Source organism: Oncorhynchus gorbuscha, linkage group LG08 (genome assembly GCF_021184085.1).
Source record: "Oncorhynchus gorbuscha isolate QuinsamMale2020 ecotype Even-year linkage group LG08, OgorEven_v1.0, whole genome shotgun sequence".
Taxonomy (NCBI): domain Eukaryota; kingdom Metazoa; phylum Chordata; class Actinopteri; order Salmoniformes; family Salmonidae; genus Oncorhynchus; species Oncorhynchus gorbuscha.
In genome coordinates this window covers 71,099,673-71,243,851 of record NC_060180.1, presented here as the reverse complement: position 1 = coordinate 71,243,851, position 144,179 = coordinate 71,099,673, and the positions used below count along the sequence as shown (strand labels likewise).

Sequence of the window (144,179 nt, the reverse complement as noted above, 5' to 3'; positions counted from 1 at the left end):
GCACCAGATACTCAACTAGTCTAAAGAAGGCCAGTTGTATTGCTTCTTTAATGAGCACAACAGTTTTCAGCCGTGCTAATATAATTGCAAAAAGGGTTTACTAATGATCAATTAGCCTTTTAAAATTATAAACTTGGAACACAGAAGTGGTTGCGGATAATGGGCCTCTGTACGCCTATGGAGATATCTATTTTGAAATGACCGTTTCCAGCTACAATATTCATTTACAACATTTACAATGTACACTGATTTCTGATCAATTTGATGTTACTTTAAATGGACCAAAAAAGTTTGCTTTTACATTTACATTTAAGTCATTTAGCAGACGCTCTTATCCAGAGCGACTTACAAATTGGTGCATTCACCTTATGACTTTTCTTTCAACACTGACATTTAAGTGACCCCCAAACTTTACATTTACATTTAAGTCATTTAGCAGACGCTCTTATCCAGAGCGACTTACAAATTGGTGCATTCACCTTATGACATCCAGTGGAACAGTCACTTTACAATAGTGCATCTAAATCTTAAAGGGGGGGGGTGAGAGGGAATACTTATCCTATCCTAGGTATTCCTTAAAGAGGTGGGGTTTCAGGTGTCTCCGGAAGGTGGTGATTGACTCCGCTGTCCTGGCGTCGTGAGGGAGTTTGTTCCACCATTGGGGGGCCAGAGCAGCGAACAGTTTTGACTGGGCTGAGCGGGAGCTGTACTTACTCAGTGGTAGGGAGGCGAGCAGGCCAGAGGTGGATGAACGCAGTGCCCTTGTTTGGGTGTAGGGCCTGATCAGAGCCTGGAGGTACTGAGGTGCCGTTCCCCTCACAGCTCCGTAGGCAAGCACCATGGTCTTGTAGCGGATGCGAGCTTCAACTGGAAGCCAGTGGAGAGAACGGAGGAGCGGGGTGACGTGAGAGAACTTGGGAAGGTTGAACACCAGACGGGCTGCGGCGTTCTGGATGAGTTGAAGGGGTTTAATGGCACAGGCAGGGAGCCCAGCCAACAGCGAGTTGCAGTAATCCAGACGGGAGATGACAAGTGCCTGGATTAGGACCTGCGCCGCTTCCTGTGTGAGGCAGGGTCGTACTCTGCGGATGTTGTAGAGCATGAACCTACAGGAACGGGCCACCGCCTTGATGTTGGTTGAGAACGACAGGGTGTTGTCCAGGATCACACCAAGGTTCTTAGCGCTCTGGGAGGAGGACACAATGGAGTTGTCAACCGTGATGGCGAGATCATGGAACGGGCAGTCCTTCCCCGGGAGGAAGAGCAGCTCCGTCTTGCCGAGGTTCAGCTTGAGGTGGTGATCCGTCATCCACACTGATATGTCTGCCAGACATGCAGAGATGCGATTCGCCACCTGGTCATCAGAAGGGGGAAAGGAGAAGATTAATTGTGTGTCGTCTGCATAGCAATGATAGGAGAGACCATGTGAGGTTATGACAGAGCCAAGTGACTTGGTGTATAGCGAGAATAGGAGAGGGCCTAGAACAGAGCCCTGGGGGACACCAGTGGTGAGAGCGCGTGGTGAGGAGACAGATTCTCGCCACGCCACCTGGTAGGAGCGACCTGTCAGGTAGGATGCAATCCAAGCGTGGGCCGCGCCGGAGATGCCCAACTCAGAGAGTTGGGCAACAAACTTTTCAACGATAGTGTACATAGTACATGTTGAGGGAGGACACCCACAGTCAATTGCATCTATTTAGATAAAGGTTTTAAAATGAGAAAATGTCATGTCTTTTTTATGTTGTTCATAGTTCGATTGATAGCTGCAATATTACTCCCGAATCGTGCCTAGTCTGTACAGTCATTCGTTTCGGACTCTGGCCGGATCCGGCTGCTGTTTAGATTTCTCTATCAATTTCTTCTATAATTTTGGTTACATCTGTATATCTAGACTTTGTTTTAGCTTTTCCTGATTTATTTGCCATAAGTTAAATATACATTTGCTGAAAATGCTCTTCACTATGTACTGCTATGTGTAACACTTGTGGCTCCGTCAGGTAGGATTTTCAATGGTGAATGAAATGAACCTCTTACGCCAGAGTTTACGATAAAGGCTGGACTTCAAATGTATAACCATTACATAATGCCATTTACTTCAGGTCATTGGCTATCTTCCAAGCTAGATTTCAAAATTATCAGTGGTCATTGGGCCAAAATACAGTCCAGTGGTCATTGGGCCAAAATACAGTCAATCAACGATAGACCACTCCTACCATTGGTGCGCAATGAGGTCATTGATTGGTGTCTTCGAATCGGTTTGTTTCGGTCAATACGTCCCGGGAAAAGAGCCATCAAGTGTGATTGTGTTACTAACAGAGGATTGCAATGAAACCAACCCATGACTGGATAAACGTGTGTTTAGTGTATGTATTTACCACAAATGTTTCGTCCAAAGTTGAATGAGACAGGAATCACGACGCAAGCGGTTTACAAATGTTTCATGTTAGGCTATAAAAATTGATTTTATCAAACAAAACTAACATTCACTGTGGAGCTAGGACAATTGGCATTGCCACCAGAGGAATATTTTCAAAGGTAAGTGACTTTTATGGCACTAATGATTGGTTGGAAAATACTAGTAATACTTTTGTTAGCTGGGTGCTCTCCTCAGATAATCACATGGTTTGCTTTTGACGTACAGCCATTTTGAAATCTGACACAGCAGCTGGATTAATAAGATTTTAAGCTTTGAAATGATGTAAGACACATGTATTTACAAGAATGTTTAATATTACGAATGGTGTATTTAGAATTTTAACGCTCTGCAATTTCACTGGCTGTTGGCCAGGTGGGACTCTACCGTCCCACTGGTGCCAGAGAGGTTAACTACCGTTCCACAGGTGAATGTTAATTGTTTATAGTTCATTGAACAAGCATGGGAAACAGTGTTTAAACCCTTTACAATGAAGATCTGTGAAGTTATTTGGATTTTTGTGAATTATCTTTGAAAGAAAGGGTCCTGGAAAAGGGATGGTTATTTTCCGAGTTTACATGGATGAGAGAGCTTTCTACTGCCTGAGCTATGTTGATGTAAATTGAGATGAGCGTGGGGCCTAGGATTGATGTATCGTCCATGTAAAAAACCTGTCTGATCAGGATGAACAATACCTGGTAAAAATCAGTTTAATTCTGAGTGCTATGCATTTTGCTAGTATTCTTGCATCACAACATTGAAGTTTAAGATGCACCCATTTAAAAAAATATATATACTGGGTCTTTATATTAGAGAAATCGGACCTTCCTACCTGACAGACTACCATTTCTATAGGACTAGTTAAAACAATCTAACAAGGGAGCTTTTAGTATATACCTCTACCGGTATTATTTGGAAAGAATTCCTTACTATAATCTTCATTCAGTGGGAGAGGATGAGACCAAAAAGAGAAGATCTGCCTAAAATAATTTCTTCCTCTTAAAATATCATTCCGAGAATCATAGATGACTCAGTCTTCAGTAACGAGTTTCTGCAAATTATTTTTGTTAACGAGTTTCTGCAAATTATTTTTGTTAGCGTTCCTGTATTGGAGATTCAGGAAGAATTTTCAGCATTTTTCTCCATATTCCATCCAGTTTGCTTTATTTTTTTTAAATAATAGATTTCATGATATTGTTCTTAAATATTTCCTCAAGTTATTTTTGTTTTTCCTCTAACTTATTTTGTATCTCTGTAGTATCATTTTGATTTCCCTTGTTAGTCTTGTCTCTATCCAGAAGCCACTTTTTCTTTTATTATTGATGAATATTGAATTGAATGACCCCTGAAGGTACATTTAAAGGTAACCCAAACAATAAAGGGATTTGCTGAACCTATATTATACTGGAAAAATTCAGTTATAAATTATTTAAAAATATTTAAAATATTTAAAAAAGTTCTTCTCCAGTAAACTTTGATTAAATTTCCAATATCCCTGTCCACGTGGAAAAACTATAAGAGTTATGTGAATGCCAATTAGATGATGATCCGATCGCATTCTGTCTCCTATTAAAACCTTTTTAACCTTTGATGCAAGAGAGAAAGGGACAAGAAAGTAGTCAAGACGACTAGCTTGATTAAGTCTCCTCCATGTATACTTCACTAGGTCGGGGTTTTTTAGTCTCCAAATAGTGGATATTTCTAATGTGTCCATAATATTTGATTTCTTAAGGGCACGGTGATGATAGTTTGGAGAGTGATTACCTTTACAGTCCATTGAGGTACTTAACACTGTGTTATAGTCTCCTACCATAGTGATTAGATCATTTGTTGCCTGTAAGTTCAATAAATTGGTATAAATGTTTTTGAAGAAGTGTGGATCATTCTGACTTGGACCATATAGATTATTGAGCCAAATCTCTTTTTTGTACACTTTCGTATTAAAAAGGATCCACCTTCCTAGTGAATCATTCCTGACTATTTGCACATTGGGATCAACATGTTTGTTAATTAATATCATCACACCCTTTGAGTTCCTTTGTCCATGACAGAAAATTATTTCACCACCCCATTCCTTTTTCCACGCAACTTCATCTAAGGATGTAGAGTGAGTTTACTGTAAAGAGTATATGTTATATTTATTTTAGCCATGTAAAGATTGATCTTCGATTTTATAATCTGCTAAACCAATTATTACTGGCTATACTTATTTCACCCCTTACCGTAACTAGATACTATTCTCTGTCTAAATTGACCATAATTAGTGCTTGTAAAGTTACTGCATTCAGAGCTATTATGACGGTCAAAACTAGAGCTTTCAAATGTCTGATATTTAGACTTCAAGAAATAGGTTCTAGCGATATTTGTTTTATTCCTTTGCCTTGTGAGCCAATGCCACAGATGTTAGAAAATTGAGACAAGATATTCTGTATGTAGCAAATCTGAGTAGGTTGATGTGTATGATATGATATTGGATGTGATATAGTGAGAGTGTGTACGATGTCTGTATAAGAGGAAGACTATAATCTGAGATGTCCAAATAAATAATAACTCTGCCAATTTGCATGGTTGAGTGTCTCATGTGTAACAGTGCTCTTCTTGCGTTGTATACAATCAATCAACGACAGGAGCTCCAACTTCTAGCACCAGTCATGGAGCTTTATTCTGATAGAAACAGCACAAAAAATTACAGCTCACCATCCAACTCTGCACGTGACGCACGCTTGTTTGGTGCTTGTTCACTGGGCAATGTAGTTAACAAAATAATATAACAATTATAATATACAATATAATATTTTGAACAATGTACCTGATAGAACCAGCACAAAATTGCACGTCATGCTCACCGTCCAACTCTGCACGTGACGCACTGTACAAAATATACGAACTCCCCCACCAGACACAGTAAGTTGCTAGCTAGTATTAGCTGGAATTCTCTACAACAAAATGCATAACAAATATGCACCAAAAAAAGGCTGCATCTTATGTGTGATGTTCGAGTAACATTTACAAACAAACTGATATAAATTGTACATTTAAATCATCACTTGGGAGTATAAAAATCACTTCTGACGTGCAGTGCTTCGCAACGAACAACTTACCGCTGTTTTGGTGCTTGTTCACTGGGACGATTCTAATGAAACATCCTCCCTATTGGCTACACAAACCAGCCAATAAGATCCCATGTTGAGTAGGTGAAGGCAAGACAAAACCAAAAACCCATTGGCTTAACAATAAAGTGGCAAGGGGAATCACAAATATAACCCTGTTACACATGTATAGCCTTAATATTCATGATGATAATTGTTATCCATATCTTATCACCATCATAGTTGCATCATAATTACCTTACAGTAAAGGGCAGACCACCCAGGTAGTACTTGAAGTGTTTGACGGAAGCCACAACAGCCAAGAGCTCCCGCCGGGTGACACAGTAGCGGCGCTCATGTTTGTCAAATGTTTTGCTGAAGTACGCCACCCATGCCCACATTGCTCGCGTCTGTGTCCAGGATAAAGGGCAAGGTGAGGTCAGCGGGGGCGAGCACGGGGGCCTCGATCAGTGCACGTTTGAGGGTGTTGAACGCCTCCTCACACTCCACTGTCCAAGTGAAATCCTTGTCCTTCGGCAGCAGGCGGTTCAGTGGAGCAGCAACGCTTGAGAAGCCCCGTACAAACCTCCTGTAGTACGAGGCCAGGCCCAGGAAGCTCTTCAGCTGACGCTGGTCGGTGGGGGTGGGCCAGTCTCTGACAGCCCCTACCTTGTCCTCCATGGTGCTGATCCCCTCCTTCCCCACTCGGTGGCCCAAGAAGGACACCTCGCTCCTCATGAAGTGGCACTTCTCGGGGTGGAGCTTCAGACCTGCGGCAGCCACCCTCTCCAGCACACGCCGTAGCGCCCCCAGGGCTGACTGGAAGGAGCTGCCATGGGCCAGGATGTCATCGAGGTATACCAGACACTGCTGTCGGGGGATGCCATCCAGCACCCTGTCCATCAAACGCTCAAAAGTAGCTGGAGCGTTGCACAGAGGGGCACCTGCCAGTAGCCACTGCGGAGGTCTAGTGAGGAGAACCAGGAGGACCCCCCTAACCAGGTCCAGCGACTCATCGATACGTGGTATGGGGTATGAGTCCTTCCTGGTTACCTCATTCAGCCGCCTGTAGTCCGCACAGAACCTCAGCTTGCCCCCCCTTCTTCGGAACCATGACGACTGGCGCCGCCCAGGGGCTGTCTGAGGGCTCAATGAAGTCTGCCCGCTGCATCTCCAACACAGCCTTGTCTGCCGCCTCCTGGCGTGCCAGCGGGATACGGCGGGGACGCATCTTGATGGGTCGAGCATCACCTGTGTCGATCTCATGCTGCACCAGATGAGTCTGACCCACCTCTTCCTCACTCAACGCAAAGCTGTCTCTGAATTCAAACAGCAACTGCCACAACCGTTCCTGCTGCTTGGGGTCAAGACCAACACAGTTCCTCCCCCATATCTCCCTCACTGCAGACAGTGTCCTCTCCTCTCCCATCTGGGGTAGCTGGGCTGGGGAGGTGCGGCCCGGGCTCACAGAGGGCTGTGTCATGGAGGTAGCTGGGGGAATGTAACACACCGCCGTAGGTGACAGGGGGACTGGGGAAAAGTCACACACAGCTGTGGGGGAGGGGGCGCAGCCATGAGTCTCTGCTGCTTTAACTGTTGGAGTAAAGGGTTTGTTGGGTTGAGTGAATGTGACATTAGGGGGGGCCATGGTGACTTCCGTCCCTCCCTGGAAGCTCAGTGTGCCCCTATTTAGGTCTAACTGGCAGCCTGTGCTCCTAAGAAAGTCCAACCCCAGGATACAAGGGTCCTGCACCGCCGCCACCCACACAGGATGACGCACAGTCCTGCCCCCTACTGTCAGAGTCATTATTCCCTTTCATGGGTGCCAGCTCACCTGTGACTGTGCGGAGCTGCACAGTTGTAGGCTCACACTGAGTCCGACCTGGCACAATATCTGGCCTCACCCTGAGTCCGACCTGGCACAATATCTGGCCTCACCAGGGTTACTGTGGACCCAGTGTCCACCAGGGCGGAGCAGGGCACCCCCTCCACAGTGACAGGGACATGACAAAAGTCCCCAACACAGGTCCGGCCCACCACAACAACAGGCTCCATCCGCTTGCCCTCGTCTGCTTCTGGGGGAAGTGGAGCCTTGCTTCCCCGTCTGTGCCGGTGGGCTCCTCCTGAAGATGATGGTGGTTGGGATAGAAAGCCAGGGGTCCGCACTACCCGGTCTATGCGGACCCTGAGCGTTTCCCTGAGCTCTGGGGGACACGGGGCAATCTCGGCGCAGATGGCCTGGCTGGCCACAACCCCAGCAGACCCTGGGACCAGGGCTTGTGTTTCGTGCCGCCTGTAGCGACACAGCCCGAATGAGTTTTGTCATTTCGGCCACCCAAGCAGGCTTTTCCGGCTCCGGGCTGCTCTGCCCCCCAGCTCGCACAGAGGGTGTGTCTCCCTGCACCCCCACCAAAGCCCCAGCCCACACCAGCTCCCTCTCCAAAGCCATCTCCAAGGCTGTCTGCAATGACTCAGGATGAGCCAGCTGGGTCTGTATGCGCAGCTCCATAGGAGAGAGCGCCTGTATGAACTGGTCCCGTGCTAGCTCGCTCTGCACGGAGGGGGGCATGTGAGCATATGCCCGCCGAGAGAGGCTCTCAATGTCATTAGCTAGCACCCCTAGAGGCTCTCCAGGCTGCCTGCGTCTATTACTCAGTTCGGAGCGCAGTAGCCCGGGCTGTACACACTGTCCATAGCGCCTCCTCAGTGCTCCCACTAAAGCACCATAATCATGCCTGTCCTCGGGGCTAATCAATATCAAACAGGCCAGAGCTTCATCCGTGAGGCATAAAGCCAACTGCAGTGCCCTTTCTTCATCCGACCACCCCCTAAAATGAGCTAACAGTTCAAACTGAGCATGAAAAGCTTCCCAATCCGCCTTACCGGAATACATTTACATTTAAGTCATTTAGCAGACGCTGTAGTGGCTTCCTTTCGTCTTTACCATAGCCACTGCCCAAGCCTGAAGCGGGGTTGTTTGGTACGCATACAGTCCACACTCAAGGTTTCCAAACGGCCAAATATTCAATGACATCCAGGGATATGGTGCAACAAAAATGTTTATTCTTCTTATATCTAACAAATAAATGAGTCTCCAATCAACTTAAAGCACAAAATACTTGATATGGAAAATACATATTATGACCTGTATGTCTATGTCTGTATGTCTGTATGGTCAAAAAACTATACCGCTCCCCGCGTCTAGCAAGGACTCCCTCTCCCGAAGGCCCAACTTCCTGCCTTTATCCTAACACAATTACCACAATACAATGAACAGGCAAGAGGGGGGGCCAAATGTCCGAGTTACACTAACAACAAATTAATATATCTCAATCGGGTAAATATAAATCATAAAGGTACGTACCTAATATTTCATCATTTACATTCATATTTAATATATTTACACAAATATACATGGAGCTCCATATGTTCGGTCTTTTATACAAATATGTCCAAATCGGCTCTAACAGACGCTCTTAACCAGAGCGACTTACAAATTGGTGCATTCACCTTATGACATCCAGTGGAACAGCCACTTTACAATAGTGCATCTAAATCTTTTAAGGGGGGGGGGGGGGTGAGAAGGATTACTTTATCCTATCCTAGGTATTCCTTAAAGAGGTGGGGTTTCAGGTGTCTCCGGAAGGTGGTGATTGACTCCGCTGTCCTGGCGTCGTGAGGGAGTTTGTTCCACCATTGGGCCAGAGCAGCGAACAGTTTTGACTGGGCTGAGCGGGAACTGTACTTCCTCAGTGGTAGGGAGGCGAGCAGGCCAGAGGTGGATGAACGCAGTGCCCTTGTCCTGATCAGAGCCTGGAGGTACTGAGGTGCCGTTCCCCTCACAGCTCCGTAGGCAAGCACCATGGTCTTGTAGCGGATGCGAGCTTCAACTGGAAGCCAGTGGAGGGAGCGGAGGAGCGGGGTGACGTGAGAGAACTTGGGAAGGTTGAACACCAGACGGGCTGCGGCGTTCTGGATGAGTTGTAGGGGTTTAATGGCACAGGCAGGGAGCCCAGCCAGCAGCGAGTTGCAGTAATCCAGACGGGAGATGACAAGTGCCTGGATTAGGACCTGCGCCGCTTCCTGTGTGAGGCAGGGTCGTACTCTGCAGATGTTGTAGAGCAGGGGTGTCAAACTCATTTCGCATCGTGGGCCACATACGGCCTAGGGAGATGTCAAGTGGGCCGGACCATTAAAATTATACCATACTCTGCTATAAATAACCAAAATATCATGTCTTTCCTTTGTTTTGGTGTAAAGAAGCACAAGAACATTAGGAAAATATTGAAATTTAATGAACTATCCAAAACATTTCATGAAACACCTCATATTTCCTTAGACAAATGTGCAATTTACTTTTATCATTCACAAATATGCATTGCAACTGATCCCACTGATTGTACAAAGGCACAAAACTTTAATTGGTACTGAAAAATATAGTAATGCACTTTAAGATTAAATGAGACTTTTAAAGAAAGGAATTTTTAAACCACTTACACATACGCATATAAAATCTAAATGTAATCCCTGCGTACACCTTACAAACTAAGGAGAGTGATTTTAAATGTGTAATGAAGAAAGTGTTCGCCTGTCCTGTAAATCTTTAAACTTCATACATGAAACATACATACACATACAATACATACTGAAAATTTATGGAGTTGTATGAACAGTAGAATTCCATCACACAACTTTTGTTTTGAAGCTGCTGACTAACATTAAAGTGCACATTTTTTAAATCACCACAGTAAGGATTCATCTTCACAGAGCTGTATTCTTTCAATGCAAACAGTATCTAAGGCAGCATTTTAAAGGTGTTAGTCTAGTCTGGACTTGTATTTGTACGTGAAACTTGGCATCTTTTGGCCTGTACAAGTGCATCAACACCAGGTGTCATGTCCTGACTAGCTGTGCTTGTTTGTGAGCCTTGAACGCATTTTTGTTTTATTCATATTCATCACTGAGAAAATTTGTTCACAAAGGTAGGTTGTCCCAAACATGCACAAAATTTTAGCAGCCAGGGCTGTTAATTTGGGGTACCCTGGTAGTAGATACTGATAAAATCTGTCCAGACCTACAGAGGCAAATTTGCCCTTCAAATCTGCATCACACTGCAAATCAATTATCTCTAGCTGAATTTCGACCGGCAGATCAGAAGCTTTAACTGTGAAAGGTGAGCGAAAAACTGAAAATTCTGTCTCAAGTTCACCAAATACCTGAAAACGTTTCTCAAACTCCCGCAGTAGTCCTGCAATTTTGTCTTTGTACCGTTTCATGTCCGCATCAGGTCTGGTCACACACACATCTCTCAGACAGGGGAAATGAGCAGGGTTGCCATTTGCCAGTTGCATCTCCCACAAAGTCAGCTTCAACTTAAATGCATGTATGTTGTCAGAAAACTGTGTGACAACTTTTTTGCGGCCTTGCAACATTTTGTTCAGATTGTTCAAGTGTTCAGTAATATCAACCAAGAATGCAAGGTCCCGTAGCCATTCCTGAGATTGTAATTCCAACACCGGTTTTCCTTTTTTCTGCATGAACTGTCCGATTTCCTCTCGTAGATCAAAGAAATGCCTCAGCACAGCGCCTCGGCTTAACCATCTCACTTCAGTGTGGTATGGCAGGCTGTGGGTAATGTTGCTGTCGCTGAGAAGTTTGTCAAACTGACGATGGTTCAGACCTCTGGACCGGATGAAATTTACAGTGCGAACAACCACCTCCATGACGTGGTCCATTTTCAGCGACTTGCAACACAATGCCTCCTGGTGCAAAATACAGTGAAATGTCCAGAAACGATCTCCTCCATTAAGGGCTTGTACTTTGTCTTTGAACTTTGTCGCGACACCTGCTTTCTTTCCGACCATGGATGGCGCGCCGCGCCGTCTGTAGCCAGGCTGACAGCGCGGGACCAGTCCACTCCAACTCTGTCCAATGCAGCAACGACAGAGCCGAAAATGTCCTCGGCTGTTGTGGTGTCCATCATTGGCACCAACTCAAGAAACTCTTCAGTAACAGTCAATGTCTCATCAACTCCTCGAATAAATATGGCCAGTTGGGCCACGTCTGTGATGTCAGTGCTCTCGTCAATTGCCACGGAAAATGCAATAAATGACTTGACTCTCTGTTTCAATTGACTGTCTAAATCTGCCGATAGTTCCGAAATCCTCTGCTATAGTATTCCTCGTCAGGCTAATATTGGCAAAAGCTTGTCGCTTCTCGGGACATACAAGTTCGGCCGCCTTCATCATGCATCGTTTAACAAAGTCACCGTCGGAATACGGCTTCGATGCTAATGCTATTTCGCTAGCAATTAGGTAGCTGGCTTTTACCGCTGCTTCACTGACTTCTCGGCTCTGGATGAAAGTTGACTGCTGTTTCCTCAGACCCGCCAGCAATTCGTTAATCTTATCTCTTCTCAGTTGTCCTTGCAAGCCGTCATATTTTTCGCTGTGATGAGTCTCGAGTTTCTGTCCAAAAATGATGCAGAAAAATTAATCCATGCTTTTGTCACTTCTAGGTTAGACTACTGCAATGCTCTATTTTCCGGCTACCCGGATAAAGCACTAAATAAACTTCAGTTAGTGCTAAATACGGCTGCTAGAATCCTGACTAGAACCAAAAAATTTGATCATATTACTCCAGTGCTAGCCTCTCTACACTGGCTTCCTGTCAAAGCAAGGGCTGATTTCAAGGTTTTACTGCTAACCTACAAAGCATTACATGGGCTTGCTCCTACCTACCTCTCTGATTTGGTCCTGCCGTACATACCTATACGTACGCTACGGTCACAAGACGCAGGCCTCCTAATTGTCCCTAGAATTTCTAAGCAAACAGCTGGAGGCAGGGCTTTCTCCTATAGAGCTCCATTTTTATGGAACGGTCTGCCTACCCATGTCAGAGACGCAAACTCGGTCTCAACCTTTAAGTCTTTACTGAAGACTCATCTCTTCAGTGGGTCATATGATTGAGTGTAGTCTGGCCCAGGAGTGGGAAGGTGAACGGAAAGGCTCTGGAGCAACGAACCGCCCTTGCTGTCTCTGCCTGGCCGGTTCCCCTTTTTCCACTGGGATTCTCTGCCTCTAACCCTGTTACGGGGCTGAGTCACTGGCTTGCTGGGGCTCTCTCGTGCCGTCCCTGGGGGTGCGTCACCTGGGTGGGTTGATTCACTGTTGTGGTCGGCCTGTCTGGGTTTCCCCCTTTGGGTTGTACCGTGTCGGAGATCTTTGTGGGCTATACTCGGCCTTGTCTCAGGATGGTAAGTTGGTGGTTGTAGATTTCCCTCTAGTGGTGTGGGGGCTGTGCTTTGGCAAAGTGGGTGGGGTTATATCCTTCCTGTTTGGCCCTGTCCGGGGGTGTCCTCGGATGGGGCCACAGTGTCTCCTGACCCCTCCTGTCTCAGCCTCCAGTATTTATGCTGCAGTAGTTTATGTGTCGGGGGGCTAGGGTCAGTTTGTTTATCTGGAGTACTTCTCCTGTCCTATTCGGTGTCCTGTGTAAATCTAAGTGTGCGTTCTCTAATTCTCTCCTTCTCTCCTTCTTTCTCTCTCTCGGAGGACCTGAGCCCTAGAACCATGCCCCAGGACTACCTGACATGATGACTCCTTGCTGTCCCCAGTCCACCTGGCCATGCTGCTGCTCCAGTTTCAACTGGCCTGGGCCCTAGGACCATGTCCCAGGACTACCTGACATGAGGACTCCTTGCTGTCCCCAGTCCACCTGGCCATGCTCCTGCTCCAGTTTCAACTGTTCTGCCTTACTATTATTCAACCATGCTGGTCATTTATGAACATTTGAACATCTTGGCCACGTTCTGTTATAATCTCCACCCGGCACAGCCAGAAGAGGACTGGCCACCCCACATATGCTCTCTCTAATTCTCTCTTTCTTTCTCTCTCTCGGAGGACCTGAGCCCTAGGACCGTGCCCCAGGACTACCTGACATGATGGCTCCTTGCTGTCCCCAGTCCACCTGACTGTGCTGCTGCTCCAGTTTCAACTGTTCTGCCTTATTATTATTTGACCATGCTGGTCATTTATGAACATTTGAACATCTTGGTCATTTTCTGTTATAATCTCTACCCGGCACAGCCAGAAGAGGACTGGCCACCCCACATAGCCCGGTTCCTCTCTAGGTTTCTTCCTAGGTTTTGGCCTTTCTAGGGAGTTTTTCCTAGCCACCGTGCTTTTACACCTGCATTGTTTGCTGTTTGGGGTTTTAGGCTGGGTTTCTGTACAGCACTTTGAGATATCAGCTGATGTACGAAGGGCTATATAAATAAATTTGATTTGATTTGATTTGATTCGTAGTGGCGTCGAATATTATATTCCTTCAATACCGAAACTTGTTGCAAACACACCAAGCACAAAGGTTTTCCGTGCATCTCTGTAAATAAATAGGACGTGGTCCATTTTTCTTTGAAAATTCTATACTCCTTATCTACTTTTCTCCGTTTGGATAACGACATTTTGGCTAATGAGGGTGTAGCGGAGAGGTAGAGACCAAGGTATTAACAACGTCGTAACAAGCAGCAGATGGCGCATTGATACCGTCTGCTGTTTTCAGTCTGTCTCAGTGATGCGGCTTGTCTTCTACTCTGATGGAAAGAGTGCGCCCCTTAGCGGATAATCCATGAATTGCAGCGAATTAAAAATATTAATTCCATGTCTTTTATGCATTTTTTCCACTTTCAAATTATCCTGCGGGCCTGATCGAACCTCCTTGGGGGCCGGTTCCGGCCCGCGGGCCGTATGTTTGACACCCCTGTTGTAGAGCATGAACCTACAGGAACGGGCCACCGCCTTGATGTTAGTTGAGAACGACAGGGTGTTGTCCAGGATCACGCCAAGGTTCTTAGCGCTCTGGGAGGAGGACACAATGGAGTTGTCAACCGTGATGGCGAGATCATGGAACGGGCAGTCCTTCCCCGGGAGGAAGAGCAGCTCCGTCTTGCCGAAGTTCAGCTTGAGGTGGTGATCCGTCATCCACACTGATATGTCAGCCAGACATGCAGAGATGCGATTCGCCACCTGGTCATCAGAAGGGGGAAAGGAGAAGATTAGTTGTGTGTCGTCTGCATAGCAATGATAGGAGAGACCATGTGAGGTTATGACAGAGCCAAGTGACTTGGTGTATAGCGAGAATAGGAGAGGGCCTAGAACAGAGCCCTGGGGGACACCAGTGGTGAGAGCGCGTGGTGAGGAGACAGATTTTTCGCCACGCCACTTGGTAGGAGCGACCTGTCAGGTAGGACGCAATCCAAGCGTGGGCCGCGCCGGAGATGCCCAACTCGGAGAGGGTGGAGAGGAGGATCTGATGGTTCACAGTATCGAAGGCAGCCGATAGGTCTAGAAGGATGAGAGCAGAGGAGAGAGAGTTAGCTTTAGCGGTGCGGAGCTCCGTGATACAGAGAAGAGCAGTCTCAGTTGAATGACTAGTCTTGAAACCTGACTGATTTGGATCAAGAAGGTCATACTGAGAGAGATAGCGGGAGAGCTGGCCAAGGACGGCACGTTCAAGAGTTTTGGAGAGAAAAGAAAGAAGGGATACTGGTCTGTAGTTGTTGACATCGGAGGGATCGAGTGTAGGTTTTTTCAGAAGGGGTGCAACTCTCGCTCTCTTGAAGACGGAAGGGACGTAGCCAGCGGTCAGGGATGAGTTGATGAGCGAGGTGAGGTAAGGGAGAAGGACTCCGGAAATTGTCTGGAGAAGAGAGGAGGGGATAGGGTCAAGCGGGCAGGTTGTTGGGCGGCCGGCCGTCACAAGACGCGAGATTTCATCTGGAGAGAGAGGGGAGAAAGAGGTCAGAACACAGGGTAGGGCAGTGTGAGCAGAACCAGCGGTGTCGTTTGACTTAGCAAACGAGGATCGGATGTCGTCGACCTTCTTTTCAAAATGGTTGACGAAGTCATCTGCAGAGAGGGAGGAGGGGGAGGGAGGAGAAGGTGGCAAAGACCTTCGTAGGGTTAGAGGCAGATGCTTGGAATTTAGAGTGGTAGAAAGTGGCTTTAGCAGCGGAGACAGAGGAGGAAAATGTAGAGAGGAGGGAGTGAAAGGATGCCAGGTCCGCAGGGAGGCGAGTTTTCCGCTCGGCTGCCCGGGAGCCCTGTTCTGTGAGCTCGCAATGAGTCGTCGAGCCACGGAGCGGGAGGGGAGGACCGAGCCGGCCTGGAGGATAGGGGACATAGAGAGTCAAAGGATGCAGAAAGGGAGGAGAGGAGGGTTGAGGAGGCAGAATCAGGAGATAGGTTTGAGCAGAGGGAAGAGATGATATGATGGAAGAGGAGAGAGTAGCGGGGGAGAGAGAGCGAAGGTTGGGACGGCGCGATGCCATCCGAGTAGGGGCAGTGTGGGAAGTGTTGGATGAGAGCGAGAGGGAAAAGGATGATTTGGAGGGGAGTTGCAATGAGGTTAGTGGAAGAACAGCATCTAGTAAAGATGAGGTCGAGCGTATTGCCTGCCTTGTGAGTAGGGGGGGAAGGTGAGAGGGTGAGGTCAAAAGAGGAGAGGAGTGGAAAGAAGGAGGCAGAGAGGAATGAGTCAAAGGTAGACGTGGGGAGGTTAAAGTCGCCCAGAACTGTGAGAGGTGAGCCGTCCTCAGGAAAGGAGCTTATCAAGGCATCAAGCTCATTGATGAACTCTCAGAGGGAACCTGGAGGGCGATAAATGATAAGGATGTTAATCTTGAAAGGGCTGGTAACTGTGACAGCATGGAATTCAAAGGAGGCGATAGACAGATGGGTAAGGGGAGAAAGAGAGAATGACCCTTTTGGGAGAGATGAGGACCCCGGTGCCACCACCCCGTGCTGACCAGAAGCTCTCGGGGTGTGCGAGAACACGTGGGCGGACGAAGAGAGAGCAGTAGGAGTAGCAGTGTTATCTGTGGTGATCCATGTTTCCGTCAGTGCCAAGAAGTCGAGGGACTGGAGGGAGGCATAGGCTGAGATGAACTCTGCCTTGTTGGCCGCAGATCGGCAGTTCCAGAGGCTACCGGAGACCTGGAACTCCACGTGGGTCGTGCGCGCTGGGACCACCAGATTAGGGTGACCGCGGCCACGCGGTGTGGAGCGTTTGTATGATCTGTGCAGAGAGGAGAGAACAGGGATAGACAGACACATAGTTGACAGGCTACAGAAGAGGCTACGCTAATGCAAAGGAGATTGGAATGACAAGTGGACTACACGTCTCGAATGTTCAGAAAGTTAAGCTTACGTAGCACGAATCTTATTGACTAAAATGGTTAAAATGATACAGTACTGCTGAAGTAGGCTAGCTGGCAGTGGCTGCGTTGTTGACTTTGTAGGCTAGCTGGCAGTGGCTGCGTTGTTGACACTACACTAATCAAGTCGTTCCGTTGAGTGTAATAGTTTCTACAGTGCTGCTATTCGGGGGCTAGCTGGCTAGCTAGCAGTGTTGTTTACGTTACGTTGCGTTAAAAGAACGACAATAGCTGGCTAGCTAACCTAGAAAGTCGCTCTAGACTACACAATTATCTTTGATACAAAGACGGCTATGTAGCTAGCTATGTAGCTAGCTACGATCAAACAAATCAAACCGTTGTACTGTGATGAAATGAAATGAAAATGTGATACTACCTGTGGAGCGAAGCGGAATGCGACCGGGTTGTTGAGTGCGGAAGTTCTATTCGGTAGACGTTGACTAGCTGTTGGCTAGCTAGCAGTGTCTCCTACGTTAAGGACGACAAATAGCTGGCTAGCTAACCTCGGTGAATTAAGATAATCACTCTAAGACTACACACTCTAAACTACACAATTATCTTGGATATGAAGACAGCAAAGACAGCTATGTAGCTAGCTAACACTACACTAATCAAGTCGTTCAGTTGAGTGTAATAGTTTCTACAGTGCTGCTATTCGGTAGACGGTGGACGTTTGCTAGCTGGCTAGCTGCTGGGCAGATAGCAGTGTAGACTACGTTAGGCCGACGAAATACGATAATTACGCAATTATCTTTGATACAAAGACGGCTATGTAGCTAGCTAAGAAGAAATTGCTAAGATTAGACAAATTAAACCGTTGTACTATAATGAAATGTAATGAAAAGTTTTACTACCTGCGGACCGAAGTGCGGATGCTACCGCTCGGGGTCTTAACAGATCCGGACGCAGCCGGGAACTGGGCGCCGCCATGTTTGTTTACATCCTGAGCCCCAGATTCCTCGTCACGCCGCGTCGACGTCACCACTTCGGTCTGCCCACCAGAATCCGCGCGAAATACAGTCGACGAAGCACTCATGCCCGCTTCAGCCGCCATCGCTCTATCGTCCTCCCTCAAGCGGCCTCTGCGCTCCGACGCCCTGGCGATCTCAGACAGAACCCCCGACGTCCATTCACACGCACCTCCTTGGCCATAATCGTCCCCTACCTCCACCTTCACTTTCGGATTCCCTCGAAGCATTTTCAATCCCCGTTCTCACCTACGGTAGCTAGCCACATAAGTTAGCTAGCTAGCTGGCTAACTTGTATCAACGTTTTTACTTCTGACACTAGATCATAAATGAACAATTGTCCAGACAGAGGCTTGAGTTTGCGAATTGACGGTTTATTAAACCAACTTTACACAGGCTACTGTTTGGGCCGTAGCACACGCCAAATAGATGACAGATAACCCACAAGCCAATCGTGACCTTCTCTTGTGAAGCCCAGACGTAAAAGAGAGAGAACAAAGGCTGAACCTGGTCTTAACTTCCAATGCTCCACCCCCCTGCCCAACCCCCCTCCACGCCACTCCGCCAACCACCAGGATGCCCGGCATCAGAACATTCCAGGCATTCCCGTGATTGGCAGATAGCAGGTTGATTGACATGTCGGACCCCGCGAACACCGGGTACTGGTCAGTACAACACAACCACCTCCTAGCCTAACACATAACACACACAGCTGTCTGTGCGGGTCGCTACAATATGCTGTTTATATCCATAAATCTCTGTTTACAATGACGCCATGTTCAAAAAATGCTACTCAAATGTCCGGAGAAATGATGATAGCTCCGGCAGATAACGTCAGATAACAAGCAATACACATCATAAACTTTGACTAAATATACATGTTCTAATATAGATAGAAAGATACACTTCTTAATGAAACCGCTGTGTTACATTTATTTTTAACGTTACAGAATTCTTTCACTAGGCTATAATATGAAATGGCGCTCAGAAATTAGCATTATGTCTCCTCTATGTTTGGAGTCCACAGAAACCCAAAATTACCACATAAATCTTCCCTTACCTTTCATGTTCTTCGATCAGAAGACGTGGAAGGAGTCATACTTACCAAAAACTGCGTTTGGTTTTCAAGTCTGTGTCTTTGGGTTATCAAACGCGACAAATTCCGGTTGAAATGCAGCCAAAATTCTAGTGGATGCGCATCAAAACTTCAAAATTACATATTATACGTCGACTAAACTGGTCAAACTAAGTGCAGAATCAAGCTTTAGGATGTTATAAACGTGCATAACAATTATCAGCTCGAACAGACAAACCGACATCGTTTGGTGAAACCTGGAACAAAGAGAGCTCCAGAACGGACGCGCGCAAGAGAGTACAGTACATGTATTTTCGCGTGACCCGAAGATTTTAGCCCGCCAAAGGGCGGCGCGATTCTCACAATGAAACTCCCCATTGAAAGGAGACTTCGCGCTGAAGAGAAACTGAAAGCTGGTTCCGTAGCTGGTTGGGAAGGGTGGGGGCGATGATGTCAAAGTTGGCCCAACTTTTCTGATGACAAGAGAGTTTGGGAGAATGGCTGCCCTGAGAGTTCTGCTTTACATACAGACATAATTTGAACGGTTTTAGACGCTTTAGAGTGTTTTCTATTCAATAATAATTATTATATGCATATATTAGCAATTTTGGACAGATTTTTTTTCTGTTTACTATGGGCACGCACTTCCTCCAAAGGGGCAGTATTCTGCCCTATCCCCAAGAGGTTTTAAACCCTTTACAATGAAGATCTGTGAAGTCATTTGGATTTTTACGAATTATCTTTGAAAGACAGGGTCCTGAAAAAGGGAGAATTTGTTTTTGCTGAGTGTACTTGGATGAGAGATCTTCCTACTGCCTGAGCTGTATTTATGTAAATTGAGAAGAGCGTGGGGCCTAGGATCGAGCCTTGGGGTACTCCCTTGGTGACAGGCAGTAGCTGAGACAGCAGATTTTCTGATTATTTTGTTGTTGATGTATATGTTTTTAGCAGTAGGCTTGATGTTTCTCCCTCCCTCCTATTGAACAGTGTTACATCTGTGAGCAGGCTGTGATTCAACGTTAGCCACACTTTAGGATGTGTGTGTATATATATATATATATATATATATATATATATATATATATATATATTGTCACTGTTGTATTGCATAATCTTTCACACCCCTCAAGTTCTAGTTCTTTATTGTTCCAATTAGGACATTTTTTTGTGCAGTCAGGGTTCACAATTAAAAATAAATAAAAAAACATTTAAAAACTGACAACCGATATCCACATAACATGAAACAATGAGATCGATAAAAAGGAGAAATCATTGTGCAGAAGTGCAGCAGATTCAGAAAGTTTATGATGTCCTGTGGGAAAAAAGAGTGCTTGTATCTGTTGCTATTGCGTTTGGAAAGTCTAAAACGGCAAACTGAGGGGTGAAGTGCAAAGATCGACAAGAAGAGGGTGATCAGGACAGTCTAGAATACTGTTAGCTCTCCTCACCACATGCTTTCTGAATGTCACTGAGAGCTGTGCCTGTTGCACCACGTTGACCTAGCTGGCCACCTTAACCACTCAACATTAAGATTGCCAAACCAAGCCACAATCGAGAACATCAATACAGAGTCAATAATAGTCCTGTAAAACAGTGTCATCATTGATCTTCTTGGAAATCTTTCTCAGGAAAAAAAAATCCGCTACTGTCCATTTTTAAATTACAGATGGCATCTGTGTTCTCCTCAAATATCAACTTGTTGTCCAGCATTGTCCCCAGGTACTAACCAGCTCAATGTAATTTCCCATGACCACAGTGGGTTCAGTGGCTGTCTTCTAAACTCAATGGCCATATATTTTAGTTTTGAAGACATTCATTCGGAGGAAAGCAGTCCTCACCCCATGACATAAAGTAATCTACCACAGGCCCACTGCTCAAACTCTCCATCCTGTAGTAGACTTGACGATGACAGTCATGAGCAAATTTGATGATGTGCCTGTTTTCATATTCACTACAATATATATATATATGCCATTTAGCAGACGCTTTTATCCAAAGCGACTTACAGTCATGTGTGCATACATTCTACGTATGGGTGGTCCCGGGGATCGAACCCACTACCCTGGCGTTACAAGCGCCACGCTCTACCAACTGAGCTACAGAAGGATAGGCATTAGTATAGTATGTACAGGAGAGGGGAGAACACAGCCTTGTGGGGGATCCGGTGGAAGAGGCAGAGCTGGGGTCTGAATACATTCTGAATGTACTATATGTATTACACCTTGTGTCCAGTAACTATAATACGTAGACAGGCGCAGGAATACATCATCTGGGTTTTTAATACACCCAAAACAAACACTTAAACACTAGGATGTACCCAAACAAAAGAGTGAGGGTAAAAGGACCTTGTAGAACTGTGTCTCCTGACCCCTCCTGTCTCAGCCTCCAGTATTTATGCTGCAGTAGTTTATGTGTCGGGGGGCTAGGGTCAGTTTGTTTATCTGGAGTACTTCTCCTGTCCTATTCGGTGTCCTGTGTAAATCTAAGTGTGCGTTCTCTAATTCTCTCCTTCTCTCTTTCTTTCTCTCTCTCGGAGGACCTGAGCCCTAGAACCATGCCCCAGGACTACCTGACATGATGACTCCTTGCTGTCCCCAGTCCACCTGGCCATGCTGCTGCTCCAGTTTCAACTGGCCTGGGCCCTAGGACCATGTCCCAGGACTACCTGACATGAGGACTCCTTGCTGTCCCCAGTCCACCTGGCCATGCTCCTGCTCCAGTTTCAACTGTTCTGCCTTACTATTATTCAACCATGCTGGTCATTTATGAACATTTGAACATCTTGGCCACGTTCTGTTATAATCTCCACCCGGCACAGCCAGAAGAGGACTGGCCACCCCACATAGCCTGGTTCCTCTCTAAGTTTCTTCCTAGGTTTTGGCCTTTCTTGGGAGTTTTTCCTAGCCACCATACTTCTACACCTGCATGTAACGACGTTTGTCTGTTGTAAGAAGCGAGTCAGACCGAAATGCAGCGTGTAGGTTACTCATGACTTTAATGAATGAAAACGGTACATGAAATAACTGAAATACGAAAACAACATATAAACCCATGTCACACCCTGGCCTACCCAAACATATAACAAAAACACAAAATACAATGACCAAGGCGTGACACTGCATTGCTTGCTGTTTGGGGTTTTAGGCTGGGTTTCTGTACAGCACTTTGAGATATCAGCTGATGTACGAAGGGCTATATAAATACATTTGATTTGATTCTTATGTTCCTCATATTTCCTACATTGCATGCAGTCGGGGTTGGGGGTGGTGAATTCAGGTGCTGCATGGCTGTTGTCTTGACAGGCTTGGGTTTCCATGGCCTCATTCTCCTTGTGCTCCATCTTCATATGATGACCCTGCACCAAACAGAGTTCGCACTCCTCCTCTCCAAGCTTCACGAAGCTGATGTTCCTTCCCTTTACCGCCTTGCGATCATAACCGCAGCTGGCATCGTTGTTCTTCTCCTTGTAGTTATTATGCTGTGACGACCCTCCCACTCTTGTCTGCCGTATTCTGTCTTTGTTCTTGTTTCCTTATTAGGATGCCGGTGGGCGGAGTTGGGAGGGTCGTCAGCTTCATGGGAAACACCTGGGCCAGGTGTCTCCCAGGATAAATAGACCTCTTCCACATTCATGGAGGAGACTCTCTCCATGCAGACACCTTTGTAGATTGTGTTGTGGTTCTTGGTGGCCTTTTGTTTGTTTGCTTTGGCACCTTTCAACACCTAGCATTATCACATTCATTCATGCATGCAAAACACTCACTTACACTACGGATTACTGATTACACACACCATTGGATATTTTCCTTAGTTGCTTTAGTTAATAAATATATATTTTGTTACTCCTTATCTCCACGTTGTCTCCCTTTTGTTACGGGCTTTGAGCCGGTTCGTGACAATGCATGAACCAAATATTTACGTCACTAGGTGGGTAGAGGCATGAACCAAATATTTACGTCACTAGGTGGGTAGAGGCGATGGGGGACATGGTCTCGTCTGTAGTGGCTCACTCAATGTGTTGCAGGATTGGATTCATGTTCAATTTGCTCGCTGAAGCTTGGAATCAGTTTGGTGGTGATTGACTTGCCCATCATCGTGATAATCAGCCTGTCATTTTTGGGGTGGTAGCTCAATGTTGTCAGAAAAAAAAACACTTTGCGCACCAGTTGTGCAGAACCGCTCTGGTTTGGAAGAGGGTACAGAAACGACCTGCTGCGTTGACCTGTCAGCGCCAACAGCGATATTTTTCTTAGATTGCTGAACCACCATCTGGAAGATCCATGTCCTCTTCTCCTTATACTTCATCTACCAATACTTTTCCCATATTTCCTTTTGCCTACCCTCTGAAATATGAGTACATTGCGTCTTGCATTTGGGACCACATGGCCACATTTACCCATTGGTGGAATCTTGGATTTCCTGTTTGATAGGTGTTCTGGAGTTCAGCTGCCACTTGTGCTGGAACATCCAACTCTGAAGCTGGATGATCATCATCATCATCATCATTTTCGCAATTGATTTCTCATCTGATAGACTGATGTCTAAAGAGTCAGAGACCACCCACTGGTTCTCTATTTCTTCAAATAGTGTTGACACTGTGACTTCAGTCGAAGGGGGTAGATCAGGAATCTTTGTTGGAATGTGGCCCTCAAACTCAACTGAAATAAATAGAGCAAATAATAAGTCAAGGACATGCATCCTAATGATTATATTCTGTCATGGATGATAATAATGAATACTGACATTTTCTGGGGTGCAAACATACGATGCTAATCCTTTTCAGTTATTCTATAATATAGGATATAATCTATGTTGATTTTATCTTGTGAAAACATGATCTTAATCATTTTCACGGTCATAACTCAGTTCATCTATTAATTTCATACCTGCTCCCAAAAAGTCTCTTAAATGTTCATCTTTATTGACAAATAAATAAAAAATTGCATGGATGCACATTGACAGGAATAAAAGCCTAGTATTGTCGTGGTTGTATTGTCCTAATACACCCTCACATGGCAACTTTGATCCGCATAGATACTAATCATCTAGACCACAGGGATTGGTGGAAGTCAGGCAAAACTGTTTTTTCTGCATTCATGTAATGACGGCACTGAAGCCAACACATTAAGCACGCTTTTCTTCTTCCTCTGAAGAGGAGGTGTAGCAGGGATCGGACCAAAATGCAGCGTGGTTATTTCGATACATCTTTAATAAAGATAATAACGAACAATACAAAACAATAACGTGAAAAACCTAAACAGCCTTATCTGGTGCAAACAAACACAGAGACAGGAACAATCACCCACGAAACACTCAAAGAATATGGCTGCCTAAATATGGTTCCCAATCAGAGACAACGATAAACACCTGCCTCTGATTGAGAACCACTCCAGGCAACCATAGACTTTTCTAGACAACTATACTACACCACAATCCCATAACCTACAAAAAAACAAGACAAAACACACCACATAAATAACCCATGTCACACCCTGGCCTGACCAAAATAATAAAGAAAACACAAAATACTAAGACCGGGGCGTGACAGAGCACACGTTTGGCATGTCAAAACAAGTGTGCGTGGCTTTTGACAATTCAGTATGGGGTGCACGTCCAACTGACCGTCAGCTGGCTAGAGATCGTGTGTGTGGTGTAACGTTACGGATTCAAATAACCCATTGAATGTCAGAATACAACTATAGGAATTATATTAATTCTAGGTTTAATAGATTGAAGCTAGTATAAACTGTTGATCGTCTTTTATGGGAACATTTTAGCACAAATCTATTGCTTCATGCTAATGCTAGCGAGGTAGGTTTTGATGTTTTGGTAGGGTTGCGTCAGTTTTAGCTAGGTGGCTGTCACTGGCTAGAAATCGTGTGTACGGTGTACTGATTCAAAGAAACCATAAGGTGAAATTTCAGAATATAATTCATTAAAAGGCTAATAGATTGAAGTTAATATCAATTGCAGATCTCCTCTTATGAGAGCAGGTAGCATTGTTATAGTCTATGCTTAGCTTGTGTAGCCGGTGCTATACTGCACCGCTGTCACTCTGCGTTGTGTGTGGTTGATTGAGACTATAAACTTGGACTTTGGAGATCAGGTAGTTTTAATCAAGCAGAACTGACTCTCTGCATCCTGCATCTGCATTCAAAAGGAAATAAAACATTTGTAGAGCCACATATGTTCTGAGAATCGTCACCTCTTTCTACAACAGATGCACAATAGGAGGGACTGGGATCATTCGAGGAGCTAGCCATCGTTCACACATACAATAGCCTGCTAATACCTTAGCTAGCTATTAACCACATGTTGAATTCAGAATGTTGATATCATCCTAAAAAGTACAATTGCAAGTGCATCTTAACAATACCATCCACTTATGAGTAACCTACATCATTATTCATGAACAAAACACTGTGTGCATGACTTTGTACTTAAAATAATCAAACTTTTCTGAAGACAGAAAAAGCGTGCCTACCTCTCTCAGTGCATCAAAATGATTTGAGCACGAGCACGCAGGGCAAAACGTAAGTACACACTCCCCTCCCAGGATGCACCGCAGGGCGAAACGTAAGTACACACTCCCCTTCTCCCAGGATGCACCGCAGGGCAAAACATAAGTACACACTCCCCTTCTCCCAGGATGCAGGCAGGCATAACAAATCAACACGACATATTAATATATGAACCTGGTGAAATTCACATAGTACTTTAACAACTGTTACACTTGCTAGCTAGCTAATTTTGATCTCAGATCTACTCAGCTAGCTAGTTCTTACCAGTGTCTGGATGTCGTTAGTTCAGAGCAAGAGCAAGTTCAACCATAATTTCCCCCTGGGAATGCTGTGCCTTGGTGTTGTATCCCTATATTAGCAATGTATGTGTGTGTAGCTGTCAGTCAGCGTCATACAGGTTCGATTGCATCACCATCAGTACAAAATGATATGAAACCAAGATAAAACGTAGTAACTGCAGCCAAGGGCAGGTTGAAAGTTCAGTTGCTGCCATTTACCTTGGTTTCACAGTAACTTTGTACAGTTACTGCTAACATGACCCACGTTTTCTCCACAATACAATAGAGGCAGGATACTTGTCCACATGATTAAGCATGCATTTAATGTAAGAAAAATTACATTAACTCATTTTCGATCAAATGAGCAGTTACTGCCTTTTTGCTTGGGAGGGCAGAATATGCCAAGCAGTATTGGCAACTCCAACATTAAATAATAGTCATAGCTGTGCAATACAACATATGGCTGCAAACGTATCAAAGTTACTAAGTAATTTGTGGTAATTTTCCATTATTACACAATATGTCAAAATAAATCCAATAAATCCCCCCCTGCAACTTACATTTCAACGCAACCCTTTCAGTTATTCTTGTTACTGTCCACAATTTTTTATTTCACCTTTATTTAACTAGTCAGGTCAGTTAAGAACAAATTCTTATTTTTAATGACGGCCTAGGAACAGTGGGTTAACTGCCTTGTTCAGGGGCAGAGCAACACCTTTTTACCTTGTGTGCTCAGGGATTCGATCTTGCACAGCTACCTACCTGGTGGGTCCTAGTCCAACGCTCTAACCACCAGGCTACCTGGTGATTACTAGTCCAACGCTCTAACCACTAGGCTACCTGGTGGTTACTAGTCCAACGCTCTAACCATTAGGCTACCTGGTGATTACTAGTCCAACGCTCTAACCACTAGGCTACCTGGTGGTTACTAGTCCAACGCTTTAACCACTAGGCTACCTGGTGGTTACTAGTCCAACGCTCTAACCACTAGGCTACCTGGTGATTACTAGTCCAACGCTCTAACCACTAGGCTACCTGGTGGTTACTAGTCCAACGCTCTAACCACTAGGCTACCTGGTGGTTACTAGTCCAACGCTCTAACCACTAGGCTACCTGGTTGGTTAACCACTAGGCTACCCAACGCTCTAACCACTAGGCTACCTGGTGGTTACTAGTCCAACGCTCTAACCACTAGGCTACCTGGTGGTTACTAGTCCAACGCTCTAACCACTAGGCTACCTGGTGGTTACTAGTCCAACGCTCTAACCACTAGGCTACCTGGTGGTTACTAGTCCAACGCTCTAACCACCAGGCTACCTGGTGATTACTAGTCCAACGCTCTAACCACTAGGCTACCTGGTGGTTACTAGTCCAACGCTCTAACCACTAGGCTACCTGGTGGTTACTAGTCCAATGCTCTAACCACTAGGCTACCTGGTGATTACTAGTCCAACGCTCTAACCACTACTAGGCTACCTGCCACCCCATTAATAACAATAATAATAGTCCTCAGAAAAATGTGCCTTCTTTCTTCGGACAATGATAACGCTCTGACCTGAGTGGGTGCAGTTTCCAGATGCGCCTTTTCCATGCTCTCTGATTGGTTGGGAATGGGTGAGGGATAACTAAGGTAGGCTAAACAGAAAAACAAACAGGACTCATGGGAAACTGAAGGGACTGTGAGTGAAGTTTAGGTAGAGAGGAGGGGAGCAGGACGGATTTATTTATTTATTTTTTACATGCGGGGACTTTCTGTGCATTTGCACAGCTGCTACAACGTGGGAGCTGTGGGACCAAAACAGCAGAAACTGAAGGGACTGTGGGGGAAGTTTAGGTAGAGAGGAGGGGACCAAAACAGCAGAAACTGAAGGGACTGTGAGGGAAGTTAGTTGTGGTGGAAATGTACCCAATATTTTTAGTTTGTGCAACATCTTCTCGCAGAGTAGAACTTTTAACAGCTAATTTCCCTACTCCAGAACTCTACTATAAATATTTGCAGATCCGAAGGGTGTGAGTGTATAAGTTTAAGCTTTGCAGTGGCTTAGTCTTCACTACATTGCTTTGACCTTTACAGATCTGTACATGTGAAATAGTTAGGGTCAAAGAGGAGGGGAGTGGAGATGATTGTAACCCCGCCAGTGTCAGGGTAAGCAGCTCAAAGTGTACCGTCGTCCAATTTACCGGATTGAGTGAGATCTGAACAACCCTCACTGGCCTCTGATCTTGAGTCTTGGGCCTCTTCCTGGTGTCTCTGTCCTTGACTCTTTAATAAATGCATTTTTTTTATTTCAGTCCTTTCCCCCAGGCTTGCCTTTAAAACACAAAAGATGGCACAACAAATCAATATTTGATGTCCACATTCACAGCAAGCAATGACTTCATCAAGCTTGTGACTCTACACATTTGTTGGGTGCATCTGCTGTTCGTTTTGCTTGTGTTACAGATTATTTTGTGCCCAATACAAATGAATAGTAAATAATATATTGTCATTTTGGAATCACTTTTCATTAAAAATAAGGATAAAATATGTTTCTAAACACTTCGACATTGTGGATGCTACCCTGATGACGGATAATCCTGAATGAATCGTGAATAATGATGAGTGAGAAAGTTACAGGTGCACAAATATCATACCCCCAAGACGTGCTAACCTCTCACCATTACAGTAACTGGAGGTGGGGGGAGGTATGATATTTGTGTGTCTAGCTTTCTCACTCGTCGTTATTCAGCTCGTCTGAACATGCTCTGAGAATGCAGTTTAGGATGCCACAGTCTTGCCAGGGTTAACATGCTAAAACTACTTCATCACGGAGTACGAGAGCACACACTACTTGTAAGAGTGAGGGTGCCCGCATTGCCGCCAGAACATTCCTCAGTCTACATGTTCAAAACAATGTTGAACCATAGATTCCGATTTAGAAATGGATAAACCTCCTCTCTTTGCCAGAGATAACTTCCTCCAACTCTCAGAGCTGAGGATTGTGCTGCTGGGACATATATGGTCTGGGAAAAGAAGGAAACACCATCCTGGGTAGACAATTGTTTGAGTTAGGAAGAACTACTATGGCTACAAGGAAGCCATGACAACATGGAACTCTATTCCACATCAGGTAACTGATGCATGCAGTAAAATCAGATGTAAAAACAATTGTTTAAAAAATACACCTTATGGAACAACAGGGACTGTGAAGAGACACACACAAAGGTACAGACACATGCATACACATTCATTGTGAAATTGTTGTATGGTAGTTTTCAACATTTTATATTGTAGATATGTTGTGGTGTAAATATGTTAAATGATGTTATATTTTTGTTTTATATGTAATGTTATGTAAGTCCTTTAATATGTTTGGACTAACGGGGATCCCTAATACAAACTACTACTAAGTAAGAATGAAACAAAACAAGGAGTTCACTGATCGACACTCCAGGATGCCGGGTGAAGGTGTGCAGTGTTCCTCTGTCCTCCAGGACCCCACACTCTCCTCCTGGTCATACGGGTGGATGCTTCCTACAGTGAGGAATTAGGAAGAGCAGTAGTGCAACAAAGTCGAGTCTCACACTAATAGTGCTGTTCACCTACGGGGACTTGTCTGGGGGACACAACCATTGAGCAACACATCGAGACAGAATGGAAGGCCCTCCAGCGGCTTGTTTAGAAATGTGGAAACAGGTGTCATGTCTTCATCAATGAGAACAGGGGGTGATGGATATCAGGTCACAGAGCTGCTGGAGAATATGGAGGATATAGTGTCAGGAAACAGTGGAGAAGTGTTTCAAACTCAAGAGGGGGACTGGAGTTTCCTGATGGAACTACGAGGGCCAATAAGTTGAGCGCGGAGCATTGTATTGTATTGATTCATTGTGTTTGTTCTGCTCAGCGTGGTTGCTGGTTACTAGTTCAGTTAATATAGTGTAACAACTAACTGATTCAGTCGATGCTTCCATGGCTATCACACCAATAACACTGTTTTCTCAAATCGCACCTCACATTAAAGGGACTCACATTATACATATTCAAGTTTAGCAATGTTTGTATTAATTCACGCCTACTTTAAAAAAAACTTGTTGCGCTCATAACTTCAATTATTACATTAGTCCTCCATTTGTAATCAGTTCCTCAATGATTTTGAGATTCTGCGATTGCAGTCAAATGATCACAATATTACCGCATATAACTAACTAACTGTCTGATCATTGCACTACAAAAAGAGGGCTTGTCCTATATGTGAAACGGTGCCTTTTGAATTTTGTCTAATATTAATAGCTAGTAGTCTAGTCAAGGAAGCATTATCCAATATTGGTACACTAACCTTTACAGACCTAGTGGAACTAAAGTAAACCTTGAATTCGGAGGTTTAAAATATCCCTCTGGTGGCCAAATGGACCTATTAAAAAAGAAAATTGCCATTGGTTGGTGGATATAAAGTCTAAGATTTTTGATAGATTGATGCGGAATTTGTTACAGGAAATATTCATTGTCAGCTAACGTGCCAGGTTATCTGTTGAGACAAGCTACAATGTAGCATTCTGTCACGCGCAACTTTGTCGACGATTGTAATTGGCTGATGCGCATTTGGAGACAGGAGATCCAAATTCAACTGAAACTTTTTCTAGTGTTGTAGTATGTAGTGTGGCTCCCCTCACTTCAGAGTCTGGAAAGGCTATTTTGATGTTGTCGGGACAATGAATCCCAGTCTGTTGAAAGATCCTATGATACCATCCTTGTCACGCCCAGATCTTAGAGAGCCGTTTTATTTCTCTATTTGGATAGGGTGTGATTTGGGGTGGGCATTCTATGTTGTCTATTTCTTTGTTTTTGGCAGAGTATGGTTCCCAATCAGAGGCAGCTGTCTAACGTTGTCTCTGATTGGGGATCATACTTAGGCAGCCCTTTTTCCCACTTTCTGTTGTGGGATCTTGTCTATGTTTTGTTGCCTGTCAGCGCTTAGTTGTATATCTTCACATTTCTTTTTGTTGGTTTTGTTTGGTGTTCATTTATTAAAGAAAAATTCACACCTACCATGCTCCACCTTGGTTCATTCCTTACGACGATCGTGACAATCCTATGTTATTCAGTTAATGTAACTTATTTTCACCAATCTGCTGTCGACATCAGGATACAGTTTGATGGCAGTCCAAAAGTGGTTATAGCTTTAACTGCATGCTGACAGTGAATTGAGACCCATTCAGTGGCTAGCTACACTACAAACGTAATTTTGCCAGGTTCCTGTGAAGCGATTGTAATGACAGTCCACCACAACATACCCCAATAACTCACAAACAGGACTGCCAAGACCCCTGAATGTGAATTAAATCAGCCTTAAACAATTGGCCTCTTAAATGTCCCTTAATTTTAAAAGGCAAAAGGGGGACCCATTAAACATACCTCAATTTGAAATATTGGTCAGTGCCCTTTATTTTTCAATTTAAGGGCATATCAAGGATATCAGAAAACGAATCCTTAATACTACCTGAATAGGTCCCTTGCCTTTGGGGTTTAAGGAGAGGTTAAGAGCATGCCTTTATACTTTAGTTTTGTTTTTGTTTATGCTAGAAGGCCTGGAGTTTGCCTCTTCACTGTTGACATTGAGACTGGTGTTTAGCGGGTACTATTTATTGAAGCTGCCAGTTGAGGACTTGTGAGGTGTCTGTTTCTCACGTTAATATACTTGTCCTCTTGCTCAGGTGCCTCCCACTCTTTCTATTCTGGTTAGAGACAGTTTGCGCTGTAATGTGAAGGGTGTAGTACACAGTGTTGTACAGGATCTTCAGTTTCTTGGCCATTTCTCGCATGGCATAGCCTTCCTTTCTCAGAACAAGAATAGACTGAGTTTCTGGCCATTTTGAGCCTGTAATCGAACCCACAAATGCTGACGCTCCAGATTCTCAACTAGTCTAAAGAAGGCAAGTTTATTGCTTCTTTAATCAGAACAATAGTTTTCAGCTGTGCTAATATAATTACAAAAGGGTTTTACAATGATCAATTAGCCTTTTAAAATAATCAACTTGGATTAGCTAACACAATGTGTCATTGGAACACAGGAGTGATGGTTGCTGATAATGGGCCTGTTAAGGTTTTCCTCCGTCGAATGAGAGGAGGACCAAAATGCAGCGTGGTTATCTTCATACATCTTTAATAAAGATAATGACGAACAATACAAAACCAATAAACGTAACGTGAAAAACCTAAACGGCCTATCTGGTGCAAACAAACACAGAGAGGAACAATCACCCACAACAAACTCAAAGAATATGGCTGCCTAAATATTGTTCCCAATCAGAGACAACGATAAACACCTGCCTCTGATTGAGAACCACTCTAGGCAACCATAGACTTACCTAGACAACTCTACGACAATCCCATAACCTACAAAAACCCCAAGATAAAACACACCACAATAAATAACCCATGTCACACCCTGGCCTGACCACAATAATAAAGAAAACACAAACTACTAAGACCAGGGCGTGACAGGGCCTCTGTACACCTATGTATATATTCCATAAAAAAATCTGCCGTTTCCAGCTACAATGGTCATTTACAACATTAACCATGTCTACACTGTATTTCTGATCAATTTGATGTTACTTTAATGGACAAAACATTTGCTTTTCTTTCAAAAACAAGGACATTTATAAGTGACCCCAAACATTTCAACGGTAGTGTCAATACATGTAAATGTGGAAAAAGTCAAGGGGTCTGAATACTTTTCGAATGCACTGTAAATATCAAAACCAATACAACACTGACACCACATGCACATGTCAGTCCATGGTTTTAAGAATGGAGCAATTGTCATCACAAGGTTCCGATAGCAGGGTTGCCAGGTCTAACAGGTCTAGTCCAATGACCATTCAAGCCGCACAAAAAGCCTGAAAACCAGCTCACATTTTTGTTCCCCCCCCACAGCAAGAGAGGAGTTGCCACATTTATACAATAAACCATTTGTTCCATTACGCTATCGAGGTAATTAAGAAGGGGAAAAAAATTAGGTTTTCATAAAAAATTATAATCATTGCGAACTATGACCATGACGTAACAAATATTCAATATGTCGCAAGAGAAAAGTTCATGTGCCCTTATTAAACTCGCCAGATAATTTTCCATCAATGGATGTCGATTTAACTAGTTTTGACTGCTATGATTAAGCAATAAGGCACAAGGGGGGGGCATGGTTTATGGGCAATATACCACGGCTAAGGGCTGTTCTTAAGCATGGAGTAAGTAATGCGGACTGCCTGGATACAGCTGTGGTTTATTGGCCATATTAGGCAAACCTCCTGAGTGACTTATTCCTATTATAAACGGGTTACCAACGTAATTAGAATACTAAAAATAAATGTTTTGTCAGAACCCTGGGATACAATCAGTCCACGGCTTTCAGCAAATTCAGGGCTCAAACCCGGTTTATATTTATAAATAAATCCCTGTTGGGCATGAGCATAGCCTATAAATAAAACCGACAGGAGAGTTTAAGTGATGAAAGTGGGACAGAGGATCTCAAAATCTCTGAGCAAGAAACACTTTGTCCAACTTCAAAAAAACTAATGTTGGGTTATTTCTAGCAATTGTGTCCTTATAATGTGCCAGACCCGCACTGCAAGCTGTGTGTTGTGCGTTATGCTGTTTGTTGGTTGTGTTGTACTTACCTGTACCCAGTATTCGCGGGGTTCGACATGCCAATCAACTTGCTATCTGCCAACCACGGGAATGCCTGGAATGTTCTGGTGGTTGGTGGAGCGGGACGGGGGGGCGCCATCGTAAGTTTAAGGGCATGTTTAGCCATTGTTCTCTCTCTTACGTCTGGTCTTCACAAGAGATGTTCACGGTTGTTTTATACGGGTATCCTTAATTTATTTGCCGTGGGCTACGGCCAAACAGTAGCCTGTGTGAAGTTGGGTTAATAAACCGTGAATTCGTGAACTCAATCCTTCCTTTGGACAATTGTTCCTTTATGATCTAGCCAGGTCATTACACTATAAACAGTTATAAATTGCCCATTTGCGAGATTAACTTGGCATTTCAATAGGCATAAACTAGACTAAAATCTAGGTTTATGATTGTAATTCAATTTTGACATGGTTTGCTTAGAAAGATACAGTTGAAGTCGGAAGTTTACATACTTAGGTTGGAGTCATTAAAACTTGTTTTTCAAACACTCCACACATTTCTTGTTAACAAACTATAGTTTTGGCAAGTCGGTTAGGACATCTACTTTGTGTATGACAAGTAATTTTTCCAACAATTGTTTACAGACAGATTATTTCACTTATAATTCACTGTATCACAATTCCAGTGGGTCAGAAGTTTACATACACTAAGTTAACTGTGCCTTTAAACAGCTTGGACAATTCCATAAAATGATGTCATGGCTTTAGAAACTTCTGATAGGCTAATTGACATAATTTGAGCGTGTGTACCACAGGTGTACCTGAGGATGTATTTCAAAGCCTACCTTCCAACTCAGTGCCTCTTTGCTTTACATCATGGGAAAATCAAAATAAATCAACCAAGACCTCAGAAAAAAAAATCTGGTTCATCCTTGGGAGCAATTTCCAAATGCCTGAATGTATCACGTTCATCTGTACAAACAATAGTACGCAAATATAAACACCATGGCACCAAGCAGCCGTCATACCGCTCAGGAAGGAGACACGTTCTGTCTCCTAGAGATGAACATACTTTGGTGAAAAAGTGAAAATCAATCCCAGAACAACAGTAAAAGACCTTGTGAAGATGCTGGAAGAAACAAAAGTATCTATATCCACAGTAAAACGAGTCCTATATCGACATAAAACCAGAATAAAAAAGCCAGACTACGGTTAGCAACTGCACATGGGGACAAAGATTGTACTTTTTGGAGAAATGTCCTCTGGTCTGATGAAACAAAAATAGAACTGTTTGGCCATAATGACCATTGTTTTGTTTGGAGGAAAAAGGGGGAGGCTTGCAAGCCAAAGAACACCATCCCATTCGTGAAGCACGGGGGTGGCAGCATCATGTTGTGGGGGTGCTTTGCTGCAGGAGGGACTGGTGCACTTCACAAAATAGATAACACATGAGGGAGGAAAAGGATGTGGATATATTGAAGCAACATCTCAAGACATCAGTCAGGAAGTAAAAGCTTGGTCGCAAATGGATCTTCCAAATGGACAATGACCCCAAGCATACTTACAAAGTTGTGGCAAAATGGCTTAAGGACAACAAAGTAAAGGTATTGGAGTGGCCATAACAAAGCCCTGACTTCAATCCTATAGAACATTTGTGGGCAGACATTAAAAAGTTGTGCGAGCAAGGAGGCCTTCAAACCTGACTCAGTTGCACCAGCTCTGTCAGGAGGAATGGGCCAAAATTCACCTAACTTATTGGGGGAAGCTTGTGGAAGGCTACCCGAAATGTTTGACCCAAGTTAAATAAATTAAAGGCAATGCTACCAAATACGAATTGAGTGTATGTAAACTTCTGACCCACTGGGAATGTGATGAAATAAATAAAATCTGAAATAAATAATTATCTCTACTATTATTCTCTTATTTTCACATTCTTAAAATAAATTGGTGATCCTAACTGAAATAAGATAGGGACTTTTTCTAGGAATTGTGGAAAAACTGAGTTTAAATGTATTTGGCTAAGGTGTATGTAAACTTCCGACTTCAACTGTAGATGCAGGTAGCCTTATAGCCCTTGATAGGCCTACATCTCATTTCAGATAGTCCACAGTAGCCTAGGCAAAATGTGAACCAAACAATTTAACAGTTTGCTTAGTTCAAATTAACACACCAGTCACAGAATTAAATGTGTACAATATGTACTGTCTATATACTTGTCAACCACAGCCAGTGTCTATTGTTATATAATGTATTTTACTTGTAGCCTAATCTGACTACTGTTACTGTCAATCTAATGCGTTCTAACAACTGATCGGCAATTGCAATAGAGCTTTGATCATTTCCAATTTAATTAACTAAACATGGCCATTAATAATAGCATATTATAAACTGGGTGGTTCAAGCCCTGAATTCTAATTGGCTGACAGCCGTGGTATATCAGACCGTCATTATTACTGCTCTAATTAAGTTGGTAACCAGTTTATAATAGAAATAAGGCACCTTGGCTAAGGGCTGTGTCCAGGCACTCTGTGTTTCGTCGTGCTTAAGAACAGGCCTTAACCATGGTATATTGGTCATGTACCACACCTCCTCGGACACGGCTCCAACAATACATTGAAGTTGTAGGCTATTTATTAAATCAGTTTGCCAGTCCCAGGTAGGCTACACAAGTGATTTGCGATGACTCCAGATAAATAGTAATGTCCACATATTTATTGTATCAAATAGTAGCCTACAGTAACCTACAATGGTATGGAAATGAATAGGCTACTTAATAATGGCCAAAAGATGCAAATGTTTCATTCTCTACATTTTAATGTCAATTTCATTGAGGCCTTTTCCCCATAGCAGAAACACGGTAGGGACTTCCATAACTTCCATATCAAAATTCCACTCGTGCAGCCCAAGAACCAAGAACTGAACATGCGTAAAAAAACAAACACTTACAGTAGCTTGATACCGTTTTCCTGAAGCAAAGTCGACATTAGATTAGAATAGATTTTAAACACGTCCGAGTTGATGTATTTAATGCGCTCTACTATATGCGCATCTTTTTTTCCAGTGTTTTGCTGCAGTTATTTATTTACGCGCATCAGTTCATAGCGTGTTAATGTTTTATAGAAAAGGGGGTTGGGGAAGAAATTGTCGCCATTATGACAATCTAAATAGCTTACCTTCAACTGGTAAAAACAAATATATTTATAACTAGGTATACATTTGTCATAGTGGGCAGAACAAGCAAGCATTAGCGTGTTCTAGCATCATCTGCATATTTCCGATAGGATCGACTACTCTGAAATGTGCGTGTGCAATAACTCAATTCGCCTTTGCGCATCTTCTAAACAACGAAATTACAAAAAAAATAAGAAGAAGAACATTTTGGGAAGGCAAAGTCTACAAAACTTAGTCCACTCTGTTCATAACAGATTCTAGTTTTGAGAACCGAAAACTGTATTGTGAACAAAAATTGTTTCACCGATGAGAACATGCTGAATGTCGGCCAAAATCCTTCTTCTCCCATATTTGGTAGTGAGGGATTCACATTTGTACATCCAGTGAAACGTCTCGTTGTTATATTTGTGGTATTTGTGGTTCTACTCTGTGCTCTCACTCACGTGACTCAGCTACATGCTGCAGTTCTTTCTCAACACACACTTCTCTGCCCCCCCCCCCCCCCCTATTTTGTTTTAAAGAGAAATGCCATGGCAGCCACCGTGTAACATACTGTAAAGTACCAGTCAAATGTTTGGACACGCCTACTCATTCCAGGGTTTTCCTTTATTTGTAATATTTCATATATTGTCTAATAATAGTGAAGAGGTCAAAACTATGAAATAACACAGAATCATTAAGGTAACCAGAAAAGGGTTAAACAAATCAAAATATATTTTAGATTTTTCAAAGTAGCTACCCTTTGTCTTGAAGACAGCTTTGCACACTCTTGGCATTCTCTCAACCAGCTTCATGAGGTAGTCACCTGGAATGCATTTCAATTAACAGGTGTGCGTTGTTAAAAGCTCATTTGTGGAATTTCTTAATGCGTTTTAGCCAATCAGTTGTGTTGTGACAAGGTAAGGTACAGAGATTTTAAAAATGTATCACTGCCCCAATACTTTTGGAGGTCACTGTAGGTATTCCTCTTGTCGAGGTAGGATAGGGCAGTGTACAGTGCTACGGCGGGACTGGGTTGTTTGTGGATCTGTTGAGGCGGTATGTAAATTGTAGTGGGTGTCGCACTGCTTTGCTTTATCTTGGCCAGGATGCAGTTGTAAATGAGAACATGTTCTCAACTGGCCTACCTGGTTAAATAAAGGTGACATTTAAAAAAATGTAATTAAAATAATACCTTAATAGAAAATGACTCCCAGTAAAATACTAATTGAGTATCTGGTTTTATAATAATAATAATAATATATGCCATTTAGCAGACGCTTTTATCCAAAGCGACTTACAGTCATGTGTGCATACATTCTACGTATGGGTGGTCCCGGGGATCGAACCCACTACCCTGGCGTTACAAGCGCCATGCTCTACCAACTGAGCTACAGAAGGACCATATACTTAAGTACAGTGGTGGGAAAAAAGCACCCAGTTGTCATACATATAAATTCCTTATATTAAGCAAACCAGACAGCACTCCAACACTTAGACATAATTTACAAACACACTATTCAGTGGCAGTAGCGACGACAATTGATAATTGCATGAATTGGACCATAATTCCGTCCTGCCCGAGCAATTGAAATGTAACGAGTACTTTTTGGTGTCCGGGAAAATGTATAAAGAGTAAAAAGTACATACACAAGGTATTTGGACACCACTTCAAATTAGTGTATTCGGCTATTTCAGCCACACCCGTTGCTGACAGGTGCATACAATCGAGCACACAGCCATGCAATCTACATAGACACATATCGGCAGTAGAATGGCCTTACTGAAGAGCTCAGTGACTTTCAACGGGGCACCGTCATAGGATGCCCCATTTTCCAACAAGTCAGTTTGTCAAATTTCTGCCCTGCTAGAGCTGCCCCGGTCAACTGTAAGTGCTGTTATTGTGAAGAAACATCTAGGAGCAACAACTAGTGCATAAAAATTGTCTGTACTCAGAGTTAACACTCCCTACCGAGTTCCAAACTGCCTCTGGAAGCAACGTCAGCACAATAACTGTTTGTCCGGATCACCATGAGCAATGCCAAGAGTTGGCTGGAGTGGTGTAAAGCTCTCCACCATTGCACTCTGCGGCATTGGAAAACGCGTTCTCTGTTGTGATGAATCGTGCTTAAGAACATTTTTTTTTTCTTTACAATGACGGCCTACCAAAAGGCCTCCCCTACGGGTACGTGGGCTGGGATTAAAAACGAAATAACAAAAATATAGAACAAAACACACATCACGACAAGAGAGGCCTAAGATAACAACATAGCATGGCAGGGCTACCATATTAGTTTACGAAGAATGGGAAGATGTACCCAAATACATTGAGAGAAAAACAAATATAGGAAAATGAAGTTCATTCAAATCCCACTGTAATTCAAGAATGATCCAGCACAGAGGCCTGCTCAAACGAAATGTACGCTACAGCCCATGGTTGTAGTAATGGACCGTTCGTCGACTCTGCGGTGGCATCACAGGGTGACGACCAGGTAGTCATTGTCTTGGCGGTGTCGTCTCGGCAAGCCATGTCTGGAAAAGGACAGTGGTAAAAATACTTTAAAGTAGGATACCTGTACTTTACTATTTATATTTTTGACAAGTTTTACTCCACTACATTCCTAAAGAAAATATACTACATGACCAGTGTATGTGGACACTCATTCCAAAATCATGGCCGTTAATATGGAGTTGGTCCCCCCCTTTGCTGCTATAACAGTCTCCACTCTTATGAGATTGTTTTCCACTAGATGTTGGAACATTACTGCGGGAACTTGCTTCCATTCAGCCATAAGACCATTAGTAAAGTCGTGCACTGATGTTGAGCGATTAAGCATGGCTTGCAGTCGGCGTTACAATTCATCCCAAAGGTGTTCAATGGGGTTGAGGTCAGGGCTCTGTGCAGGCCAGTCATGTTCTTCCACACCAATCATCTCGTCAAACCATCTCTGTATGGACCTCGCTTTGCGTGCTGAAACAGGAAAGGGCCTTCCCCAAACTGTTGCCACAAAGTTGGAAGCACAGAATAGTCTAGAATGTCATTGTATGCTGTAGCATTAAGATTTGCCTTCACTTGAACTAAGGGGCCTAGTCCGAACCATGGAAAACAGCCCGAGACCATTATTCCTCCTCCACCAAACTTTACAGTTGGCACTATGCATTCGGGCAGGAAGCATTCTCCTGGCATCCGCCAAACCCAGATTTGTCCGTCGGACTGCCAGATGGTTAAAAGGATCGGACCTTTTTTTCAATTTTCGCCTAAAATGACATATCCAATTCTAATTGTCTGTAGCGCAGGACCTAACATATGAAAGGAGGTTTCCTTTGAAGTTTGTGGAAATGTGAAATTATTGTAGGAGAATATAACACATTAGATCTGGTAAAACATAATACAAAAGAAAAAAACATGTTTGTTTTTTTGGTACCATCTTTGAAATGCAAGAGAAAGGCCATAATGTATTATTCCAGCCCAGGCACAATTTAGATTTTGTCCACTAGATGACATCAGTGTATGTGCAAAGTTTTAGTCTGATCCAATGAACCATTGCATTACTGTTGAAAATGTATCAAGACTGCCCAAATGTGCCTAATTGGTTTATGAATACATTTTGAAGTTCATAATTGGGCACTCCTCCTCAAACAATAGCATGGTATTCTTTCACTGTAATAGCTACGGTAAATTGGACAGTGCAGTTAGATTAACAAGAATTTAAGCTTTCTGCCCATATCAGATATGTCTATGTACTGGGATTTCTTTTTTTGTTACTTACAACCTCATGCTAATCACATTAGCCTACGTTAGCTCAACCGTCCTGCAGGGGGGGACACCGATCCCGTAGAGGTTAACTGACTTGCCTGGATAAATAAAGGTTGAATTAAAATAACTATATATAATTTTTTACCATTTTGCTAACATTAGTTATTATCACCACCAGTAGGACTTGAAACTAACTTCTTTTTCCACCACCCACTGTGGCCACAGTAATATATTTTACCAGCCAATATGTTTTTGCCATATAAAAACTAAACAAATGGATGGGCATGACTTGAGTCTTTTAACCAAAATATCACAGATTAGACAAAATATGGGTCATGGCTAGAAGCTTTTGTCAGAATTGACTTTTCGTAGCAGGTTTAGGAAGAAAAAGAAACATTTTATCAGGGAGTAATACTGAGATGGTCTTTGTTTTTACAGATGATCCCTGATTTACAGAAATTACAGTAAATACACACATCAACACAAATACAAGCAGAAAGAAAAAACACGTTCATAGAAAAGAAACACATTCATCAGTAATAAGGTCCACAATCAGGTTTCATAATTGCCCTAGAGGCACCAAAGCATAAAAATGTAAGAACGTTTTGAAGATTGTTCCACAAATAAGCTGTAAGAAAGGTTGATTTACCCCAGTGCAGGCCAAAGGACTTCCCAGAGTTAACCATCCTTGAAACAGTGGGTGGTAACTCCTACATTTTTCTGTGCATAAAGTTTTATAGACTTGATTCTTTGCGAAAGGGAAAAACATGCATTGTTTAGAAGGAGTGCAAGGTTGAGTTTTGCACACTTGTACTTTACAGAGGAGGAGTTCCCTGACGGAAATATGCAAATACATGCAACAACGTGCTAATAGGATCTCGCTAGCTCGTCCTTGGCTTTTCCAACTATGCTTCATTTGCTCCCACTGTAAACGACACAGATGAATGATCTTGGATTAGTTATAAATATATTTTGATATATCTGACTAGTAGCCTCAAACATTGAAAAACAACCTAGCTTGTGAACAAAACAATGGAAATAGTCAAACACAAGGACAAAGTCTCACTTTAGTAGACGTTCAGCAAATTAGACCAATTTGTATGCCTGTGTGCAGCACTTCTAAAAAAATTCACTCAGCTCCCCAGCCAGGCAGGGTTGCTGCTTGTCATGATAGGATTAATAGTTCTTTATGTGATTAGCATTAGCTACCAGATATGAAATAAAATGACAAACATTTTGAAAACAGCAACTGACAGATTAATTTTTGTACTCATACTTGACTTCGAACTATTTTGTATTCTAAAATGCGAGGAGAAGTAACACCACTGATGGTTATTTTTTTAAAACAACGAGACATTTTTTGGCTGGGTAAATTAGGTTTTTCTGAAATGGAGGCCACAAATGCTCAAATCTAAGGTTTCCTTAATTCCTTAATTTACTAAAGTGATATGATTAATCATTTTGTTATTTCCCTTCATTTAAATAGAGTAACACCAAGTGACACTGGATTTAGACACACCTATATTAAGGAATATTATTAGCCAATCACACCCTTTTAGTAAGTCATAAATGTGAGGACCCTATGGCTGTTTGCCATTGGAGAGAATGCTCAAGGTCCTTGTATATCATCAATGAGTGATTTTAATTAGCCTTTGTTTTTATTGATTTATACAATAGATTCAATATTTTTTGTTCACTTTTTAGCATTCAAATAAATTAGATATGTCTAAATCCCAAAAATATGACACTTCAACTCTACGCATCACTAAGTAAGCCAATTTGTTTATCCTAAGTGCAACAGTTCAATAACTATTTCATTTTAACGTGTTTTTCGTGGTTACAATAGCGAGGGAAGCAAATGCCACGCAATTCCAGAACAACCCTGTTTTTAAATTTTATTTGTTGTTGTTATTTACCTGTAAGCAGTTCAAGAGAAAAGAAAAATGAGATTAAAGTGGTTATCTCTGTCTGCCCACAGCCTGTGTTTATGGTTTTCGGATCCTAAAGAACCATGGGTATTGACAAAATACGCTTTCGGCCAGGGAGAAGGTCTCTGCGCTGAAGCCAAAGAACCTGGTCAGAGACACTTCCTGAGCCGGGCGGTTATCCTCGGGCTTTGTCATGTGCTGTCTCAATGAACTAGGCAAGTTCTTAACTGACATTCCTAGTTAAATAAAGGTTCAATATTTTATTTCTTTAAACACATTATGGAATGTAATCTCTCTTGTACAACCCAAAGGAAATTGCTAATCAGTACAATAGCCTATTAAACATAGGTAGGCTATGAAATACAATGTAAAATCAAAAAAGAGGGAACTGCATGAGCGGTAGATATGCTAAGGAGGAGGTGGGTAAAAAAAAAAAAAAGACGTCCTCTCCCACAATCGGCGTGCGTTTTCGTTTCAGTTTTTACGGTAGTATTTACATTAGAAAAAACTCAGGAAGTGGCCAAAGATCACAGAAACTTGTCCGACGGAAAGGGAATAATGGGAAATCTCAATTGTATAACTCCTCGCGTTCTCTCTCCTCGTATCCTTCTCAAAATCCATTGGAGGAGAAAGTCAGAGCGGCGGGACCTCTGACTTTCTCATCCAATGGGTTTTGAAAAGGATACGAGGAGAGAGGACACGAGGAGGGTACGATTGAGATTTTCCCATTTATCTTTTTTATTTTTTTATTTTTACAAAAAGCCGCAGAGGCCACTATGGAAAGACTGTATAGTGTGGCATTACCACCCGCTCTTACTTCAAGCACAGTTCAACAGCGGCTGTGCGTGTTGCAGCACCTCCTGGAAGATCCCCTCCCCTATTGGCTCTTTCTCGGGGTATGCGCTTGTTTTGACAACTCATTTGATTGTTGGATATGGTTTGAGGGGACGACACGGACTGCAGGTTAAACCGTAGAATTCGTAACAGTTTCTGCATTTTGCAACCTATGCGAACCGGATTAATTTTGGTAGGCTAAAAATAGGAATTGAGTTTATAAACGCGCGTTCCTTAAAAAAAAGGTGGGGGGGGGGATTGACTGGATTGAAATGACCATGTCCGAGGAGAAGAATTCGGGGTCTCGGGGGAAAGAGGAAGAGAGCGAAGATGAGAGTGAAATCTTGGAAGAAAGCCCTTGCGGTCGCTGGCAGAAGCGAAAGGAGCAGGTACTGTATTTCTCAGACAATTGTTCAATTCGTGGATGACACATGCAATGTACAGCTTGTTTTTATTTCACCAATGAATGCCGAACTCTTCAGTTGCGCAATAAGGGTCACGTTCAGGTGGCTACAATGTTGCAGATGAAATGATTGTCACTTCTTTACATTTCTCTGTTCCACTAGCCTTACATGACAGCGAAACATGTCCTTTCTGTTAAATATATTTATGCTGTAATGCCTGAAATGTTGTAGCTAGCTTAAAACAAAACAAAATCTTAACATTCTAACGACTATGATTTTTCTTTTGGTTGTTTTCAAGAAACTTCGAGAAACGTATAGCCATTGACAAAACAAAAATATGGCATTGTATCATGTATTATGAAAATATGTCTTGAACACCTTACAAACAGTCCAACTCATATTAGTAAGATCTCCCTTAATAAGACATTGTTCGTGATGCACAGAATATAGGATTATTATATCAAATTGATAGGTAAAAATGCTTCTTCAGGCATTTGAAGATCTGTAGATCTATGGAGAACATGTGTACCTCAAACACACAATGTCTTTTAAAGGGGAAATCTGCACTCCGTCTCTGTTTTGGTAAATAGCTCAAGGGCTGAAGCAATGTGACATCTCAAATTAATTGACCAACTTATGGATGCAAAGACTGACCATCCATGAGAGAGTTTTGAGGCTATACAGTTGTAAATATTTGAGTATATCTTTTCATGTGACAACACTGAAGAAATTACACTTTGCTACAATGTAAAGTAGTGAGTGTACAGCTTGTATAACAGTGTACATTTGCTGTCCCCTCAAAATAACTCAACACACAGGCATTCATGTCTAAACCGCTGGCAACAAAAGTGAGTACAAAAGATATTACTCAAATATTTACAAAAAATGTGAGGGGTGTACTCACTTTTGTGACCTACTGTGTGTGTGTGTGTGTGTGTTACAGACGATGGAGCAAAACATGCTCAGTTTGTGCTCTGATGAGGTACGACACTATTACTAAACTCAGGAGGCATTTATTACATTGCATTCTTCAATAGTCAAATCTTAAGTTGCCCCTTTATCCACTTGAATTTGTTGTGATGCATCAAAAACATCCAAGGCGGAATCCATGGGAAAATAGCAGAGCACACGACATGTCTACAAAGTATATACATTGGCAAGACAACAAAAATTTGTGTGGGTCAACATGGGAAACATCCTCCTTTGAGAGTAGCATGGTCTCGACCGGCTCCGATAGTTTTAAGTTAGGCTATTGGGTGGTGAAGTGACAATCGAACAGCGGTAAATATTAGAGATCGCACCTTTTCTTTTAACGCTTCAGAGACGTCAGCGTCATGAGCTTTTCTTCTTCTTCTTTTTCTTGGACGTCGCTTTTTAAGGCATCACCCATCCCCGCACCCCTCTGATTCAGAGGCAGAAGACCCATTTCGGTTGAATGCGTTCAGTTGTGCAACTGACAAGAGAACTTTCCCCCTGACAGACTATGACAGCATAGGGGTTAGGTGAGAGACTGGGGTTTGGCAAATGAGGTACCTGTGAATGGGCGATGAAGTGTGGTATGTAGACAGACACTTCGCTGTGAAATTCAATAACTATGATTTTGAAGTACTATGAGGGGCCCTAGAATACCACATATAGGTGTCGCGCAGTCATCGACATTGGGCGATGGGGGCGTAGCCATAGTATAGGCCTCCGACATTGTGCGACGGGGAGCGTAGCCCTAGTATAGACCTCCGACATTGGGCGACGGGGGCGTAGCCATAGTATAGACCTCCAACATTGGGCGACAGGGGCGTAGCCATAGTATAGGCCTCCGACATTGGGCGACGGGGGCGTAGCCCTAGTATAGACCTCCGACATTGGGCGACGGGGGCGTAGGCATAGTATAGACCTCTGACATTGGGCAACGGGGGGCGTAGCCATAGTATAGACCTCCGACATTGGGCGACGGGGAGCGTAGCCCTAGTATAGGCCTCCGACATTGGGCGATGGGTGCGTAGCCATAGTGTAGGCCTCCGACATTGGGCAACGGGGGCGTAGCCCTAGTATAGACCTCCGACATTGGGCAACGGGGGGCGTAGCCCTAGTATAGGCCTCCGACATTGGGCAACGGGGGGCGTAGCCATAGTATAGACCTCCATTGCAAAAAATGGTCCAACTTTTGAGAGCTGATGAGCTGCAGGTTTTCGTTCCTCCCTTCAATGTTTTATCACATCATTTTTAAAATTTTTGTTTTACATTCAGCAGTGGTCCTGTAGGCTTTACTCGGTGCTCTGACAATTGAACAAAGTCATGATCATACCAATATGGGCCAATGAGTGTCCAGTCAATCAAATCACCATGTGGTGGGTAACTTTTTACACAATGCAATCGACACAAGGCTTCTGAGTTTGTGTTCGCTCATTGCATTCTCTAGATACGTGGTTTTTTTTTTTTTTTAGGATACAAACTTATCATGTTTAAACATGTCTGGTAATGGGAGTTGCCTGACCCAGTCACCCCCTAACTCGGCACCTATGATACCATACTAGTCCGTTCTCCTGCCATAGAGTCTGTGTGAAGGCCTACTGATGATACTGTTTCCCCTGTGTACTTGTATGTGTGTGTGTGTCAAGGGGCTTTAGGACAGGGTGTGTCGTGTTAGAACGAGCCATTTGTGCAAAGAGACTGAAAGCCAGGTTTGTTTGCAGAGTTTTTCCACTCAATATGGTTAGCGCCGTCGCTCTGAGGAATGCCTGTTAGATTTTTTTATGAGGAGGCTTGAAAGGCACCACCTCTGTGGTTTCTAGGAGACTGCGAGTATGAGGAAACTGCATTGACTGTGTCCTGGTGGAAACAACAGATTACCAACATTAGCCTCTTTTCTCTTTTGCTTTCATGGGCAGTGTGTTTCCCATCTTTCGTCCAGGTATGAAACCCCAGTTTGTGTATTTCATAAAATGCCTGTTCTCTATGTAGGTATGCCTGTTACAGTGCTGTTTAGAGTACTGTTCTCCTGCTAAGACCCAGTATGATTAAGACTTTACATAGAAACGGCCTAATAATCAATGTCTATTTCTATTGTAAACTTCACATACTAGTTTTTTTTTTAAATTAAAAGTATACTTACCTAACCCATGGCAGTATACCACCATATGCCTTGGCAGTATACCTCCCTCCCTATGCCTTGGCAGTATACCTCCCTATGCCTTGGCAGTATGTATACCTTCCTATGCCTTGGCAGTATACCTCCCTATGCCTTGGCAGTATACCTCCCTATGCCTTGGCAGTATACCGCCCTATGCCTTGGCAGCATACCTACCTATGCCTTGGCAGTACACCACCCTATGCCTTGGCAGTACACAACCCTATGCCTTGGCAGTATACCTCCCTAACCCTTGGCAGTATACCTCCCTAACCCTTGGCAGTATACCTCCCTATGCCTTGGCAGTATACCTCCCTATGCCTTGGCAGTATACCACCCTATGCCTTGGCAGTACACCTCCCGAGCCCTTGGCAGTATACCTCCCTAACCCTATGCCTTGGCAGTATACCTCCCTAGCCCTTGGCAGTCTACCTCCCTAGCCCTTGGCAGTATACCTCCCTATGCCTTGGCAGTATACCTCCCTATGTCTTGGCAGTACACAACCCTAACCCTATGCCTTGGCAGTATACCTCCCTAGTCCTTGGCAGTACACAACCCTAACCCTATGCCTTGGCAGTATACCTCCCTATGCCTTGGCAGTACACAACCCTAACCCTATGCCTTGGCAGTATACCACCCTATGCCTTGGCAGTACACCTCCCGAGCCCTTGGCAGTATACCTCCCTAACCCTATGCCTTGGCAGTATACCTCCCTAGCCCTTGGCAGTCTACCTCCCTAGCCCTTGGCAGTATACCTCCCTATGCCTTGGCAGTATACCTCCCTATGTCTTGGCAGTACACAACCCTAACCCTATGCCTTGGCAGTATACCTCCCTAGCCCTTGGCAGTACACAACCCTAACCCTATGCCTTGGCAGTATACCTCCTTAGCCCTTGGCAGTATACCACCCGAGCCCTTGGCAGTATACCTCAGTATACCTCCCTAGCCCTTGGCAGTATACCTCCCTATGTATTGGCAGTACACAACCCTAACCCTATGCCTTGGCAGTATACCTCCCTAGCCCTTGGCAGTACACAACCCTAACCCTATGCCTTGGCAGTATACCTCCTTATCCCTTGGCAGTATACCACCCGAGCCCTTGGCAGTATACCTCCCTAGTCCTTGGCAGTATACCTCCCTAACCCTATGCCTTGGCAGTATACCTCCCTAACCCTATGCCTTGGCAGTATACCTCCCTAACCCTTGGCAGTATACCTCCCTAACCCTTGGCAGTATACCTCCCTAACCCTTGGCAGTATACCTCCCTAACCCTTGGCAGTATACCTCCCTAACCCTTGGGGGGCATAAGCCCTCCTTTTGTCAACCTTGACAAGGGTTCAGCATTGGTCAGATTTGAATGACAAATCCAACACAATAAAAGACTGCAATTATGTTATTTATTATAAATAATGACTGTAATTATCTGTTAGCCTATTCTCCTTTCCACATATTTTGACATACTGTTTCCAGAGACTTTGCGCTACAGATGTGTTGGCAAATTACCATGGCAATGAGTTATTGTTTTATTTAAAAAGTTTACTTTTTTTTTTGCTATCTACCAAGCTTACAGTTTAGACAACCGGTCATTGGGGCAGCAGGGTAGCCTAATGGTTAGAGCGTTGGACTAGTAACCGGAAGGTTGCAAGTTCAAATCCCCGAGCTGTCGTTCTGCCCCTGAACAAGCAGTTAACCCACTGTTCCTAGGCTGACATTGAAAATAAGAATTTGTTCTTAACTGACTTGCTTAGTTAAATAAAGGATTTTTTTTTTATAAAATAAAATATCCTGCCATTAAATAAATGATTGAGTGTTGTGTACTGTGACTCTGGAAGGTACTGACTGACATAACAGGAAACCCCAGATTCCTCTGCCAATCAATGTATAGCTGTGACTGTCTCGTACAGAACAGGCAGCCTATATACGCATTTCTAGGTATATTTTAGAACTGTCATCCAGAGTTTGTGTGTGTGTGTGTGTGTGTGTGTGTGTGTGTGTGTGTGTGTGTGTGTGTGTGTGTGTGTGTGTGTGTGTGTGTGTGTGTGTGTGTGTGTGTGTGTGTGTGTGTGTGTGTGTGTGTGTGTGTGTGTGTGTGTGTGTGTGTGTGTGTGTGTGATTGATTACATTTGGCACACACAGCATAGAACATTTTACTTTTGCTAATGTTTCCAAATGCATTCAATAATTCAGGCAGATGCAGCCACCGCTAACATCTGAGTCAACAGAAAGCACCACATTGGCACAATAGAAATGCTTGTTGGTGGAATGACGGCAAACCCGCAGCGTCACAAGACTGCCATTGAGCTGGCGGATCTGATCTCGGACCTGCTGGAGGGATGTCTGGCCGGGGGGGGGATTAAATGAGAGTAGATCCCACTGATTTCCAAGGACATTGGCTTGATGAGGCCATCACTCTGTTCACATTTGACGAGGGTGTTCAGAGTAAATTCATATTAACTTTTCAAATGGTTAGTGTACCTACACAAGTTTTTTTTTTTTTTGCAACTGAGACATTTTTTACATTTTCTTAATCCTCTCAAATCTGGACTCGATTGCAATTTTAAGCGACATATAGACTGATCCAGACTCTTAAACTGGCACACACTCGCTCCCTTAGTCTAATCTGCCCTTTTGGCAGCCGATCAGCAGAGCGAGCCCCGTTTGCCGAGTCATAGCTGTGCCAAAATGACAAAAGCATGAGTTATGTCTGGAGATAACCTTCAACTTTACATTAGGAAAGTGCTTGTGCTGTAATCTTCGTAGTGGACTTGGGGCGGCAGGGTAGCCTAGTGGTTAGAGCATTGGACTAGTAATCGAAAGGTTGCAAGTTCAATTCCCCGAGCTGACAAGGTACAAAATCTGTCGTTCTGCCCCTGAACAGGCAATTAACCCACTAGGCCGTCATTGAAAATAAGGATTTGTTCTTAACTGACTTGCCTAGTAAAATACAAAAGAATACTGGAATAAATACAGTACTGTAAGCAACATCCTATCATCTGTAGGTTCTACCGTATATAGGGGATACACATTTATGGCGAGCATTTTTCATTTATTTGGGGAAAACTTTTTAAGTTAGACGTTTTGCGAACAGAACATCACTATTTGGGGAAATACAATGGGACCTTTTTTTGTTTTTAAAGAGAGCTGAACATGTCCGGAATGAAGTCATTTGGATCACCTGAAATGTTAGGTAAATTCACTTTAAAACCGCATCAAAACATTTTTATTGAAAATTAAGAATTGTTTATTTACCAACAAGCTGTCTTAATGCAGAATTAGACATTTCAAAGTGTTTTTGTTGCTAATGATCCCCTGTATCATTAAATTTCTCCAAACGTTTAATTTCAATGTTAAAGGTTCATGTTTAGGCACTCATTCCAAACGGTTAAGGAATGGGATAGAGATAAAAAATCTATAAAAAATGTGTCCATGACTGGGATTAAACACGCAACCTTCTGATCCAGAGTCATGGGATTACACCTGTCCAACCCCGACCGCAAACCATCAAGTAGACTTGGGTTTATGGCCGTTTCCCCTAGTGGCTTTTGAAGGCATTTCCCAAGGTCCTATTGAATGTCCTAGCTGGTATTTACATGGGTATTCTAACCATTTAGCCCGTTTACTGTATCTGATGTGATATGTGAGCAACGTTTATGTAGCCTCCAGAAGTTATTTTCCTCCATTTTGAATGTACCTGTTTAATATTACCTGTTGGGGTTGATCCGGCATTCTGTTACTCTTGAGGTTAGAATCTTTGGGGTTCTAATCTACTGCAATGGCATTGGCTTCAAGAAGAGGTAATAACTCCAGGAGTCACTTGTTGACATTCTCCTCCCGGTAACAAGATTTGATTTGGGGACCTTTTTGATGAATGACCAGTCCAAAGCTGTTGTAGTCTGGCTGCGCAACAATATCTTGAAGTCCGACACTTTGCAGCCTCCTTGAATTGGGCCCTTTAAAAAATATATATATATATATGTATGTGTGTGTGTGTTTTACTGTATTACAGTCAACATCCCAAAATTGGACAAAAATATCTATAGCAGCCTAATGAGGTTTGTGTATGGCTTTATACAGTGTATTCAGCCATACATGAACCAGCCTGTATGACAATACCCAATCCACTTAAAAAAGCCTGAATACAAAGATTAACTTCAATGGCAAGGACAGGACTCAACATCGATCTTTCTCTTCTCCTCTCTCCAAAAATAATTTCACTAAAATTACATTTCATGAACCAAATAATTTCATAATGCTGCTTGCTTGTTTGCCAGTGTTATAATAAGCATGAATTATACCCGTAGTAGTTAGTAAGGTTGGCTATTGAAACCTTAACTAAGAACCTAAAATCTATGTGTTTTTAGAAAATGTGTTGATATGACATTTTTCTAGTTTTATAGATATAACTGAATGAGTATATATTATATCTACAAATGTCATATAACTCAAATTGTCCCTGTATGGTTCTTTGTTGGGTTCAATTGATGGCTTAAGCGTCACAGCAAACAAAACAATCCCATGGGTTTTCAACCCGTAGCCCAAGATTATGATAACTGTGTGTCGTCACAAAGTAACATCTTATTAGATGTTTGACCCCGTTTAGTTAATCCAATATTTTGAGCCGTACCTTGAATTGTCCTATGTAGGTCAGTAGATGCAGCATCCACGATAATCCTAATATCAGGGAAATGTTAACTAATCGGAATTCAGGGGATGATGCTAGCTAATCAAATAATAACACATGTAAATGCTGTGTACACAGTTTAATAGCAGGTATAAACGGTGCAGTGAAATGCTTGTGTGCTAGTTCCCTCAACATTGCAGTACAATAATCAATAACAATAAGTCAAATGACAAAACCAGTAATAGAAGATTTTTAGTATTTTTACCTTTATTTAACCAGGCAAGTCCGTTAAGAACAAATTCTTATTTTCAATGACAGCCTAGGAACAGTGGGTTAACTGCTTGTTCAGGGGCATAATGAAAAATTTGTACCTTGTCAGCTCGGGGGGTTTGAACTTGCAACCTTTCGGTTACGAGTCCAACTCTCTAACCACTAGGCTACCCTGCCGCCCCCAGCTAGTATGTCTAGTACTAGCCTGACATGTACACAATAGGATAGGTGAAATAATAATCTGTCTGTGCCCTTGACCATGGCACTTATTTCTAATTTATCCTGTAAATCGCTCAGCAGAAGAGCATCAGATAAATGACTAAAACTGTAAGTATGACTGTATTTACAATATAACATGGGTCCTTCTGTAGCTCAGTTGGTAGAGCATGGTAGAGCATGGTGCTTGTAACGCCAGGGTAGTGGGTTCGATCCCCGGGACCACCCATACGTAGAATGTATGCACACATGACTGTAAGTCGCTTTGGATAAAAGCGTCTGCTAAATGGCATATATTATTATTATTATTATTATATTATTAGTGTCAAAAGTAAATAACGGATTATTGTAGATGTCACAACTGGCCTAATATAGACAACTCAACATTCATTTCATTCATTTCCAATCTAGATTGGCTGAACCCTCCATTAAGTGGTACAGCAGGATAGGAAGAACTTTAATGTATCGAGGGGAAAACTACCTTAGACACTGTACATTGCACACTCAATGTAAAAAACATAATACAAAAATACATTGCACGTTACCCATGTCCTAGATATTGTACACGTTGTACAAGCACAACTGCCCTGACACATTTTGTCAGTGACTCGGGAACACAACTCGACTTCATTTATTGCTATTTAGGTATTTGATGGACATGGCAATAATGCAGGATGCTTGTACCTGTTCAGCTTACACGTAGCGACCCGATAGGGTCTGCCTGAGGGGACAAGCTGATACTCAGAGAATTACATGGGAGTGGTCTGAAAGAATCTATGATAACGGTCTGTTCAACAGTAAAGAAGGCTACTGCATCACACCCATGATCTTCATGGCAGTTTGCAGGCAATTTGAGAGGCCTAATATGGGGGTGCTCTTCACCCGGACAATTAGGCACATTTCCATAAGTCTGCTTTGCCTCTGGACGATATGACTCTAGTCACGAGCATATCAGCTGGTGGGTAGATTATTAGATCGTATCAGGAAACACATCAACACATCAACCTGTGTAGCTCAGTTGGTAGAGCGTGGCGCTTGTAACGCCAGGGTAGTGGGTTCGATCCCCGGGACCACCCATACGTAGAATGTATGCACACATGACTGTAAGTTGCTTTGGATAAAAGCGTCTGCTAAATGGCATAAATTTAAATTTAAATTTAAAACAAGAACATTCCTATTAAGTTCTCTGGAACCCGCAATCTTTTGAGGACAACCAGCTTTTTTGTACCCGAATAGCCCCCTTTAGGAAAGAAAAGCAAGTCCGATGTGGGTTTCTGTCCTTTGTCCCCCTCTCAGCTCACTGCCAGGGAAAAGAACATCCAGAAAGCCATCTGTGTTGCAACATGGGGCTCTGTTAGATGGCCTTGTTCCTGTTGTGTTTTTCTTCTCCCCAGGTTTCTTGGAAAGGCAACTGACGTGGGCGTTTTTACTTGTTTCTAAACTCTGGACTTTGTGGGCGGAATACGCTCTGGCCACTACTTGTAAACGTATGCCATGAGTGTGTGGTGTTGCTTTGCATCCATGGGAATTTACACAGAAAACCTGTCAGTCACTCATGGTCATGGCTTGGTATGTAAAGTACCAGTCAAAAGTTTGGACACACCTACTCATTCCAGGGTTTTTCTTTGTTTGTACTATTTTCTACATTGTAGAATAATAGTGAAGACATCAACTATGAAATAACACCTATGGAATCATGTAGTAAACAAAAAAAGTGTTAAACAAATCAAATTATATTGGAAAATGTTTTGCAACGGAAAAAAGTTTCTACTGGCCATATTCAGATAGGTCCCTCCCCGTTTCGTTTGCTGCCGGTTGGTTCATAGAGCAAACGGTAAGCAGTTACCGTTGCAGAGCGTTTTTGCAACGGAATCCGACTAATGAATACACCACCACTTGTTGGTCCACTGATTGGCCAGGCCTCCTCTCACTTTAGAGAATTTGCGATAGCATGTCACCTCTCTCCTGGGCTACATTCCATTCCAAAATAATCCTTCCCCCAAAATGCTCCCTTTCCATCACATTCAAGGGGGGATCCCCAAAATAAGAAGGGGGGGCAGCAAAGGGATGTAAATGATTGGAGGGAGAAGTTACATTACCTCAGTCCCTCTTTATTTTTTCCTCAGCGCCAGTGTCACGAACTGGCTCAAAGCCCGTAACAAAAAGGGAGACAACGTGGAGATAAGGAGTAAACTAAGTACAATATACAATGGTGTGTGTAATCAGTAGTGTAAGTGAGTGTTTTGCATGCATGAATGTGATATTACAGGGTGTTGAAAGGTGCCAAAGCAAACAACCAAAAGGCCACCAAGATACACAACAAAATCTAGAAAGGTGTCTGCATAGAGAGAGTCTCCTCCATGAATGTGGAAGTGGTGTATTTATCCTGGGACCCACCGGGCCCAGGTGTTTCCCATGTAGCTGACGACCCTCCCGACTCCGCCCACCACCTAATAAGGAAACAAGAGCAAAGCGAGAATACGGCAGATCGAGTGGGAGGGTCGTCACACCGGTTAGAAAGTATTTTTCTTTTTTTTGAAGAGCCAAAATTTAAGACCTTTTCAACAAAATCTTTCTTCTCAGATCTGTCATTACTGAGGCTGAGATCAACCTTTTCCCCCCAGGAATATGTATGGATGTATTTTAGTTTACATTTTTGTTGCCTTCTGTCACAGCCAGGCTCTGGCCCAGCTAAACACACGTGATGCATGAGTCATCGCTTAAAGTTTGTGGCTGGTATATAGTGAACTATAAGTGTACTGTACAGTTGCTTTCCAGATAACTGCCGTGACACCAAGGTCAGCCGGGGCAATCAATAATGTGGTCCATCTTTGAGATTGAACATCAATATTATCTTTTCTACCACACCGGATCCACACGCCGACGACATTCTTTACAGTCAATAGTGATGGACCCTGTGAGATAAGGACATGTGACATGTGTCTACAAAACCATGCACAGCGACTTGCCAAGAATTACCGTAACGTTTTGAGTAGCTGGAATGGCACTTAATAATCACTGCGTTGTCAAGGACATCGGCAAAAAGAGACATTTTGAAAGTCCTGCTGCAAGAGCTGCTATTCCAATGATGGAGAATACAGAAGTCCTTTTTTAAAGTGGACAATATTACAGTTTAAAGTGGACAATATTACAGTTTAAAGTGGACAATATTACAGTTTAAACTGGACAATATTACAGTTTAAAGTGGACAATATTACTATATTACACAACAGGCTACACCATTGGAGTAATGCATGATATTATATGGTTGCTATCGGAAACACCTTTGCATAGCACAGTTATCATCTTTCTTTCTTTTACTCCTTTGTAACCCTCAAGATGTTTTTTGGTAGCCAGTACACAATTATTCAATGTTTTCTATGATCCTTTCTTTGAAAATATTGGGTACAAGAGATACCTTTTTATATCACCAAAACACTAGGTTGGGTTTTTGTACAAGCCAACAGTAACTCCGTAGTCTACATATGAGCTGAACGCTTCAAGATCAAGAGGAGCGTGTGAGCTGGAGTATCTCCTCTTTTTATCTCAAGGCTTATTGAAGGGAAATTAGATTTTTACAATGTTGCAGGAACTAGGCCACTGTCTTCATACCGTCCCAATGTGGTAAATGTGTCCGAGGTTTGAGTTACTCTACAGCCTCCACAGATGCTGCCTTAAGACTTGACCCCAAAGACGCAAATCATAATAAATTAATCTAAGCAATGCCAACGATGGGAGTAAACAGCCCTCAAGATGACCAAGGGATTCCTGAATTAATTTGAATGACATTGTGGCTTCCACTGTAACGTTCACATGACTTGTGACTTGTAATTATACTGAACAAAAATATATAAACGTGACATGTGTTGGTCCCATGTTTCATGAGCTGAAATAAAAGATCCCAGAAATGTTCCAGATGCACAAGTGGCTTATTTCTCTCAAATTTTGTGCACATTTGTTTACGTCTTTGTTAGTGAGCATTTCTCTTTTGCCAAGATTTATCCCAACCCCTGTCTCCACAGAAGGCCTTTTGGTAGGCCGTTATTGTAAATAAGAATTTGTTCTTAACGGACTTGCCCATTGTGCTGGGGACAATAAAAGGCCACTCTAAAATGTGCAGTTTTGTCATGCCCTCTTCACAACTTGTGCTTGGACCATGTTAGTTTGTTTGATGTGGACACCAAGAAACTTGCCGCTCTCAACCTGCTCCACTGCAGCCCTATCGATGACAATGGAGGTGTGCTCGGTCCTCGTTTTTCTGTAGTCCACAATCCTCTCCTTTGTCCTGATCACGTTGAGGGAGAGGTTGTTGTCCTTGCACCACACGGTCAGGTCACCAGAGCTGTTGCCATAGTTAATTTCTCTACCATAAAGCAGCCTCCAATAATGTTTTAGGGTGAGGCCTTCCAACCGGCCTCCAATAATGACCATTTATTTCATTTGACTGATTTCCTTATACACTTTATCCCTGTAAAATCCTTCAGATTTTGTTCAGTGTAGTTATTTTTACACAGCAGTAAGCCTTTATGCTTGCAGACAGTCTGATAACGTGTCGAAAGGGGGGGACTGGAACTCTCAGGTAGCGTGGTCGTGTTGTGACGTGTTCCTTGGGTTTGTTAACACATGTTTCATTAACGAATGACTTTAACAGACTTGAAATGGAATTGAACCAATCCTGTTAAAGTGAGCTGAAGAGTTTTAATTTACTGCTTGAGTTCTCTGGCACAATGCATTCCTTGGTAAAGGGGAAACACTAAGAATTGTGGTGACTGTGATCGTCTGACTGAGATAATTAGCCAGTGACTGTGGCAAATTGCTATTTGTTGACATGCGGGTCACATCATGCGTACAGGAACTGGCATGCTTTGTGAGCTTGATTCCTGCCTGACTCAACCAGTATGAAGGTTACTACCAAAAAGCGGGCAAGAAATAACCATTTTGAAGGGCACTTTAACATTCTATAAACTTTTCAGCCAAAGTGGATCAATGTAACACTGCAACAAAGGAATAACATTTTGTAAATGGGTCATGTAAAAAAAGGCAATATTGCAGGTTTCTCAGAATCATAATTAGAAAGAGAGAATAATGGATTAACTTGTCCAACGCTAGTTAAAGATGGGCTTTATTCTGGTGCTGCTCTGCACATACAAGCTTGTTAGCTAGCTCTGGTCCAACGTTAGTTAAGCCAACTCTCTGAAGTTCAAAGACATTCAAAGTTCCTCCATAGAAGCTGCTTCTCCGTAGGTATAGTTCTGTGGGCCTAATTCAGATAATGCATGTCATAAGATGCCCAGCACTTCAAGCCAAGCCTCCTCCTCCACCCTCTCTTGCTCTCTCCCCACCCTCAAATTTCAGTCGCATCTCGTGCCCTACATTTGTCTGTCCAGTGCATGTAAACAACTATAGATTACCTGCTCCAGCAAGCTGATCTAGTCACACTGATTGCTTGGTGACGTAATTGAATGTTGCACTAAATGTAAAAAGTGTGTGTATATTTCGAAGGTTGAGAAAGGAACTAAATTCAGCAAGAAAAGAAAAGTCCCCTTTTCAGGACCCTGTCTTTCAAAGAAAATTTGAAAAAATCCAAATAACTTCACAGATCTTCATTTGTAAAGGTTTTAAACACTGTTTCCCATGCTTGTTCAATGAACAATAAACAATTAATGAATATGCACCTGTGGAACGGTCGTTAAGACACAAACAGCTTACAGACGGTAGGCAATTAAGGTCACAGTTATGGAAACTTAGGACACTAAAGAGGCCTTTCTACTGACACTGAAAAACACCAAAAGAAAGATACACAGGGTCCCTGCGCATCTGCGTGAATGTGCCTTAGGCATGCTGCAAAGAGGCATGAGGACTGCAGATGTGGCCAGGGCAAGAAATTGCAATGTCCGTACTGTGAGTCGCCGAAGACAGCACTACAGGGAGACAGGATGGATAGCTGATTGTTTTGTCTCACCAGGGGTGATGTTCGGATTTGCGTTGACCGTCGAAGGAAATAGCGTTACACCGAGGCCTGTACTCTGGAGCGGAATCGATGTGGAGGGTCCGTCATGGTCTGGGGCGGTGTGTCACAGCATCATCGGACCGAGCTTGTCATTGCAGGCCATCTCAACGCCGTGCATTACAGGGAAGACATCCTCACCCCTCATGTGGTACCCTTCCTGCAGGTTCATCCTAGCATGACAATGCCACCAGCCATACTGCTCGTTTGGTGTGTGATTTCCTGCAAGACAGGAATGTCAGTGTTCTGCCATGGCCAGCGAAGAGCCTGGATCTCAATCCCGTTGGGCACGTCTAGGATCTGTTGGATCGGAGGGTGAGGGCTAGGGCCATACACATGTTCAATGTGCTGAAAAATAAGTGCAGTTGTGAGGACGGTTTCTTTTTTTGTGGGGGGTTATATAAACATTTTGTGTTCGAACCAGTTTATCAAAACAGTGGAACGGGGGGGGGGGGGGGGATAATGGTTCTGTTCAGAACAAAACGATTGGGAAAATAATTTTGGTTCCAACTCCTGCTTTGTTGTGCCTTACCAACCTTTGTGTGGTAAAGAGAAACTGCTTGAACATTTTTAGAATTGCAATAACCAGTGGCCCCCTAATGTAAACTTCTGCCTCAAATATGTAGCTATAATATTGTCTATTTTAGTCGGTGTACTTTTGATAACCAATAGTTTTTTTTTGTGTTGATACAACAGAGAGACACAACCAATCGTGTAAAACTGCTTTGCTTTATCTTGGTCAGGTCACAGTTGTAAATGAGAACTTATTCTCAACTACCTGGTTAAATAAAGGTGACATAAATAAAAACTTTAGGGTTTATTCCAAACTTAAGTTCTGTGCTCTCGGCTTTACCTCAGAGGGCTAATACTGTCTGGAGGCCTGCAGGCAACACTGGTTCCATATCCAGTTGGTCACAGTGTGGTTTTCCAAATCAAATGTATTTATATAGCCCTTCGTACATCAGCTGATATCTCAAAGTGCTGTACAGAAACCCAGCCTAAAACCCCATAGAGCAAGCAATGCAGGTGTACAGCATGGTGGCTAGGAAAAACTCTCTAGAAAGGCCAAAACCTAGGAAGAAACCTAGAGAGGAACCAGGCTCTGAGGGGTGGCCAGTCCTCTTCTGGCTGTGCCGGGTGGAGATTATAACAGAACATTGCCAAGATGTTCAAATGTTCAGCCCTCCAATCTTTCACCATTTGGCCTACTGAGACGCCACGGAGTCTGAGGCAGATTGCGCACAATGCACGTCACAAATAAGACACTCGTACAACTCCGGTCTAAACCACAGCCTATTACATTTTGATAAAGTGGATGACTCAGGCCTTGAATAAGTTACTTTTTTAACGGGCTCGCTGGTGGAAAAACCTCACAGTAAAGTATTTGTTTTATAGATGTTTCTTCTCAACAACAGCCCTCCCACTGAGTGATAATATCTGAATCCCAAATGGCACCCGATTCCCTTTATAGTGCACTACTTTTGTTCAGGGTCCATAGGATTCTAGTGAAAAGTAGTGCACTATATAGGGAATAGGGTGCCATTTTTGGGTATGTGTGTGAGTGAGAGATTATACATCCTGCAACCTTTTTTAGGGGAAGCATGGTAATCAGAACCTGCTGTTATGCGTACTGAAGACTGCAGTGGTCCGACAAACTGTTTACATCGCTGTGCAAGACAGAACCACAAGACACTGTACTAATGAATGAATGAGAGAACATCTAAATATTGTGCTGGATTGGCTACAATTCTGGATACTATTGTTTATTTGACAGTGACCCCTTAAAAGGAGTACATTACACCGGTGTTGTTTAAAAAAAACATTTCTAGACTATCCCGTCTTAACTGCAGATAGTTTCCGTATCCGATATGTTTGAGCTGTGACATTAACTGCAACGTGTACGAGGAAATGCGAATGCCAGTCAAACTGGGTTTATCAAGTGCTATTTGCTTGTGAAATTGTCATGCAATGCATTCTCCCCATTGTTGACGTTTTTTTGGTTGGTGGCCAACTCTTTGATGGTATGAACCCAACTTTTTAAAAGTTTCTGTTTTTATGTTGTAATTTGTCCATGTTTGTATTTATTTATGGTACGACTTTAAATGAAGAGGGCCTGTATTTATAGTCTGAAGACTGCTTATGTGTCCTCCAATATGGGATGGGGGTTTATCTGTGAGGCGGAGGTGCTGCTGTCCTTCATCTGCGATTGGGTCATCCATGATTATTGATGAATATACTATCAATTCAGTATCCTTTCACATTGTTAATATGTGACTGGAACTGACTGACCCTGTTTGTAGCGCTCTTTGTTGTCTTTTTATATCTGGTGTGTTTTTGTTCTACCTTTTTTTTGTTATTTTTTTTGTATTACATTGTTATTGATCACTGCATTTTGGGGTTTTCGATCTTTGCAAGAAAGGCATTTCACTGTACTTCTGTAAGACACGTAAAAAAAATGTGAAACTTGAAACTAACTTATAAATGCCTTTTTTAAATGAGTTAAACTGTGGTAATCGCATCAGAACTCAAAATAATAAGCATGTCATGGAACTCTGTCTATGAATTTGAACGGTTAGTCCAACCCCCATCCCTTCACTGTTTCCCAACGCAGTGGTGGGGTGGCTACTTGTTAAGTGATTTTATTTTATTTTTAAAGGTCACCTTGTGTGGCCTGAAATGTAGTTAAGCTATTCAAAACAATGGGCCTCTCACGTTTTACCATCTCCAATAAATAGGATACTGTTGCTTTCTACTTCACGTCCAATCACAGGATTTACAGTGAATGGTTATTAACTAGAAATAAAGGTAGTTCTAGTGTGTACAGTGAATGGTTATTAATGCTAGTGTGTACAGTGAATGGTTATTAATGCTAGTGTGTACAGTGAATGGTTATTAATGCTAGTGTGTACAGTGAATGGTTATTAATGACAGAAATAAAGGTAGTTCTAGTGTGTACAGTGAATGGTTATTAATGACAGAAATAAAGGTAGTTCTAGTGTGTACAGTGAATGGTTATTAATGACAGAAATAAAGGTAGTTCTAGTGTGTACAGTGAATGGTTATTAATGACAGAAATAAAGGTAGTTCTAGTGTGTACAGTGAATGGTTATTAATGACAGAAATAAAGGTAGTTCTAGTGAATGGTTACAGAAATAAAGTGCCTAGTGAATGGTTAAATGACAGAAATAAAGGTAGTTCTAGTGTGTACAGTGAATGGTTATAACAGAAATTATTCTAGTGTGTACAGTGAATGGTTATAATCTGCTGTCTTTGAATTTAATGACAGAAAAAGTAGATCAAATTTGAATTTTTCTACAGAACTACAGTGAATCAAATTTGTTTTAATGTGAGAACTACACAAGTGTGTACAGTGCCTAGTGAAAATCTACACACCCCCTCCCCAATTTAAAAAATATAAATATATTATTGACTGCGTAAGTCTTCACACTCCTTAGGGCAAAATATGGCCATCGTTTTTGTCAATTGCTCAATCTTAGTAAATTTGATTGGGAATCATTGATGGACATTATTTTTTTTCAAACCATGTCTCTGATATTCAAGCAAATTTTAAGTCAGGACTCCGACTTGACCACTCAGCAACATTCAACACCTCTTGGAAAGCCATTCTGGTGTGTCTTAACCATGAACATGTGTGTAATTGTCTTGCTGAAAAATAAAGCTATAAATAAAGCTAGGGTTAGGTTTTGAAAATACTTTTCTTTTCCGTTTTACCCGGGCTTTACTCCTTTTCATATTTATTTTAATCACGACAAACTCCCCGGTCCCTGCTGATGACAAGCATACCCATAACATGATGCCTCACATCAGGGCGTCAGGCTCTCATCACAATATCTCTGTGCATTCAAATGACCATTGATTTTTAAAATGCAATTGTTTGTCTGTAGCTTATACCTGCCCATACCAGAATGCCAAGCCACCATGGGGAACTCTGTTCACAACGTTAACATCTGCAAACTGCTCGCCCACACGACGCCATACACGTGGTCGTCACTTGAGGCTGGTTGGATGTACTGCCAACTTCTCTAAAACTACATTGGAGGCTGTTTATGGTAGAGAAATTAACATTAAATTCTAAGGCAACAGCTCTGGTGGACATTCCTGTAGTTAGCATGCCAATTGCATTCTCCCTCAACTTGACTTGAGACATCTGTGGCATTGTGTTGGGTGACAACTGCACTTTTTAGAGAGACCTTTTTAAACGTTTTATTCATAGATTTTTTGGCTATAACAACAAAAACAGTACAACCCATCACTCCCTCCCTCTCCCTTCAAACCTCCCACCCAACAAGGCATCTATAAAAGTAAGTTCAATAGGAAAGAAACAAACAGTAATAGAAACAAACAATGGAAAATAAAAATACATTCAATAAATTCTTATCAGCACAAATGACGACTAGAACAGACATGACTGCTTACCAAACGATGCAAGTTGCACAAAGTAAAAGACAGGCTCTCCAGGTATTAATGGAGACCAGGTTAATCAACATTGTTGGGACCTAAGCACAGAAAGGTGGATTAATGTGGAGTATTATGTTGTATAATCTGGAGATTGTGCCATTCAGATAAAGTGATTTTGGAAATGGGAACAAATTTTATGGGAGTTCTTTAACTAGAGGTCGACCAATTTTATGATTTTTCAACGCCGATACCGATTTCAAATGTTTATTTTTTAATTATTTTTTATTAGATTTTTTTTGTAATAATAATATATGCCATAATAATGACAATTACAACAATACTAAATGAACACTTAATTTAATAGAATACAAGAATAGAATATTAATAGAATACAAAAATCAAATTATTTAGTTTAAAATAAATAATGAAACATGCTCAATTCTGTTTAAATAGGGCAAAGAAATGTTGGAGAAGAAATTAAAAGTGCAATATGTGCCAGGTAAAAAAATAGACCTTAGCCAGGTCGACGAATACGGCTGCACAGTATTGTCTCTTATCGATGGTGGTTATATCGTTTAGGACCTTTAGCGTGGCTGAGGTGCACCCATGACCAGCTCTGAAACCAGATCGCATAGCGGAGAAGGTACGGTGGGATTCGAAATGGTCGGTAATCTGTTTAATTTTGCTTTATAAGACCTTAGTAAAGCAGGGTAGGATAGATATAGGTCTGTAGCAATTTGGGTCTAGAGTGTCTCCCCCTTTGAAGAGGGGGATGACCGCAGCTACTATTTCAATCTTTGGGAATCTGACAATACAAAAGAGGGATTGAACAGGCTAGTAATAGGGGTTGCAACAATTTCGGGAGATAATTTCAGAAAGAGAGGGTCCAGAATGTCTAGCCCGGCTGATTCGTAGGGGTCCAGATTTTGCAGCTCTTTCAGAACATCAGCTATCTTGATTTGGATGAAGGAGAAATGGGGGAGGCTTGCTGTGGGGGGGTACAGGGCTGTTGACCGGGGTAGGGGTAGCCAGGTGAAAAGCATGGCCAGCCATAGAAAAATGCTTATTGAAATTCTCAACTATTGTGGATTTATCGGTGGTGACAGTGTTTCCTAACCTCAGTGCAGTGGGCAGCAGGGAGGAGGTGCTCTTATTCTCCATGGACTTTACAGTGTCCCAGAACTTTTTGGAGTTTATGCAACAGGAAGCACATTCTGCTTGAAAAAGCTAGCCTTAGCTTTCCTAACTGCCTGTGTATATTGGTTCTTAACTTCCCTGAAAAGTTGCATATCACAGGGGCAATTCGATGCTAATGCAGAATGCCACAGGATGTTTTTGTGCTGGTCAAGGGCAGTGAGATCTAGAGAGAATCAAGGGCTATATCTGTTCCTGGTTCTACATTTTTTTGAATGGGGTTTGCTTATTAAAGATGGTGAGGAAGGCACTTTTTAAGAATGACCAGGCATCCTCTACTGACGGGATGAGGTCAATATTCTTCCAGGATACCCGGGCCAGGTCGATTAGAAAGGCCTGCTCGCTGAAGTGTTTTAGGGAGTGTTTGACAGTGATGAGGGGTGGTCGTTTGACCTCAGACCCATTACGGATGCAGGCAATGTGGCAGTGATCGCTGAGATCTTGGTTGAAAACAGCAGAGGTGTATTTGGAGGGCAAGTTGGTTAGGATGACACCTATGAGGGTGCCCGTGTTTACAGCTTTGGGGTTGTAGCTGGTAGGTTCATTGATAATTTGTGTGATTGAGGGCATCAATCTTCGATTGTAGGATGACCGGGGTGTTAAGCATGTCCCAGTTTAGGTCACCTAGCAGCACGAGCTCTGCAGACAACGGTATGGTAGGATGTGAATACAGTGGAGGTAAACCTAGGCATTGAGTGATGATGAGAGAGTTATTATCTCTAGAAACATTATTTAAACAGGTGATGTCATTGCATGTGTGGGAGGTGGAACTAAAGGGTTGGATAAAGTATATTGAGCAGGGCTAGAGGCTCTACAGTGGAATAAGACAATATTGCCTGCTAACATTAATTTATTTTAACTAAATATGCAGATTTTAAAAAAATATTTACTTCTGTGTATTGATTTTAAGAAAGGCATTGATGTTTATGGTTAGGTACATTCGTGCAACGATTTTCTTTTTTTCGCTTTTGTTAGATCATTGCCCGCTTGGCAAAGTAGGCCGTGATTCCATGATTAATTAACAGGCACCGCATTGATTATATGCAACGCAGGACAAGCTGGTTAAACGTACTATCGTCAACCCTGTGAAGTTTACGATTATGTGAAGATTTAATGTTTTTTATAAGTTTAATGCTAGCCAGCAATTTACCTTCGCTCCTTGCTGCACTCGCGTAACAGGTGGTCAGCCTGTCACGCAGTTTTCTCGTGGAATGCAATGTCATCGGCATCCAAAAATGCAGAGTTACTGATTTTTGTTCTGAAAACTTGAAATCGGCCATGCCGAATAATCGGTCAACCTCTATTTACAATGGGGTTCAAAACATGGGTGTCAAGGTTCATGGGGAGCACAGGAGCGGGAAGTTGGAAGGCTTGTTTTCAAATGTAGAAACCCAATAAACACATTTTATATATATTTACTGACCTGTAGTAGTGTAAAAAATTGGGAAGGCCTAGCCCGCCTGCGAGCTTAGGTCTCTCTAGATAGACCTTTCTCATTTGTGGATTTGACTTATTCCAAATGAAGTTGAAAAATGTAGATGTAACCAGAGACTCTGGGTTCGCGCCCAGGCTCTGTCGCAACTGGGAGGTCCATGGGGCAACGCACAATTGGCCTTGCGTCGTCCGGGTTAGGGAGGGTTTGGCCGGTTGGGATATCCTTGTCTCATTGCGCACTAGCGACTCCTGTGGCAGGCCGGGTGCAGTGCACGCTAACCAGGTCGCCAGGTGCACGGTGTTTCCTCTGACACATTGGTGCAGCTGGCTTCCGGGTTGGATGCGCGCTGTGTTAAGAAGTAGTGCGGCTTGGTTGGGTTGTGTTTCAGAGGACGCATGGCGGAGGACGCATGGCTTTCGACCTTCGTCTCTCCCGAGCCCCTACGGGAGTTGTAGCGATGAGACAAGATAGTAACTACTAAGAATTGGATACCACGAAAAAGGGGGTAAAAATTTTATAAACTTTTTTTTTTCAAGAAATGTAGCTGTCCAGTTTGAACGTCGACTTTGGCAGAAAAATGGAAATAATTTGCAATAAATACAAAAACCTTGGCAGTAGTCATCTTAACAGAATTAATGCGACCTAATAATGGAATGGGAAGAGACAACCACCTTATGAAATCCTGCCTAGTGCTCTCCAGGAGTGTCTAGAAGTTGTTTAAACAGAGCTTTAAATGAGTGTTTGACCTTTATCTCCAAATAAGTAAAGACCTGATGCTCTGCCTTAAATGGGAAATTGGCCCAATTCCTTCTGCTAACTGATTAATGGGGAGGAGCACACTTTTTGTTAGGTTTAACTTATAACCAGAGAATGTCCCAAAACCTTGTAGCATGTCCAAGAGATGGGGTATAATCTCCACAGGGTTAGAGATGTAGAAAATAAGATTTTCTGCATATAATTATGTTATGTTGCCCCTTAATATTCCCTTAATCCTCTCCTCTGCCCGCAATAGCCATATCAAATAGGAAAGGGGATAGACAGCAACCCTGCCCCCCCCCCCTGTGGAGAAGGAAGTATCTGTGGTAACATTGTTGGCGTGAACAGAAGCCACTGGGGACGAGTACAACATCTTAATCCAGGAAACGGATGACGGGCCAAACTCAAATCATCCCTCTAGTACTGTAAAATAGATATTTCCACTCAACCGGTCGAAAGCCTTTTCGACATCAAGAGAGATGGGGAAACTCTGGCTGTTCAGTGAGCAGAATAAATAACTTTCAAAAGATTTAGATGCACTATTGTAAAGTGACTGTTCCACTCGATGTCATAAGGTGAATGCACCAATTTGTAAGTCGCTCTGGATAAGAGCGTCTGCTAAATGACTTAAATGTAAATGTAATTACCTACCTGAGAAATATGGTTTGGTCAGAGTTAATTATATTAGGCATCACTGTCTCTAAATGGCACGAGAGGACTGTAGTGAGAATTGTATAATTGTAGCACAAAAGGCTTATAGGTTGGTATGAGTCACAGTCTCTAAGGGGATTCTTGTCCTTTTTTTTAAGCAAAACCGAAATAGTCATCTGGGTAAGGGTCTGTGGCAGTTTCTGACTAGAAAGGATTTCCTTGTATATTGAGCTGAGAATAAGGGATAATTTAGAGGAGAATGCTTTAGAAAATTCAATAGGGAAGCCATCAGACCCGGGGGGCTTTACCGCTCTACATGGACTGGATTTCCAGAGTAGCTTCATCTTTCACTCATTGAGGCATCCATGTTGGTTGTTCATATGAATTCAGACAGGGGATGTTTAGAAATGTATGCATACGAGATGTGTCAGGAAGAGCCTCTGGCGAGTAAAGAGCATAGTAGAATTGCTTAAATTGATTGATTTCTTTGGGATAGGTAGAACTTAAATCAGCTGCAACACAGATTTCAGGTATGCTGCTGCTAGCCAGCGGATTGTCAAAGCTGGTGAGATGTTCATAGAATTTTTACCTCGACTTAAACAAAAGCTGCTCCGTTTGTTTGGTGGAAAGATTGTCAAATTCCAGATTGGTGGTAGCAGTCTCTCTTTGTAGAGTTCAGGAGTCAGAAAACAGGCATCTCTGTTGTCCACATCTAGAATGAGTTGCGATAGCTCCGATAAGCGCTTGGTGCGCTGTTTGTCATGTATGAAATAATTTGGCCCCTCAGATATACTTTTACCGTGTCCCACACAGTAGAGTGAGACACGTCAGGGGTGCAGTTTATCTGTAAAAAGACATCAATGTGAGTTTATATGTATTTTTTTTAAAGGCGCTACAGGATAGTAGTAGTGGGTCAAGTCACCACGCGCATTGTGACACAGTACTGTCCAGAAAGAGGATATCTAGCTGGACAGGGCTATGGTCTGAGATAACACTGCTGGGATATTGGCTATTAGTTACAAAAGGGAGAATGACCTTGTCCAGCAGGAACAAGTCAATCCTAGAGTATGATTGGTGGACTGGAGGAAACAAGTCAATCCTAGAGTATGATATGTGGACTGGAGGAAACAAATCAATCCTAGAGTATGATTGGTGGACTGGAGGAAACAAATCAATCCTAGAGTATGATTGGTGGACTGGAGGAAACAAGTCAATCCTAGAGTATGATTGGTGGACTGGAGGAAACAAATCAATCCTAGAGTATGATTGGTGGACTGGAGGAAACAAGTCAATCCTAGAGTATGATTGGTGGACTGGAGGAAACAAGTCAATCCTAGAGTATGATTGGTGGACTGGAGGAAACAAGTCAATCCTAGAGTATGATTGGTGGACTGGAAGAAACAAGTCAATCCTAGAGTATGATTGGTGGACTGGAGGACACAAGTCAATCCTAGAGTATGATTGGTGGACTGGAGGAAACAAGACAATCCTAGAGTATGATTGGTGGACTGGAGGAAACAAGACAATCCTAGAGTATGATTGGTGGACTGGAGGAAACAAGTCAATCCTAGAGTATCAGCGGTGGACTGGAGGGAAAAAAGTAGTACTGTTTAACAGTGGGATTGCTCCTCCTCCATGGATCAGACAAATTATAGGATTCTAGAAATCAGTTGATTACTGCACCTGATTTTGAAATTATATTGTTGGGCTTCGGTCTGGATCTGTCTAGACTTGGATGCAATACACAATTGAAATCTCCACCCAATGTCAAATGATGAGAGTTAAGGTCAGAAAGTGTTGCGACGAGTTCAGAGAAATTGAGCGTCATCCCAATTAGGACCATAGAGGTTAGCCTAGAATAACCTGTGTGCTAAACAATTTCCCCATCACCATCTGCTATTAGTATCTGAAATTACCTTGGAGACAAATGGGGTGCTTTTTCTGATATGGATGGCTGCCCCTCTGGCCTTAGCACCAAAGTTGGAGTGAAATATTTGGTCTACCCATCCTCTCTTTAGTTTGTCATGGTCTCTGGACCGGAGATGGGTCTCTTGGAGAAAAACAACGAACGGATTTAAGTACGTAAGATGAGCATACACTCGGCTACGCTTCACCACCTGGTTCATTCCTTTCATGATCCAGCTGATACAGCTTGTGGCGCCTAGAGTATGTGAATTAGGCATAGTAATCAGAAATGAATGTAAGTACGATCTCATGGCCAGTGTGCTGAAAGGTCAGAGTAATAAAGAAAAGGGGGAAAAAACGTCTAAAAACAACAAAATAGCCAGAAAACCTTGGACCCCTATGCTGGTCTTCCCCCTGTTGGAAGGCTGCATCTACCTCTCCTAGAATAGAGCAAAAGGCTACCATGTTAAACTGAACCTCTTCTTCATGACTACCACCGTGTAGTCCGGGTAAATGCAAATATTCTGGCCATAGTAGGTGATGGGAGCCTCTCACGTTGCCTTAGGGAAGACCTCCTCCTCCTGAAGGTAGTGGAATTGAACTACTATGGTTCTGGGCGGCTGCCCATTCATTGGTGCAGACTGTATGCTTCTGTACTCCCTGTCAAGGTTGGGGGCGTAATCAAGGCCTAGAATTTCCTGTAGCAGTTTAGCTATGAATAGGGTAGGCCGCATTCTGCCTACGGTCTCGAGTCCCTCTCTCCCGCCGAAAATGTGACAGTTCCCTTGGCGCTGTCTGTTCTCGAGGTCCTCAACCTTGGAAGGGAGTTTGATGACATCTGATGAAAGCCGAGTGACTTGCTCTTCCAGTGTCACCACTGTGTCGGAGTAAATATTTACGCCAGACGATTCAGACGGGTGTCATCTCTTGTCAAGTCTTCGTTAACGGAGTCGATCTTTATGTATACCTCGGTGGCGAGAATAGGTATTTGTGTGGATAGTGACTCCACCTTATCCATCACAGTCTGTTCAGATTTAATGATAGCCGCCATTACCACGTCTAGGTCGGGAAACAGAGTCCGTGTCAGGTGAGCCCACGGCCGTTGTTGTCTCGACATTTTACGGTTAAAAGACAAAAGAATTCAGGAAAAAAATCCAGATTAGTAAATTGGGTTCGATTCCATATGAAATGTTACAAAATTAACACGGTGGGGGATGTGTTGGTCAAGTATTAATAGTAAATTGTTCGTCTTCACATGTTGCTGCTCCCCAGTATTTTCTTTTTTTCTGTGTTATTTCTTACATTATTAGGCCATAATTATTTTGGGTGTTATTACATACATCTGGAAAGAACTCTTGGATATCAGAGCGGCGGTAACCCACCAGTAGTACGACCAGGAATACGACCTTCCTGAATTGGATCCTTTGTTTGTACCCCCCCAGGGCAATTGATTCTAGAGGCTGATCCAAAACACAGCTGGCGGAGAAGAGGTATTCGGAGTGGACTTCTAGTCCGACTCAGGAGGCGTGCACATCACCCACTGCTTCCGAGTAAATGCTAATGTTCAGTCTTTGGATAATAAAGTTGATGAGCTCAGGGTGAGGATCATCTCCTTCCAGAGAGACATCAGGGATTGTGATGTATTCTGTTTCACGGAAACATGGCTCTCGAAATATACTGTCTGAGTATGTCCAACCAGTTGGGTTCTCAGTTCATCAAGCAGATGGGAATAAAGATCTCTACGGGTAGAAGGGCTGGCGTGTATGTTTCATGATTAACTACTCACGGTGTGATTGTGATAACATACAGAAACTCAAGTTCCTTTGTTCAACCAACCTAGAATACCTCACAATCAAATGCCGTCCGTATTACCGCCCAAGAGCATTCTCTTCGGTTATAGTCATAGCCGTGGATATTCCCTATCAAGCCGATACCACAACGACTCTCAAATAACTACACTGGACTGGAAACCACATATTCTTAGGCTGCATTTATTGTAGCAGGTAATTTTAACAAAGCTAAAATGAGGAAATCGCTACCGAAGTACTCTCATCACATTGACTGTAGCACTTGCTCAGAGAACATTGGACAACTGCTACTCAACTTTTCGAAATGCCTACAAGGCCCTCCCCCGCCCTCCCTTCGGTATGTCTTATCACGACTCCATTTTGCTCCTCCCTTCCTATAGGCAGAAACTCATACAGGAAGTACGTGAGCTACGGTCTATTCAACGCTGGTCTGACCAATCAAAATCCATGCTTCAAGATTTGTTTTGATCATGCAGACTGGGATATGTCCCGGGTAGCCTCTGAGAATAACATTGAGGAGTACACCGATACGGTGACTGAGTTTATCAGGAAATGTATTGTTGTACCCACTGACTTTTAACCTACCCAAACCAGAAACCGTGGATAGATGGCAGCATTCGCGCAAAACTGAAAGCGCAAACCACTGCATTTAACCATGGCAAGGTGACTGGGAATATGGCCGAATAGTATAATATATATTTTTTAAACAGTGTAGTTATTCCCTCCTGTAAGCAATCAAACAGGCAAAACATCAGTACAAAGACAAAGTGGAGACGCAATTCAACGACTCAGACACGTATGTGGCAGGGTCTACAGACAACCACGGACTACAAAGTGAGTCTGTGATGTCTTGCTTCCGGATAAACTAAACACCTTTTTCGCCCACTTTGAGTATAACACAGTGCCACCGACGCGGCCAGCTACCAAGAACTGTGGGTTCTCCTCCGTGGCCGACGTGAATAAGACATTTAATCGCGATAACCCTCGCTGGGGAAGCCACGTCCTCAGAGTATGCGCAGTCCAGCTGGCTGGAGTGTTTACAGGCATATTCAATCTCTCCCTATCCCAGTCTGCTGTCCCCACATGCTTCAAGATGTCCACCACTGTTCCTCTACCCAAGAAAGCAAATGTAGCTGAACTAAATGACTATCGCCCTGTAGCACTCACTTCTGTCATCACAAAGTTCTTTGAGAGACTAGTCAAGGATAATATCACCTCTACCTTAACTGACACCCTAGACCCACTTCAACTTGCTTATCACTCCAGTAGATCCACAGACGATGCAATCACACTGCACACTGCCCTATCCCATCTGGGCAAGAGGAAAACCTATGTAAGAATGCTGTTCATTGACTATAGCTCAGGATTCAACACCATAGTACCCTCCATGCTCATCGTTAAACTCGGAGCCCTGGGTCTGAACCCCGCCTTGTGCAACTAGGTCCTGGTCTTCCTGACGGGCCACCCCAAGGTGGTGAAGGTAGGAAACATCACCTCTGCTCTGCTGATCCTCATCATAGGGGACCCACAAGGGTGCGTGCTCAGCCTCCTCCTGTACTCCGTTTACCCATAACCGCGTGGCCACACACGCCTCCAACAACACAACAGTAGTAGGCCTGATTACAAACAATGATGAGACAGCCTACAGGGAGGAGGTGAGGTCCCTGGGAGTGTGGTGCCAGGAAAATAACCTCTCACTCAACATCAACAAAACAAAGGAGCTGATCGTGGACTTCAGGAAACAGCAGAGGGAAGGCCAAAAATATCAAGGATAACAACCACCCGAGCCACTGCCTGTTCACCCCGCTATCATCCAGAAGGCGAGGTCAGTACAGGTGCATCAAAGCTGGGACCGAGAGACCGAAAAACAGGTTATATCTCAAGCCAGCAGACTGTTAAATAGCCGTCACTAGCATCTTAGAGGCTGCTGCCCTATATACATAGACTTGAAATCACTGGCCACTTTAATGTTTACATTTTTAAAATTAAACCACATATTTTGCATTACTCATCTCACATGTATATGCTGCATTCTATTCATTGCTCATCCAAATATTTATATATTCTTAATTCCTTTACATTAGATTTGTGTGTATTGTTAGATATTACTGCACTGTTGGAGCTAGAAACACAAGCATTTCGCTACACCCGCAATAACATCTGCTAAACATGCGTATGTGACCAATAACATTTGATTTGTAATGATGATCATTCTGTTTTAATCAGCTTCTTGATATGCAAGGTGGATGTATTATATTGGTAAAGGAGAAATGCTCACTAACAGGGATATAAACAAATTTATACACAACATTTTAGAGAAATAAGCCATTTGTGCATATGGAACATTTCTGGGATCTTTTATTTCAGCTCATGAAACATGGGACCAGCACTTGTTTGTATTTTTTTGTTAATAAGAGAACATTTTCCAATTTACAATAAAAAAAAAATATCTTTGTAAATGTGGGGTAGGTTGTTGTAGATCATTAGAACATGCACATTTATTCCCTTGATTTAGATTCTGTTTTAAGACAAAAAAATGTTAAAGACTATGCAAGGGGTGTGTAGACTTTCACTAGCGACTATCTTACTTGTGTTGACCCCGTTTTGCTCTCCAGACAGAATAGCGTGCAGTTGGTTTGGAACGGGATCATTTCCTTTTGATCCCTTACAGAGTGAGTCAGAAGAGCATTGACTTATTCAATTTAGACTCATTTACGCAAATAGAACTAATGTAAATGTGTGGGGGGGGTTTTCTAACATGTTCTTATACTGTCCTTACGTATGTTCTTATGTCGTCCTAACGTAGTCTACACTGCTATCTGCCCAGCAGCTAGCCAGCTTGCATACGTCCACCGTGTACCGAATTGCAGCACTGTAGAAACTATTACACTCAACTGAACGACTTGATTAGTGTAGTGTTAGCTAGCTACATAGTTGTCTTTGCTGTCTTCGTATCCAAGATAATTGTGTAGTTTAGAGCGTGTAGTCTTAGAGTGATTATCTTAATTTACTGAGGTTATCTAGCCAGCTATTTGTCGTCCTTAACGTAGGAGACACTGCTAGCTAGCCAACAGCTAGCCAACGTCTACTGAATAGAACTTCCGCACTCAACAACCGGTGCATTCTTCGCTCCACAGGTAGTATCACATATTTCATTTCATTACAGCACAACGGTTTGATTTGTTTGATCGTAGCTAGCTACATAGCTAGCTACATAGCCGTCTGTGTATCAAAGATAATTGTTGTCGTTCTTTTAACGTAACGTAATCAACACTGCTAGCTAGCCAGCTAGCCCCGAATAGCAGCACTGTAGAAACTATTACACTCAACGGAACAACTTGATTAGTGTAGTGTCAACAACGCAGCCACTGCCAGCTAGCCTACAAAGTCAACAACGCAGCCACTGCCAGCTAGCCTACTTCAGCAGTACTGTATCATTTTAATCATTTTAGTCAATAAGATTCTTGCTACGTAAGCTTAACTTTCTGAACATTTGAGACGTGTAGTCCACTTGTCATTCCAATCTCCTTGCATTAGCGTAGCCTCTTCTGTAGCCTGTCAACTATGTGTCTGTCTATCCCTGTTCTCTCCTCTCTGCACAGACCATACAAACGTTCCACACCGCGTGGTTCACCCTAATCTGGTGGTCCCAGCGCGCACGACCCACGTGGAGTTCCAGGTCTCCGGTAGCCTCTGGAACTGCCGATCTGCAGCCAACAAGGCAGAGTTCATCTCAGCCTATGCCTCCCTCCAGTCCTCGACTTCTTGGCACTGACAGAAACATGGATCACCACAGATAACACTGCTACTCCTACTGCTCTCTCTTCGTCCGCCCACGTGTTCTCGCACACCCCGAGAGCTTCTGGTCAGCGGGGTGGTGGCATCGGGATCTTATTTGGTCATTCTCTCTTTCTCCCCTTACCCATCTGTCTATCGCCTCCTTTGAATTTCATGCTGTCACAGTTACCAGCCCTTTCAAGCTTAACATCCTTATCATTTATCTCCAGGTTCCCTCGGAGAGTTCATCAATGAGCTTGATGCCTTGATAAGCTCCTTTCCTGAGGACGGCTCACCTCTCACAGTTCTGGGCGACTTTAACCTCCCCACGTCTACCTTTGACTCATTCCTCTCTGCCTCCTTCTTTCCACTCCTCTCCTCTTTTGACCTCACCCTCTCACCTTCCCCCTACTCACAAGGCAGGCAATACGCTCGACCTCATCTTTACTAGATGCTGTTTTTCCACTAACCTCATTGCAACTCCCCTCCAAGTCTCCGACCACTACCTTGTATCCTTTTCCCTCTCGCTCTCATCCAACACTTCCCACACTGCCCCTACTCGGATGGTATCGCGCCGTCCCAACCTTCGCTCTCTCTCCCCCGCTACTCTCTCCTCTTCCATCCTATCATCTCTTCCCTCTGCTCAAACCTTCTCCAACCTATCTCCTGATTCTGCCTCCTCAACCCTCCTCTCCTCCCTTTCTGCATCCTTTGACTCTCTATGTCCCCTATCTTCCAGGCCGGCTCGGTCCTCCCCTCCCGCTCCGTGGCTTGACGACTCATTGCGAGCTCACAGAACAGGGCTCCGGGCAGCCGAGCGGAAATGGAGGAAAACTCGCCTCCCTGCGGACCTGGCATCCTTTCACTCCCTCCTCTCTACATTTTCCTCCTCTGTCTCTGCTGCTAAAGCCACTTTCTACCACTCTAAATTCCAAGCATCTGCCTCTAACCCTAGGAAGCTCTTTGCCACCTTCTCCTCCCTCCTGAATCCTCCTCCCCCTCCCCCTCCTCCCTCTCTGCAGATGACTTCGTCAACCATTTTGAAAAGAAGGTCGAAATCCGATCCTCGTTTGCTAAGTCAAAGACACCGCTGGTTCTGCTCACAGTGCCCTACCCTGTGCTCTGACCTCTTTCTCCCCTCTCTCTCCAGATGAAAGTCTTGTGACGGCCGGCCGCCCAACAACCTGCCCGCTTGACCCTATCCCCTCCTCTCTTCTCCAGACCATTTCCGGAGACCTTCTCCCTTACCTCACCTCGCTCATCAACTTATCCCTGACCGCTGGCTACGTCCCTTCCGTCTTCAAGAGAGCGAGAGTTGCACCCCTTCTGAAAAAACCTACACTCGATCCCTCCGATGTCAACAACTACAGACCAGTATCCCTTCTTTCTTTTCTCTCCAAAACTCTTGAACGTGCCGTCCTTGGTCAGCTCTCCCGCTATCTCTCTCAGAATGACCTTCTTGATCCAAATCAGTCAGGTTTCAAGACTAGTCATTCAACTGAGACTGCTCTTCTCTGTATCACGGAGGCGCTCCGCACCGCTAAAGCTAACTCTCTCTCCTCTGCTCTCATCCTTCTAGACCTATCGGCTGCCTTCGATACTGTGAACCATCAGATCCTCCTCTCCACCCTCTCCGAGTTGGGCATCTCCGGCGTGGCCCACGCTTGGATTGCGTCCTACCTGACAGGTCGCTCCTACCAGGTGGCGTGGCGAGAATCTGTCTCCTCACCATGCGCTCTCACCACTGGTGTCCCCCAGGGCTCTGTTCTAGGCCCTCTCCTATTCTCGCTATACACCAAGTCACTTGGCTCTGTCATAACCTCACATGGTCTCTCCTATCATTGCTATGCAGACGACACACAATTAATCTTCTCCTTTCCCCCTTCTGATGACCAGGTGGGAATCGCATCTCTGCATGTCTGGCAGACATATCAGTGTGGATGACGGATCACCATCTCAAGCTGAACTTCGGCAAGACGGAGCTGCTCTTCCTCCCGGGGAAGGACTGCCCGTTCCATGATCTCGCCATCACGGTTGACAACTCCATTGTGTCCTCCTCCCAGAGCGCTAAGAACCTTGGCGTGATCCTGGACAACACCCTGTCGTTCTCAACTAACATCAAGGCGGTGGCCCGTTCCTGTAGGTTCATGCTCTACAACATCCGCAGAGTACGACCCTGCCTCACACAGGAAGCGGCGCAGGTCCTAATCCAGGCACTTGTCATCTCCCGTCTGGATTACTGCAACTCGCTGTTGGCTGGGCTCCCTGCCTGTGCCATTAAACCCCTTCAACTCATTCTAGTGTTCAACCTTCCCAAGTTCTCTCACCCACCCCGCTCCTCCGCTCTCTCCACTGGCTTCCAGTTGAAGCATCCGCTACAAGACCATGGTGCTTGCCTACGGAGCTGTGAGGGGAACGGCACCTCAGTACCTCCAGGCTCTGATCAGGCCCTACACCCAAATAAGGGCACTGCGTTCATCCACCTCTGGCCTGCTCGCCTCCCTACCACTGAGGAAGTACAGTTCCCGCTCAGCCCAGTCAAAACTGTTCGCTGCTCTGGCTCCCCAATGGTGGAACAAACTCCCTCACGACGCCAGGACAGCGGAGTCAATCACCACCTTCCGGAGACACCTGAAACCCCACCTCTTTAAGGAATACCTAGGATAGGATAAAGTAATCCTTCTCACCCCCCCCTTAAAATATGTAGATGCACTATTGTAAAGTGGCTGTTCCACTGGATGTCATAAGGTGAATGCACCAATTTGTAAGTCGCTCTGGATAAGAGCGTCTGCTAAATGACTTAAATGTAATGTAATGTAAATGTCCTTTGCAACTCCCTGTCAGGTGTGGTAGATGGTTCAGTTGTTCAACTACCAGACATATTTTGGGGATACTTGAGTCATACACTGTGTACAAAACATTAGGAACACCTGCTCTTTCCATGACGTAGCTTTCATTACAACCGGTCAGTCAATGATTACTGATTGATGTCACTAGTTAAATCCACTTCAATCAGTGTAGATGAGGTGTGTTCCTAAGGTGTTCCTAACGTTTTGTACACTCAGTGTCTATTCTAGAACACATATTGGAAGTTGTGAACCATGTTTGTTCATTTTTAAATAGTCGGTCCAAGCATTGCTTCTGTGTACCTCTAAAATGAACCACTATAATGCAGCACGAATCCAGGGTTCATTTGAATACTTCTAACAAATCCTCATTTTCTTTGAAGTAAACACTGATCTAACATGTCTGGATTGGTGAAAAACTAAGAGGTAGTACCCTTGCTTTCACCTATTCAATTGTTTTGCATCACTGATTACCTCGAGGAGGGGAAGGAGGGAAGCATTATACATGTATTTTTCTGACTTTTGTTGAACAGATGCAGGATGACAATGGGGAAAGATGGAGATGTGTCATATGACAGTAGCCCAGATTCTAACCTATGCCAACACTGGAGACCGGCTTTACCCCTAGAGCAGCCAGGCCACAGAGGGAAGCATTTTAACAGTTTCGAAGAGGGCTGACTAATACTTTGGACCTACGCTTTCCTCTGTTTTTGTAGGTGAGTCAGGGGAATGTCCCGGGCATCGAGACTGCCTCACTGGCCATGGACACAGAGGAGGGAGTGGAGGTGGTGTGGAACGAAGTGCAGTTCTCCGATAAGAAGGTCTTCAAATCTCACGAGGTATCTTTTTGATAATTCTGTCCTGATTTTTTATTTTTTTATTTATTATTCCCCCCCCATTTTTTTTAAAGGCAGAATCTGGTTAAAAAATATTTGTAAAAAAAAATTAAAAGAGAAAAAAAATAAGTTTGACCCGGCAGGACTAGGAAGGTAGATATTTTTGTCGTGTGTGTCAAAGAGTGATGTTGATAACCGGCTTTGAGAGCTCATGGGGCAGGCAGGTAGCCTAGTGGTTAGAGCATTGGACCAGTAATCGAAAGGTTGTGCGATCAAATCCCTGAGCTGACAAGAAGTTTGTCATTCTGAACAAGGCAGTTAACCCACTGTTCCAAGGCCATCATTGTAAATAAGAATGTGTTATTTAACTGACTTGCCTAGTTAAATAAAGATAGTAAAACATTTCAGAAGTGTGGGTCTTCATGGTTGTTTGTCTTGCAGGATCGAATGAGGGAGATGTTTGAGAGCCTGATGCATGTAGATCACCCCAACATTGTCAAGTTCCATAAGTACTGGCTGGACACCAGGGAGAGTCGGGCGAGGGTGAGGGACATGAGCACGCATGACCTTGGTCTCACACACACACACACACACACACACACACACACACACACACACACACACACACACACACACACACACACACACACACACACACACACACACACACACACACACACACAGGTAACCAGTACATACTGTACACAGGAACAAACTGTCAGCATCCGGGAGAAGTAATTACCCTCCTTTTTTTTTTAAAGTCCATTCAAAACGGCTTGTGAATTTCAATGACTATAGTATATGGATATATAATTTTACACCTTTTCGGATAAACAAGTTTTTCCAAGAACACTGATGCCCCTCCCCCTTCCATTCATTATATCTCCATGTCTATCTCCGAACTCAGGTGATCTTCATCACAGAGTACATGTCATCAGGCAGTCTCAAGCAGTTCTTAAAGAAAACAAAGAAAAACCACAAGACCATGAATGTCAAGGTGAGTCCTTTCCATAGAGAATGATAGAGGCCTCTAATGACCAAAAGGCTTACACCATTTTAAAGTAGGCTTACACCATTTTAAAGTAGTCAAGTGGGTGGGTAATTCCTATGGGTAGCCTGAATGGCGTTAACCATGCTGTCAAATCTATCATCTCTATGGTCCATTCCCACTTGTCTTCCTCCTCCCTCACCAAACCTCAACTGGGAATAGCGCCGTCTAGTGTTTGGCTTTAAAACTACCACAACATCTAGGATTTAGAATGTTTCTCATAGTCACTTATCCTGTATTTGTCTCTGGATGCATTCCAGACCACCCGCAAAGCAGTCGCGCTGCACATACTAACTGATTCAAATGCTCTACAGCAGGGCATCAGATTGCACCAGTAGGTTAAACACTTATCCAGACGGTGTGAGATTTTGTAGACGGCCATGGTTTTTGTATCTATTTAAGTCATTCAGTAAAACTGTTTCTCTGCTTGCGTGTGGTCGGTTTTTAGGCATGGAAGCGATGGTGCACACAGATTCTGTCAGCTCTGAGGTAAGAAACCCGGCACCATTCAACCTGTCACTCAAAACTCACGCAAATTATGTCGCCCCCCCCCACTGGGCAAATGTGTAACACAAAATCGGTCCCTTTTTTGGTTGATTTTCAACAAATGTGAATTTTGTTTGAAATAAACCAACTCTTGAAATCTTGTAGTCAAATTGTGGTTCAAATCTAGTTAAAATGACGTTGACTTTTATTTTTTTATTTTTTTTACCAGAAGTTCAACTACAATTCAGATGACTATTTATTCAGTGATATATCTAAAGGATAGTGTTGGAAAAAGTACCCATTTGTCATGCTTGAGTAAAAGTAAAGACACCTTAATAGAAAATGACTCAAAAGTGAAAGTCACCCAGTAAAATCCTTCTTAAGTAAAAAAAATATATATATATTTGGTTTTAAATATACTTAAGTGTAAATCATTTCAAATTCCTTATTAAGCAAACCAGATGGCACAATTTTCTTGTTTTAAAAAAAAAATGTACTGTTAGCCAGGGGCACACTCCAACACTCATACATAATTTTCAAACAAAACATTTATTTAGTGAGTCCACCAGATCAGATGCAGTAGGGACGACCAGGGATTTTCTCTTTAAGTGAGTAAATTAGACCATTTTCCTGTCCAGCTGAGCATTCAAAGGGAAATTTGTATGGAGTAAAAAAGTACAATATTTTCCTCAGGAATGTAGTGAAGTAAAAGTAGTCAAAAATATCAAAAGTACAGATAGATACCTGAAACTACTTAAGAAAAAATACTTTAAAGTACTTAAGTACTTTAGACCACATGGTAACAAGAGGAAAAAACAAGATGGTGGCTCCACAAAGCAGTATCCCAGCAGGTTTAGGGGAGAATCTGACTGCCATGTTTCTTAAATTGTATTATATTTAACTACCATAAATGAGCAACTTTAACATCAAGCTGAACGATGTGAAACTGCTTCTCCTGTAGAAGATTTATGAAGTAGATTATACACAGCACATGACGAGACATAATATATTACTGACAAGCTGAACGATGTGAAACTGCTTCTCCTGTAAGAAGATTTATGAAGTAGATTATACACAGCACATGACAAGACATAATATATTACTGACATTTGATTTTAACACAGGACAGAAATCACACGCATGCAAAAAGGTTAGTTTTTTTTATATGAATGCGAATTTATATCCTTAGTTATCTGCATTCCTGCCACCCGCCCATAGTCCATGGTAACTTGACGTGTGACACCATCTTTATCCAGCACAACGGACTCATCAAGATCGGCTCGGGTATGTGGTCTACAGGGCAAGGAGAGAGGGGGGGGGAGTACCAGTACTCCACTGTTTTCCCTGACACTAGTTGGATTTAAATCATAGGAAATGCTATGCTTTTAAAACCATCAGAGGTAGTGCACAAGTGGACATTTGCAGGGAAAAGATTGGAGAATTACAACGCGGGTGTTTATCTAATCACCCCAAAAAATGATAATAAGAGACTGCTGTTACCGATGTACCCCTCTAACAGACCTACGGTGATATCACATTCTATTAAATTGAATGGGGATTACAGTACCAGTCAAAAGTTTGGATATCAACTCATTCAAGGGTTTTTATTTGTACTATTTTCTACATTGTAGAATAATCTTCGCTATTATTCTACGTTGTAAAACCCTTGAATGAGTAGGTGTGTCCAAACTTTTGACTGGTACTGTATATAATTGAATAAATACCTAACTTTTCCTCAGTTTTTCCTCTTGGGGCATGATCATTTGTTTGAATTCTCAGTGTCTTTCTGTTTTGTTTACAGTGTGGCATAGGCTGTTTGTCAATGGTAAGAATCCTATTTGTCACTGTTGTTTTTTTTCCCCCTTCTAGTCTACAATCCACTACTAATTTAGGAACTAAGTTCTGTTGTGGTTTATGTTCTCAAGACTGCCATTCACTTGGTCAAAAAAAAACTCTGTTTTTTTTAGATAACCTGTTGAAGAGTTAATATAATCTGTTTTCGAGAGTGTGAACGAGATGGAGACTTGTATTTTTTTACTCTGGTCTGTTTGTCCCTTTCCTAGTTTTCCCAGAGGCGATCTACGGAAATGTGCAGCATCATCGGGATGATGAAACGAACCAGCACTATTTTGCTCCTGAATACGGCTGTAAGTGTCTATCTCCCATCTTTCTTACTCTCCCTTTAACTCCATCTACTCCTCATGCATTTGATGTAGCTCTTATTTTGGCTCGTGTGCATGAACAATACTCCACCTATTCTTACAGTTCATATAAGGAAATCGGTCAATTGAAATAAATTCATTAGGCCCTAATCTATGGATTTCACATGGGGCATAGCCATGGGTGGGCCTGGGAGAGCATAGGCCCACCCACTTGGGAGCCAGAACCAGCCAATCTGAATGAGTTTTTCCCCACAAAAGGGCTTTATTACAGACGGATATACTCCTCAGTTTCATCAGCTGTCTGGGTGACTGGTCTCAGTCGATCTCACAGGCATCGGAACGCAGAGCTTTCAAAACATGAGTCACTTCCAGATTGGATTTTTTTCAGGCTTTCGCCTGCAATATCAGTTATGTTATACGCACATACAATATTTTTACAGTTTTGGAAACTTTAGAGTGTTTTCTATCCTAAGCTGTCAATTATATGCATATTCTAGCATCTTGTCCTGACAAAATATCCTGTTTACTATGGGAACGTTATTTTTCCAAAAATGAAAATACTGCCCCCTAGTTACAAGAAGTTAAGAAGCCGGATGTGAAGGTGCCAGGCTAGTGTCGTTACACGTGGTCTGCGATTGTAAGGCCTGCCAAACTGCCAAATTCTCTAAAACAACATTGGAGGCGGCTTATGGTAGTGAAATTAACATTCTCTGGCCATAACTCTGGTGGACATTCCTCCAGTCAACATGCTAATTGATTGCTCCCTCAACTTGCGACATCTGTGGTGTTGTGAGGTCCTTTTATTTTCCCCAGCACAAGGTTCACCTGTGTAATAATCATGCTGTTTAATCAGCTTCTTGAAATGCCACACCTGTTAGGTGTATGGATTATCTTGACAAAGGAGAAATGCTTACTAACAGGGATGGAAATTAATGTGCACAATTTGAGAAATAAGCTTTTTGAGTGCAAGGAACATTTCTGGGATCTTTTATTTCAGCTCATGAAACATGGGACCAACACTTAATTTTTATTTATTTAACTTTTATTTAACTAGGCAAGTCAGTTAAGAAAACATCTTATTTACTTTGGCGGCCTACACCGGCCAAACCCGGACAACACTGGGCCAAATGTGCGCCGCTCCTATGGGACTCCCAAACACGGCCGGTTGTGATACAGCCTGGATAAAAACTTGCATGTTGCGTTTTTTTTATTTTTGTTCAGTATAGATTCTAATGCTCTTAGCCATTTTCAGCCAATCTCCAACCTTCCATTATTAAGCAAACATCTGGAGAATTTGGTGTTCAAACAGCAGTGTCAACTTAAAAAAAAAAAAAAAGTTTACAATTCCCATCTGGTTTTAATGCCCACCACAGCACAGAGACCGCCTTAGTTAAAGTGGTCAATTATCTTTTAGAGCCATCAGATGCCAAACAGCTCTCTGTCCTTGTACTCTTAGCTCTCTGTCCTTGTACTCTTAGCTTTAAGTGCTGCAGTCGACACTGTTGACCATGATGTCCTTCTGGGCAGACTGTGGAAACGTGTGTTGGCCTCTCCAGTCCAGTTCTAAATTGGTTTAGAACTGTTTTGTTTTGTCACCCTTGGTGAACAACACTCAGAGAAAATACATTCCACAAGGTTCTATTTCCGGTAATGAGTCCGGTGCTGTTCAGTTAATATATGTTAACCCTTGGCAGCGTTATCAGAAAGCACAGCATTGATTTTCACTGCTACGCATATGTAACACAACTTTACATTTCTGTGTCACCAGAGAATTTTAGCTCCATGGATAAATTATTAGGCTGTATTGGTGATTGTAAATAATTGGGTGGCTCACAACTTCCTCCAGCTAAATTAAGACAAGACCGAGGTACTTATTGTTGGAGCCAAAGCACAGAGGGAGAATCTAGCCACACATTATAATTCACGGACAAGAAAGATAAAAATCCAGGTAAAAAACCTAAGTGGTATTTTACATTCTGAGCTAAATTTCGAATCACAATGTAGGATTTTTGACAGCTTTTTACCACCTGAGGAACATTGCCAATGTGCATCCGTTTCTCTCAGGCTGATAGACTCATCCATGCTTTTATTACAAGCAGGCTTGACTACTACTGTAATGCTCTCCTGTCTGGTCTACCCAAGAATGCCATTGGTCAGCCTCAAAACATACAGAATGCTGCAGCGTGGGTACTGACCAAGACCAGACGGAGAGCACACATTACACCGGTTTTAAGGTCTCTGCACTGACTGCCTGTGAGTTTTAGAATACATTTTAAGATTCTTATATTGGATTTTAAATCAATCCACCATTGTGCACCCCAGCACATATCAGACATGCTTTTAAGTTATGTTCCCACTAGGTCCCTCCGGTCCTCTGTCACTGGCCTTTTAACTACCCCAAAGCCTGGGACCAAGAGGCATGGAGAGACAGCCTTTAGTTACTATGCCCCCAGCCCTCTGCCAGAGAACCTGAGGGGACCAAGAGGCATGGAGAGGCAGCCTTTAGTTACTATGCCCCCAGCCCTCTGCCAGAGAACCTGAGGGGACCAAGAGGCATGGAGAGGCAGCCTTTAGTTACTATGCCCCCAGCCCTCTGCCAGAGAACCTGAGGGGACCAAGAGGCATGGAGAGGCAGCCTTTAGTTACTATGCCCCCAGCCCTCTGCCAGAGAACCTGAGGGGACCAAGAGGCATGGAGAGGCAGCCTTTAGTTACTATGCCCCCAAGCCCACTGCCAGAGAACCCGAGGGGACCAAGAGGCATGGAGAGGCAGCCTTTAGTTACTATGCCCCCAGCCCTCTGCCAGAGAACCTGAGGGGACCAAGAGGCATGGAGAGGCAGCCTTTAGTTACTATGCCCCCAGCCCACTGCCAGAGAACCTGAGGGGACCAAGAGGCATGGAGAGGCAGCCTTTAGTTACTATGCCCCCAGCCCTCTGCCAGAGAACCTGAGGGGACCAAGAGGCATGGAGAGGCAGCCTTTAGTTACTATGCCCCCAGCCCTCTGCCAGAGAACCTGAGGGGACCAAGAGGCATGGAGAGGCAGCCTTTAGTTACTATGCCCCCAGCCCTCTGCCAGAGAACCTGAGGGGATCAAGAGGCATGGAGAGGCAGCCTTTAGTTACTATGCCCCTAGCCTCTGCCAGAGAACCTGAGGGGACCAAGAGGCATGGAGAGGCAGCCTTTAGTTACTATGCCCCCAGCCCTCTGCCAGAGAACCTGAGGGGACCAAGAGGCATGGAGAGGCAGCCTTTAGTTACTATGCCCCCAGCCCTCTACCAGAGAACCTGAGGGGACCAAGAGGCATGGAGAGGCAGCCTTTAGTTACTATGCCCCCAGCCCTCTACCAGAGAACCTGAGGGGACCAAGAGGCATGGAGAGGCAGCCTTTAGTTACTATGCCCCCAGCCCTCTGCCAGAGAACCTGAGGGGATCAAGAGGCATGGAGAGGCAGCCTATAGTTACTATGCCCCTAGCCTCTGCCAGAGAACCTGAGGGGACCAAGAGGCATGGAGAGGCAGCCTTTAGTTACTATGCCCCCAGCCCTCTGCCAGAGAACCTGAGGGGACCAAGAGGCATGGAGAGGCAGGCTTTAGTTACTATGCCCCCAGCCTTCTGCCAGAGAACCTGAGGGGACCAAGAGGCATGGAGAGGCAGCCTTTAGTTACTATGACCCCATCCCTCTGCCAGAGAACCTGAGGGGACCAAGAGGCATGGAGAGGCAGCCTTTAGTTACTATGCCCCCAGCCCTCTACCAGAGAACCTGAGGGGACCAAGAGGCATGGAGAGGCAGCCTTTAGTTACTATGACCCCATCCCTCTGCCAGAGAACCTGAGGGGACCAAGAGGCATGGAGAGGCAGCCTTTAGTTACTATGCCCCCAGCCCTCTACCAGAGAACCTGAGGGGACCAAGAGGCATGGAGAGGCAGCCTATAGTTACTATGCCCCCAGCCCTCTGCCAGAGAACCTGAGGGGGGCTGAAACTGTGGACATATTTAAAAGAGATCTTAAAACACACCTCTTTAGCTTTGCTTTTCCTTTGGGTACTTTTTAGTCGTTCAGTTTGTATTATTTGATTTTTTTTCATCATCTATGCTTGTGTAGTAAATATTTCCGTTTATTTTTTCCTGTGAAGGATTCCATGTCGGAAATGTGCTATATAAAAATATAGCTTGATTTGATGTCATATTTTATATGCTTTGTTTTGTAAATAGTTTTTGTGTGTAGTGTACATTGAGCTGTCTTCAAATGTGTGTAATTCAGACAAAGGGGTCTCTAAATAACCTTTTCTCTTTCCTTCTCCCCTTGTCTCTGTCTCACACACTCTGTGTCTGTCTCTGTCTCTGTCTCTCCCTGTCTCTCTCTGTCTCTCTCCTACACTATTCTGCTTTAGTGGCTGAGGATGTTTGCTCTATTGACATCTTCGCCTTTGGCATATGTACCCTGGAGGTAAGACAAAACAACCCGGGGTGAAGTTTCCCCCTGGGTACAGATTCAGGATCAGCGTCTAGGGTGAACTTCACTCTATGCCGACACAAAACACTTTCTCTTGCAGTGTTCCAATAATAAACAACCAAATACCCTTTAGATACACTACATGACCAAAAGTATGTGGACACCTGCTCGTCATCAAACATCTCATTCTAAAATCGCAGGCATTTATGGAGTTGGTTCTTGCTTTTGTTGCTATAACAGCTTCCACTCTTCTGGGAAGGCTTTCCACTAGATGTTGGAACATTGCTGCGGGGACTTGCTTCCATTCAGCCACAAGATAATTGGTGTTGTTGGGCGATTTAGGCCTGGCTCGCAGTCGGCGTTCCAATTCAACCCAAAGGTGTTCAATGGGGTTGAGGTCAGGGCTCTGCAGGCCAGTCAAGTTATCCCACACCAATCTTGACAAACTACTTTAAAAAACGTTTTTGTTTTTAAATTCAGCCCAATTGTGACTACGGTCTTGTCTCACCGTTGGAACCCCCCCCCAACGGGCTCGAGAGGTGAAGATTGATTCATGCTTCCTGAGAAAGAGGCCGCGCCCTGAGAAAGATGCCGCGCCCTGAGAAAGATGCCGCGCCCTGGGAAAGAGGCCGCGCCCTGGGAAAGAGGCCGCGCCCTGGGAAAGAGGCCGCGCCCTGGGAAAGAGGCCGCGCCCTGAGAAAGATGCCGCGCCCTGAGAAAGATGCCGCGCCCTGGGAAAGAGGCCTCGCCCTGAGAAAGATGCCGCGCCCTGAGAAAGATGCCGCGCCCTGAGAAAGATGCCGTGCCCTGAGAAAGATGCCGCGCTTCTTACCAAAGCCGATTAGAAATTGTAATGTATTTTTGTAGCCGTCTATTTACCACCACAAACTGACGCTGGCAATAAGATCTCACTCAAGCAGCTGTATAAGGCAATAAGCAAACAGAAAAATGCTCATCCAGAAGTGGTGCTCCTAGTGGCCAGGAATTTTAATGCAGGCAAACATAAATCTGTTTTACCTCATTGCTACCAGCATGTCACATGTGCAACCAGAGGGAAAAAAAACTCTAGACCACCTTTTACTCCACACACAGACACCAACAAAGCTCTCCCTCGCCCTCCATTTGGAAAATCTGACCATAATTATATCCTCCTGATTCAGGCATATGAGCAAAAACTAAAGCAGGAAGTACCAGTGATTCGCTCAATACGGAAGTGGTCAGATGATGCGGATGCTACACTACAGGACTGTTTTGCTAGCACAGACTGGAATATGTTCTGCGATCCATCCAATGGTATTGAGGAGTATACCACCTCAGTCACTGGCTTCAATAAGTGTATCGACGACGTCGTCCCCTCAGTGACCGTACGTACATATCCCAACCAGAAGCCATGGATTACAGGCAACAACCACACTGAGCTAAAGGCTAGAGCTACTGCTTTCAAGGATTGGGATACTAATCAGGACGCTATGAGGACGCTACGCTAGAAGTCCCACTATACTCTCCGACGAACCATCAAACAGGCAAAGCGTCAATAGAGGACTAAGATCGGATCCTACTATACCGGCTCTGACGCTCATCGACGGGGCAGGGCTTGCAAACGATTACGGACTACAAAGCGAAACCCAGCTGCGAGCTTGCCAGTGATGCGAGCCTACCAGATGGACTAAATGCCTTTTTTATGCTTGCTTCGAGGCAAACAACACTGAAACATGCATGAGAGCACCAGCTGTTCCAGACAACTGTGTGATCACGCTCTCCGTAGCTGATGTAAGACCTTTAAACAGGTCAACATTCAGACGGATTACCAGGACGTGTTTTCAGAGCATGGGTGGATCAAATGGCAAGTGTCTTCACTGACATTTTCAACCTCTCCCTGACTGAGTCTGTAATACCTATGTTTCAAGCAGACCACCGTAGTCCCTGTGTCCAAGAAAGCGAAGGTATCCTGCCTAAATGGCTAACGCTCTGTAGCACTCACGTCTGTAGCCATGAAGTGCTTTGAATGGCTCATGTTAACACCATCATCCCAGAAATCCTAGACCCACTGCAATTCGCATACCGCCCCAACAGATCCACAGATGATGCAATCTCAATTGCACTTCACACTGCCCTTTCCCATCTGGATAAAAGGAACACCTATGTGAGAATGCTTTTCAATGACTACAGCTCAGCGTTCAACACCATAGTGCCCACAAAGCTAATCATTAAGCTCAGGACACTGGGACTAAACGCCTCCCTCTGCAACTGGATCCGGGACTTCCTGACGGGCTGCCCCCCAGGTGGTAAAAGTAGGCAACAACACATATGCAATACTGATCCTCAACATGGGGGCCACTCAGGGGTGCGTCCTGAGTCCCCTCCTGTACTCCCTGTTCACCCACAACTGTGTGGCCACGCACGACTCCAACGCCATCAAGTTTGCTGGCGACACAACAGTGGCTAGTGTCGCCAGCAATGACAATGTTGAGACAGCCTATAGCGAGGAGGTCAGATAGCTGGCAGTGTGGTGTCAGGACAACAAGCTCCTATGGCGGTGCCACGTTGAAAGTCACTGAGCTCTTCCGTATGGCCATTCTACTGCCAATGTTTGTCTATGGAGATCGCATGGCTGTGCTCGATTTTATACACCTGTCAGCTACGGTTGTGGCTGAAATACCTGAATCCACAAATTTGAGGTGTGTGTGTGTGTGTGTGTGTGTGTGTGTGTGTGTGTGTGTGTGTGTGTGTGTGTGTGTGTGTGTGTGTGTGTGTGTGTGTGTGTGTGTGTGTGTGTGTGTGTGTGTGTGTGTGTGTGTGTGTGTGTGTGTGTGTGTGTCACAGATGTTAATTGAAACCCATATTTATGTTATGTTCAATAGACACTTATTTTTTATTTTTTTATTTCACCTTTATTTAACCAGGTAAGCTAGTTGAGAACAAGTTCTCATTTGCAACTGCGACCTGGCCAAGATAAAGCATAGCAGTGTGAACAGACAACACAGAGTTACACATGGAATAAACAATTAACAAGTCAATAACACAGTAGGGGGAAAAAAGGGAGTCTATACACGAAACAGGAAAAAACATTCTGATGTTTTACCTGAACTCGTCTGATAAGCCATTCTCATTTTCCGACTAAAAATGTTTCCTTTTTTTTTTTTTGCCTACTGACGCATAATATTAATCACAAATGCAAAATAAGGGTCGTGTTCATTAGGTACCAAACGGAAGAAAACAGATTGAAAGAGGGAGGGACAATCTAGCCTTGGTCATGATAATAAGACCCGCCCATTTTGCATTCTGTTTTACCGTTGTTGTCCTAATTAACACGACCCAGCACAGTTTTGTTTTTGTCCTCCCCAACTTTAGATGGCAGTGTTGGAGATCCAGGCTAACGGGGACACTGTGGTATCCAAAGAGGCTATAACCAACGCCGCCCAGTCTTTAGAGGACCCACTCATAAAGGCAAGTTGCACAGGAGTAGTGGGCATACCTGGCGTTTAGGCATTTCCCACAGGACAAAACCTGGTTGCTTTTCATATTAGTTATTTTATGACTTCATATTTACATATGAATCATATTTACACAAGCGCCATGCTCTACCTACTGAGCCACATGGGGACCATATACTGGTTGTATACCAGTGGAGGCTGCTGAGGGGAGGTCGGCTCGTAATAAAGGCTGAAATGGAGTATAATTGCTGGAATGGAGTGAATATAATGGAATCAAACACATGAAAACAACATATTTGATTCCATTCCATGTACTCCATTCCGGCCATTGTTATGAGCCGCCCTCCCCCCAGAAGCCTCCACCGTTGAATACTGCTTGAATAAGAAGTTTTGTTTTTGTTAATGGATTTTTCTGGTTGTTAAAAAGACATTAACAACACGTCTAAAAAGACACTAACAAAACGTCTAAAAAAGACACTAACAAAACGTCTAAAAAGACACTAACAAAACGTCTAAAAAGACACTAACAAAACGTCTAAAAAGACATTAACAACACGTCTAAAAAGACACTAGCAACACGTCTAAAAAGACACTAGCAAAACATCTAAAAAGACATTAACAACACGTCTAAAAAGACACTAGCAAAACGTCTAAAAAGACATTAACAACACGTCTAAAAAGACACTAGCAAAACGTCTAAAAAGACATTAACAACACGTCTAAAAAGACACTAGCAAAACGTCTAAAAAGACATTAACAACACGTCTAAAAAGACATTAACAACACGTCTAAAAAGACACTAGCAAAACGTCTAAAAAGACATTAGCAAAACGTCTAAAAAGACACTAGCAAAACGTCTAAAAAGACATTAACAACACGTCTAAAAAGACATTAACAAAACGTCTAAAAAGACACTAACAAAACGTACACAACCGGTGTGACCAGATAAAAAAAACAATAATGACGTCATCTCAACCAGAAAACATCATTAAGGTGCCATGTGCCAAATTTGACCTGCTGGGTTCGTGCTACATTAGCTGGTATATTCTCTTCCACCTTGCAACACTCACTTATTTCAGCATTTGAACGCGCACAACATGGCCTCGGTAAAAATGGTTTGCTTCCGCCAGGATGCCAGCATTATCTCAAAAGTAGATTTAAGAAGACACACTGCCGTAATGCAGTGGTGTGCAATGACTTTAACCCCTGGGTGTTCATTCTGGGAAAATTGGGACTAATAACCAATAATGATGGAATATTAGAATATCCTATTATACAACTCCTATGGATTAATTGTACTGTAGTGGTAAATGTGTGAAGGAAAGTTGTCAGCTGCTACCATACTATAATACATTGAGTCAAGCTGTCGGTGTGTCATCTAGGTCAGTCACTGAAAGCCACAGTTCTCTCTAATTCCCATGACACATTTCTTCCTTCCTACCAAGTGTTTGTAGTAACTCGGTGAAAGATGACAGGCCATTTTTATATAAGCACATTGTAGGAAAGATGTCAGCAGCCGTAATGCTATATGTAACGTTACACGCCATCTTTATTTCAATCACCAGATGCTATGGCTCCTTCTAATTACCCAGTTCCTTCTAAATACCCAGCTCCTTCTAAATACCCAGTTCCTTCTAAATACCCAGTTCCTTCTAATGACCCAGTTCCTTCTAATGACCCAGTTCCTTCTAATTACCCAGTTCCTTCTAAATACCCAGTTCCTCTTCTAAATACCCAGTTCCTCTTCTAATTACCCAGTTCCTTCTAAATACCCAGTTCCTTCTAATTACCCAGTTCCTTCTAATTACCCAGTTCCTTCTAATTACCCAGTTCCTTCTAAATACCCAGTTCCTCTGTAAAAACTCACATACAATTTTATTAAAGCTCAAACAAAGTTTATTCACCCAAAGGGTCAGACAGCTGAACAGACAAAGACATATATTCACACAAGTACTGGTAATTTAATCGTTTCTCCTATGCCGGGTCTCCTCCTTACACATCTGAACAGCCAATACATCTATGTTGCTAGACAGAACTTTAGTGATATTATTACTTATTTTCCACCATAATTGGCAAATAAATTCATTAAAAATCCTACAATGTGATTTTCTGGATTTTTTCCCCCCTCATTTTGTCTGTCATAGTTGAAGTGTATCTATGATGAAAATTACAGGCCTCTCATCTTTATAAGTGGGAGAACTTGCACAATTGGTGGCTGACTAAATACTTTTTTGCCCCACTGTATATATTACACACAGTATAGTGTATTCGGAAAGCCTTATTCTAAAATTGATTTAAATTGGGGGGGAAGGGGTTTCCCGTCAATCTACGCACAATGACCAAGCAAAAACAGATTTTGATTTTTTCTTCTAATTTATGAGAAATAAGAAACGGAAATATCACTTACATAAGTATTCAGACCCTTTACTCAGGACTTTGTTGAAGCACCTTTGGCAGCGATTACAGCCTCAAGTCCTTTTGGGTATGACACAAGCTTGGCACACATGTATTTGAAGTTTCTCCCATTCTTCTCTGCAGATCCTCCCAAGCTCTGTCAGGTTTGAGGGGGGCGCGTTGCTGCACAGCTATTGTCAGGTCTCTCCAGAGATGTTAGATCATATTCAAGTCCAGACTCTGGCTGGGCCACTCAAGGACATTCAGAGACTTGTCCTGAAGCCACTCCTGCGTTGTCTTGGCTGTGTGCTTAGGGTCGTTGTCCTGTTAGACTGGGGTGAAGGAGCACCTTCCCAGGTCCTGAGTGCTCTGGAGCAGGTTTTCAATAAGGATTTCTCTGTACTTTGCTCCGTTCATCTTTCCCTCAATCCTGACTAGTCTCCCAGTCCCTGCCACTGAAAAAGCATGACGCTGCCACCACCATGCTTCACCGTTGGGATGGTGCCAGGTTTCCTCCAGACATGACACTTGGCATTCAGGCCAAAGAGTATATTTTGGTTTCATCAGACCAGAGAATCTTGTTTCTCATGGTCTGTGAGTATTTAGGTGCCTTTTGGCAAACTCCAAGCTGGCTGTGATGTGCCATTTTACTGAGGAGTGGCTTCTGTCTGGCTACTCTATCTGGTTCTTGGTCACCTCCCTGACCAAGGCCCTTCTGCCCCGATTGCTCAGTTTGGCTGGGCGCCCAGCTCTGGGAAGAGTCTTGGTGGTTCTAAACTTCTTCCATTTAAGAATGATGGAGGCTACTGTGTTCTAGGATCTTCAATGGTGCAGAAGTGTTTTGGTACGCTTCCCCCAGACCTATGCCTTGACACAATCCTGTCTCGGAGCTCTACAGGCAACTGCTTCGACCTCATGGCTTGGTTTTTGCGCTGACATGCACTGTCAGGTGTGTGCCTTTCCAAATCATGTCCAATCAATTGAGTTTACAACAGGTGGACTCCAATCAAGTTGTAGAAACATCAAGGATGCTCAATAGAAACAGAATGCACATGAGCTCAATTTCGAGTCTCCGAGCAAAGGGTTTGAATACTTATGTAAAGGTATTTTAGTTTTTATAAATGTGATTTTTTTTTAACACCTGTTTTTGCTTTGTCATTATGGGGTATTGTGTGTAGATTGATGAGGGGAAAACGTTTATTTTATTTTAGAATAAGGCTGTAACATGTAACGTAGCAAAATGTAGAAAAAGTGAAGAGGTCTGAATACTTTTCAGAATGCACTGTGTATTTAAAAATCACCACGTTCCACCCAAATTCCACCCATGGTAGTAGTAACTCTCCATGCACCTCCCTTTTCCCTCGTCTGTTACAGGAGTTCACCCAGTCGTGTGTACGCATGGACGCCAAGAAGAGACCCACGGCCCATGACCTGCTGTTTCACAGGGTCCTGTTTGAGGTGCACTCTCTTAAGCTGCTGGCTGCCCACTGCTTTATCAACTATCAGTGTGAGTAATGGCATGTCAGAGGTACATTTAGATTCTTGACACAATTGGTCAGAAAACATCCCCTTTTTTGCCGTTTGCCCCCCATAGTGAAAGTTGAATGCAAATGTGACCATCTCTTTTCAGTCTTATTTTCCAAAATTCGAATTTTATTATTATTATTTTTTACATTGGATAAAAGTACAGACTCAGCGCTTCAAAATGGCATATCATACACTGTAGTTGGAAGAAACATGGGGGAGTAAAGCTGCTTTAAAAATGTGTAATATTTTCACAAAATGTATTCTTCAACCAAATTGCCAAAATGGATTCTCTGAACATTATCTCTCCAAGTTAGGCAAATCATTAACACTAAGACATTTATTTAAATTTTAAATTTTATTGAATATTCAAAACATACAATATACTTTCAGTGAAGCCGCTCAATAACTACATCATACCAGTCATCCAACAGACTCCCATTCAGAGCGACACACAGAAGCATCCAGGGTCAATGCCCTGCTCAAGAGGGCATGTTGACCGATCTACCACCAGGTCAGGGAATAAAAAATACAATTAACCCCCCACCAGGAGAATGAACTAAAGAGAGAAAAAAAAGGAAAAGACAGAAGAAAACAGCTAGCGTCCCATCTGGCCAACATCCAGTGAGATTGCAGAGCGGCAAATTCAAATACAGAAATACTCATTGTAAAAATTCAGAAAAGATAAAAATGATTTTCCATAGGTTTAAAGATGAACTTCTTGTGAATCTAACTAAATAGAGATAAAATTAATCACTTACCTTTGATCTTCATATGGTTGCACTCAGAAGATTCATTTATTCAATAAATGTTCCTTTTGTTTGATAAAGTCTCTCTTTATATCCGAAAACCTCAGTTTTGTTCACGTTTTCTTCAGTAATCCACAGGCTCAAGCACAGTCACAACAGGCAGACAAAAAAAATCCAAATTGTATCCGTAAAGTTCATAGAAACATGTCAAACGATGTTTATATTCAATCCTCAGGTTGTTTTTAGCCTAAATGATCTATAATATTTCAACCAGACAATAACGTTGTCAATATAAAAGGTAAACAAGAAATGCACTCTTGGGATTGCGCATGAAAAAGCTCTGCGACACGCCAGGGTCCACTCATTCAGACTGGTCTTACTCCCTCATTTTCCAGAATACAAGCCTGAAACAATTTCTAAAGACTGTTGACATCTAGTGGAAGGCATAGTAACTGCAATTTGAGTCCTAAGTCAATGGATACTGTAATGGCATTGAATAGAAAACTACAACAACAACAAAAACGTCCTACCTCCTGAATTAATTTCTCTCAGGTTTTTGCCTGTCAAATCAGTTCTGTTATACTCAGACATTATTGTAACAGTTTTGGAAACTTTAGTGTTTTCTATCCAAATCTACGAATGATATGCATATCCTATCTTCTGGACCTGAGTAGAAGGCAGTTAAATTTGGGCATGCTTTTCATCAAAAATTCCAAATGCTTTCCCCTACCCTAGAGAAGTTAAAGAAACGTCTCGTTAATCCAACCACAGTGTCCAATTTCAAAAGGGCTTTTCGGCGAAAGCAGAACATATCATTACGTTAGGTCAGCAAGTAGTCACAGAAAGCATACAGCCATTTTCCAACCAAAGAGAGGTGTCACAAAAAGCAGAAATATAGATCAAATTAATCACTAAGCGTTGATATTCTTCATCAGATGACACTCCCGGAACAACGTGTTACACAATACATTTTGTTCAATCAAGTTCATATTTATATCCAAAAACCTCAGTTTACATTTGGCTTTGCCTCCAAAACATGCCGTGAATTTGCACAGAGCCACATCAATTTACAGAATGTCAATGTCATCAGAGGAATCCTGGAACATATTCCAGTCTGTGCTAGCAAAACAGTCCTGTAGCTTAGCATCTGCGTTATCTGACCACTTTTCTTTAATTGACCGAGTCACTGGTGCTTCCTGCTTTAATTCTTGCTCGTAAGCAGGAATCAGTGTGCGGCCTTTTAGTGCCAGCATCAGTCTGTGGTGGTATGTAGACAGCTATGAAAAATACTGATAGTGTGGTCTACAGCTTATCATGAGATACTCTACCTCAGGCGAGCAAAATCTTGAAGACTTCCTTAGATATCGTGCACCAGCTGTTTACATATATGCGTAAGCCCCCCCTGTCTTACCAGACGCCGCTATTGTATCCTGCAGACACAGCGTATAACCAGCCAGCTGTATGTTGATGATGTCGTCGTTCAAGCCACGACTCTGTGAAGCACAAGATATTCGTTTTTGGGCTTCTACACCTGCATTGCTTGCTGTTTGGGGTTTTAGGCTGGGTTTCTGTACAGCACTTTGAGATATCTGCTGATGTACGAAGGGCTACATAAATAAATCTGATTTGAGTATTTAATGTCCCGTTGGGAGTTTAATCTTCCTCGTAGGTCGGCGATTTTTCTTTTCCAATGATTGCATGTTAGCTAGTAGAACGGAAGGCAGTGGGGGTTTATTTGATCGCCTACAAATTTTCAGAAGGACTCCGTCCTCTTTCCGCCCCCCCCCCATCTTCATGCAAGTGAACGGATTTGGGCCTGTATGTCGTTCATGTCAGGCTCATCAGACTCGTTAAAGGGGGGGGGGCTTCTGCCAGTTCGTGGTGACTAATTGCTGTTCAGATGTCCAGAAGTTATTTTCGGTCATAAGAGATGGTAGCAGCAACATTATGTACAGAATAAGTTACAAACAACGCAAAAAAAAAACCACATATTTGGTTAGGAGCATGTAAAATGTCAGCCATATCTGGCGCCATGATAGCTATATATGTGTAATAATAATTTACATTTAAATTTAAGTAATTTAGCAGACGCTCTTATCCAGAGCGACTTACAAATTGGTGCATTCACCTTATGACATCGAGTGGAACAGTCACTTTACAATAGTGCATCTAAATCTTAAAGGGGGGGTGAGAGGGATTACTTATCCTATCCTAGGTATTCCTTGGATAGGATAAGTAATCCCTCTCACCCCCCCCTTTAAGATTTAGATGCACTATTGTAAAGTGACTGTTCCACTGGATGTCATAAGGTGATGATAATAATAATAATAGCTAGCTATGAAAATGACTTTGATTTAGTTGAGAGAATAACGCATGTTCATGTAGCTATCTTGGTATTTTAACTGTAGACTCTTACCGGTGTATGGATTATGATGATTAATAATAATAATATATGCCATTTAGCAGACGCTTTTATCCAAAGCGACTTACAGTCATGTGTGCATACATTCTACGCATGGATTCACAGCAGACACACTTTCAAAATAATCCTTCCCACTCAGCTTCAACCAGTCCAAAGTGCTTTAGCCACAGAAGACAAAGCTGTGTCGATACCAGCAGCAGTATTCAGGACAAAACTGTTATTGAAAGCTGTAGCTTCACTTTGCATGTTGTCCATGATGAAAATATGAGTAAATCCTATGGATCGTTCAAATATCTGCGGTAGCAGAGAGCATGAAGTGCCATTTGACAGAGAAGACTTACATGACAGAACCTCTTGTGAATTCACCTCTTGTGAATGTCCCAGCCCACTCATTATCTCAACCATTCATGATGGCTAGGCAAGATTTTGTCTAAACAGCTTTGTGATTTCACATTTTTTTATATTTATAGATTACATATGAGTTTGTTATTATGGCACATAAATTGACATGCTCAAAAAAGGCACTTTGCTGTAAAATGTTTTAATTTAAAAAATGTTCAAATGCCTCTCCTGTGAAGTAGTGATGTCTATTGTACACCCAGCTTTCTGAAACGGTTCACAAATACATTGTGAATCTGGATATTTTTGTCAAAAACAATATTTTAGGATTTTGTTACTTAGTCCACTGTGAATACAATCCCACATTTTTTTATTTTTCAGGTTAGGAGTCCAATATCCATTTGACACTGTCACGTTAAAGTTGAAGTTCTCTTCTAGAGGTCAATCCAGTAAAAAATAATCTCCATATTAATCACATAACGGTAGTCTTAAATGCATTCCCTCTTTTAACAGATCAGCTTCATGATAACTGCCTTGAAGAGAAGACCAGAACTTTCGACCCCAGTGGTGTGATGGCTGAGATCAAGCATGGGGACCGGCCCGGGGTGGAGATCAAGTAAGGATGGAGAAAACCCCGTCCCCAGGCAGAGACCCCAAGGTCTGTTTGATTGAGGTGATTGGTTGATGTTATTACTCATGCTGTCCCATTTCTCATCGTTTCCTAAAGGTACTCGAATGTTTCGCCGCTAGAACTGGACAAATTTCTGGAGGACGTAAAGTAAGTGTGGGCGTTGGAGGACAGAAAGGTTATTGGATTTAATTGATTTGATCATTAAAAGTAGAAGGCTGCTCCAGCCTGAGATTACATTACATAAAGTACCAGTCAAAAGCTTGGACACCTACTCATTCAAGGATGTTTCTTTATTTCTACTGCCTAGAGTGTAAATTAACAAGGCACACCTGTTAATTGAAATGCATTCCAGGTGACTACCTCATGAAGCTGGTTGAGAGAATACCAAGAGAGTGCAAAGCTGTCATCAAGGCAAATGGTGGCTACTTTGAAGAATCTCAAATATATTTAGATTTGTTTAACACTTTTTTTGGGGGGGTTACTACATGATTCCATATGTGTTATTTCATAGTGTTGATGTCTTCACTATTATTCTACAATGTAGAAAACTGTAAAAATAAAGAAAAACCCTGGAATGAGTATGTGTTCTAACCTTTGATTGGTACTATATACAGTTGAAGTCAGAAGTTTACATACACTTAGATTGGAGTCATTAAAACTTGTTTTTCATCCACACCACACATTTCTTGTTAACAAACTATAGTTTAGGCAAGTCAGGTAGGTCAGGTATTTTTCCAACAATTGTTTACTGACAGATTATTTCACTGTATCACAATTCCAGTGGGTCAGAAGTTTACATACACGAAGTTGACTGTGCCTTTAAACCGCTTGGAACATTTCAGACGGGACATTTTTACTAGGATTAAATGTCAAGGATTGTGAAACTGAGTTTAAATGCATTTGGTTAAGGTGTATGTAAACTTCTGACTTCAACTGTACATGCATACATACATACATACATACATACATACATACATACATACATACATACATACATACATACATACATACATACATACATACATACATACATACATACATACATACATACATACATACATACATGCATACATACATACATACATGCACACATACATACATACATACATGCACACATACATACATACATGCACACATACACACACACACACATACATACATACATGCATGCATGCATGCATACATACATACATACATACATACATACATACATACATACATACGCACGCACGCACGCACGCACGCACGCACACACACACATACATACATACATACATACATTCATACATGCACACAAGCACACATTCATTCATACATGCACACATGCACGCATACATGCATACACACATACATACATGCTAAATCATCAAGGATATAAACCTTGATCAGGAAGGAGGGATGGAATATAAAGGGGGAAAAACTATGTATTGAAACCTTGGTTGATTACGGTAAGATATGTTTGTCTAATCTTTGTTGGTCTGCTCATCAACAGATGTTATGGCATCTGCAGCTCCTATATCTGGTATAAACAAATCAAATGACCTACGATTGGATCCAGATCGGACCTTGGCAGCTTGCGCCCACAACTGGCATTCAATTGTGTCCTCTATCCATATCTTGTCTGCTTTGTAATTGGATGCTTATACACACATTTATGTTGTGTTTTATTAGAGTTGGCCGCTATTTTATTTATTGCTGCACTTATTCCACGCCACTTGCCAGCCGTTATTGTAAATAAGAATCTGTTAACTGACTCGCCTGGTTAAATTAAATATGATCTACATAGTAAACGTCCTTTTTAATCCTAAATTTGTTTGACTTTCCGGTTGATGTTAGAACCGTCCGGTGCCATGATGCTATGATGGTCGCCACATATGTTTATAACTATCACTTCTCCTTAGTAGCTCTGACTTTGCCGATCGCTGCTTGTAGGAAAAATGTACTTACTGTGACATGTGGTTGTCTCACCTAGCTGTCTTAAGATGAACGCACTAACTGTAAGTTGCTCTGGATAAGAGCGTCTGACAAATGACTAAAATGTTAATGTAAAAAAAAAAAATCTATTTACTCAACTCAATTAAGACTAAGATTTTCCAAGGGACTATTGTCCCTTCCCCCTTTTTCATACTGACTGTGGCATTTAGTCAGTATTTAAAGTAAAGACTGTACATCACATGATTTAACTCACTTAGTCTGTTTTTCAATTGAGTGGATTGGCTCTTTCTTACTGTGTACTCACTAGGAATGGGATCTATCCCTTGATGAACTTCCAGCGGGGCCTCACCATGCCCCGGACCTTGTCCATCTTCCAGGAGCGCATGGAGACAGTGAATACTCCCAGCCCGGAGCCCCAGGAGATGGAGACCAGAAAGGTAACTTATACGAGGGGTTCCATGCAGACCAGTAGTCAGAAGGTTGCTGGTTCAAATCCCGGGCCAGTCAAAAAAAAAAAAATGTTTTATAGCATATGTACTGTATATGAACCATACCGGCAACACCCAACCAAAATGTTGGGGTAAACAATTATCAACTATACAGTCTCTTTAACTGGCAACCGGAAGGTTCCTGGTTTTAGATGCCAGACGGTACTATCTTCTGCCGCTGTGCTCTTAAGTAAGACACTTAGGCACTAAAATGAACCTTCTTTTTTTTGTCTGCTTTCAATTTCAAGGTGGTGCCCTATGGTCATGAAACAAGTGTTGGAAATCAGTTGAGCAGATTTTTTTTCTCTCTCTCTCTGTGTCATGCTTGGAACTGTACAGGTTGTCCAAATGCATTGTAACTTGGAGTTCACTGAGGAAGGCACCAGAAGTCATGTGAGTTTTTGTTCATTTTCATCTACAACAACTTACATTTTACATTTACATTTAAGTCATTTAGCAGACGCTCTTATCCAGAAAGGAACAAAGAATTGTTGCTGGAATGTAAAAGTGTGAGCTTTTATAACTACAGGCAACAAATAATTGCACAATAAAACATCTTGGTTTGTGTGGTTAGTGCCGCAGCCAATTCCTCCTTTGGCCGCCTTTCCTTCCAGTCCTCTGCTGCCGATGACTGGAACAAACTGCAAAAATAGCTGGAGACTCATATCTCCCTCACTAGCTTTAAGCACCAGCTGTCAGTGCAGCTCACAGATCATTGCACCTGTACATAGCCCATCTGTAAATAGCCCATCCAACTACCTCATCCCCATACTGTATTTATTTATCTTGCTCCTTTGCACCCCAGTATCACTACTTGCACATTCATCTTCTGCACATCTATCACTCCAGTGTTTAATTGGTATATTGTAATTACTTTGCCAACATGGCCTATTTATTGCCTTACCTCCCTTATCTTACCTCATTTGCATAGACCTTTTCTACTGTATTATTGACTGTATGTTTATTTATTCCAATCTGTAACTTTGTGTTGTATGTGTCGAACTGCTATGCTTTATCTTGGCCAGATCGCAGTTTTAAATGAGAACTTGTTCTCAACTAGCCTACCTAGTTAAATAAAGGTGAAATAAAAACAAATGTAATAAATCAATGCCCCCGGCACTTACGTACAGTATGCACGAGAGTTGGGATTGGTTCAAATCTCAAACCCAGTGCACACACTCGCACCTCTCCATTTTATAATAGCTAATTATAGCTAATAGCTAATTAGCTATAATTTTTTTATACAAGGAGTTGTAAAATACATTTGAATTGAATTCTCTGTTATCTGTCTGCAGCTCTCTCTCCTCCTGAAGATGGACGACAAGCTCCAACGGCAGCTGAATTGTGATGTTCTGCCTAGTGAGTCAATCCAACGTTCAACACCAAACGTACATTAATCTCCTGGTCCTATAGACGTTCGGAGACATTTAAAAATATATATATATTTATTTTTTTGACGTTCTGCCTAGTGAGTCAACAACGTTATTTAACCAAACAGGATGTACATTAATCTCCTGGTCCTATAGACTGGGTATATTGGTTTCGGAGACATTTAAAAATATATATATATTTATTTTTTTAAACAGCTTGTGACGTGGTACAGTTGGGGTTCATGTTCTTGACAAGGCAATGTTACGGTAACGGTCACTAACTCGTTAAATTAGCCCCCCTCCCCTCCCTCCACTGTAGATCAACAGATAAATTACCTAGTACCAGATACCAAGTTAACAACCACATGCCAATATACAGAAGGGCTGTTAAAAATGCAGATATACAGCTCCATCTATTGGGTTATTCAGTTGATCGCATGCAGTTTTTAAAGGGGAAGTTCGGGATTTTACTTGAGGTTAGATGTTTCCTCAAACTGAAAGTAGTCTATGGGCCAGGAGTGGAATCGGTGGTTTGGTTTTATCTAAACAGCCACTACAAACTTCAGTAACTGCTAGCAAATAATCTATGGCAGTAATAGGGGCCCCTTTAACTGTAGGACTGGTTGAGGATCTTTATATGTTAAGGTTTTTGGTGGCTGTTTTGTGTTTTCCAATTTAGCTGACAGCTCCAAAGACCTGGCTAGTGAGCTGGTTCACTTCGCCTTCATCAGTGAGGTAAGAGGAGCAGAAGACACTGATTGATTAAATTAAACTCAACCCAGGCCAGCTTTAAATCTGTAGTATTTATACAGAAGTATTGTTTTTTTGTATTGAGTTTTTTTTTTTTTTCTGGTACTTACTTTGGAAAATTTGACACAATTTGATAATTACCTGATACCAAATGGTGCCTAGTGGGATTTATTTGAATTAATCCCAAAGAATGTCATAAGGTGAATGCACCAATTTGTAAGTCGCTCTGGATAAGAGCGTCTGCTAAATGACTTAAATGTAAATGTAAAATCAAACCTGTTTTTAAATACCTGGTCATTGTACCTTTAAAATAAAGTGCAACTAAATATCATCCCTTAATATATAAGCCCTTATTTCTGGTCTCTTGTTTCTTCAGGAGGACTGTGAGAAGCTGGCGGGCTTTCTGGAAGACGCCCTGTGTAAGCATTGGGCCGGGCCGCCATTGGAGGAGTCTTCCCTGGCATAGTGATGATGTGCCGACACATGCTGCTGACCCAAGGGGGATCTGGACCCTGGGAAAACTACAACAAGAAAGAGAATTTAGGGACAGAGGGGAAGGGGGGCAATTAGTGGGGGAACTTTCAGAGTGAACATTCCAGGACTAGGAAGTGCCAGATTTTCGTTTTTGTGAAGCTTGTAAGGGAAGAGAGCCAAGTCAGCGCTTCAATCTGTGTGGCAAATGTAAGCATCAAGAAACGCTGTCTCAAAACAGAAGTGAGAGGCGAGCTCTCTTTCTACTAAACAGAAGTGAGAGGCGAGCTCTCTTTCTACTAAACAGAAAGAGAAGCGATCTCCGTTTCTACTAAACAGAAGAGAGAAGCGATCTCTCTTTCTACTAAACAGAAGTGAGAGGCGAGCTCTCTTTCTACTAAACAGAAGAGAGAAGCGATCTCTCTTTCTACTAAACAGAAGTGAGAGGCGAGCTCTCTTTCTACTAAACAGAAGTGAGAGGCGAGCTCTCTTTCTACGAAACAGAAATTCGATCTCCGTTTCTACTAAACAGAAGAGAGAAGCAATCTCCGTTTCTACTAAACAGAAGAGAGAAGCGATCTCTCTTTCTACTAAACAGAAGAGAGAAGCGATCTCCCTTTCTACTAAACAGAAGAGAGAAGCGATCTCCCTTTCTACTAAACAGAAGAGAGAAGCGATCTCCCTTTCTACTAAACAGAAGAGAGAAGCGATCTCCCTTTCTACTAAACAGAAGTGAGAAGCGATCTCTCTTTCTACTAAACAGAAGTGCCAACCAACTCAAGCCAGATAAGACTATGCTAGGAGAGCTACTATATTTGGCCACTTCAATGCCTCCGTCTCTCCGCACAGATGATGTCAATGGCCTTGTTTAGAATTATAGCAAGAGACAGTGGACAAAGTAAGCAATACGAGGAACATAAAGGTCTTCAACATTTACTGCTGCATTGAGGCCTTTTTGTCCATAATAACCTATTGGGCTCAATTTTACACACGCAGCGCAGCCTTGGCAATGACCCCATAAAGAAAACTATTCTAAAACTCCCACTCTCACATGCAAGGTGAGGGTACAGACACATTGAGATTTTGTGTCCCAAGATTCCAGGATTGAGACAATGGTTTTTCAATGGGGAGGTCATCCTCTGCTTGATGACTGATTGTCCAACAGAAGGAAAACAAACTGAAAAATATGTTAAGTCTTCTACATATACAAGTCATCCGAAAAAAGTAGGGATGAGTTAAACTTATGACAAGAACGGACAATGATGTAGGTCATATACAATTTTATCCGTGTTCATGCTTCTCTGTTAAGAGTTTAATATTTTCCTGGTATTTTACAAATAAATCACTCTTCTCCCGGGTAAAATAATTTATAAAGCATATAAATATGCCCATGTCTGGATTTGAATAGACCTTTGAGCGAAAATTCAAGTCTGATGCGCCATATACATTAAAGACATTTAATGAGCCCAAGCCACCAAAACAAACACATGATTGTGCGGTTATCCAATACATATATGATATAGGCTACTGCACATTACGCACGACAGAAAAACATAAAAGCCCATTGATGTAGTTAGTTTCATTTATTTACCCAACAGAGCATATAGCTAACTCCAGTAGGCTAATACTTCCTGAGTGTAAACTGTATAATATCGACTGGAATTACACACATCGATCAAACTGTGATAGAGCGAGGAGAGAACATGCGATTCCGGTGCAGCACATGTCTCCTGTAAAGTTACAAGTATAGGTCAGCGAAATAGTTTTTAATTTAAGTATAATGGGGCCTATTTGTATCATTTTAGTCGACTGACGCATATATACCTTGAAATAATATTTCCCCTAATGTTATTTGTATATTATATTTGTTTTTGCTTGCTTCCTTCCTCTCTTTCAACTGTTAAATGAAATACTTTTCGTTGTCCTTTATTCTCATCATTCTAAATGACATCCGTGAACAATATAGGACTCGAATTAGATGCAGAAGGCTTTCACTTCTCTTCACAAAGATAGAATGGTCATGGGTCTGAATAAATAACTGCTATAGCCGACCGACATCGCGCGTTCGCTCTTTCAAACGAGTTATACTGGCTGCTGTATTTACCATTCAGCAAACAAGCGCTTCAGTCCCTCTTCAAATAGTCTATTGGTATAAGACATGCTTAATGTCCAAGCTATTCTAGTCAAGCTTCTCCTGCAAAGCTATTCGAGTGATGGGCTGTTTTTAAAACTGCAGCTGCAATAAAACAATTATCTTTACAATTTAAAAAAAAATACAAGTGATCCCTAAAGCCAGATGTAAAGACATTCAGTCGTTATATTACTGTAGCATAGACTATGCTGCAGAAAATGCAGGCCTACCATCACAATATATTTTGTGTTTACCATGATGACATACATTGTGAACTGCGGTCCATACTGCTGTTCCCTGAGCGTTGATTCATCATGCAGATGCCGTAGAGAAGCCAGATTTTCACGACATTGGGTATAATTTATGTTCCATTCACGCCATGCTGTTCATATAAATCATTTATTATAATTTTCCGGTTTCTCGCAGTTATTTATCCCGAGGAAAGGGTTTTGGGCCGTGAATCTCAGTAACCGGGTTCCCGCGATTCAACCCTAGTTTCCGTGTGGCCATTCCTCTTATGCAATTTCGTAACTTTTCGTTTGCGATGTCTGTGAGAAAGCACAGATTATTGAAACATCATTGAAGCACATAACACTAAAATGTGAAGCGCGTAATTCAATCTCGATGATTATTTTTCAAACGTTACCGAGGCTACGCTGCGTATGTCACCCTGGTATGTTTCAATGTTATAAGGCTACAAACAAGATGCACAAAATTAGCATGCATGTTGTATTGCTTAGTTACTTTCCAATCATGACCACTTCACCACAAGTGTTATTAGTCTTTCATAGGTCACTCTGACCATCACCGTTTCTGAGGAGACCGAATCTGTGTTCCCGGCAGACAAAATTGACATGGAACAAGGATGGTTTTTAAGGTTGTTTTTGTGAAGGTCTTTTTTTTTTAGCAAACTAAATAATGTGTTAATCTGGTTGTAACATAGCTTCTGACCAAATCACAACCAAAATATACGGTCTTTTCCATGACTTCTTTACCTTGTCATGAAATTTTTTTTTCTCAATTTCTCTTGCTTTACCTGGTTGTAAAAGAGACCCGTTGGTTGTAATCTGGTTATAGGACGTCTTCTCAACCAGAAAACTAGTTAACAACCAGAAAATGTCAGACCATGAGCAAAATGTCCATTGGGTTGATACCATAAATCAAACACTACTTCTGTGTTTGTGTCCGACCTAACACCTTTGTTCAATTGCAGGGAAAGTCTGAGTTAACGACAGATCTTCCAAACTAAATGTCAGACATCGAACCTGTGAAAGTAACTCAAGTTTTAAACTGGAGACAATAGAATCATTTGCCAGCAATCCCTTACACAGTATGCTGCGTTTCTCTTTCTAAGAATGAAAACCCTATCAAGCTGAGGAGGAAGACTTACCTCACAATTTGAATTCATACATTTTTCTGCCTCATTGACATGATCATCAATCCTTTCCGATCTTAATATTTTGCTCTGTCCTTAATGTCTTTCAGTGGAAAGTCATAGACCTACAAGAGCTTCTGAATTCAATTCACTGTTGAGAAATTTACCTTTTTTTTCCCCCTTTTTTTTTTACTATGAATTGTCATTTTTCTTCAATCATAACTTGCAATATGCCCTTTCCATGTTGCTGTGTGTTTTTAGTCTGTATGAACAAATGTTACATGTATCCACATTGGAGTATTCATTTTTTTGGTGTTTTTGCATTTGTTGAAAGGTCCAATCCTTTTAACTTGGTTTGATAGGCTACACTATGGAAATTTAGTTGCTAATTATTTACCTCAGATTTTTAGCTTGTTGACTGTATGGTTCATTATACATGCATGACATACTGTTAATCGATTTTAGCTGCAATCAAGCCCAAGTGCCTCACTATACACTAGTGCAGCGTTTTCCCAAACTTTGTCCTCGGGACCCCAAGGGGTGCATGTTTTGGTTTTGCCCCCAAACACTAAACAGCTGACTCAAATAATCAAAAGTTTGATGATTAGTTGAATCAGCTGTGTAATGCTAGGGGCAACTAAGCGCAACAACCCTTTGGTGTCCCGAGCACAGAGTTTAGGGAAACCCAGAACTAGTGTTACACATAGCAACTTTTTAATGCAATTTTAGTTGCCATTGAGCTCCCTTACTGGGCTGTATGGAACATGCATGAGCCACAATTTCCATTTTGTAAGCCAGCATTCATTTAGTAACACTTCATACCATGAATTTGTAAAACATTGTGGGTTCTGTTCCGCTTGAAATATTATCAGATACGGCTTATGTTTTAATATCTACTTGATTATATAACCGTCCAGTTGATCAAAACCAATGTGCTGGCATGTTGTATGATGAATGTTAAACTCATTTGATCAGTAATCTTTGTTACTCCGTTGCCCATGACTGGTCGGTACTGTGCCTCAGTAGACCTATTTTTTTGGGGGTCAAGCATGTCCTGTCCACACTGTATACAGGAGTGGATGTCTTGAGTTGAATTGTACTTGAGCACGCTGCAATCGAGTCACTCTGACCCTGTTTATACCTGGTGCTAACATGCAGCCTTTTTCCTGCTCTTATCCACACATTCTGATTCTGCCCGATTTTTTTTTTTGACAAGTGCAGATTTAAAAATATATATATATATATATTAAAAAAAAGAAAAAAAAAGCATTGTGATCTGATAGGTGTAAACAGACAAGATCAGATGTTAACGGCAGGTGTAAACAGGTTCAAATAAGGTCTCCTCATTTCAGCACCACTGATGGATTTATGTCTACATTCCATATTGTAGACAATGATCATTGTCTTGGTGAAATTTGGAGGGGTGAGGCTGTATGATCGATAATTGAAAAATAACTAAAAACAAATGAAAGGCCTAACACATCCTCTTTATCTGTTTAGCTAAATTACAGCTCTCCTTGTATTGAGTTGCTTCTGCCTTGTTCTGTTTGTACAACTCATGTAAAATATTGTACAATAAAAGTATTGAGTCTATAGATGAGGCAATAATGACACTGATTCTCGCATTTGTTTTTTCTTGTGTTAACTGAGAATCTGGGCCCTAGAGTTGAGCTATGGCTTGTTATTACACACATGGGCCTGCTATTCCTCACACATCAAACACAACATGAAGCCTAATCCCGTTCCAAAGACCATTCTGCACAATGAGCTATGGCTTCTGTTATTACACACGTGGGCCTGCTATTCCTCACACATCAAACACAACATGAAGCCTAATCCCGTTCCAAAGACCATTCTGCACAATGCTCGGAAGGTCTGGTGGATCAACGTGTCAAAGGTGACCTTTGTTTATTCGAAATAGGAAAAAGTCCCGACCCCCAGCCAAGGTTCTGGAGCACTCTGCCTTAGTCATTAAAAATCAGTTAATAATATTACAGTTGATATAGATTATAAAATAAATGTATTAAAGTTAAGACTCACTACACTGTATGTACACTTATCTGATAGCAGTCAGATTCACTTTGTAAATGTTCCAAATGTAGCCTTTAACTAGGCAAGTCAGTTCATGACATTCTTATTTACAATGACGGCCTACCACGGCCAATTGTGTGCCAGCGTCACGGACGGATGTAATACAGCCTGGATTCAAACCAGGGACTGTAGTGACGCCTCTTGCACTGAGATGCAGTGCCTTAGACCCCTCCGCGGGAGCCCTGACTCATGCAAGTCATCTCACAGATTATGCCATTTACTTAAACTCAGCAACAAAAAAAACATCCTCTCACTGTTAACTGAGTTTATTTTCAGCAAACTTAACATGTGTATGAACATAAGATTCAACAACTGAACAAGTTCCACAAACATGTTACTAACAGAAATGGAATAATGTGTCCCTGAACAAGGGGGGGGGGTCAACATCAAAAGTAAGTCAGTGTCTGGTGTAGCCACCAGCTGCATTTAATACTGCATCTCCTCTTCATAGACTGCACCAGATTTGCCCGTTCTTGCTGTGCGATGTTACCCCACTCTTCCACCAAGGCACCTGCAAGTTCTCTGACATTTCTGGGGGGAGGGGGGGAAGGGGGAGGGGCCCAGCCCTCACCCTCCGATCCAACAGGCCCCAGACGTGCTCAATAGGATTGAGATCCGGGCTCTTCACTGGCCATGGCAGAACACTGATATTCCTGTCTTACAGGAAATCACACACAGAACAAGCAGTATGGCTGGTGGCGTTGTCATGCTGGAGGGTCATGTAAGGATGAACCTGCAGGAAGGGTACCATGAGGGAAGAGGAGGTCTTCCCTTTAACGCACAGCGTTGAGATGGCCTGCAATGACAACAAGCTCAGTCCAATGATTCTGTGACACACCGCCCCAGACCATGACAGACCCTCCACCTACAAATCGATCCTGCACCAGAGTACAGGCCTCGGTGTAATGCTCATTCCTTCGACGATAAACGCGAATCCGACCATCACCCCTGGTGAGACAAAACCGTGACTCGTCAGTGAAGAGCACTTTTGCCAGTCCAGCAACGGTGGATTGGTGCCAATAGGCAACGTTGTTGCCGGTGATGTCTGGTGAGGACCTGCCTTACAACAGGCCTATAAGCCCTCAGTCCAGGCTCTCCTTAGCCTATTGCGGACAGTCTTGAGCACTAGTCAGTAGAGGGAAAAATTAACGGAGCAATGTACAGAGATCCTTGATGAAAACCTGCTCCAGAGCGCTCAGGACCTCAAGACTGGGGCAAAGGCTCACCTTCCAATGGGACAACGACCGTAAGCATAAAGCCAAGACAACACAGGAGTGGCTTCGGGACAAGTCTCTGAATCAATCTCCTTGAGTGGCCTGGACTTGAAACCGATCAAACATCTCTGGAGAAACATGAAAAATAGCTGTGCACCATCCAACCACAGAGCTTCAGAGAATTTGCAGAGAAGAATGGAAGAAACTCCCCAAATACAGTTGTACCAAGCTTGTAGCGTCATTCCCAAGAAGACTCGAGGCTGTAATCGCTGCCAAAGGTGCTTCAATAAAGTACCGAGTAAAGGGTCTGAATACTTATGTAAATGTGAATTTAATACATTTGCAAACATTTCTAAAAACCAATTTTTTGCTTTGTCATTATAGAGTATTGATTGATGAAGGGAAAAACTATTTAATTCATTTTAGAATAGGGATATAACGCATCAAAATGTGGAAAAAGTCCAGGTCGGAATTATTTCCAAATGCACTGTATGTAATATATATACAGTTTTTACCATCTTAAAGACAGTTTTTATGATACATCTCTGTTCACAAAAAGGTTATTGATTAGGCCGTTCACTATTGAAGCTGCCGTGCAGTTAAGTCCTATGTCCCATTCTAGCCCATACAACATATCTTAGTTTCATTTAGTGATTCAGACAGCAATGGCAAGTCAGACTAAGGCGCCATCATTCAGGAGGGAATTCAAACAACACACATTGTCATCAATCGCTCTGTCGAACAATGTGCCTTTTGTAAAAGGGCATTTCCCCTCGACGTTCGTGGAGAGATCGCATTCATGACAAACTCTGAAGATGCCAGCACAAATGTAAATATAAAGTCATAATTGAAAAGCCAAGTGCAATTACGCTTGTCGACAACACACCTTTTGATTGAATTCTGGCCATGGACTTAATTAAGCCCTGAGGTGGTCCCTTTACATCTTAATGCCAATCTGACAACAGACAGACACCACATTGAAGGAGTGAGATTTCCCACAATACAGACAACATCATTGGGGTTTCACAGATAATTGTTAATTGCCCAGTGTAAGAAACTGTTCCAAGACATCTGTTACGATGGGAGTGTTGTTGTTCTTCTCTTTCTGAGCTAAATGCCCTGTACTCCATAACTTGTGCTAACAATGACCACTCCGATCCCTTCAGCACAGACAAGTTAAGAGAGATTGCTTGGGGGTTGTGTTAATAAGATTAGTTTAGTTGATCCAACCGGTCAGTCGGTCTTATTCTTGGCTGCTTCTGCCTTCTGTGCTTTCCTCCTGTTTCCCACCTCTTTCAGTCCCTCCTGGATCTGCTCCAGTGCTTCTTCATCTCCTGCAGACTGGGCCAGAGCCAGGGCCTCCTTGTACAGCTTCACAGACTCCTCAAAAAGATCTAGAAGGATACAAGGATTGTGTTCATTTGGCACGAAACGGAAAGAAAAACAGGTGGGACGACCTGGAATTGGCCTTTTCCAATACGACACACGTTGTTTTCTTTGAAGCGTTTTCTGTTGCACGCCTTAGTGAACACTACAGAGATGATCAACAGTCGTAAGAAAGTCTTCACTGTACTCCCTTGAACTAAATGTTACTCATTAATGTTAATATCTGTACAGTTACTTATGCAGCTGCACCTACTCAAACTGCCGTATTCATCGACCTGGCCAAGGCTTTCGACTCTGTCAATCACAACATTCTTATTGGCAGACTCAACAGCCTTGGTTTCTCAAATTATTTTCCTCACTTGGTTCACCAACTACTTCTCCGATAGAGCTTAGTGTGTCAAATCAGAGGGCCTGTCGTCCGGAACTCTGGCAGTCTCTATGGGGGTGCCACAGGGTTCAATTCTCGGGCCGACTCTTCTCTGTATACATCAATGATGTTGCTCTTGCTGCTGGTGATTCTCTGATCCAACTCTATGCAGACGACACCATTCTGTATACCTCTGGCCCTTCTTTGGACACTGTTAACTAACCTCCAGATGAGCTTCAATGCCATACAACTCTCCTTCCGTGGCCTCCAACTGCTCTTAAATGCAAGTAAAACTAAATGCATGCTCTTCAACCGATCGCTCCCCGAACCTGCCCGCCCATCCAGCATTAAACTAGACGGTTCTGACTTAGAATATGTGGACAACTACAAATACCTAGGTGTCTGGTTAGATTAAACTCTCCTTCCAGACTCACATAAAACATCTCCCATCCAAAATTAAATCTAGAATTGTCTTCCTATTTTGCAACAAAGCATCCTTCACTCATGCTGCCAAACATACCCTCGTAAAACTGACCATCCTACCGATCCTCGACTTCGGCAATGTCATTTACAAAATAGCCTCCAACACGCTACTCAACAAATTCAATGCAGTCTATGACAGTGCCATCCGTTTTGTCACCAAAGCCCCATATACTATCCACCACGTTGGTTGGCCCTCGCTTCATAACCGTCACCAAACCCACTGGCTCCAGGTCATCTACAAGTCTCTGCTAGGTAAAGTCCCGCCTTATCTCAGCTCACTGGTCACCATAGCAACACCCACCCATAGCACACGCTCCAGCATGTATATCTCACTGGTCACCCCCAAAAACAATTCTTACTTTGGCCGCCTCTCCTTCCAGTTCTCTGCTGCCAATGACTGGAATGAACTGCAAAGATCTCTGAAGCTGGAGGCTCTTACCTCCCTCACTAGCTTTAAGCACCAGCTGTCAGAGCAGCTCACAGATCACTGCCCCTGAACATAGCCCATATGTAAACAGCCCATCCAATCTACCTCATCCCCATACTGTATTTATTTATCTTGCTCCTTTGTACCCCAGTATCTCTACTTGCACATTCATCTTCTGCACATCCTACCATTCCAGTGTTTAATTGCTATATTGCAATTACTTCACCACCATGGCCTATTTATTGCCTTACCTCTCTTATCCTACCTCATTTGTACATGCTGTATATATATTTTTTTCTACTGTATTATTGACTGTTTGTTTCTTCCATGTGTAACTCTGTGTTGTTGTATGTGTCAAACTGCTTTGCTTTATTCTTGGCCAGGTCACAGTTGTAAATGAGAACTTGAATTCACAATAAAACTTCATGTTGTGACACTGAAAACTGGCTTGTGTTGGAAGAAACCAAAGCCCTCCTAGAGGTTGCCCTCATTTTCATCCCTCCTTACCATTGTGCAGTAGGATGCCTGCCATGTTTCCCAGCAGCACATGTTGGTCAGGGTGGCCGGCTTCTCTGCTCAGCTCCACAGCCTGCTTCACCAGGGACAGAGCCTCGTCGTGGCAACCCTGCATGTCCAGGATGGTGGCCAGGTCACTCATCAGCACCAAGGACTGTAGTCAGGACAGCAGAAAACAATTTCCAGATAATAAATAAGAACAGATGAACTTCAAGGATGCATAAATGATGCATAAATGCCACCCAGTCTGCTGTCCCCACATTCTTCAAGATGGCCTCCCATCGTTCCTGTACCCAAGAAGGCAAAGAACTGAACTAAATGACTAATCGCCCATCACACTGCCCTATCCCATCTGGACAAGAGTAATACCGATGTAAGAATGCTGTTCATTGACTACATCTCAGCATTCAACACCATAGTACCCTCCAAGCTCATCATTAAGCTGGAGGCCCTGGGTCTCAACCTCGCCCTGTGCAACTGGGACTGGGACCTGGACTTTGGAGGGCCGCCTCCAGGTGGTGAAGGTATGAAACAACATCTCCACTTCGCTGACTCTCAACACCGGGGCCCCACAAGGGTGCGTGCTCAGCCTCCTCCTGTACACACTGTTCACCCATGACTGCGTGGCCATGCACGCCTCCAACTCAATCATCAAATTTGCATACAACACAACATTAGTGGGCTTGATCACCAACAACAACAAGACTCTCCCTGCTCTTCCTGGACATCTAGTACCTGTGGGCGGGTCTCTCCCTGCTCTTCCTGGCCAACTAGTACCTGTGGGCGGGTCTCTCCCTGCTCTTCCTGGCCAACTAGTACCTGTGGGCGGGTCTCTCCCTGTTCTTCCTGGCCAACTGGTACCTGTGGGCTGGTCTCTCCCTGCTCTTCCTGGCCAACTAGTACCTGTGGCGGGTCTCTCCCTGTTCTTCCTGGCCAACTGTTACCTGTGGGTGAGTCTCTCCCTGCTCTTCCTGACAGATCAGCAAGGCTCGCTTGTAGTCCACCACCGCCTGGCTCAGGCGGTGTATAGCGACCATGTAGCGGGCGTGGGAGTCCAGGGTCAGGCCCAGTAGGAGCCGGGTCTCCTTCCGCAACTCCTCTGAAGAGAGGGAGAAACACGAGGATGGATGCTGTCAGCGAGCAAGTTCAATATCAAAAAGGTCACAAGTTGAATGCACACCATACTGAAAGCAAGGTTACACAACTTTTCAGAAGATAACGTCGTCCTCTTTATTTAAATGTTCTGATTTTATTGACCAGATCGTGCGAGAGGGTGACCAAGGGGAAAGATTTCCTCTCTCTACGTCACAGGGTATTAGGCCGGATTCCAGCCTATACCGTCACGGTACATAATGTGGTGCTGTCTCAGGCACCATTACACCAGCCATGCCACACCATCATTTCAAGCATGGTTGTGGCTGCATTGTGCAATGGTAATGCCTGTCATTGGCAGGGACTTAATTTGGAAGGATTAGGAATGAAAAGTTTTTTTTTTTTAAAGGGCAGAGAAAAACACATGGAATGTTCTAGAGGAAAAGCTGCATCAGTCTGCTTGAGACATTCAGTTCACAGGGAGCAGTGTTTGTTGTGCTGTTCTGTCACGCCCTGGATTACAGATGACATTATGAGGGATTAAATATTGTAATTGGACAACATTTACAAAGAAAGGAGAACAAGGACAGCGCACACACACACACACACACACACACACACACACACACACACACACACACACACACACACACTGTACTAGAGAGAAGACACCATAGGGCCCAACACAGTTAGAGAAGAAGAGGCTTGCACTTTACAATGAACTGACAGTCTGTTGTTCACTGAACAGTACAATGGCTTTTAAAACAAGATGGTGCTGACGACGGTCACCCTGTTGCTAGCTCCCTGCCAATTTAGCACTCTTGATTATTTTGTGTTTTTTTAAATGTATTTTTTAAACTTTATTTGATCAGAAGGTTTCTAGTATTATTCCCTATCACCGACAAGCACTTCTGGACTTCAGATCGAGATTACTCAAGACAACCGAGTCTTACTGGAGAAGGATACCTGGATACAAGTGCCTGGTCCTAATCCAGGCACTTGTCATCTCCCGTCTGGATTACTGCAACTCGCTGTTGGCTGGGCTCCCTGCCTGTGCCATTAAACCCCTTCAACTCATCCAGAACGCCGCAGCCCGTCTGGTGTTCAACCTTCCCAAGTTCTCTCACGTCACCCCGCTCCTCCGTTCTCTCCACTGGCTTCCAGTTGAAGCTCGCATCCGCTACAAGACCATGGTGCTTGCCTACGGAGCTGTGAGGGGAACGGCACCTCAGTACCTCCAGGCTCTGATCAGGCCCTACACCCAAACAAGGGCACTGCGTTCATCCACCTCTGGCCTGCTCGCCTCCCTACCACTGAGGAAGTACAGCTCCCGCTCAGCCCAGTCAAAACTGTTCGCTGCCCTGGCCCCCAATGGTGGAACAAACTCCCTCACGACGCCAGGACAGCGGAGTCAATCACCACCTTCCGGAGACACCTGAAACCCCACCTCTTTAAGGAATACCTAGGATAGGATAAGTAATCCCTCTCACCCCCCTTAAGTTTTAGATGCACTATTGTAAAGTGACTGTTCCACTGGATGTCATAGGGTGAATGCACCAATTTGTAAGTCGCTCTGGATAAGAGCGTCTGCTAAATGACTTAAATGTAATGTAAATGTAAATCTAGACTACCCAAAGCAGTTCCATTGCTTACGAGAGCCCTTTTTCCAAAAAGATGACGCCAGAGGAGGGGAAGGCGTACTGGAGTTCTCAAATAAATTAAACCACCCTCCCCTTTCTAGTATCTAACCTGCTATTGTACAGTCCCTGGACAATAAACTTTGTGAGCTCAGATTTCCTATCAGATATACAAGACACAACCAAGACTCTGTGAGACAGATTATGTTAATCATGTGTAGCTCAAGATACAAAGCCCACGGGTTGTAGGTACATCACGCGAACAGGGTAAAAGAGCTTTGTGGCACGGAAGAGTATGTTTTATGATCAACAACTCAGTGTGATTTTAGGAACGTACAAACCAGTATGTTCCCCTGACCGAGAATAGCTTACGATCAAACGCCGACCCCATTATCTTCCAAGAGAATTGTTTGTATCATGGATGTGTACACCCCCCCCCACACACACACACACAAACAGACACTGCACTGGCACTCGAAGAATTACACAAGACTTTGAGCAAATTGGAAACAGCATATCTCAAGGCCAGATCCATTGTGGACTTTAAAGGAAAATTCTCCCAAAATTCCACAAAACACATCTCTTCCTTTACTTGCGGGAATAATAAATTGGATCAGTGTTGTTATTCTTCATTCCGAGACGGATAGAAAGCCCTCCTTCGGCATATCAGACCACGCCTCTATTCTGCTATTCCCTGCCTATAGGCAGAAATTAAAACAGGACGCACCAGTGTTAAGATCTATTCAACGCTGGACTGACTAATCAGAATCCATGCTACAGAACTGTTTTGATCACACAGACAGAGATATGTTCCGAGCCGTCTCTGGGAATAACACTGACGAATATACTGACCCGGTGTCTGGGCTGGTTCATCAGGAAGTGCATAGAGGAAGTTGTTCCTACAGGGACAATTTGAACATACCCGAGTTGTGGACTCAAGTCACATGACTTGGATTTGAGTCTCGACAGAAAATAAAATAACTTGAGACTTGGAGCCTCAAGGCTCGGGACTTGACTGACTGATGACTTGAATTTTGTGGCACAGTGTCTGTGGATTACTCTCCACACAGCCAGAGACAGTAGCTGCAGCATCGCCCTTGCAAAATAAAACGTGCAACAGACTGGCTAGCGAAACACACACTCAGCCCTCTGATTGGAACAGCAATAGGTCAATCAACACAGGTCAGTGAGCTAGCGAACAGATTGCTGATTTGCTGTACAGCTATGGGATGGGGTGTAGTGTAGTCGAATGCCAAAATAAATATGCAGCTCCGAAAATTGTTTGGTGATCAAGAATAGTAATGGTTGACTTTGCAAGCTCACCAGAAATGGGCCATAAACCAACAATTACTAGCTTAGGCCTTTTTTGACATGATCCATTTCAAGCTATTGTGACATTTACTTATGAAGCTAGCATTTCAAATTTGTTAAAATTAATTAGTGGTGAAGAAATGATAAAAGTACAGATTGCATCTTCATGTATCTTATAACAAAAACATATATTTTTTCTTAGCATTAAAGATTTGTGTGAGTTGCTTTGCTTGTCAGACCAAGACTGTGCTGTTTTGACTAAAATGTAAGCCTAGATTTGTGATAATGATATGAGCTACAAGCAAGTTTGAGTGAAGTGATATGCATTTTTAGCAGACTGCATTGTGCCGCACACACACACACACACACACAAGCAGTGTTAGACAGGAGATAGACGAGGATCCTGTTTAGGGCTGTGATGATACCAGTATCGATCTAGTTTTTTCAATGGCAAAAAAAGAAGCAGACCAAACTATTTTGCCCTTTAAAAACCTTCTGTATGTAAAGTAGCGTGACTGTAGCTTGGAAAATACATAAATGTGACTCTTGGATGACAACATAATGATGACATCCTCCAGAGTCTCACACACAATCTTATGCTATTACAGCTAAAAACTATTTGAAGGTTTGGTCGTTGGATACCCGATTGCTCCTCAACAGGAAGTTCCTTGAATTTCGCCAACTTGGTTTCAAGGGATTCAGTGCAAAACTGGAAACCCATCTCTGCCAAGTCATTCCTGAGAAGAAACAAACAGGTCACAGTTGGTAAATGGTGCACCATGGTACTGGGGGGGTGTGGTTCATGAAAATATAGTCCTATAATACAGGACTACAACCAAGCGCAGGGAGAAATAAATAAAAAAGATTCTCAACTGAAAACCTTTGGGTAGAGCACTTCTAATGGTGTATAGGCACACTCTTAATCAACTAAGCTGGCTGGCTGGCTCCTATCAGAGACTTATTTGTATCTATTAAAAGTATGCATCAATAAGGTGCCTCCTAATTTAGATGATGTCCATTATTTAAGAGGTAAGGACCACTAAAACTCATTTGGTTGCCTTAAACCTTGAAGCTGATTCAATTGCTCCAATGTCCATTTAAATTCACATGAAGACATCTACTTTTGAAGTTCACTTACTTCTCCTGGCCGGCATATATGGTAGCGAGCTTCAAGGACATCTCAATGACCCCATTGTCATCCTTTGAACCCGAGGGAGACAGAAAAAGACTGAAGTAGCAATATAGCATTGAGTGTCTGGACCACAATGCACTGCCAATGGTTTCTGAATTGACGGAGCTGAGCCCAAAACTATTCCAGAAAGTCCTTCTTTCTTCAAAATGGACAATAGATAGATTGTCCTCTTCATTTCAAAATCAAAAAACTACCTCAGTACCCAGCGACTCTACTGTCCAGATGTCACAACAATTCTATTCCTCTGCTATTAATAAACTATATGCCATGTACCAGACATTTTTATCCAAAGTGACTTACAGTAATGCGTGCAGACATTTTTATATATTTACTACGCCATTAACCTCTTACTTAGACACACGACCAACCCTCACCTGTGGTGTTCCTCCGGACAACATGAAACTCATTGCCACCTTGAACAGTTTCTCTGCCTGAGGGAGAAGAGCACAGGGGTCACTGGAAGTCAGCAAAACAGCTCAAAACACAAGCATAAAAAAAAAGTACAATCACATTAACCTCTGCTCAATTGTCATTTCAATGAATGATGTACCACGAATTCTTGAAGAAAATACTTATGAGCTGAGTACAACTGAATGGTTTCAAAGGTAGACTCCGCAATATGACATCATCTTCACCTTCACCTCCAGCTTACAGACATCCACAAAAACAGGATGGGAAAAAAAATGCCAAGACTTCCCCTATTGGCTCTTCTCAATCTGTGCCCTCCTTTGAAGAACACATACACTGCCTTGCGAAAGTATTCGGCCCCCTTGAACTTTGCGACCTTTTGCCACAATTCAGGCTTCAAACATAAAGATATAAAACTGTATTTTTTGTGAAGACTCAACAACAAGTGGGACACAATCATGAAGTGGAACGACATTTATTGGATATTTCAAACTTTTTAACAAATAAAAAAATGATCCAAAATGTGGCAAAAGGTCGCAAAGTTCAAGGAGGCCGAATACTTTCGCTAGGCACTGTACATTAGGAAACGTCAATAGTGGCAGTCCTCCTTGCAGATTTTTAACTTAGTTAATTTTGATAAGCAGGATCCCAAAAGAGGGACAGCAGGTGGGGGTTCACTGAAGAGGAGAAAGAGTGGCAACCTCTGCTAGTACTCACATTATCCAGCTGACCTTGGACATAGGCAAGGTTCGCCATCTGTAGAGACCGGGGACAATGGAACAACAATAATGATGTGCAGCTGACTTTCTATGACATTAATACCATGCATGGCATTACATTAAAAAATGCTTACAGACATTCCTGAGTAAGCATATTACTCCATCAAAGTGTATTGAGTGATACCTCAAAACATGTATCAATGTGTGTGCAATATCACTATTGCAAGAGGCTGCGATTCTTAAATTCACTCTGTAATGCACAGCAGAAGCAAAGACCAATCACGTGTCAAATAAGTCCAGTCAACCACACATGTTCCCACAAGTTCACTGTGTAGGCTAATAAACACGGTTTGAAGCACATTTGAACAAGTTAAAAAAAAGTCCTGTTAAATAGTCAAGGCTTTTACCAAGCTGTAGGTGTAGATGATAGCTTGTGTATTGTTACTCTGATGGGCCAGCGCGATGGCCTGGTGGAGGAATCCATTGGCTCCATGCAACTGCCCCCGCATCATACTGAGCTTGAACACAACACACACACACCAATGTTACTCAGACATAACATGTAAAGAAATGACACTTCATCAAAACATAATGTCTAGAACAGATATGACAAACATTTGGGTCTGAATTGATACAATTAAAATGATGTTACGTTGATGACACTTACACGGAACCCAAACCGGCTGCGCACGTGCGCCGTCGTGCATAAATTTATTTGGTCCCCCCACACCAAACGCGATCACGACACACAGGTTAAAATATCAAAACAAACTCCGAACCAATGATATTAATTTGGGGACAGGTCAAAAAGCACTAAACATTTATGGCAATTTAGCTAGTTAGCTTGCACTTGCTAGCTAATTTGTCCTATTTAGCTAGCTTGCTGCTGCTATCTAATTTGTCCTATTTAGCTAGCTTGCTGTTGCTAGCTAATTTCTCCTGGGATATAAACATTAGGTTGTTATTTGACCTGAAATGCACAAGGTCCTCTACTCCAACAATGAATCCACATGTAAAAACGGTCAACCGAATCGTTTCTAGTCCTCTCTCCCCCTTCCAGGCTTTTTCATCGTTTAACTTATATGGTGATTGGCATCTAAACTTTCATAGTATTACCATGACAACAGGCAACAGTTCGTCTTTCAATCACCCACGTGGGTATAACCAATGAGGAGATGGCACGTGGGTACCTGCTTCTATAAACCAATGAGGAGATGGGAGAGGCAGGACATGCAGCGCGATCTGAGTCAGAAATAGAAATGACTTCTATTTTAGCCCTTGGCAACACAGACACTCGTTGGCGCAATAATTTAATAACATATAGATTCCTAAATGTATTTTGCAACGCTTGCGCACCAGAGCGGTGTAGTCAGGGTGTTAGATTCACAAGATTGCATATAATCTCTTGGCAAATACAGTTGCATGGTACAGTACTTCTCATTGAGATTAAGATTCTAGGTAGAAACTGGATTGAGGAGTTGCCTGCATCAATGACAATTAGTTACCTTGGCTCTCTTCAAAAGTAAAATAATCTCATCTTCTTTCTTCTGGGCATCAGTTCTGGTGTCCTCCTCAGCTTTGCTGAAGAGAGAGAACGCTATGAACGAGGAGGGGGGAGGGTGTATATCACAAAACATTTAGGTCACTCAATGACTCAAATGACCTGTTATGAACGTTAACCACGTTCTTGTAATGACATGTTGAAGGACTCATAATAATGCAAATCATGTGCACATCAATGTAAAAGATGATCGATGAGAGTCTCTTGGTAGAAGTGTCATGTATTGACAATGACACACACACACGGGAAGAGTATTTTAAACATCTAACATGACAATAACTTACTTACCAATTACACTCCCCATTGCATAAGTCCAGTTACTAGTAGCACGACTATTTTCATGGCCATTGCTTTCGCAGCTGCGGTATAGCGGTGACCTTCTGTGCACAGTAGCATGGATAGCATACGACTGAGAAGTCGTCCTTTTCAGACATTTCAATGATTGTGTCCTCGCATGAACTCGACTACCCAAAGACAGGTTGCGGAAGCCCTCTGACATACATTGCTTTATTTGATTCCTATTAGTAAAGAATGTACGAGTGACAGCGGGTAACGCCATTTTAAAATACATTACAATTCAGTCGGAGGTTTTGGTGGAAAACCAAAACACGTCACTCCCTGTAAATCAAAAAGCGTTGTACATAAGAGCAATAATATTAATTATAATATTTTCGCATATGTATTGAATACATCAATGTTTTTATTTTCTATTTTGAAGGGCAATACAAAAAAACTTGTGCCGGAAGTGATTCTATGCGCCTGCGGTCAATGTGTCTACCTTTAGTTGATTAATTTATGAGCATCCGAAGTGTACTTTTTCCAAAATGTCTAAAGTACAGCTGTTGAACCGAGCGATTAACAGCAGTAGCTGTGGAGTTATTTGGTACAATGGAAAAAAAGGTTGCAGAGGAGCATCAGAAACGATTAAACAACCGTGGCTGATAAGATTTTCATGGCAGTGGAAAAAACGATAGCAGAGTAGCGTTACCAGGATCAGATCTCCAGTTAAAAAATGGAGAACGAACGTCTACGGGTATTTCTTCTGAAGTTTGGAGCAGGTTTGTACCGAACAAAAAATATGCATTATAAAGTTACACAACAAATTCATTCTTCTAAGCTATCTGACAGCTACCCACAAGCCTTTTGCCGCGTTCAAAACAACTGGGAACTCGGATTTGGATAATCTCCGACTTCAGTGCGTTCAACTGGGAACTCAGGGGGGGGGGGGGAGAACGAGCTACGACTGGGAAAAATCGGTTTGAACGGTCATCCAATTTGAGAACTCGGGACATTTCAGGAGCTCCGATCTGAAGATCACTGACGTAATTATTTGACCTTTCTTTCTTCCGAGTTTCCAGTTGTTTTGAACGCGGCATTTGTCTCGCGAGAGGGACTGTCTGGGAATGACAGTGTCCCGAGAAGTTTCACCATCTCGTTCACGAAAATGGTTAGTTCCTACAGACAGTGAGATCCGTGGCTTGCAATATAAAGGAGGCAGACAGGTTTTGAGGCATTCAGTTACTGGTCAATTGAATGTTTGATTGGGTAAAACGACTGACCTAAGAAACTTTGAGCGTGGTCTGATCGCCGGTGCCAGTATCTCAGAAACGGCTGTGCTTTTCACGCACGACAGTGTCTAAGGTTTACAACAGTGGTGTGCAGAAAGGCATCTCTGAACGCACAACTTGTCACGGATTGGATATTGCAGCAGGCGACCACGCCGGGTTCCGCTCCTATCAGCTAAAAACAAGAAGCAGCAGCTCCGGTGGGTTCTTCAACACCAACACTGGACAACTGAGGAGTGGAAAAACATTGCCTGGTCCGATGCAGTTTATCTGATTTTTGACCACCCAATATTTATCTGGCCTCCATTGATTTAGTCAACCTAATTTTGGCAATCCTACAGGGGGTAAAAACTCCAATAACTTTTTCTTTTTTTTACAGATTATAATAGCGACATGAGGTTTTGACCATTAGGTCTTATTAGATGATTTATCTACACAATTTTACCCATTGGTCAAAATATGTGTTTTTATTGAACACCCTACATCGTATCAAACCCGTTGTCTGGTGTGTTTGGTTACCCTGCTAGGTAGTAGCCAATGCCATGATAAGCAAGGTTAGGAATTAAGCTAGCTAGCCTTTTATGCTGACGCTAGCAGTTTAACATACATTGGCTAACTAACAATATGACAATTTATATATTCTGCAGGGCTATCCGACTAAAAAGAAAGTATTGGTCGACCAAGAGTCATTCTTTCGACAGACATTATGAGTGTGGACAGACTGTCTCCAGCTCTGCCTCCGATTATAACACATCGCACCGCCTACTCTCTTGTTTTCCCTAAACTAACCAGTCCCCACCAGTGTTCTAGTAGCTACCCTTGTCTGGTTAAGAAACACAAGCTGCTTTAATAAGAAATTAAAAACAGTATTGAGTTTAATAGTAAAACAGTCTAGCTATGTTTTTCTCTCCCTTGAATAGGCTATAGAAAAGTAGACAATGTTTGAATTGTTGTATTCCTGTTCAACCCTTCCACTTTTCCCACTACATTTCATATACAGTTTGTGTAGCCAGCATGGTAGCCAAGTCTCCCTCTTCTCCTTATAGATAACAACTTGATTCTAGACCTTTAAGGCTACGGTTCAGCAGGACGCAACGTTTAGGGTACGTTCAGGTATGCAGAACAAACATGCCTCTCTGGAACAATCCCTGCTGTATTCATGGCATTTCTATCTGCAATGTTCATGAAATGTTTTCAACTGAACGTGGACCTGTTAACATTACCAGTAGCCTATTTGCAAACGTTTGGTGGCACAGAAAAAGGATAGCAAATCATGTATTAACTAAATTCCTCTTGCCACTACGCTATGTCTGACTGGGTAAATAACTTTTTTATTTTTAGTTAATGTGGACAGTGATTCAGACTTGACCCGGATAAAGCTAAAAAAAAAAGTGTCAAAATGGCAATGCAGTTTTGACACTATTAATTCAAGTTTGACTCACATCGATGCCACAGGCCGTTTTAAAACCAGAGAAGTTGGTTCTAAGGAGGAGCTAACCTTTTAGGATGGCGTCTCTTGGAGACAACATGTGCAGTTTGAGGGCTTTGTCTAGAAGGGATACAGCTTTTGTCAAAATTGACTTTACATAGCAGGTTTAGGTGAAGTTATGCAGCAGGTTAGGAGAATTAGGTTAAGGTTAGCTAAAATGCAAGAAAGAAAAAAAAAACAACTAGACATGACCCTGATTGAGATACTCCAGGAAATGACGTTGCCGTCTTAGTGCTGCCCTTAGCAACTAAATTATTCTCATAAACTTCTTCTGTGCGATTTTAAAATAATCGGTTCAAGGACATACATCTGGTGTATTAGAAGCAATTATTGGTACCATAATTGTCTTCAAAACATTTTATTTACACAGATTTTTCCTTTCACTATAATGGGGATCCTGTTCTCGGCTGATGCCTGCAGTACCGCGGTCGGCCTTGAACTCCCGTGGCTTCAATGACTGGGCAGTCGTTCTCTCCTGACCCATGCCGACTACTTCAAAACACATTCATGTAGTAGTAGGAGTAGGCTGTGTGAAGTGTCTTAGGCTACGTTTAGACAGGCAGCCCAATTGTGATAATTGTTTTTACTAATTGGTCTTTTGACCAATCAGATCAGCTTTGAAAAAGACGACCAATTAGTGGAAAACATCAGAATTGAGCTGTCTGCGTGAATGCAGCACTAGTAACTTAGTATTAGTAGTAGACAGAGTCTGGGTTTAGACATTAAAGGCCCAGTGCAGTCAAAAACCTGATTTTTTTCCCCCCCTGTGTTTTATATACAGTCCCTTTGGAAAGTATTCAGACACCTTGACTTTTTCTACATTTTGTTACGTTATAGCCGTGTTCTAAATTTGATTAAATAAAATGTTTTTAAAAATCCTATAATCTACACACAATAATGACAAAGTGAAAACAGGATTTTCAAAATGTATTAAATACATGGAAATACCTTACCTGCGTAACTATTCAGCCCCTTTGCTATGATACTTCAAAATAGAGCTCAGGTGAATCTTGTTTCCATTGATCATCCTTGAGATATTTTCTACAACTTGATTGGAGTCCATCTGTGGTAAATTCAATTGATTGGACATGATTTGGACCGGCACACCCCTGTCTTTATAAGGTCCCACAGTTGACAGTGCACGTCAGAGCAAAAACCAAGCCACGAGGTCGAAGGAATTGTCCGTAGAGCTCCGAGACAGGATTGTGTCAAGGCAATGATCTGGAGAAGGGTACCAAACTTCTTCCATTTAAGAATGATGGAGGCCATACATATCCGCAGCATTGAAGGTACCCAAGAACACAGTGGCCTCCATCATTCTTAAATGGAAGAAGTTTGGAACCACCAAGACTCTTTCTAGAGCTGGCTGCCTGGCCAAACTGAGCAATTGGGGAGAAGAGCCTTGGTCAGGGAGGTGACCAAGAACCCGATGGTCACTCTGACAAATCTGCAGAGTTCCTCTGTGGAGATGGAAGAAACTTCGAGAAGGACAACCATCTCTGCAGCACTCCACCAAAATCAGGCCTTTTTGGTAGATGGCCAGACGGAAGCCACTCTTCAGTAAAAGGCACATGACAGCCTGCTTGGAGTTTGCCAAAAGGCATCTAAAGACTCTCAGACCATGAGAAACAAGATGAGAAACAAGATGAGAAACTATTTGAGAATGAGGCTGTAACGTAACAAAATGTGGAAAAAGTCAAGGGGTCTGAATACTTTTCAAAGACACTGTATATTTCCACACTGTGAAATTGATAAAATGATTATAATGTCCTTTTAGTCTAAGTGCTATTAGAAAATAAAGAAATGTATATGGTGGGATGGAGTTCTGGTTTGCCTGGTGACATCACCTGCTTCTAGACCAATACAAAAGAGTTCCAAACCTCTTTGCCAATAAGATTTAGTTTCGTAGTTAACATGGTACCCGCAAAACACCAGTCTCAACGTCAACAGTGAAGAGGCAACTCCGAGATGCTGGCCTTCTAGGCAGAGTTCCAGTGTCTGTTCTTTTGCCCATCTTAATCTTTTCTTTGTATTGGCCAGTCTGAGATATGGCTTTTTCTTTGCAACTCTGCCTAGAAGGCCAGCATCCTGGAGTCACCTTTTCACTGTTGACGTTGAGACTGGTGTTTGGGGCTACTATTTAATTAAGCTGCCAGTTGAGTACTTGAGGCATCTTTTTCTCAAACTAGACACTAATGTACCTGTCCTCTTGCTCAGTTGTGCACTGGGGCCTCCCACTCTTTCTATTCTGTTTAGAGCCAGTTTGTGCTGTTCTGTGAAGGGAGTAGTACACAGCACTGTACGAGATCTTTAGTATCTTGGCTAACATAATTGCAAAAGGGTTTTCTAAAATTATAAACATTGATTAGCTAACACAACACCGTTGGAACACGGGGGATGGTTGCTGATAATGGGCCTCTGTACGCATATGTAGATATTCCATTAGAAATCTGCTGTTTCCAGCTACAATAGACATTTACAACATTAAATGTCTACACTGTATTTCTGATCAATTTGATGTTATTTTAATGGACAAAAACAATGTGCTTTACTTTCAAAAACAATGACATTTCTAAGTGATCCCAAACGTTTGAACGGTAGTGTATATATATATATACACAGAACTGACCAGTGATTCTCCACTTCTCTCTGCAGTAAATCCAGACTGTTCTGCAGTAAAGAGTGAAATCATTAACTCTTGATGGGGAGGAGAGTGAAGGACTATTAGGATTAAAGACACTGGGAAAGGAAGGACAAAGTTCTTATCTGTACAAAAGCTAAGACAACCAACCAGTGACCTCAAAGCACCATTGATGACTCACACAGGGAAGAAACTTCACATGTGTCGTGTGTGTGTGCAGTATGGGCTTTATCAGAGCAATACATTTAAAAATATATATATAAAAAACACCTGAAATTTCAGAGAGGAGAAATTATTCAGGTGTTCCATGTGCAGTAAATGTTTTAAACAAGCCTAATAAGACATTAGAGAATTCACACAAGGGAGAAAGCATATCGTTGCAAAGAACTTACACTGTAATTACAAACTAGACCAGGCATATGAGAAGTCTCACAGGGGAGAAATACTTCAGTTGTCCCGTGTGCAATAAATGCTTCTCAGTTCCAAGCTCCGTAAAGAATGCATATGAAGAGAGATCACATTGCACTGAATGTGATGAATCCTTCATAGCAGAGAGACACCTGGCCGTTCATACATAGATTCACACAAGGGGGGGAAAAAATACACAAGGTGTCCTGTGTGCAATGAATCCTATTATTAGCAGCTTGGATAAGCATCAGAGAATGCACACAGAGACAAACCATATCAGTGTAAAGAAAGTGGCAAATCCTATAGATGTATGAGATTGCTGGTCGTTCATACGAAGTATCACACAGAGGAGAAATCACACAAATGTCCTGTGTGCAGTGAATGCTATTTCAGAGTCAGCGATTTTTTTCAAAAGTCATCTGAGAATTCACACAGGTGGAAAAGACGTGGTAAATCCTTCAAAGTGCGTAACCTATTGCTCAATCAATCAACATGTTATTAGTCACATTCGCCAAATACAACAGGTTTACAGTGAAATGCTTACTTACGAGCCCCTAACCAACAATGCAGTTTTTAAAAAATACGGAAAAGAAAAAGAGATAAAAGTAACAAGTAATTAAAGAGCAGCAGTATATATATATATATATATATATATATATATATAGGACATTTGTGTGATTTCTCCTCTGTGTGATACTTCGTATGAACGACCAGCAATCTCATACATCTATAGGATTTGCCACTTTCTTGCTGGTTGCTGGTACAGAGTCGATGTGCGGTGGCAGCAGTTAGTTGAAGAATCACACAGGGGAAAAACATGCTGCTGCAATGAATGTGGCAAATTGGTTCAGAGGAAAAAGCAAGTCTTAACAGGGCATATGAGGATTCACACAGGGGAGAGGCCCTATAAGTGCCTTATATGGGAGAAATCCTTAATGTGTTCTAATGTTCTAAAACTCTGCCGGTTAACTCACTCTAAAGAGAAGATCTACTGCTGCCATGAATGTGGCAAATGGTTCAAAACCGAGAAGTACCTGGACAGTCCTATGACGACTCACACAGGAAAGAAGAAATCGTACTGCTGCATTGAATGTGACAAGTGCTACAAAGTAAAGCAGAGTCTTTAACGGCGCACACGAGGACTCACACAGGGTCGAAAACATTTTGCTGCCATGAATGTGGCAACGGATACCACCTGGATGTGCATATGAGGACTCACAAAGGAAAGAAACCACATTGCATGTAGTGAATGTGGCAAACGCTACCATGAAAAGGCAAGTCTAACAAAGCATATGAGGACTCACACAAGGGGAGTAATCAGATGTGTGAGAAAACGTCTTGTATCAGTTTTTGATCTAAGTCGCTGCATTTTTTTGCTACATCTGTGGCAAATGCTCACATGTGACCCCCCCCCCCACCAGAAAGAACATGGACATGAGAGAAGCACCACACACTGTCCATGTGTTTTCTGGAGGGATCCCATCTTATGTAGAGGCCAAAAAGAAACTGAATGAACACCTATTGAGTTGATGGGCAGCGAGTAGCATAAACACTTATGTGAACAATGCTTGGTGTAAAAGCTATTCCCAAAGTTTAAAAAAGTGTGTAAACAGAGCAATGGAGGGCACATACCAATCCACTGCAATTTGTCAGTCAAAAGAGGGAAAAGCTCATTATTATATCTGATACCTTTAAGAGACAATTCCCCCCAGGTTACAACTCTTGTTTGATTTTAGATGTGACAAATAGTTCAGGATTTGGAATTGTGGGAAGAGGTAGGGAAGTATGGTACACAAAAACATGTTGTTGTTTTTTGTCTGTACATTGCCCATTTTTTTGTAACTTTTCTCAAAATGCACCTGTTTACATTTCAGCCATTATGCTTTATGTTGGTATCAATAAAAACACGTAAATCCCATACTGCTGTTTTTTTTCTATAGCAAAGCAAGTCAGTGTCCCTATGATGGAATGTCACTCAGGACATCTGAAGCACTGAGTTATTTTTTGTCAACCTATTTTCAAATGAGAAAAGGCCTAGGATCTGGTTTCAATGATGGACTCTTGGTATAGAGGACCTTATCCGCTTGAATAAAATACTAAATAGTAACTAGCAAGATGGAGATCAGAGGTTATTTTAAATTAGTGCATTTTGGAAGTAGCTAGTTTGCATCAACTACCTTCACTAAAATCGTGATGTTCTGGTATGTCTGCCTCGTGATTTGTTGGGAGAGTTTTTGTCACAATGTTCTGAACCTGACCCGTCCTGTTCAACGATTCCTATCCCCCCCCCCCTCTGTCATTTCTTCTGTGGTTTTTAAATGTAAAGGTACATTACCGCCACCAAATTGACTGGAGACATGGAGACATGGAAAGTCTGTAGACCAGGGGTATATTCATTAGTCAGATTCCTACTAATGAATACCTAGACCCTACCCATTAATCCCAACTCCCCAAGGAAACAAAATGAAGAAATACCTAATTAAATATTACATCAACTGAAGGTTTTCTCAACAGTTCAATTAAACTTGGCTCTTCAATACTATTATTTCGTAGATCTACACTGAACAAAAATGTAAACGCAACATGCAACAATTTCAAAGATTTTGCTGAGATACAGTTCATATAAGGAAATCAGTCAATTTAAATACATCATTAAGGCCCTAATCTATGGGTTTCACATGACTGGGAATACAGATATGAATATGTTGGTCACAGATACCTTAAAGGTAGGGGCGTGGATCAGAGAGACAGTCGGCATCTGGTGTGACCACCATTTATTTGCCTCATGCGGCACGGCACATCTCCTACTCACAAAGTTGATCAGGCTGTTGATTGTGGCCTGTGGAATGTTGTCCCACTCCTCTTCAATGGTGGTGCGAAGTTGCTGGATATTGGCGGGAACTGGAACACGCTGTCATACGCGTAGATCCAGAGCATCCCAAACATGCTCAATGTGTGACATGTCTGGTGAGTATGCAGGCCATGGAAGAACTGGGACATTTTCAGCTTCCAGGAATTGTGTTTAGATCCTTGCGGCATGGGGCTGTGCATTATCATGCTGAAACATGAGGTGATGGCGGCGGATGAATGTCACGACAATGCGCTTCAGGATCTCGTCACGGTATCGCTGTGCATTCAAACTGCCATTCATAAAAATGCTATTTTTGTACGTTGTCTGTAGTTTATGCCTGCCCATGCCATTACCCCACCCACACAATGGGGCACTCTTCACAATGTTGACATCAGCAAACTACTCACCCACACGCCTGCCATCTGCCTGGTACAGTTTAAACTGAGATTCATCCGTGAAGAGCACACTTTTCCATCATGCCAGTTGCCATCGAAAATGAGCATTTGCCCACTGAAGTTGGCTACGACACCAAACTGCAGTCAGGTCAAGATCCTGGTGAGGACAAAGAGCAACGCAGATGAGCTTCCCTGAGACCGTTTCTGACCATTTGTACAGAAGTTCTTTGGTTGTGCAAACCCACAGTTTTATCAGCTGTCAGGGTGGCTGGTCTCAGGTGAAGAAGCCGGATGTGGAGGTCCTGAGCTGGCATGGTTACATGTGGTCTGCGGTTGTGAGGCCGGTTGGACGTACTGCCAAATTCTCTAAAACCCTGACACAGCCTGGAGGTGTGCTAAGTCATTTTCCTGTTGAAAAACAAATTATAGTCCCACTAAGCGAAAACCAGATGGGATGGCGTATCGCTGTAGAATGCTGTGGTAGCCATGCTAGTTAAGTGTGCCTTGAATTTTAAATAAATCAGACATTGTCAACAGCAAAGCACCATCACACCTTCTCCATGCTTCACGGTGGAACCACACATGCGGAGATCATCTGTTCACCTACTCTGCGTCTCACAAAGACAGTGGTTGGAACCAAAAATCTCAAATTTGGATTCATCAGACCAAAGAACAGATTTCCACCGGCCTAATGTAACTTTTATTAACAAGGCACAACTGTTAATTGAAATGCATTCCAGGTGACTACCTCATGAAGCTGGTTGAGAGTGCCAAGCTGTCAAGGCAAAGTGTGGCTACTTTAAAGAATCTCAATGATAAAATATTTAGATTTGTTTGAAACTTTTTTGGTTACTACATGATTCGATATGTGTTATGTCATCGTTTTGATGTCTTCATTATTATTCCACAATGTAGAAAGTAGTCAAAATAAACAGTATACAAAACATTAAGAACACTGGCTCTTTCCATGACATAGATGAAAGCTATGATCCCTTAGAGGTCACTTGTTAAAAAATCATTTTACCTTTATTTAACTTGGCAAGTCAGTTAAGAACACATTTTTATTTACAATGACAGCCTACCGGGGAACAGTGTCTTGTTCAGGGGCAGAACGACGCTAGGTCAATTATGCGCCGCCCTATGGGACTCACAATCTTTGTGTCAAGAACTACAACGCTGCTGCATGTTTTTTTTTACTCAATAGTTTCCCGTGTGTATCAGGAATGGTCCACATCCAGCCAACTTGACAACTGTGGGAAGCATTGGAGTCAACATGGCCCAGTATCCCTGTGGAACACTTTCGACACCTTGTAGAGTCCATGCCCCAATGAATTGAGGATGTTCTGAGGGAAAGGTGGTGGGGGGTGGGATGGTGTATCTGTACTTTACTATTTATATTTATTACAACTTTTACTTCACTACATTCTTAAAGAAAATAATGTACTTTTTACTCCATACATTTTCTCTGACACCCAAAAGTACTTGTTACATTTTTAAGGCTTAGGAGGACAGGAAAATGGTCCAATTCACTCACTTATCAAGAGAACATCCCTGGTCATCCATACTGCCTCTGATCTCGTGGACTCACTAAACACAAATGCTTTGTTTGTAAATGATGTCTGAGTGTTTTATTCTGTAAATCTGGTTTGCTTAATATAAGGAAACTTAAATATATTTTAGCATTTAAAATCAAGTATTTAAAATCAAATAATTATGGACTTTTACTCAAGTAGTATTTTACTGGGTGACTCACTTTTACTCAAGGATGACAATTTAATATTTTTTCCATCAATGGAAAATGTTGGGTTTTTTCTTTTGCATGTTGCTTCTCAGCATTGTACAGCAACACATTGTCAATATCCTTTACAAACTGCAAATGTAAGTATACACGATTGAAATAAGCACAAAATAAGTAGCCCATATGCATTTTGAACTTGCAAAAGATGTAAGAAGCTATATGGTTCATGTTGCCAGCAGCATACCATCCCACTGCTGGCTTTCCTCTGAAGCTAAGCAGGGTTGGTCCTGGTTGGTCCCTGGATGGGAGACCAGATGCTGCTGGAAGTGGTGTTGGAGGGCCAGTAGGTGGCACTCTTTCCTCTGGTCTAAAAATAATATCTTGGGGACATTGCCCTTTGTAAGGTGCCATCTTTTGGATGGGATGTAAACGGGTGTCCTGACTCTCTGTGGTCACTAAAGATCCCCTGGCACTTATTGTAGGGGTGTTAACCCCGGTGTTCTGGCTAAATTCCCAAATATTGCCCTCATACCATCTTGGTCACCTAATCATCCCCAGGTTCCAATTCTCATTTCTCTCCCCTGTAACTATTCCCCAGGTTTATGCTGTAAATGAGAATGTGTTCTCAGCCAATTTACCTCTTAAAATAAGGGTTCAAAATAAATATGGTGTTTCACAATGATAATGTGTTACTATCCAGTAATGAATGTCCACAGAACTACTTTGCCCCATGTATGTTACACACAGAATAATGAACTGTTGTGAAAGCCACAAAATGTCAGCCTTTTTCCCCCAAATATGAATGACTGTATATTTGTTCAGTAAATGTGTTTAGAAAAAAAGAACAAGTACAGCTTTTTTCCGGTAAAACTGCCCAGGAGGGCCCAATGTTCTGAATAAAGAGTGCAGTACAGTAGGTGGCAGTGCAATATTGGTTACGACGTTTCCGCCAATGAATGAACAGAGACCAGTGTTTACGACCTTTTTACGACAAAAGGTTCTTTATTTCCCGTGTTTACATCCAAACCCTGTTTAATGCCAGAGATGCCCAACGCTATATAGTTGCAAGTGCAAAAACGGCATCGGATGGAAGCTTTTAGAGACGGTTAGTTATGTTACTCCCATAGAAACTCATTCCTTGTCGAGATCTAGCATACATTTGGTGTATAATTTGGTCTGAAAACGTTATTCATACGTTTACATTTTGGTGGCACGTGTTTTGAGGGTTTGAAGTGTAAAAGCAATTTTGATGTTCAGTTTGCATAATCTTACGAGTCTGATATTTAGAGGCATTTAAGTCACATTTACACCAACCAGCTGTAGTTATCTGTTCATATAGTAGAAATCCTAGAGAAATACTTGACCTGGAGGCGAGAGAAACGCACAGTTGTTTAGGCGAGGTGCTGGCAAGCGGAATGTAAGGCTTGAAAAAGAAAAGTTGAGCCGCACACTCTAGGAGCTCAGATGCAATAATTTAATAACATAATAACCAACGTTTCGACAGTCAAGCTGTCTTCCTCAGGGTATAATAACAAAAATTGCGGGTCACTAGTTTATATAGTGTCAAAGGACACACAGGTGTCTGTAATCATGGCCGGGTATGGCTTGATATCATTGGTTACTTTACAGATATAAATATAACATATAAAAAACATAAATAGATATACGATCATAGATACAATTTGGCTATATAAGCCTACAAACATTTACAATGACTAGCAAAATCACAAGAACGGTGCTACGATGCTCCGAGATTCGTACTTTTAATTTGCGCTTAATTTTACCCACATAATTTTTTACCACAAGGACAAGTTATAAGATAATTAACTGCCTTAGTGGAGCACTTGGTAACAACAACTTTTTTGGGGGGGGGATCTCTGTCCCTGTTTGGGTGTGTTTGAAGTATTTGTAAGTGCCATTGCATTGACTGCAGCCATTACACTTGTGCAGGGGTATTTTGGGGTGGTACATCTTTGAACATCTTGGCCATGTTCTGTTATAATCTCCACCCGGCACAGCCAGAAGAGGACTGGCCGCCCCACATAGCCTGGTTCCTCTCTAGGTTTCTTCCTAGGTTTTGGCCTTTTCTAGGGAGTTTTTCCTAGCCACCGTGCTTCTACACCTGCATTGCTTGCTGTTTGGGGTTTTTGGCTGGGTTTCTGTACAGCACTTTGAGATATCAGCTGATGTACGAAGGGCTATATAAATAAATTTGATTTGATTTTGTCAAATCAGAGCTTTTACCAATTGATCTCTGAGATTTCTGCAAGAAAATACATTCCCAATGCTGTCATCGGATCTTAGAATTTTTCCTTGGACTACTCATAAGATACCTGCCAGTTGGTAGAGCATGGCGCTTGTAACGCCAGGGTAGTGGGTTCGATCCCCGGGACCACCCATACGTAGAATGTATGCACACATGACTGTAAGTCGCTTTGGATAAAAGCGTCTGCTAAATGGCATATATTATTATTATTATTATATTATTATTATTATATTATTATTATTATTATTATTATAGAGCGTTGGACTAGTAACCGGAAGGTTGCAAGTTCAAACTCCCGAGCTGACAAATCTGTCGTTCTACCCCTGAACAGGCAGTTAACCCACTGTTCCTAGGCCGTCATTGAAAATAAGAATTTGTTCTTAACTGACTTGCCTAGTTAAATAAAGGTAAACAAAAAAGTAGGTCCTCCTGTCATCTCTGTTATCCAGCTAACTGAATTTGTGTCTGCTGTAGGTCTCCCTCTATCATCTCTGTTATCTAACTGAATGTGTGTCTGCTGTAGGTCTCCCTCTCCCCCTATCATCTCTGCGTCTGTTGGTTCCTCCACTGCGGCTGGTGTCTGCAGCTCTATGGCAAGTTGTTCAGCAGAGAGACGTAATGGACTACGGGTTGGTGGAGGAGTTTGTCACCACTGTGTTGGAGATAGTTCCTGATATGATGAGTTACAGGGAGAGAGTCCAACTCATCATGGGGCTGCGAGCACAGGTGAGAGATGGTGCTGATTGGTGGAGACCAGGGAGTGGCCAGAGTTCCTCAACTCTCATCTTCTGATGTCAGTGCTCAGTTTTGTTTGTTTGTTGGCCCACCCACCAGTCTAACTTTTACTTCATCAGCTGGTTCTGGAGTTGTGTCGCTCTGATCACCTAGCCAACCCTGAGACTATCCAGCCACACCTGAACAGGATGAAGACCTGTATCATCACTCATAGGGGCAAGGAGGTTAGTACTACCCAGTAACAGATCAAGACTTGTAACGCTGCTACTTAGTTGAATTTATTATGACTGAGCTATCTATACTTCCTGTAGATTTCTGATCCAGAGGTGGAAGCGTCAGAATCAAACTTCCTGAAGCTGATTCAAACTCTGCTGGAAGACCCAGTCGAGAAGGAATACTTCTTTCAGGTCAGATTTGTAACTAAGTAGCTGCTGATGATTTTAGATTTTATTTGATTAGACTCTCATTTAGTCCTCATTCGCTCTAATCTTCCAAGAATCCTTGATGGTGATGACTCCAGAGTGAATGCTTTTACAAGGAATTGAAACTTATTATTAGATTTTTTTTAAAGTACTGAATATTGGGCCTCCCGAGTGGTGCAGTGGTCTAAGGCAGTGCTAGCTTTGCCACTAGAGTTTCTGGGTTCGAGTCTAGGCTCTGTTGCAGCCGGACGCGACCCGGGAGACCCATGGAGCAGCGCACAATTTGGCCCAGCGTCGTCCGGTTTAGGGGAGGGTTTGGCCCGGCAGGGATGACCTTGTCCCATCGCGCGCTAGTGACTCCTGTGGCGGGCCGGGCGCAGCGCACGTCGACACGGCCGTCAGGCGAACGGTGTACCCTCCCACACATTGGTGTGGCTGGCTTCCGGGTTAAGTGATTGTGTCAAGAAGCAGTGCTGCTTGGTTGGGTTTTGTTTCGGGGGACGCACGGCTCACGACCTTCGCCTCTCCCAAGTCTGTACGGGAGTTACAGTGATGAGACAAGACTGTAACATCCAATTGGGTAGAAAAAAGGCTAAAAGTTTTTTTTTTAAGGGGAAAAAAGTACTGAATTTCCTCTACTTGTTTGTTTCTTAGAGTGTGTTTTCAGAGGAATTTGGCCCCAAGTATAACTCAGCACTGCAGACTCTGGTGTGGGAGTTCCTCTCCAGGCTGGAGAAGCTGCTTCCAGCACCAACCCTTCAACAGGTACCATGCTAACATCTTATTACCTTTAACAGGGACCATGCTAACATCTTGTTACCTTCATCGGGGACCATGCTAACATCTTATTACCTTCATCAGGGACCATGCTAACATCTTATTACCGTCATCGGGGACCATGCTAACATCTTATTACCGTCATCGGGGACCATGCTAACATCTTATTAACTTCATCGGGGACCATGCTAACATCTTATTACCGTCATCGGGGACCATGCTAACATCTTATTACCTTCATCGGGGACCATGCTAACATCTTATTACCTTCATCAGGGACCATGCTAACATCTTATTACCGTCATCGGGGACCATGCTAACATCTTATTACCTTCATCGGGGACCATGCTAACATCTTATTACCTTCATCGGGGACCATGCTAACATCTTATTACCTTCATCAGGGACCATGCTAACATCTTGTTACCTTCAGCAGCATACTGTCATAAAAGTTGTTTTTAAAATTCACTGTACAAAGATATTTGTCCTTAAATGACAAATGCTCTTTAAGTGAATTACTAGATGGTTATAACAGAGTGAAAATATGCATAAAGACATATTTCTTAAAAGCTACCACGTGTTTTTATGTTATAATACAAAATGGATACATTGACCTTTTTAAAAGCCATTCTCTCTCTTCCCATTAGACGGCATCTTGGTTCCTACCTGACCCCTCTGTCCTGGAGGAGTGTGTGCAGTGTGTATCCCACCCTCAACCTTTGAAGACCCTTCTCCAGCACCACAACAATACATGTGGACATGTAGACACCAATGGTAGGAGAAATAGACTTTGGACAGGAAATAATGTTATGTGATTTTTAAGCTTTTTCTGGACCCTCTTCCCGACAGCTGAAGGTCCCGACGCTTCAGCGCATGTGGGGGATTCTTTACTACACGCACAGTCAATTCAATTCAATTCAAGGGCTTTATTGGCATGGGAAACGTGTTAACATTGCCAAAGCAAGTGAGGTAGACAACATACAAAGTGAATATATAAAGTATATATAATATAATATAAAGTATATAATATATAATTTAGTTGAACAGTCTCTGCTCTAACTAGTAGAAAACCTCCCTTCACTTTGGACAGGAAATAATGTTATCAGATAGCCTATAACATTTTAATGTTTGGCTTTAATGTTTTAATATTGACTTTTTTTCTTCTTCTACTGTCTTCTGCTCTACTCGTACTGTCTTCTGCTCTACTCGTACTGTCTTCTGCTCTACTCGTACTGTCTTCTGCTCTACTCGTACTGTCTTCTGCTCTACTCGTACTGTCTTCTGCTCTACTCGTACTGTCTTCTGCTCTACTAGTAGAAAACCTCCCTTCACATTTCTGACTGTCAGACGTGAATGACAATTCTTAATGTTTTACCAGTGCAACGTCCGTGCAGCATCTCGGCATACCAAACATTTCATCTCAGAGTTCATGGAGATATGCATTTAGATCTTCTTGAGTTGCACAGTGTTGTTTTGAATTAAGTAGCCTACAGTGAGCATTATATTATGCTTAGTAACGTTATACTATGCTATTATATTTGGTTGTGTTATGTAGAATACTATCATTATGTGATCTTGCAGACATTTGATTCAGACTTTGATTTAACTTGATTAAACAAGCACAATTCACCAGAGCATCCTGTTCTCTAGGAGTAGAGGAGAGACATCCCGCACATGCACAGAATCTTCTGGACCTTTAGCCGTCGGGAAGAGGGGTCTAGAAAAGTCCGATCTGCAATGTGAGGATATAACATGTTAGCCTTTAATGTTTAAAAAAATATATATATAGACTTTTCTTGTCATCCTGTCCTCAGGTCTGTTTTCTGGCGACAATCAAATCCCAATCGAAGCTGACCCAGAGGTCCAATCAGAACCTGTGCAGCAATGTATGAGCCATGTCTCATCTGACAATGAGTCAGACATGATCCCTTTGTTGGAACTGGGGATTGATTCAGACCGAACTGTGCACAAAGGGGTGGAGCCTGTGCACAAAGGGGTGGAGCCGGTGCACAAAGGGGTGGGGCCTGTGCACAGAGGGGTGGAGCCTGTGCACAAAGGGGTGGAGTCTGCTTCTTTAGAGGTAGGGCATATATACAATGAAACTACAGAGAAAAATATTAAACACAACACACCAGGTAAAGAGCTAGCAAAATATATGCAAAATAATACATATTTTCACCACCTTCACACTGACAGTGGGCTGAAAATCCAAGGAAAAGCCTACAGCAGCCAACAGGAAGTGCAGGACATTTCTAGTTTATCTACTTCCTGTTGGCTCCATCAGCCAACAGTGCAGCTGCACAGACTTGACATTGCTGATATGCTTTTACCTGTGACAGAGGTCTATTCAACACCGAGGAGAGAGAGGCTTCAGATTGACAAAGTGGGATCCCAAGGACAGAGAAGAGGACAGGTCATATCACAAAAGAATGAGAGGAATATCAATGAAGAGCCGTCCGATGGTCAACCTCAGTATTCTCTGGCCCCTGACCCATCCCTTACCACAGGGCAGCCTAAAAGAAGCAAGCGTGTCAAAATATGCTCCTTGTGTGGAAAGACTTTCAGCGAAGCAAAGGATTTGACGGCACACATGAGATGTCACAATGAGCAGAGCCCTTCCAAGTGCACCCAGTGTGGACAAGACTTTGAACACCATGAGGACTTACAGAAACATCAGCAGAATGTGTGTGAGGCGGCAGCTCAACCTGAAGAGGACAACATGTCTACGACATCCGTGGTGGATCAGACGGAGCTAGCAGAGTCGTCCAAAGCCAGGACATGCCGTGTGTGTCATAAAACTGTCTATAGTAGAAATTATTTGAGAAAGCACCTGAAATCCCAACACGGTCAACTCCTGAAGATACACAAGAAACACAAAACGTTTTTCTGTTGCTCTTTGTGTAATAAGACCTTTGGATGCAGAAATGATTTGAGAAAGCATCTGGAATCCAAACACCGTCAACTCCTGAAGATGCATAAGAAACACAAAAATATTATCTGTTGCATTATGTGTAATAAGTCCTTTGATCTTTCTGAGCCAAACAAGTGTGAGGTGAACCAACAGCAACTCTCCAGGAAGGCACACCCAGAGGCCAACACACTTACAGCTGCAGTGATACCACAGCCCTCAAGCACTACATCCCAGAACCCAACAACCTCCAATGCTCTGCCCATTCAGGCACAGTTCTACAATCACTACAGAACATGTCTTTTGTGCAATGAAACTTTCGATACCGCAGAGACCATGAGAAAGCACCTAAGATTTCAACACAATATACTGTCTTACTTGTGCCACGATTGTGGGGAAAGTTTCCCAAGCAAATTAGATCTTCAGAAACACTCAAAGAATTGTTTGAGTTTTCCAGATTCAAGAAAATGTAATGAGTGCAGGAAAATAACTCCTCAAACAACGCAGCCGCAGGCAAACATTTGTCAGGAGATGAACCAAAGACAACAGCAACTACCTGCAGGGGGAAATGAGATGGAGATCCCTCAGTCCTGCAACACAGACGTTAACTTCTTAAATTACTTGCAGCGATGCCAGCCAAATGAGTGTGAGAAGATTCACTTTCACGGAGGACAGCAAGACTGGAGTGAGGAGGCTTATCCAAACCAGCTTCCAGGGGAGGTTTATCCAAACCAGCTTCCAGGGGAGGTTTATCCAAACCAACTTCCAGGGGAGGTTTATCCAAACCAGCTTCCAGGGGAGGTTTATCCAAACCAGCTTCCAGGGGAGGTTTATCCAAACCAGCTTCCAGGGGAGGTTTATCCAAACCAGCTTCCAGGGGAGGTTTATCCAAACCAGCTTCCAGGGGAGGTTTATCCAAACCAGCTTCCAGGGGAGGTTGATCCAAACCAGCTTCCAGGGGAGGTTGATCCAAACCAGCTTCCAGGGGAGGTTGATCCAAACCAGCTTCCAGGGGAGGTTGATCCAAACCAGCATCCAGGGGAGGTTGATCTAGAGGAGGTTGATCCAGCCGACAGAAGCAGTTCTCCCATTCCAAGGGAGAATGGGACAGATATTCCCCAGAGCCATAGCACTTCACCCCAGAACCCAACAACCTTCGATACTCAGACGCAGCCACCTGGCATCTCTCCCCCAGCCTGGCTAAAATCTAGAACATGCCCTTTGTGCTCAAAATGTTTTGCTTATAAAAAGACCATGATGCAGCATCTGAGACGTCATTCACAGGGTCAGGGACCCTTCATGTGCACCATATGTTCAAAGAGCTTTGGTACCGCCAGCGATTTGAAGAGACATCGGGGAATTAAGAGCGGTTGTGGGCCAAATCATCGTAATCTCGTCGTACCTGAGAATGTTCCCACAGAACAAAAAACTGTCTTCTCCTGCCCTCATTGTCAGGGACAGTACACGAATAAAAAAAAAATGAAAGCACACATGGTATGTCACACAGGAGATGGGTTCACCTGTAGGTTTTGTGGCAAGATATTTGCTGAAGATAAGAAATTACGCAATCATGTTCGTTCTCATATTGACAGACGACATCTATGTGACACATGTGGTAAAGATTTCACATCTCTGTCTAACTTGAAAAAACACACACTTGTACACACAGGAGAACAGCCGTACATTTGCCCAGACTGTGGCAAACGTTTTAGTCTGAAGGGTAACCTGAAAGTCCATCAACAGAGTCATACAGGAGAGCGGCCATTTGCGTGCACAATGTGTAAAATACGCTGTTTCACTCAGACTCATCTAAAACGGCATATGTTGAGGCACACAGGAGAGAAGCCTCATAAGTGTTTGGCTTGTGGGAAGACATTTCAACGGAAAAACACATTGAGGAAACATCAGCAAGATTCTTGTTCTTAGTTCTTGGCTTTTACACACTGCCTTCTTGAGATGCAGACTCAGTCATACTTTTTTTTCGCTCAACATTGATAACATTTAGTTGATGGCATTAATGGCTTGCAATTGGTTGTAGGTTCTAGTCAACAGACAAGTAGGCATCCATCTTTTGCAACTTTAACTTTTTGCCTATTTGTAATATCTAGTGTGTGTGTGAGTGTGTGAGTGTGTGAGTGTGTGAGTGTGTGAGTGTGTGAGTGTGTGTGTGTGTGTGTGTGTGCGTGTGTGCGTGTGTGCGTGCGTGCGTGCGTGCAAAGGATATTGTCAATGGTTTGCTGTATAATGCTGACAGAAAAATAATATATATTCTGTTTTGTGTCAAATATTGCCTTTTTTCTGTCAGCATTATACAGCAACCCATTGACAATATCCTTGACAAACTGCAAATGTACCGTAAGTCTACAAGAGAGATTGAAATAAGCACAACATAGGTAGACCGTATGCATTTTTAATGTAAACAAGTATAAATTGTCACCCCTACATTTTGTTATTGTGTTTAACAATGATCATGTGCTGTGACCTTATTTACTATTATGTATTGATTTCTTCTTCAGTCTTTATGCAATGTGCACTGCACAGAACACAGGAAGTATAATAACTGAATTATTGTAATGTTTGTGTCAGGGATTGGATTGCCAACTGGCAATTTGACACAAAAATAAAATGTCATTCACCACAATCTGTTAGCCTTTTTCCCCACACAAATCTGCCCAGGAGGGTGCAATGTTTAAAAACAATCCAGATGGAAATGTGACTGTCCATTATCCATCCATTCCCTGTCTGCCCTGTCCTTTCCTTGTGCGCGCTACTGTCACAGTACAGTAGGTGGTAGTGCAACGTTGGTTACAACGTTAAAGCCAATTAATGAACACAGACCAGTGTTTACGAACTTCTTACAAACAAAGGTTCTTTATTTCCTGTGTATACATCCACCCGGTCCGTGCTATCCGGGATCCTTGGGACGACTAGTTGAAATGTATAAAATGGTAAAGGTTTAGGTGTTGTGCTCCCGAGTGGCGCAGCGGTCTAAGATACTGCATCTCAGTGCTAGAGGCGTCACTACAGACCATGGTTCGATTCCAGGCTGTGATTGGGAGTCCCATAGGGCGGTGCACTGTTGTCCTGGGTAAACTGTCAATGTAAATGAGAATTTGTTCTGAAACTGACTTGCCTAGTTAAATAAAAAAGGTTCGGTAGAGTTTAGGTTAGGGACATCCCAAGGATCCCAGATTGCAAAAGACTCATCCAAATCCTGCTCTATTACCAGACATGCCAAACACCTATAGGGGCAAGCAGTGTGCAGGGGGACATGAGACAAAGAATGTGTTGTATTGGTGGAAAACGTTGTGTGTGTTAACTGTAGGGGTACACATGGTGCTGGAGATCAGAGGTGTCTGCTGATTTGATTTTATTAGATCTCTTTTAGTCCCCATTTGGACTAATCTTCCAAGAGTCCTTAAACATTCAAATACAATGTATAATACAAACACACTTTCACATATAACACACTATTACAAACATACATAATACACTAACATAATGACCCAATAAATACTCAAATCTAAACAAATATTGATTCTTCATCTACTGTAGTTCCACAACATTTCTATATACTATATTTAAATGGTTTTTAAATAATGTTTAAACTTATATATTGAAAGGTTTCTAGTTTGCTCAGTTAATTTATTCCATTTCTTTATTGCTCTTAAATCAAAATGTTCTTTTGCCCATTTCTTTTTTCTGTCTGGATAACGCATAGATGGTGGACAGTCTATTCCTAGTATTTACGGAATGTCTGTCTCTTACCAACTGAATACCATTGTGAATAGAACTTGGCCGTTTTAAATTATGTATATTATAAAATAAGATAAGCATGTTTTTTTCAATTATCTTGTCGATTGATGACCAACCAAGAACACTGCACATGACTGCAACAGAAGAACCATATCTCCACCTTAAAACAACCCATGACTGCAACAGAAGAACCATCTCCACCTTAAAACAACCCATGACTACAACAGAAGAACCATATCTCCACCTTAAAACAACCCATGACTGCAACAGAAGAACCATCTCCACCTTAAAACAACCCATGACTGCAACAGAAGAACCATCTCCACCTTAAAACAACCCATGACTGCAACAGAAGAACCATATCTCCACCTTAAAACAACCCATGACTGCAACAGAAGAACCATATCTCCACCTTAAAACAACCCATGACTGCAACAGAAGAACCATATCTCCACCTTAAAACAACCCATGACTGCAACAGAAGAACCATCTCCACCTTAAAACAACCCATGACTGCAACAGAAGAACCATCTCCGCCTTAAAACAACCCATGACTGCAACAGAAGAACCATATCTCCACCTTAAAACAACCCATGACTGCAACAGAAGAACCATCTCCACCTTAAAACAACCCATGACTGCAACAGAAGAACCATATCTCCACTTAAAACAACCCATGACTGCAACAGAAGAACCATCTCCACCTTAAAACAATCCTTGCTGCTTTATTCTGTGCATTCTGCAGCCTCCTAACTTCACTAGATGATGCATTTCTCCAGACCACCGAACAATAGTTCACTTGACTCTCAACCAATGCCTGTGTTATTTGCTGGAGGATTTTACCTGGAAAATATTTAGCTATCCTTCTGATTATGCATGCTGTTTTAATATGTTTTTTTACATAGATTCGTTATTTGAGACGACCATGATAAGCAGTTGTCTAGCAGCACTCCCAATAGTTTGGTTTCTGCCACTTCTTCAATTTGTACTCCTCCCATACTTAATTGTATCCCATGCTGTTTTGGCCTTTTCCTCGTTGAACAGACCAACATATTTGGTTTTCTTGGTGTTTAAAGGAAGTTTGTTTTGGCAAACCCATTTCCTGATAATCTCCAAATCTCTTTGCAAAGCTTGCTGTACCTGTTTAACCGATTGTCTTGCTGCATAAATTGTAGTATCATCTGCAAATATAGTAGCTTGAGTTTCAACCAAGGCATAGGGAAGGTCGTTGGTGTATATTAAGTAGAGAAGTGGCCCAAGGCAGCTGCCCTGCGGTATTCCACATGAGGGGAAGAAAATGAACCATTGATATAGGTGGACTGTTTCCTGTCAGTTAGATATGACTGTACCCAATTCAATGCTACATCCCTAAAACCATAATGCATTCATTTTGTCCAAATAATTTCATGATCCACTAAATCAAATGCTGCACTGAAATCTAAAAATAGTACACCTACAAACCTACCTTTATCCATAGCATTGAGCCACTGGTCTGTCATGTCAACCAATGCAGTGGTAGTGGAAGAGAAAGGCAAGTTGCTGAGAGAAAGGCAAGTTCAGGTTGCCAGGATCAGAGTAGTGCAGAAGGTGTGGCATGCTGAGCCAGTGAAGAGAGTAGTAGAGGAAGATAGATGGGCCCAGGGTGAGGGATCCTAAGGAGCACTGTGAGTAGGCCGAGGCCAATAGAGAGTGAAAGGAATAACATGTGCCTCCAGTAAGTTTTTTTGGGGGGGGGGGGTTCATGGTCATGGTTGTCAATTGTACCGCAGGAATGGAGCTTAAATCACAGAGGATAGAGGATAGATGTTGTGGGGGCAGCTGCAGAGAAGTACTTGGGTGTATGAGATTTTACTGCAGAAGAGTTACACGATGTTTTGAACGGTAGTGTCCTGTCTTCCAAGGCTGTTGGCCTGGAGTAGGATCAGACAGGGCCAAAGTAGTGGAATAGTGGTGAGGTTTTAGTGGGTGCAGTGTTAGTTGGTATAGTGGTCAGGTTTTAATGGGTGCAGGGTTAGTTGGTATAGTGGGGAGGTTTTAATGGGTGCAGTGGTTAGTTGGTATAGTGGTCAGGTTTTAATGGGTGCAGGGTTAGTTGGTATAGTGGGGAGGTTTTAATGGGTGCAGGGTTAGTTGGTATAGTGGTCAGGTTTTAATGGGTGCAGGGTTAGTTGGTATAGTGGGGAGGTTTTAATGGGTGCAGGGTTAGTTGGTATAGTGGGGAGGTTTTAATGGGTGCAGGGTTAGTTGGTATAGTGGGGAGGTTTTAATGGGTGCAGTGTTAGTTGGTATAGTGGGGAGGTTTTAATGGGTGCAGGGTTAGTTGGTATAGTGGGGAGGTTTTAATGGGTGCAGGGTTAGTTGGTATAGTGGGGAGGTTTTAATGGGTGCAGGGTTAGTTGGTATAGTGGTGAGGTTTTAATGGGTGCAGGGTTAGTTGGTATAGTGGGGAGGTTTTAATGGGTGCAGGGTTAGTTGGTATAGTGGGGAGGTTTTAATGGGTGCAGGGTTAGTTGGTATAGTGAGGTTTTAATGGGTGCAGGGTTAGTTTT

At 42.7% G+C, this 144,179-nt stretch overlaps 3 protein-coding genes and 1 long non-coding RNA gene across 7 annotated transcripts; 3 read left to right on the top strand and 1 right to left on the bottom strand.

Moving 5' to 3' along the window:
- The first annotated feature begins 42,705 nt into the window (after nt 1-42,705).
- Nucleotides 42,706-106,888, top strand: nrbp2a (nuclear receptor binding protein 2a). 3 transcript variants are annotated; one of them, XM_046360524.1, is made up of 18 exons: nt 42,707-43,234; nt 76,995-77,117; nt 77,556-77,657; nt 78,022-78,111; nt 78,611-78,651; nt 79,838-79,932; nt 80,450-80,473; nt 80,712-80,795; nt 85,201-85,256; nt 88,614-88,709; nt 92,465-92,597; nt 96,638-96,740; nt 96,852-96,902; nt 98,998-99,127; nt 99,518-99,571; nt 100,474-100,537; nt 101,228-101,283; nt 101,675-106,888. In XM_046360524.1, exons 1-18 carry the CDS (start codon nt 43,118-43,120, stop codon nt 101,762-101,764), a joined length of 1,509 nt encoding a protein of 502 aa, XP_046216480.1. In that variant the 5' UTR covers nt 42,707-43,117; the 3' UTR covers nt 101,765-106,888. The 3 variants fall into 3 exon arrangements, with proteins under 3 accessions (XP_046216481.1, XP_046216482.1, XP_046216480.1); XM_046360525.1 differs by lacking the exon at nt 80,450-80,473 and having other exon boundaries at nt 42,706-43,234; XM_046360526.1 differs by lacking the exon at nt 101,228-101,283 and having other exon boundaries at nt 42,706-43,234.
- A 2,076-nt stretch (nt 106,889-108,964) lies between these two features.
- ttc19 (tetratricopeptide repeat domain 19) lies at nt 108,965-120,922 on the bottom strand. The gene is made up of 10 exons (XM_046360527.1): nt 119,968-120,922; nt 119,624-119,715; nt 118,526-118,636; nt 118,117-118,155; nt 117,366-117,422; nt 116,938-116,999; nt 116,442-116,536; nt 112,704-112,858; nt 111,751-111,913; nt 108,965-109,974 (listed from the first exon to the last, which is right to left on the bottom strand). The coding sequence occupies exons 1-10, from the start codon at nt 120,248-120,250 to the stop codon at nt 109,814-109,816; spliced, it is 1,218 nt and encodes a 405-aa protein (XP_046216483.1). The 5' UTR covers nt 120,251-120,922; the 3' UTR covers nt 108,965-109,813.
- LOC124042150 lies at nt 120,388-127,700 on the top strand. The gene is made up of 2 exons (XR_006840049.1): nt 120,388-120,737; nt 125,389-127,700. It is a non-coding gene; the product is annotated as an uncharacterized LOC124042150 (long non-coding RNA).
- A 4,043-nt stretch (nt 127,701-131,743) lies between these two features.
- On the top strand, nt 131,744-140,046 carry LOC124042146. Of its 2 annotated transcripts, none has more exons than XM_046360522.1 (7): nt 131,744-131,871; nt 133,556-133,758; nt 133,887-133,991; nt 134,079-134,174; nt 134,844-134,954; nt 135,614-135,740; nt 136,781-140,046. In XM_046360522.1, exons 1-7 carry the CDS (start codon nt 131,853-131,855, stop codon nt 139,798-139,800), a joined length of 3,681 nt encoding a protein of 1,226 aa, XP_046216478.1. In that variant the 5' UTR covers nt 131,744-131,852; the 3' UTR covers nt 139,801-140,046. The 2 variants fall into 2 exon arrangements, with proteins under 2 accessions (XP_046216478.1, XP_046216479.1); XM_046360523.1 differs by having other exon boundaries at nt 135,051-135,740; nt 136,781-136,803.
- Nucleotides 140,047-144,179: the final 4,133 nt, after the last annotated feature.

Coding starts and splice junctions, on each gene's coding strand:
- nrbp2a (XM_046360524.1), top strand. CDS start 43,118: ATGACCATGTCCGAGGAGAAGAATTCGGGGTCTCGGGGGAAAGAGGAA. Junction 77,118..77,555: donor AGGTCTTCAAATCTCACGAG/GTATCTTTTTGA, acceptor TTTGTCTTGCAG/GATCGAATGAGGGAGATGTT. Junction 80,796..85,200: donor TTTTGCTCCTGAATACGGCT/GTAAGTGTCTAT, acceptor ATTCTGCTTTAG/TGGCTGAGGATGTTTGCTCT.
- ttc19 (XM_046360527.1), bottom strand. CDS start 120,250: ATGTATTTTAAAATGGCGTTACCCGCTGTCACTCGTACATTCTTTACT. Junction 119,716..119,967: donor TGCAATGGGGAGTGTAATTG/GTAAGTAAGTTA, acceptor CCTCGTTCATAG/CGTTCTCTCTCTTCAGCAAA. Junction 117,000..117,365: donor TGTCCGGAGGAACACCACAG/GTGAGGGTTGGT, acceptor TCGGGTTCAAAG/GATGACAATGGGGTCATTGA.
- LOC124042146 (XM_046360522.1), top strand. Junction 133,992..134,078: donor TCACTCATAGGGGCAAGGAG/GTTAGTACTACC, acceptor TACTTCCTGTAG/ATTTCTGATCCAGAGGTGGA. Junction 134,955..135,613: donor CAGCACCAACCCTTCAACAG/GTACCATGCTAA, acceptor TCTTCCCATTAG/ACGGCATCTTGGTTCCTACC.